Genomic DNA, 144,179 nt, shown 5'->3' with positions numbered 1-144,179 from the left:
ATATTGGATTTTAGTAAAATAGAAATATCTTGGGAAAAATGATACTTAGAGAGTTTCTGTTAACATGGAAATAATTTGTTATGTGTGTGGGGTTTCAGGGATTCCATATACGGACATCTATATATACCTATATACAGCTATATTGAGCTATATACAGGCATATAGAGCTATATAATAGCATATATTTATCTGTGAAATGTTTATTTATAGTGAAATATAGTTAAATATAGCGGTATATAGCTGTTTAAATAGGAATTTATGAAATTTGTCTTCGTACGGGGCTGTCTATATTGCCTCCGGCAATTTAGTTGTATATGATAACAAGGCAAAGAGTGGATAATGTAAGTGATTTTAAAGGGAGAATAGTTTTTCAGCAGAGAAGAAAATGAAGTAAGAGAAATGAAGAGTTTCACATTAAAGGCTTTTGATACGAATAGGTGTTTCGTACGGGTCGGCGTTAGCTATGTTTTTCAGTTGATCCCGAGCCTGATCTACACATCCAATGTGTTTACACTTTAGTGGGTCGATTGGAAAACACCAGAAGTAAATTCGTACTGAAATTTCGGTGCCTCTAACTGTATTGCTATCAAAATCAGCAGTTCAACAAGAAACACCAGTGCCTTTATTTAGTAAATTTATTTAGAAAAATTTATCAAAGCTCTTCAAAAATTTTAGCAATTTTCCGAGAAATACCGAAATTTTCCAAAATTATCTTTGAAAAAATTGGTCACCCATAGGTCCTGAGAAGTACCATTTCCATAATTTTTCCCATTGATAATTAATGGAATATATCTCTCACCTTCAGCTCGTGATACAAGCTTCTCACATATACGTAATGTACCAATTACGTTATATCTCAAAATTAAATTGAACAAGTTTTTTTTTATACAATTGATCGAGATATGTAAATGAAATAATAGATTTTAAAGCTGCTGAAAATTTAGTCCCTACATCAAAAGAAATAACATCCCAAATAAATTTGCCTTCCGTCGGTGAAAGGTCAAGTGATTTTTTTTACAAAATTCTGTTCCGTACAACTGGTGATAAATGAGAATCGAATATTTCATTACTAGGATCGTTTTTTTTGCTACCTACTTCTACGGATTGATAAAACGATTCAATATTATGAAGTTAACGATGGAGAGCTTTCTGGCTCACAGTTACGTCCTTAATCAAAGTTACATAGATCCTGGGTGAACAGTGAACAGCCTTAGCACAAGCATTGATACGTTTTTTACGACCCTTCGGCTGTAAGTCAACGTTAGACAACAAATGGGGAAGCGGACACAAATAGATGACAAATGAAACAACACATTTTTTCCTTCATTATGATAAACATTGTTAAATAAACATTTCCCTTTCAAAAATTATGGATAAGTAATATGTGAATTGTATGCTACCAAATCCACTGTTGTAAAATGTTGTTTGATTATACATTTTGCGTGGGCGTATTTGCCTTGGCATATCCAATTTAGGATTTTTATTTTTCGAAAAAAGTGGTTCTTAATTATACTAAACAAGCAAATTAAGGATTTTTTGTGATACACACAAAATGTTCATCACAACAGCCACAGTGTTGTGGATGTACATATCGTATGCAAAACATGAGGGCTTTGTATCATCATCGCCGTTATATACACGGATATAACACAGTGACAATAAGGGTATTCGCGGTTTCGACTTATACTCGAGTATATCCAGTATATTTGAGTATATCGAGTATATCCCGTACATCGAGTACAACGACAACTGTCAGCTGAATAGTATTTTTCGTACCAAGACAGGAAAAATGTTCTTCACATCACGTTTTCAAAGTCTTATCGCTTGGCAGATATTGGTCCGATTGAACCAAAGCTGTAAACTTTGAAGAAATTCACCTACTGTGATGACAATCATCGTCGTGATGATGTGGTGAATTTTTTTTTGCATGCAAAATCATCAGATGGCGGGAAATCAGATGGGAATGGCGGTCTGCGTGAGCTCCCCAAAGTTTACAGCCTTGCTATTGAACAACTAATTACGTTGCCGAGTTCCTGAGATTTTCTCGCTACACACTGGCAGTTTGTTTGACCGAAATCCGTCGACTCGGAATTTAGTTATTTTTCAGTTGACAGTTGTCGTTATACTCGATATACTCAAATATACTGAATATAGTACAAGTCGAAACCGCGAATACCCTTAATGTACTAAACCGTGTGTGTCTATATACGTGGTCAGTCGTCTATAAATAATTTCTATAAACAATTTAGTCTCAGTAGAATGAATATCTGGATTATACACATAAAATGGATGTTGAGGGTTAACTTTGCTGTGTGCTAGAAACTATATATTGGATGGGAAAACGGGAAAAACGTGCGCGATGATTGTGTGTTAAACAAATTTTGTTCTATTCATATGACAAATATAACATTAAAAAAAAACGACTGAGCCTGAGCATAAAAGACTTCATTGACCATCATAAAATTGTGTTTTGGTTGCTTTTTTCATCTGTGTGCTCACTTTATAGCCGTTGGGGGGATTAACGTATGCCAACTCTGGTAGAAGAGTCAGAACTTATTATGATGAATTGTTAAACAGAAACAGGGTTGAACCTGTTAAATGAGTATGACACCATTAATGGAAATTAAAAAAAAGACTTTTGGTCAGGTGAAGAACACAGAACATCACAAAAATACGTCTTACTGGCGACACTTTTGCTCGAGAATTTGAAGATCTGCGGATCTCTTATGACACTTTGCTTTTGTGGCTTTACATAAATGTTGCTTATGGAGGATGTAACACGGGAAAATAATTTATGTGAAAATAATATTAGGAATTATAACACCGACAAGTGAGGAATAACTTCTTATCTGTATGACAGGCTACAGTATTTATTAAACGGTGGTGTTGCCGATACAGCCGCAACTAATATCGGGAAATATCAAAATTTGTAAGGAAGCAACGAATAATGTAATTAGTGCCATCTTCTCGAAATCTGCTCTACTAATGCCGTAAGAACAGATTGAGAGTAACTAAAACTCTCGTTATTTCAATTCCTTTGTATTTTAATGGCATTAATTTAATCAACTAGATCCATACCACGCCGCATACACTGCTTCCATGTATAATAAAGTTACATTGTTGCTGAAGGTATTACGTAAAAAAAAACAAAAACGAAAGACCGAAGCTGGTTCAATCAATTTCCTGTTGTACCTACAGTACATGCACATACCCAACAACCCGTTCAATCCGCCACTGTTATACCATCCCATCTATGGAAGTGTTTTTGTTACGATGTGTTGGGGGATATAATGCTTACTATTTTTGTAAGCTTTTATGTTTTTAATTAGATATTTGTGAATGGAAGCATAATCTACCTGTTCATGTGTTTACAAGTTAATCGAGTGGCAGGTGCTATGATTTAATTCAGCGAGATTTTACCTCAACAATATGGAGTATATTTTTAACCCGAATTTTTACATTTCTTGAATGATTTATTATTTGTCACGTTGAATTAGCAGATGCTAAATGTACGGGAAAACACGAACGTATATTACAGGATCTACATTGAATTATATAAAATAATAAGACGTAACGAAATGGAAGACAAACAATGCTGCAGTTGTACTAAATACACTGATTGCAAAATAGAAAGAAAAATGTGTTTCCTGTGCAACATTTATACATCCCACCCACCGTCTTTTGAAACTGAAAAAAGAAATCTAATTTCATATTGTTACGATAACCAAACACTGGTTATCGTATAACATATAAGTTTTATTAGGCAATAAATCGCGTTCGATACTCAACAGTAACAACATTATATGCGCTTGTAGTCGTACAGAATGTATTCTGTTATCACAATTTCCATGTATGGTACAATGGTACACACTAAGCCATAATTTAACAAAATAATATTTTTGTCGCTTCTATTCAATTCCGTTTCATAAATTCAAATGCCTCCACGAAGTTTTAAATCTAGGCCAAAATTGTGTTCTAATTAATTTATGGTTTGTTGTAGATAAAAATGCCTCATCACGTGAGTGCAAGTGGAATAAATAGGAATTTGGTTCGTCAATAGAGTCTTTGATAGTACTAGTTCGTTGTCGATTAGTGAATTGATCGCTTGTTATCGGGGAGACTTCGGAATAAAATAATTTGTTTATACACTTACGGACTTACTTATATCACTTAGCATACAATAAGTGGATCGAGTCCGCAGGAAGTACACCATTGGGCCTGTTGTGCTTGCCCACAATCCGTTAAATTTACTTACGATCAAAGACATTCTAATATATGCGTTGGATGAATGTTGCACACCAAACTGCAGTTGAGCTGGGAGGCTCTGAAGGACCTCGTCTCTTTATATTCCAGACGGGAGCTCAGAAATCTCTCTTATCATTCAAATGTACGGTTAAGAAGCCTCATTAAAAAAAAATTATCGTTACTACTGCAAAACAGAAACTCAGACTTCATTTCTGACAACTTTTACTACGATAAAAGGCGTCAGCTTTTTACGTTTGAACCTCCCGATCCCAAAAATATTTTTTTTTTTATTTTCTAAGAGACTTCAGTCTACAGTAGATTGAAATCAAATCGTATACTTTACCGAGGTAGATATATGGGCGCTCATATATTTACCTTGTACTTTACCATGCGGAAAATCCACCTTGTTCCTGCAATGTCTCTACAAAATATTTTGTTACCCTTACTTATACAAAAGAATCGTGCACTTAATAATCGAATTAAATGAACTCAATTAAAGCCCAACACCCAACATACCATCGATCAAACTGATATCCTTGAATTTAAAACTTAAAAGTTAAATTCACACTGTCGCTCTGTGATAAGTGTAATGCAATTAAAATTCTTTCAACTGAAATGCGGAACAATTGTTGCATATCCATTTCCAGTGAATCCATAAGCGTTATATTGCATTCGTTATCACATTGGTAATACGTTGAAATTCTGTTCCAGTCCGGGAATAATATTGTCAGAGCCGGATTAACCCATGGGCAAAGTGGGCCCGGCCCAGGGCGCTGGGAAAATAGGGGCGCTTAGAAATTAAATTTTCTCGACAATGTAATCATTTCACGTTCAACATAAGTCATGCACAAATCAACGTCGATTAAAAAAAAATCGCGCTCGCTTCGCTTGCGTCTGTACATTACATTCTTGGGGTAAATGTGAGCTACAAGAAATGCATATATACATCTAACTTGATATTTTTGAATAATACACGCACATCGACTAACCCAAGGCTGTTCGTATTTGGTTATTTAAAGCGTTTTTATGATGGTCCTGCTTTAGAAAAGTTAAACTTTGAGGCTTCTGGCTGAAGACACTATAAATAATTTTCAATAACCATTCCATTGCTTCATTTTCGTCAGCCGCCGGTGATAGTCGGATGATGGAAAGCTTTTAGCTCATTAGGAATTTTCGAAAATTTTGTAAATTCCTCATGAGCTGAAACATGCTCATGATCGCCGGACAACGGGAGTTTGGAACAAATAAAGCAGCTGGAAAAGCTGCCGAACAAATCCGTTTCCGCCCATTGAAAATTGTTCATGGCATATATTCGCGATTTTTTTTTACCTAAATTTCAAGATCTAACACTTTCAGAGTGAAGACAAAGGATCATTCTAGAGTGCCCTAAACTTCAATACTTTTGGGATCCGAGTCCTAGATCCTTGAAATTGCTTCAACGCTAGTCGTTTTTTCCGAATCATGACCTTACCCAACGCACTGCTCCTAGCATGAACATAAGAAATATTTGGAGGCTGATGAAGTCACAGTAGGCACTGCGTTTCTTTCGTGAAGATAGGTGACTTGTTTTAGTTGTGTGAGTTCAAACACACAATACAATCAATCTTAAGCGGTAGCTCTCATCACAAAAGCCTCCAAATTCGACGTTTGTCAAAGTAGTGTTCATGCTAGGGGCAGTGCGTTGCCTTACCAAGTAGAGTAAATCTCGCAATATAATGAAACTGTAACAGTATCACAAATATTGTGTCAAAAATTCACGTTTTTTTCTTGGTTTTTCCTCACAACGCGTTCATGTTCTAACGATCTTCCAAGGGAAGTGAAAAGTGAGAATAATGAGAGGACATTCGAGTGTAAATTGAAAGAACACCTGAATGAAACTATAGAATTGTGATGTAAATTTGAATTGTATTGGAGCTTTGTATTTGAAAACAGCTACTTGCTAAATAAATTTGTTTGATTTGATTTGTTCTTCAAGAAGAATTTCAAGAAAAAATTGTTTCGGATTCATTCTACAAACTTCAAACTTAAAATCCCGAAAAATACGAGCGAAACCTTTTTATAACTTTACTTGATTTTTGTTTGTGGGAAAGTTTTGCGAATTAATCACGAAAACTCTGGTCATCATATATCTCTCATTCATATATGGTTATATGTTATCATAAGCTTGCCACCTCGCCTCGCTCGCCGTTTCTAACTACACATTACTTAGAAAATAATATTCTTGAGGAAATGTTGAAAACATTTTATTTGATTTGGTTGACAATGTAGGAAACAATTTCTTTAATAAATTTTTCATGCGGCGCTGCAAGGCTCGTTGCCCAGGGCGCTGTAAATGCTAATCCGGCCCTGAATATTGTTCCATGCAATGGAAAATTGGCTTTTTAAGAAGAATCGACACAATGCTAAATTGTAGCTTAAGAGGCGTAAAAACGTTTGTGTGCTAATCAATGGAACAATCCCGACAGCCAAGGTTTTCTTCTTTAAAGTCGATTCATTGTTGTCACCGATTATTCGTCTTCATTGTCCTCTTCGAAATCTTCCACGTCTTCCACGTTTTCATTGTCATTTAATATCTCGTCAAGTTCAGTGTGGCTTTGCTCGTCTTCGAACACACCGCTGCATGGTACAAAGTCGATCATTCTTTTTCCAGTTCAAGTTGTTGTGGCGATTGTTTCATACTTGGATCGTAACCAAGTGGCAGATTCTTTTTTAGATTGTGTTTTGAACATCCCCATATGGAACAACTGCGTCCGGCCAGTTCAAATTAAATAGCCCAGTTTTTTCCAGGCCTAACAAGGCGCGTTTCTATCTCTCGTCAAGTACCATGTCGCCTTCGAATTGGTTTAGAGATTCAATGTTTTCCTCCGGATTTGATTAGTTCCACTGTGATTTTATGAGATATTTAGAATGACTTGGAAAAATAAAGCGAAAGAAAAAATGGCGAAACATAAAAACTATGGAAAGGACTGCATAATAAAAATGAATTCGTTCCGTTGCAATTTCATCGGCTAAAAGCTAAAACAATGAAACAAAATAAATCTCTAAATTTTCCGGCAAATAAATTTTTATCTTTCTCTCTCTACTCTGCAAGAAAAAAGAATTTTCAACAAAATTGTTGAACATAAAATTTGCGGTATGTTTGGCCGCCGTAATTTATGGATGTTATAAATTATTGATGCACATACTAAGTCACAGGCGAACAGTATTAAAACACTCACAGTTCTCAACTGTATTCGCTACATAATTCCTTTGGCAATGGTCCAGCCCATGTATACAAACTGAACGACCGCTAACACAGCTAGTAGTAATTTCATGCTAATTTGATTTCATTAAGTTTACTCAGAAACGTTAAATATTTTCTTGTCGAAGTAATAGCTGATGCACACTTACTTTATTGACTGGTGGTTTCAATCACGATGATTGACCGATGATTTAACCGACATACTCTCGATGACTTTACAATCAGGTAGATAAGAGAATTGAGTGTACAATTCGGAATGAATGAATGTGATTTATTATTTTGCTTTTTCAATATTTTATCAGGTAATGTGCTGACGTTGTATTTGACTGGAAATTGATATGACGATTGACGGTATCATCTTTCAATTGAATAACGTTATTCGGATTAGGAGTGAAGAACGTAAATTAGACTCAGCCAACCATCTTAATTTCATAATTGTCACCATGATAATGATTCGTGAATATCACGTTAAATGGGATCCATTTAGATATTGTTCGGTGAATGGCGAGGTGAATGGTTATATTAAAGAATTGAGAAAGGAAAGGAAACTGGAAAATATGTGGTCTTTCACAGTAAAATGCTGACATTCTTTGTTGACACTAGTGAAGGAAGAGATTTGGATTGATTCAATGGATTGATGGAATAGATGTTTATATCGGTGGATGACATGAATAATACCCCAGTCTAATAAGATCCACAAGCATCCATTAACATCCAGTCCATCATCGTCAATCAGAAGTTTATTCATTCCAACAATATCCGCTGTCCAATAATATCCATTTGAAAAATTTCCAGTTGATTATAGCCGAGTGCAAAAGCGACGGTCCGAATATTGTGGAGTTCTATATTATCCACTGTCGAATAGAATTCATTACAGTAATATCTATTTCAATTTCGTCCAGTTGAATATAAATTACTGTCCGTTAACATCCATTTGAATATTGCCCATTTGAACAGCGACCAGTCCAATAACATCCTCTGTCTATTTTCGTCCATTCAAATATTATCCAATGTCCAACAAAATCCATCTCAAAAGCTTGCGCTCAATATCATTCAGTTCAACAAAATCCCCTGTCCATTATTATCCGCTTTATAAAAATCCACTCTAATATCGTCCAGTCCAATAACATCCCACGTCCATTAACATCTACTTCAATAATGTCCATTCCAATATCAAGCAGCACAGCTTCTTATCGTCCAATTTAACATTTTCCGCTGTTTTATTTACACCACTCATCCCAATAATGATATCAGTTCATTTGGAAGTACTATTAGCACTACTATAAAATAGTTCGGTTTTTAGTTTGGAAAATTATTCAAAGTCGTGAAGATATGAAACTGGGAATATTGTGGACTATTTGGAGTGATGTCTGTGAAGGATCTGCGAATTCTACATTATTGTCCGGTTGTTGTGACGATCGTTTTATATGCTTTTTACTGATGAAAGTTCTAAGAATTCGCAGGTTCAAATTTCAAATTCGTAGCTTCAAACCTGCAAAGAAACCATCGCAGGACCAAAAGGAAAGTTCGAAAGTCTTTTTGTTAGCTTCATTGCTATATAATTCCAGGTCCAGAGAGGACATGTTAAGACAAGTTCAGTGATACAAAAATTTTAGTACTCAGAATGTTCTCTTTTAAAATCGTAACTTTGTGAACACCTTAAAGGTGTCTTCACCTGTTCTTTCGGAAACGATCGCAATAAACGGCAGATAAAAAATAGTGAAAGTGTAGATTAATAATTGAAAAGCGGAGATAGACAATTAAGAAATGTAGATAAATAAACTAAAACTTGAGAGTAAATAGGAAGAAACGGAGATAAATAATTAACAAAGGGAGATAATTTGATTGAAAACGGAGTTAAAGTATCTTTTTTTTTTAATTTTTTTATCTCAGTTTTTAGTTGTTTTTATATCCATTTGAGATTTTCGTTTTTCAATTTTTAATCTCTGATGTTATCTCCTTTTCTGAAATTATTATCACAACTTTTTAATTTGTTTTATCTCCATTCCATACATTTGTACCATTTCCATTTCTAGTTCTCCAGAACCCTTCCTAATACAATTTATCGAAGAAGATGAATTCAATTGCCGTCTATAATTTGGTTCTGTAAATTTAAATTTTATATAAAAAAGTGACACAAACTAATTATTAGACGATGCGAGAAAAAAAATTAACTCCTAAGTTGCCTAAGTTTTATATGTTACACCGTTCCGGCGCCCGGCTCGCATTGCGGCCCTAAGCTTCGCTCCGGGGCAATGGGCCGGATCGCTCGGCGTGTTAAAACACTTTTTATGTACAATGAAAATTGGTATTCATTTCGTAAAAAGATCAATTCTGTAGCGACGAACTAAACACCTTTACATTACATTTCGTAAAAGGATGAATTCCCTAGGAACTAACAACGGCGAGAAGAAAGTTAGGAATTGAGTTGAGTTGGATCTCAACTGAAACCTGCAAGATTTTTTTTAAATAATATTAAAGTGGATATTGTTGGACTGGGCAATATTGAACTGGATTTTTTTGTACAGTAGCTTTTCGTATGCTTTTGAATTGGAAAATATTAAACCGATCGACGTTAAAGTGGAAGTTATTGGACAGAGAATTTTGTTGTACCAGCAAATATTGGATAGGATTTTATTGTAGCGGATGTTGCTGGAAAATGGGATCTATATGAACTTGACGGAATTGAGCTAGGCAATCTTAAGTTGTATGAAATTGGAATGGACATTATTGAAGTGGATGTTAATGGACGTGGGATGTTATTGGACTGGACGATATTAGAGTGGATTTTTTTTAAGCGGATAATAATGGACAGTGGATTTTGTTGAACTGAATAATATTGGAGCGCAAGCTTTTGAGATGGATTTTGTTGGACATTGGATGATATTTGAATGAACGAAAATAGACAGAGGATGTTATTGGACTGGTCGCTGTTCAAATGGGCAATATTCAAATGGATGTTAATGGTAGGTGGAAGATATTGTAATCGATCTTTATGGACGGCTGGATGTTATTCAACTGGGGGATTATGCGAGTTACCCACAGCTTCTTATCGTCCAATTTAACATTTTCCGCTGTTTTATTTACACCACTCATCCCAATAATGATATCAGTTCATTTGGAAGTACTATTAGCACTACTATAAAATAGTTCGGTTTTTAGTTTGGAAAATTATTCAAAGTCGTGAAGATATGAAACTGGGAATATTGTGGACTATTTGGAGTGATGTCTGTGAAGGATCTGCGAATTCTACATTATTGTCCGGTTGTTGTGACGATCGTTTTATATGCTTTTTACTGATGAAAGTTCTAAGAATTCGCAGGTTCAAATTTCAAATTCGTAGCTTCAAACCTGCAAAGAAACCATCGCAGGACCAAAAGGAAAGTTCGAAAGTCTTTTTGTTAGCTTCATTGCTATATAATTCCAGGTCCAGAGAGGACATGTTAAGACAAGTTCAGTGATACAAAAATTTTAGTACTCAGAATGTTCTCTTTTAAAATCGTAACTTTGTGAACACCTTAAAGGTGTCTTCACCTGTTCTTTCGGAAACGATCGCAATAAACGGCAGATAAAAAATAGTGAAAGTGTAGATTAATAATTGAAAAGCGGAGATAGACAATTAAGAAATGTAGATAAATAAACTAAAACTTGAGAGTAAATAGGAAGAAACGGAGATAAATAATTAACAAAGGGAGATAATTTGATTGAAAACGGAGTTAAAGTATCTTTTTTTTTTAATTTTTTTATCTCAGTTTTTAGTTGTTTTTATATCCATTTGAGATTTTCGTTTTTCAATTTTTAATCTCTGATGTTATCTCCTTTTCTGAAATTATTATCACAACTTTTTAATTTGTTTTATCTCCATTCCATACATTTGTACCATTTCCATTTCTAGTTCTCCAGAACCCTTCCTAATACAATTTATCGAAGAAGATGAATTCAATTGCCGTCTATAATTTGGTTCTGTAAATTTAAATTTTATATAAAAAAGTGACACAAACTAATTATTAGACGATGCGAGAAAAAAAATTAACTCCTAAGTTGCCTAAGTTTTATATGTTACACCGTTCCGGCGCCCGGCTCGCATTGCGGCCCTAAGCTTCGCTCCGGGGCAATGGGCCGGATCGCTCGGCGTGTTAAAACACTTTTTATGTACAATGAAAATTGGTATTCATTTCGTAAAAAGATCAATTCTGTAGCGACGAACTAAACACCTTTACATTACATTTCGTAAAAGGATGAATTCCCTAGGAACTAACAACGGCGAGAAGAAAGTTAGGAATTGAGTTGAGTTGGATCTCAACTGAAACCTGCAAGATTTTTTTTAAATAATATTAAAGTGGATATTGTTGGACTGGGCAATATTGAACTGGATTTTTTTGTACAGTAGCTTTTCGTATGCTTTTGAATTGGAAAATATTAAACCGATCGACGTTAAAGTGGAAGTTATTGGACAGAGAATTTTGTTGTACCAGCAAATATTGGATAGGATTTTATTGTAGCGGATGTTGCTGGAAAATGGGATCTATATGAACTTGACGGAATTGAGCTAGGCAATCTTAAGTTGTATGAAATTGGAATGGACATTATTGAAGTGGATGTTAATGGACGTGGGATGTTATTGGACTGGACGATATTAGAGTGGATTTTTTTTAAGCGGATAATAATGGACAGTGGATTTTGTTGAACTGAATAATATTGGAGCGCAAGCTTTTGAGATGGATTTTGTTGGACATTGGATGATATTTGAATGAACGAAAATAGACAGAGGATGTTATTGGACTGGTCGCTGTTCAAATGGGCAATATTCAAATGGATGTTAATGGTAGGTGGAAGATATTGTAATCGATCTTTATGGACGGCTGGATGTTATTCAACTGGGGGATTATGCGAGTTACCCACAGCTTCTTATCGTCCAATTTAACATTTTCCGCTGTTTTATTTACACCACTCATCCCAATAATGATATCAGTTCATTTGGAAGTACTATTAGCACTACTATAAAATAGTTCGGTTTTTAGTTTGGAAAATTATTCAAAGTCGTGAAGATATGAAACTGGGAATATTGTGGACTATTTGGAGTGATGTCTGTGAAGGATCTGCGAATTCTACATTATTGTCCGGTTGTTGTGACGATCGTTTTATATGCTTTTTACTGATGAAAGTTCTAAGAATTCGCAGGTTCAAATTTCAAATTCGTAGCTTCAAACCTGCAAAGAAACCATCGCAGGACCAAAAGGAAAGTTCGAAAGTCTTTTTGTTAGCTTCATTGCTATATAATTCCAGGTCCAGAGAGGACATGTTAAGACAAGTTCAGTGATACAAAAATTTTAGTACTCAGAATGTTCTCTTTTAAAATCGTAACTTTGTGAACACCTTAAAGGTGTCTTCACCTGTTCTTTCGGAAACGATCGCAATAAACGGCAGATAAAAAATAGTGAAAGTGTAGATTAATAATTGAAAAGCGGAGATAGACAATTAAGAAATGTAGATAAATAAACTAAAACTTGAGAGTAAATAGGAAGAAACGGAGATAAATAATTAACAAAGGGAGATAATTTGATTGAAAACGGAGTTAAAGTATCTTTTTTTTTTAATTTTTTTATCTCAGTTTTTAGTTGTTTTTATATCCATTTGAGATTTTCGTTTTTCAATTTTTAATCTCTGATGTTATCTCCTTTTCTGAAATTATTATCACAACTTTTTAATTTGTTTTATCTCCATTCCATACATTTGTACCATTTCCATTTCTAGTTCTCCAGAACCCTTCCTAATACAATTTATCGAAGAAGATGAATTCAATTGCCGTCTATAATTTGGTTCTGTAAATTTAAATTTTATATAAAAAAGTGACACAAACTAATTATTAGACGATGCGAGAAAAAAAATTAACTCCTAAGTTGCCTAAGTTTTATATGTTACACCGTTCCGGCGCCCGGCTCGCATTGCGGCCCTAAGCTTCGCTCCGGGGCAATGGGCCGGATCGCTCGGCGTGTTAAAACACTTTTTATGTACAATGAAAATTGGTATTCATTTCGTAAAAAGATCAATTCTGTAGCGACGAACTAAACACCTTTACATTACATTTCGTAAAAGGATGAATTCCCTAGGAACTAACAACGGCGAGAAGAAAGTTAGGAATTGAGTTGAGTTGGATCTCAACTTAAACCTGCAAGATTTTTTTTAAATAATATTAAAGTGGATATTGTTGGACTGGGCAATATTGAACTGGATTTTTTTGTACAGTAGCTTTTCGTATGCTTTTGAATTGGAAAATATTAAACCGATCGACGTTAAAGTGGAAGTTATTGGACAGAGAATTTTGTTGTACCAGCAAATATTGGATAGGATTTTATTGTAGCGGATGTTGCTGGAAAATGGGATCTATATGAACTTGACGGAATTGAGCTAGGCAATCTTAAGTTGTATGAAATTGGAATGGACATTATTGAAGTGGATGTTAATGGACGTGGGATGTTATTGGACTGGACGATATTAGAGTGGATTTTTTTTAAGCGGATAATAATGGACAGTGGATTTTGTTGAACTGAATAATATTGGAGCGCAAGCTTTTGAGATGGATTTTGTTGGACATTGGATGATATTTGAATGAACGAAAATAGACAGAGGATGTTATTGGACTGGTCGCTGTTCAAATGGGCAATATTCAAATGGATGTTAATGGTAGGTGGAAGATATTGTAATCGATCTTTATGGACGGCTGGATGTTATTCAACTGGGGGATTATGCGAGTTACCCACAGCTTCTTATCGTCCAATTTAACATTTTCCGCTGTTTTATTTACACCACTCATCCCAATAATGATATCAGTTCATTTGGAAGTACTATTAGCACTACTATAAAATAGTTCGGTTTTTAGTTTGGAAAATTATTCAAAGTCGTGAAGATATGAAACTGGGAATATTGTGGACTATTTGGAGTGATGTCTGTGAAGGATCTGCGAATTCTACATTATTGTCCGGTTGTTGTGACAATCGTTTTATATGCTTTTTACTGATGAAAGTTCTAAGAATTCGCAGGTTCAAATTTCAAATTCGTAGCTTCAAACCTGCAAAGAAACCATCGCAGGACCAAAAGGAAAGTTCGAAAGTCTTTTTGTTAGCTTCATTGCTATATAATTCCAGGTCCAGAGAGGACATGTTAAGACAAGTTCAGTGATACAAAAATTTTAGTACTCAGAATGTTCTCTTTTAAAATCGTAACTTTGTGAACACCTTAAAGGTGTCTTCACCTGTTCTTTCGGAAACGATCGCAATAAACGGCAGATAAAAAATAGTGAAAGTGTAGATTAATAATTGAAAAGCGGAGATAGACAATTAAGAAATGTAGATAAATAAACTAAAACTTGAGAGTAAATAGGAAGAAACGGAGATAAATAATTAACAAAGGGAGATAATTTGATTGAAAACGGAGTTAAAGTATCTTTTTTTTTTAATTTTTTTATCTCAGTTTTTAGTTGTTTTTATATCCATTTGAGATTTTCGTTTTTCAATTTTTAATCTCTGATGTTATCTCCTTTTCTGAAATTATTATCACAACTTTTTAATTTGTTTTATCTCCATTCCATACATTTGTACCATTTCCATTTCTAGTTCTCCAGAACCCTTCCTAATACAATTTATCGAAGAAGATGAATTCAATTGCCGTCTATAATTTGGTTCTGTAAATTTAAATTTTATATAAAAAAGTGACACAAACTAATTATTAGACGATGCGAGAAAAAAAATTAACTCCTAAGTTGCCTAAGTTTTATATGTTACACCGTTCCGGCGCCCGGCTCGCATTGCGGCCCTAAGCTTCGCTCCGGGGCAATGGGCCGGATCGCTCGGCGTGTTAAAACACTTTTTATGTACAATGAAAATTGGTATTCATTTCGTAAAAAGATCAATTCTGTAGCGACGAACTAAACACCTTTACATTACATTTCGTAAAAGGATGAATTCCCTAGGAACTAACAACGGCGAGAAGAAAGTTAGGAATTGAGTTGAGTTGGATCTCAACTGAAACCTGCAAGATTTTTTTTAAATAATATTAAAGTGGATATTGTTGGACTGGGCAATATTGAACTGGATTTTTTTGTACAGTAGCTTTTCGTATGCTTTTGAATTGGAAAATATTAAACCGATCGACGTTAAAGTGGAAGTTATTGGACAGAGAATTTTGTTGTACCAGCAAATATTGGATAGGATTTTATTGTAGCGGATGTTGCTGGAAAATGGGATCTATATGAACTTGACGGAATTGAGCTAGGCAATCTTAAGTTGTATGAAATTGGAATGGACATTATTGAAGTGGATGTTAATGGACGTGGGATGTTATTGGACTGGACGATATTAGAGTGGATTTTTTTTAAGCGGATAATAATGGACAGTGGATTTTGTTGAACTGAATAATATTGGAGCGCAAGCTTTTGAGATGGATTTTGTTGGACATTGGATGATATTTGAATGAACGAAAATAGACAGAGGATGTTATTGGACTGGTCGCTGTTCAAATGGGCAATATTCAAATGGATGTTAATGGTAGGTGGAAGATATTGTAATCGATCTTTATGGACGGCTGGATGTTATTCAACTGGGGGATTATGCGAGTTACCATATCGGTGGTACACTTTCAGCCTGTATTGGTATTATTATTGCAGAATTTTGTTGTCATTTCATCGAACGATAGAAAATGCAATCACTCAAGATTCTACTTTACCATGTTCGATGGTATAACGCTTCCAAATCAGAACCCAAAATCTTTATCAAATACACAAATAAAAAGCTAAACATTGAAAATACATTGTCGCATATAATCTACACTATTTTTTGCTACTACCATGAGAATCTTTTATCACTGCCATACACTCATGTGTCGTTTATGCATAGGTATAAAGTAATATGATGAGATACCGTAAATAACATATTGTTCAAAGTATGTAGTATAGTACGGCTGAGAATGGTTTGCTGGATCGATGCATACGTATATGTCAATCTATACAATGGCATTCGAACACATTATTTAACTCGATTTTCCATCCAAATGGAAATAAAATTGGTAGATTTTCAAACCACTTTTATTCTATTTACCGTATTTTCCATCACCACTGACTGATGTTCTAGTGTTCAATTGCATTCAGTTCGGATAAACATACCAAATGGGATTAGAAAACATGGAAAGTGTTTTTATCGATTGTCGCTTGATGAAAATGCATCGTCACATCATATCAATGAAAATTTGAGTACATTCGATAAGTTTGATGAATTGCATCAGCATTTATGCCGCAGAGGGAATGCTGAATGATTGCCCGGGTAAAAAAAAAAGTGAATGTGAGACCCCTTTTGAGACCGTTTTTTTTGTATGGAGGTGAGACGTCTCTTTTCGAACCTTTGAGACTGGTTTCTTCTCATATACTAATGAATTGATGATGATGATGATTGCGAAACCGATGAGAAGTCTCGTTTTAAATGTTTTAATAGACTGTATGAGACTGACTGAGTGGTCTCTTCTTCTGTATTTTACGAGACTGACCGAGTGGTCTCTTCTCCTGTATTTTACGAGACCGACCGAGTGGTCTTTTCTTCTGTATTTTACGAGACTGACCGAGTGGTCTCTACTCCTGTATTTTACGAGACCGACCGAGTGGTCTCTTCTTCTGTATTTTACGAGACCGACCGAGTGGTCTCTTCTTCTGTATTTTACGAGACTGACCGAGTGGTCTCTTCTTCTGTATTTTACGAGACCGACTGAGTGGTCTCTTCTTCTGTATTTGCGAGACTGACCGAGTGGTCTCTTTTTTAAATAGTTTGCGAGACCGACTGAGTGGTCTCTTCTTCTGTATTTTGCGAGACCGACCGAGTGGTCTCTCTTCTGTATTTTACGAGACTGACCGAGTGGTCTCTTTTTTAAATAATTTGCGAGACCGACTGAGTGGTCTCTTTTCAAAAATATTTATGAGACCGACTGAGGGGTCTCTCTTTTAGATTATCAAAATATTTTTCAGACTCCTTGAGAAGTCTCTTTTGAGTTTCTTTTTCGAGATCCTTTTGAGGCCATCTGAGAACTCTCACTTTCTTTTCGATATTTTCTGAGATTCTTTGAGAAGTCTCTTTGTAGTTTTTTTTCGATATCCTTTTGAGGCCATCTGAGAACTCTCACTTTCTTTTTGACATCTTCTAATGACCATCTGAGAACTCTCATTTCTGTTTTCCAAGTGTGAGATATTTCATTGTCTTTAAGCTGTTAGTTTGTTCCTGCATTCACAGATGGCACAGTTTTTCATTTTTTCTTATAATTCGCTGAAATGATAGAAGTTTGAGTATTATTTGATTTTTTTTTACCTTTTTTTTTAATTTCGTGATGTATTTTCCGGTCACCACTCCAAGTACTAACCGCGACGAATGATGCTTAACTTTGGGATTCGACTGCCAGCCACCTTACGCGTGTTGCTAAATTGGATATATCTACGTGTAGGTCTTATTTCGAACCGTTGTTACAAAAACTTTGAGACCGACCGAGTGGTCTTTCTTGGAATATTTTTCGTTGGACTTTACGAGACTGACCGAGTGGTCTCGTTTTGAATATTTTACGAGAATGTAAGAGACCGACTGAGTGGTCTTTCTTGGATTATTTTTCGTTGGACTTTACGAGACTGACCGAGTGGTCTCGTTTTGAATATTTTACGAGAATGTAAGAGACCGACCGAGTGGTCTTTCTTGGATTATTTTTCGTTGGACTTTACGAGACTGGCCGAGTGGTCTCGTTGTAAGAAAATATTTCTTTTAGATGATGAGACCAACTGAGAGGTTTCAGAAAAATGTTTTTTTGGACTTTAGATACCGTGAGAGAAGTCTCATTGCAAGAAAATATTTTTTTAGATGATGAGACCAACTGAGAGGTCTCATTTCAGAAAAATGTTTTTTTGGACTTTAGATACCGTGAGAGAAGTCTCATTGCAAGAAAATATTTTTTTAGATGATGAGACCAACTGAGAGGTCTCATTTCAGAAAAATGTTTTTTTGGACTTTAGATACCGTGAGAGAAGTCTCAATGCAAGAAAATATATTTTTAAATGATGAGACCAACTGAGAGGTCTCATTCCAGAAAAATGTTTTTTTTGGACTTTAGATACCATGAGAGAAGTCTCATTGCAAGAAAATATTTTTTTAGATGATGAGACCAACTGAGAGGTCTCATTTCAGAAAAATGTTTTTAAGACATAAACTTTCGTTACAATTACTTTGCAATGTAAGACGACATGTTTTTCATTTAAAAAATAAATAGAAAAAAGACGAGAAAAAACACCCTCTTAGCCTCTTCTGGAATGAGACCTCTCAGTTGGTCTCATGATTTACAAAATATATTTTCTTGCATTGAGACTTATCGGACGGTATCTAAAGTAAAAAAAAAACATTTTTCTGAAATGAGACCTCTCAGTTGGTCTCATGATTTACAAAATATATTTTCTTGCATTGAGACTTATCGGACGGTATCTAAAGTAAAAAAAAACATTTTTCTGAAATGAGACCTCTCAGTTGGTCTCATGATTTACAAAATATATTTTCTTGCATTGAGACTTCTCTGACGGTATCTAAAGTCCAAAAAAACATTTTTCTGAAATGAGACCTCTCAGTTGGTCTCATCATCTAAAAAAATATTTTCTTACAACGAGACCACTCGGACAGTCTCGTAAAATCCAACAAAAAATAATCCAAGAAAGACTACTCGGTCGGTCTCTTACATTCTCGTAAAATATTCAAAACGGACCACTCGGCCAGTCTCGTAAAGTCCAACGAAAAATAATCCAAGAAAGACCACTCGGTCGGTCTCTAACATTCTCCTAAAATATTCAAAAAGAGACCACTCGGCCAGTCTCGTAAAATCCAACAAAAAATAATCCAAGAAAGACTACTCGGTCGGTCTCTTACATTCTCGTAAAATATTCAAAACGAGACCACTCGGCCAGTCTCGTAAAGTCCAACGAAAAATAATCCAAGAAAGACCAATCGGTCGATCTCTTACATTCTCCTAAAATATTCAAAACGAGACCACTCGGTCAGTCTCGTAAAGTCCAACGAAAAATATTCCAAGAAAGACCACTCGGTCGGTCTCTGACATTCTCGTAAAGTATTCAAAACGAGACCACTCGGGCAGTCTCGTAAAGTCCAACGAAAAATATTCCAAGAAAGACCACTCGGTCGGTCTCTAACATTCTCCTAAAATATTCAAAAAGAGACCACTCGGGCAGTCTCGTAAAATCCAACAAAAAATAATCCAAGAAAGACTACTCGGTCGGTCTCTTACATTCTCGTAAAATATTCAAAACGAGACCACTCGGCCAGTCTCGTAAAGTCCAACGAAAAATATTCCAAGAAAGACCACTCGGTCGGTCTCTAACATTCTCCTAAAATATTCAAAAAGAGACCACTCGGCCAGTCTCGTAAAATCCAACAAAAAATAATCCAAGAAAGACTACTCGGTCGGTCTCTTACATTCTCGTAAAATATTCAAAACGAGACCACTCGGCCAGTCTCGTAAAGTCCAACGAAAAATAATCCAAGAAAGACCACTCGGTCGGTCTCTAACATTCTCCTAAAATATTCAAAACGAGACCACTCGGCTAGTCTCGTAAAGTCCAACGAAAAATATTCCAAGAAAGACTACTCGGTCGGTCTCTTACATTCTCGTAAAATATTCAAAACGAGACCACTCGGCCAGTCTCGTAAAATCCAACAAAAAATAATCCAAGAAAGACCACTCGGTCGGTCTCTTACTTTCTCATAAAATATTCAAAACGAGACCACTCGGCCAGTCTCGTAAAGTCCAACGAAAAATAATCCAAGAAAGACTACTCGGTCGGTCTCTTACATTCTCGTAAAATATTCAAAACTAGACCACTCGGCCAGTCTCGTAAAGTCCAACGAAAAATATTCCAAGAAAGACCACTCGGTCGGTCTCAAAAGTCTCGTAAAATATTGAAAAAGAGACCACTCGGCCGGTCTCGTTCACTATTTGTTCAACAATCATCAAAGAAAAGAAAAAGTGAGAATGAAATGAGACTGAATACGTAAGGAGACTGAAATGAGACCGTTGATCATGCTCATTTTACAGTCTCACTGAGAACTAAATTTTTACTCGGGTGTGGATTATGTCCTTTGGACATTTTTTTATTTTGTCATACATTGGAAATTTTTAGCATGCGCCGAGGGCAAACGCTATCAGGGAGTAAAGTACAAATTATTTTGCGTGTCCCTTTTTTGAGTCCCGGAGCGTTCTATAGTACCAGCAGTCAATATAGTATCAATCTTCAGACAGTACTTGTATACTTGAGTATTTGATATGAACGAAGGAAAACACGTGAAATCTGTTACTTCGTTTGTTGAACAGATCCGTTAGTGTTTAAAACAGCATCTCTTAATTCATTTGTTTCAAAATTTATTTTCTATAATGTATAATAGATTTTTTGAAGCGGTGCTCATCGCTGTCGTCGCTGTCAGCTATATATAACAGACGACTTCTTAGTTTGAATTCGCATTGTACTCGCTGCAACAAGTTCACTACTTGTATCAAAACATATTACGCTGAAAAGTTTACACCAAACTTTGTCACCCATTATCTCTTTTACCTCAATTGATTTACGTTTCATCAAAATATTGTTCTTTAGGTAACGGGTAACTTGCAAATAATTTTAAAGTAATCTATCGCTTCAAAACATCGTAAATTTGTCTGGAGTGGAAATGTGAACATAATATTTACTAGCGTCATGCAATATCCATTAAAACTGGCTATATAATTCCAGCGAACGAATGGAACGATAGTAACGAATGGCAATTAAATTGATTTGATTATCATAAATATCTTGTTATCGTAGCTATAGCAAAATAAAAACTTCAAAAACTTGCTGAGAAACAAATAAAATCATCGTCATTATCCGATTAGAGTTTATTTACTGTCGGACAGCTCGTACATATTTGTTATTTAAAATATATTTTTAGCTCAGCAAATTTTACATACATATCTCAACGGACAATGTGTTCGTTCAATCAATTTTTATGTATTACCACGCCTAGTGCAGCGTTTATAATGCATTTTCAACTAGTGTCATTTACACCTGGATCGGCGGGTTATATTTCTCTATCACGATTCGTATAACGCCAAAACGAGTTCGAATTTAATATTAAAAATTAATAAATCAAAATCCATTTTCTTCGTTCATTCTTTTCTTTTCCATTCATTAGCGTCTGACCTCTCATTCAACCTTTGGTTCGACGATCTTTTGCAAGACATGAAACATGTTCATGGAAAATATGAAAACTGTAGTTTAGGGAATTTAAGTGTGAAACATTTACACTAATAAAAACTTGACGAGTTCCATTCTCTTTGAACGCGGTGAAAAGTAAGATGTTGTGTTAAATTTTGGAGTTTTACACATGAAACTATGTGCTTGTATACAGTCAATAAGAATAGGGTTGAATAGATGACGAACGGTGGTAGTAGTTGTCGAGAATTTTATTTCGTTCATTAATTATTTAAAGTAGAAAAAGTTATACTCATCCGTTTAATGGATTTCATCTATCTTGATATTCATCTTTCTCGGCTGTAACAATAGATATGCCGAGCGTAGCATAAAAGGAATTTTGACTTCTATTAATAACAACCTTGAGAAGTTGAAAAAACTGATCAACCTGTTGCAGGTAACATTGTCTCCAGGTAACTTACAATGTCTGCTACAGTTATATCGAGCCGAGCAAAAATATAGCTGTGGTACATAATGTGGATTACCGTGAGAAAAAGATACTTTTCATTGAAGACAATTTTCCTTGTTTAGTGGTGAATCTAGACGTTTCCTATAATAAACTTGAAATCTGACTAATATTTTCCTTTATAATACAATCTACTTTAAACAAGGCATCAGAACAGTCGGAGCGTTTGCTGCGACTTAGCCCCGTACGACCCGTAATCCTATTTCGTCCGTAACCATAATACGTCCGTAGCCGTAATTCGCCCGGAACCCTAATACGTCTACAACCCTCCAATGCGTCTGTTACCAAAATGCAAGTCAAGTTGGGCATGGTCAAATTTACTGAAAGTGTTCATTTTTAAAATTGCGCATAGCGCAATTACGAAAGCCCGTACGAAGTACCTCTCAAATAAAACCAACAATTTACGATATTATTTTAGAAACCCAAAATTTTTTGCCAACTTTCCATTGGGTATTCAATTACCTCTCAAATGAAACAAAAACTAGCAAAATCGGTTGAGATTACTCAATTTTTGTGCAAAAAGCACTTAGCGCCGAGTAGCGGCCTTAGTCCAAGGGCCCAAATTTGAAACTGTTTTTGCCATCATTCTATTCGGAATTCAATTATCTCTCAAATGAAACAAAAACTAGCAAAATCGGATGAGATTTACTCGATTTATGTGCAAAAAACACTTAGGGCCGAGTAGCGGCCTTAGTCCAAGGGCCCTAATTTGAAACTTTTTTTGCCATCATTCTATTCGGCATTCAATTATCTCTCAAATGAAACAAAAACTAGCAAAATCGGATGAGATTTACTCGATTTATGTGCAAAAAACACTTAGGGCCGAGTAGCGGCCTTAGTCCAAGGGCCCTAATTTGAAACTTTTTTTGCCATAATTCTATTCGGCATACAATTGTCTCTCAAATGAAACAAAAACTAGCAAAATTGGATGAGATTTATTCGATTTATGTGCAAAAAACACTTAGGGCCGAGTAGCGGCCTTAGTCCAAGGGCCCAAATTTGAAACTTTTTCCGCCACGTTCTTTTCGGTATTCAATTACCTTCCATAAAAAACTAAATCTAGCAAAATCGGATGAGATTTACTCGATTTATGTACAGAAAACACTTAGGGCACTTAGGGCGAGTAACGACCTTTGAGCCCTCCCAACAAGCCTACGTTGCATCTTACCCAAAAACAATGTTCAGCAACTTTGTTCTACTCGTCAATACCTTTCATCTATTAACATAACCAAATGCTTTGCCTTTACTGCAGGCCTCTCACTCTAATTTTGGACTCCTTATTAAGGAATTAAGGAGGTTTTAGCACAAAAATAAGGAGAAATAAGGAAATCGTTAGTTGAAATTAAGGAAAAATAAGGAGAAAAGTTCAAATTTTTCAACTTAAAAATTTCGAAATTTTAAAAATTTAACGATTGGTCATGAACTGTACAAAATCGATTTTACATGTATTTTGGAGTTGACCGAGTTTACTCGACTTCGAGCAACGAAAATTGATATTTACCGAACCGAATAGGGTGCGTATGGTATCATTCAATAGACTATAGACTAAAGATTGCAAAGATAGCACATAGTAACTTGATTAGCAGAGGTTTTAGGCTCGAACTGTTTCACGGGGGTGCATAAAATTCATATTTTATTCCCTATTTTTTCCGACACCTTCTGATGGAATCAATCAGTCATCTTTACAGAAAACTTTCAGCGGATTATTATCTAAGAAATCCTGGTGAAAGCTTTCTTGAGTCATTTATTGTAATTTAAAATTATAGTGCCTACTGAATTTTGCGATAGAACAGTCATGGGGTTTTATTTTCATAAGATGTTATTGTCCACTTTTTTGTCATGGGTAAGTTTCGCAGAACTCTTTTATTGCAATTCTCCAATTTCGATTGAAAATCGACCTTATTTTCGAATATAACTTCCTAAGATCAATCGGAACTAACCGGTGACCATAACCAAAATGTGTGTCTATTAATGTACCACTTTCTAACCTAATAATAACTTAATTAATTGCCTCTTGCTTCAGTTATATCGAAAAAACCGTTTTGCAACCACCGTTTTGCGGGAATACCATTTACTTTGACCTCTATAAGTCCGAAAATAAACAATTTAAAAAAAATGTGAAACACACGTGTCTTTTAGAATTGAAAGGTAAATAAAATGAGCCATAAGTCATTCCATTAAAAAAAACCTTTGTCTTCCAACGTGCTAATTTTTTCGCGATATCACTCTTAAAGGTGATGTTAATGGTAAATAAAATCGTTCAACTCGAGAGGTGCCACCTCTTAGGTGGTGCTTACTATCGAAGGAAACCACAAAAATATATGGTATAAGTCCAGTAAATCAATCATATTGGAACGACAATGCGCCACCACTTCACTTTTCTATTATAGTTCTTTGTGTTGCATAATAAAAGTATAATTTGGAAACGCCGCGCAACGAATTTTTAATTTTTTGTCGGTGAAATTTGCGAAAAATAAGGAAAATAAGGATTTTTTAACAAAATAAGGAGGAATAAGGAGGTTTTCATAAAAATAAGGAAAAATAAGGAAATAAGGAGGTGTGAGAGGCCTGCCTTACTGTCTGCTTCCAATTCGACGTGTTACAAACGGCATATTAATCTTATAAGCCCCCAGTACTTCGTACGGGGCTAACAAATGAAGTAAAAGATTTTGAATAAATTATTTTTTAAATAATTTCAATAAATGAAGTTACAGACACGATCCTTTTAATGTAATACCGAAAGATCCTAGCCGAAAACTCTGATCTTAGTTAGCTAACAGACCGACCTCTAAATTTAGCCTCAATGAGGCTGCCTCATGGTGCAATATCTATTCGTCTGAAATTACTAAATATGAAAAAAAAAATCTATAACCTCTGGAGCGAGCTCTTCAGCAGTCATAACTCTTCCACTATGTGTTATGATTTACGATAAAAACTCAAATGTCTTCCACAGAAATGATAAATGAGTTTCCCGAGTGTTTCTCATACAAACACAGAACTCTGCTGTCTTGCGACATATTCTATTCAACAGACATCAAAAAAAAGTTCATTTGAAAATAATTTTAGATTCGATTGCGGTAACGGCACTACAATCTATACTTTCGCATTGTGAAAGGATGAAGGAGAAATATTTGGCTAGACTATTGTTGATTGTTGATAAGTTTTAACACAATCACTTTGCTTGTTAAAAGTGAAAAAGGAAAAATGTGGCATGACTCCGTTTTTCTGCACACACAGTCGCACACTTAAAAAGGGAGTAATCGCATCAGGCAATAACAATAACGTAACAAAAGTTGGCACAATATTTCGCTTTTTGAGAATGTGTTTCGGAATATTTCTTATATCTTGTGCCAAAGTTAAGTCTTTTATTTGGCTTTGCTGTTCGAAGAAAGGAGAAAAAAAAATCGATCCGAACGAAGTGTGCTTTCAAGTACTTTTAAACGAAAATTGAATTCATCGGACTATACCATAAATTTTCACCATTTCTGCTGGTTGAACTGCACTGCAGGTTTAATATTTGGATGAAAGTTTTTCTCCCTTTTTTTACTTTTTATTGCAATAATATATGACCACTTGTACACTGTATAGTGGCGCATGAATTTCATGATAAAATCAATAGCAATGGTGAAGGTTTATATGCAAGCGTGCAAGGGCAATGCGTTTCCTCGTTGGGTTTGGCAATGTAAAATATTTTCATATCGAACGAAAATTATTGTTTTTATTAACAATAGAACAATGCCGAATGGTCATGGTAATCGAAACGAGCCAAATTTATGGCTTTGACTGAATATTGAAGATGATATCGTTTTAGGTATGTTCTACTTAGGCATTCGTTTAAAAACGTTGATTCGAACAATTTATAATGCTATTTCGACTGGAACCAATGAATAGAAAAACCTTTTCAATTGTAGAGATGAAGCAATTAGAAACTATTGATAGAAATAATGTTGAATTTTGTATCAGACTGTCGAATGAAGTTGCAGTGCTGAGAATGATTTCTAATTGTCTGTTAAATGTTTCATAAAAATCCTCCTATAATGGTTGAATTCGTCGAAATGTACTATTGATTGAATGCTAAATAGACAGATTCGAAGTGTGAATATTCTATGTTGCACCTCAACTTGCATAAATTTTTATGGAAATTTTAATTGTTTGAAAGTGTTTGTCAAATAGATGAGAAATGTGTGGATTTGCTGCTTTTTAACTAATGTGCTATGATCTAGATAAAAACGGTGACGGTACGTAATACATTGAAAGACATATTCTTCGTAAGTAAATTGGTTCCGACCGATGCATCACATCTGGACTTGAGTCAAGAACTAAAGTTTTCAGCTGTCCCATCCTTTCAGAACAGGGGTTCTTTTTGTTTACTTATCCACTTAACTACAAAAATTCTTCCGTCTTTTTCGGGCGTCCGACGTTTAACAATACATTATCAAAAACGAACTGATTTCAAAATCCATTGGTACGTTGATACATTGATTTTCAGCAATGACTGTTCTACTTGTCCTCACGTATTCAATTTTCTTTTCCTTATCGCTTCGTCGGGCAAATAACTTTACTGCTTACCTTCCTTTTCAAACAGTTTAAATGTAATTCATCTGTGACCGACAACGACAATGAAAGTAAGCGATGTGCTCTGACTAGTATTGTCTGATGATGCAGCAAATTAGCGGAACATTGAGCAAACGAGGGGCAAGTTGAATTCGATTGGAGCATCCAGACAAGTTATTTTTAATCGACGCAAAAAATTGTTCTACAGAAGCCTCGAAACTGAGCCGATTTTTGTATAAGTTAGTCTAAACTTCAAAACGTTCAGTCGGCAGCTCAGATAAATTTCTTTTTATCGCGTCTACAAACGGCCTTAGTCAAGTTGTAAGTTAGTCAAAACTTCAAGACGTTCAGTTGGCAGCTCAAATAATTTTTTTTATCGCGGCTACAAACGGCCTTAGTCAAGTTGTGAGCAGACAAAGTGCGTTATAATTACCAAATTAATTTTTATCGAAAAAACTGCTCATAATAATGGCGCAGCCAGTAAAAAATCGACCTTTTCATGATCACAATAAATAAAAATTATCAATCTTCCGTTTCCCTAATGTTCCCAAAATGCAGGCTGCGTTTCCACGTTGTATTGCGATTGAAATTCTTTGTAACAGATAATCCTTTAATTTGACCTCACCCGTAGCCATTTTCATTAATGAACCCAGTTTGTCGATAAATTTCTTTGTCTCTGGGCCCATACAGCCTAAAGTCTCAAACGCAATGGGAGCAACTAATTCTGTTTCAAAGAAATATAATGGTTATGCTTATGTCTCTCAGCTTTGTCTGCAATTGAGCACGCTTTCTTTGACCGTTGTCAATAGCGCAGTGTGTCGCATTGAAATATTGAGTTGCTAGTTCTTAGATCCGAGTTTCATATTTCAACCGCAACGCATATGATTCTGTTTATCAGATTTGTCCACAACACAACTGCGATAGTAAAGAGCGACTTCCTTCGTACTAAGTGTTATAATGTCTTGTGTATCGTTTGTAACGTCATAGAGTCATTGGAGCGAGCTTCTTCTTTTGTCAAAATATAACAATCCTAAGAAGTTACGCGACAATTCAAACATTTCAATTTGTGTGGTCCTTTGCTCTTGTGATACAATTAATAATTCCTTGGATGTGCCAAAACAATTTTTATTTTTATGATCAGATTTAGGTGTTTGTTTTGACAACAACCAAAAACTATTCTGGTACATACACAATTACTTAATGAAATGTTTCAGCGCGTGTCACCGGTATCATCATCTAAACAAAAATATCGCACGATGTTTTTTTTAAATATTTTTATTTTATTTCTATTTAAACAAATTATACAAAAAAAAGATTAACCGAAAGAAATTACAATAAATTCTCAGTTATACATTCAATAGACGTCATTATCTTTATCAAAAGACGCTTTTTATACTCAAAATATATTTAAAGTTTTTTTTTTCTTTCAATAAATTGTACAAAACAAAAATAGTACACGATATATTAGGACGAAATTTAGTTAGGTTTTTGTTTTTAATGAACTAAAACGAGAACTTAATATAAAAACAATTTTTTTATGTTTGTTTATAGAAGAGGGTATACACAAATAAATAAATTTTTTCTTCTCTCTCTCTTTTTAAATGAACTAAACAAAATATAGATTTGTCAATTGTTGACAATAACTTGAAATAAAATAAGTTTTTTGATTTTTAAATAAAACAAAAAATGAATTAAAAATTAATTCAAAAAAATCGGGACGAAAAAAATTTGGATGAATAGGAGCAAGGATTTAGGAGGCCAAAATGTACACTATATTTTACAAAAATATTTTTGTTTGTTTGTTGTTTGAATTTATCTTTTTTTCATTTTAAAATGCAAATACAATGATAATTATAAAGGTTCATTTTGTTTTGTTTTTATTTATTTAATAATAAATGTAAATATATTTTAATTTTAAACAATACTCTTTAAAGCTTAGTTAAGACTAAATTTTTTATAATTTTTTTTTATTTTCACTTTTTTTCCACCTCATTTTTTATTTTATAAATTAAAAATCCACAACAATAAAATAAAATAATAAAAACATTCAGATCATTTACTATATTTGTAGATTTTTTTTTATTTTGCTTTATTTTCAATTATTAATTTTTCATCATTTTTTACTTTCTTGTTAATCTTTGTAATGTTTTATATCCTACCCACAAATCAATTTTCTATGTAAATATAGAAAAATTTTGTTTTATTTTTTAGTTTATTAAACTTTTACTTTGCATTTAATTTTTACCATTTTTATTTCTCAATCTAATATAAATAATGAACGTAAAATTATAAAATACTCGAATCTTTTCTTGATATCTTGATGCTATACATTGTAATGACAACTAACAACCTATGATTGATGGCAAAACATAATCATTTTCATTCATATCGAAAATAGATTCAATTTAAATAATTTTTTTTTCTTTGTAATAAATTTAACAATTGCACAAAAGAAAACTAAATGACCGCCAATAGCACAACAAAGATCGTAATTAAACAAACCAATTCTTTGGTCGGAAAACAATTTAGAAAGTGAGTTTCCAATTTTCATGATGTTACAAATAGAAACTCATTTTTATATATAATTATGATAAGAATCTTTACACAACTTCTACCGTGATGTAATGGACTTTTATTACAACCCCAGGACTTTAAGGTATTTTTACATGATACATGCGTCGAAAACCGTACTTTACATTACGTGACTAGGAATAAAAAGATGAAAAGTAGAGTTTTCGTATGAATTTTGTTGATCCGAGGCGAAGCCGATAAAATACTATTATATATTAAATATGTCGAGAACCGTACTTTTCATGTTTTTAGCACTACTCTCGAATCTCTCAACGTGTAAAATCCATTACATTTAAGTCTCGTTTTCGTGTGTTTATTGACCTCGGAATCGCCTCGGATCAACAAAATTCACACGAAAACAATAATTTTTATCCATAGTAATGTCAACTACTATTTTCGTCTTGTTTTCTAGCTTGTTTGTAAAGTTGTGTAAATAATTCGAAATGGAACTGAAGAGCTTCATGTGAATATTGATCGCAACTTCGTCTTACGAAAACTGGGAATTTTCGTCCCTAATTATGTCAACTACTACATTTTATACCTTGACCACTTTGTGACGTCTAAAAGCGTCGAAGCCAAAGAACTAAATTGTCTCCCGACTCGCTATGAACAAACCCAAGCAAAATAATTTATTAGTAAGAAAATTTTTGTCATTTTTGTTTTAGATATAATTTCTCCTTCAAAATTATAAGTCGCATTTTCAATTTATTTTTATAAGACACCGACCAAAACACAAAATTTTTTCGAGAACATACAATAGCCATCTACCACAAAATATGTTGTTGCTGTTGTTGTAGTTGAATTTATAGTTTATAGATTAAACGAAAGATTAATCCTGTTTCTTTGCTGGTTCTTTTTTTAAATATGTTGAAGAATATTTTTTTATCAATATTTTATTCATTTTTTTTTTATTTTATGTTTATTGTGTATTACATACATCTACTATTCCACATTTATTAGTTTTTTTAAAAGTTATTTTTTGTTATATTTTTTAATGTACTTTTGTCATTTTTTTAATTCTTTTATCATGAACTCAATTTTATTTTATTTTAAGTTTTTTCTTCTTCATTATTTTTAAATACACTTACTTTTTTCATTAATAATAATTTTTTTTTCATATTTTTTTGTCTTTACTTTTTATTATTATTTTCTCAATATTTTTGTGGACTTTAAATTAGATTTTCATTCTTAATATTGGTTTCCATTTTAATTAAAATGTAAAAAAATCCGCTAACATATTTTTGGTTAAAGACAACTGATGATTGTGGCGATACCACATTTCTTTTGGTTGTGTGAATGTTGTGGCGGTTAGTATAGGGCTTTTCTATTAGAGACTAGTGCAATATTTCATATAATATCCATCCAGTTCATGTAATTTGTTCTAACAAAATTGATATATTTTACGTTCGCTATCACAACATTATTCATATTGAAGATGAAACAAAATTCAGTGGACAAAAGAATGAAGTTTCTGTGGATTCTATCGTCACCGACATATCGATTGCGTCTGTTGTGAATGTGTGATTACAGTGACTAGGTGATGTGATTATGTTTTCCATAATCTGAAATGGTCGAATGAGAATGATACGGTAAGTTTCGACATAAGTTTCATACGAAAGTTAGCTTTGTTGTGGAAAACACTTAGCCTATTGTAGGGCTGCCAAACAGTGGAACCTGTTTATATCATCTTAAATCTTGTCCCCAACTGACGCTCATTACTCAAACGGCGCAAGCTATCAAACTGTTATTCTAACAAATCTTTCCTTGAAATTACAAATTTCGCGTTTGTGCAAGTTACCAAATACGAATATTGTTTAGCTGACATTAACTAACATTAAAACCGTAATTGTAACCAGACCAATGGCAATCTTTATAGCCAAAATTCGAAGGTAACTAACACAAAAAGGGTTAATTGCCACATGGTTAAACATGGAAAACACAGCCAACTATAGGTTTTAACTGAATGAAATTATCGGTTAGAAAGTGACGACGCGAAGATGAAATTGATGTTCCGAAAAATAATTTCCAATATCGAATTTCCAATTTTTTAAAGGCTTAAATGGCTAAAATGACTAAGCTTTGTCAATGAAGATAAATTTCAATAATATGTGACAACTTTTCCGAAATAGAACGTTTGAATGGCTTAGCGAGAATGAGTTGTTTTCACATCCTGTCACGAGTTAGTGGCAACACGCGCTGGACTTTATAAATACAACTTGATTTTTTTTATTTACCACTATAACTGAATGTAGGTAGCCTTCACCAGGCTTGCAAAGGTGGAGACGATGATTTGATTACGATCCATTTTTATAATTCGATTGACTTGTGTATAAATAAGTCATCCATAACGCACTGTTCTCTATACGATAATAAAACAAATGACCGAAACGAAACACGCGAAAAGAGTTTGAACGAAAATCTAACCGAACTGAGCAGAAAAAAAAACGTTAAATTCAATTATGCACAAAAACAGCAATTTGATTAATTACATTTTACTATAATTTTACACCACATTAATACAGCACTCGTGATTATAAATTATTGTTTTTTTTCTTCATTTTTAATTCATTTTTTTTTATATTCGCTCCGTTTCAATGCCCAATATGAATGCAATTTATTTACTGAATGATAGAGAATATATGAAAACCATTTTTTTCTTCATGAATCGAATAAAAACAAGATTTAAAAAAAAAATAAATCATTTATTTTGACTTGACTATACTTGCAAGTTTGAATGAGAAAATCCACAAAAAAATTAATTAAAAGTAAAAATAAAACAAAATTGGGTGGTAGTAGCTGTCAAGGATGGTCGTGAAGAGAACAAAAAAAAAATAGCCAGAGAAAAAAAGTGAATTTTTTTTCACTTTTTATCAAATGAAACACAGATGAATTTTGGACTTACATAACAAAATGTGTCAAATAAATATATTGCGCATTTTTTTCATTCTTTATTTTTAAACTCGTTTTCGAATCAAAATAATCTGAGATTTGAAACAAAAATGCTCGTGTGAGTTGATGAATTAAAATGTTGACAAAAAATAGAAGTTTTTACTCATTTAAAAAAAAATAATAATTTGATTCTTGATCTTGATTCTATAAATAAAAATTTAACAAAAAAATATAATGAATTTATGAAATTATAATCCGTTCCCACTGGGAACTTCCCAGCCAAAATCACGAAAACAATTTTTTTTTGTATTTAATTTAGATTTGATATGAATTAGATTTTATGTGTGATGAATAATTTATGGTGGATAGTGATTTCTCTAATCTTTTTTCCTACTACAAAATATATTTTTAGTTTTGTTTTTTTTTTCTCAATTTTTGTTTTGTTTAATTATGAAATAATGTGCACATACCAAAAGCGTTTGTTTTCATTATCGACTAGTTTTTCCTTATAAGTTTTTTTTTTATCTCCTTTAATATTATAAAGTTAGATGAAGAATGAAGATGATTTTTTATTTCGGTTGGTGTTTTGTTCTTTTTTCCTGCGATTAAAGTTTGTCTTCGGATTGATGATGGTCGAATGACGGTCTTTCATTGAATGTAAGATTTCATCTCCGAATTTTGTGTGTTTGGCTGGTAATCTGGAAAAATAAAGAAGGGACACATTAGACTACACAAATTATCTATTTCGTTGGAAGTTTATTTTTGATTAAATCTGTTCAACATTGTCAACTCAACTAAATATCTGTTTTCTTAACTATACGTTGTGATGCTGTAAAATTTGATCCACTTTAAATCACATTTTTAATTATAACAAACGCTTGGAAACTTAATGATTCTTAAACACTCAAGTATAAAATTTTGTGACAAAGCTAAACAGTTTCTTAGTAAATAGCATTGCAAAAGAAATTTTCAAACTAAAAATAAAAATCAACAGGAGGAAAGTATAACTAGAGCAATTACTACTAAATTGTTGCAAAATAAATTCTCGAAAAGAAATTGAATTAAATATCCGACGAAAATTGAGTGCTTTAATATCAATCTGAATCGATGATCTGAATCATTTGGTTTAATTTAACAAGAATTTCATTCTTCAAGTAGCAGTTATCAGAATTTTCCCAATTATTGAAGGTTTCTTGGGGGGGAAGTATAAAAAAGCAGGTTCGATTTTGGCGCAAATTTTGAATTTAAAATTTTGCGCCAAAATATCGTAAACTGGAAACACTGAAACACTGTTCAGAGCTAAAAAAACAACTATAATTTCAAGCTTGAAAGATTTAAAACCAACTTTCCATCCCTTAGGGATTTATCTTCGCTTTGACGTATGACGAGATCGTGTAATTTTAACTAAAAAAATTAGGAACGAGTCTAGACTTAAGTTTGGGCCTGACATTTTCAAGTAGGTTTTTTCCAACACGTGCACAAATGGGTCGATATTATATCGTTCAAGAACTTATCATATTAAAAAAAAGGAAAAGGAATCGAATGAAGATAATTGCCGAAAAAAAGGGTTGCATCATAAGTATTCTTAATTAGCAGCAGTAACAACCCATTACCATCACAACAAAACGAAAAAAAGGTCTAAGTTAATACCATCAGCAGGTAAATAATTTCTATAATAGTGCCCCGAGAGAAAATAAATTGCTCGTAAGAAAGCACACATTTCGAGAAAAAAAAGTGCAGCTCAATAAGAATCATTTCTTTTAAATGCTAAGCAAGCACATTGCCTGGACAATATGTTGACCTCCGTTGAGCCACGACAATATTAACCGTTTTGTCTCATTCGTAAATTTTACGAGTAAATCGTAAAATTACGCACTGTAAACGTACACATACGAGGTCAATCTCGACCATATATGATAATCTATCTACAGTCAACTTACTACAAGGAAAACTCGTAGATGTGATCTCAGCCGAAGCCGGATAGTGAATGATTTATTGACGCATTGTACACGGTATATATAGGCTGGAGCACAGGCTACTCGATGCTTGACATTTCAAACTGTGATCACCACAAGGTATTAGAGTCTCACACGTCAATCTAAATCGTCCATCGGTATTTTCCGTTCTTTTGCCGTGAATATTCCGTTGGACTTTATCGAGAACAGCAGTTCCAGCCAGCCATCTCATTTTATTTTCCAATTATCTTGCATTTAACTGGAGTAATAAATTAGTCATCGGCACGCGATCTAATTTAAAATTGAAAATTTCCATTCCAGGAATTTCGTTATTGTAGTGCTATGGTTGTAAAATCCGTACTTATCTCATAGAACACACAATCCCGTAGTTGTATGTGGTATATAAGTATACAGATAAAATATGTATGAATGTGCCGTACAATTTAAGGGTATACATAAAACCGAGAATAACCTGTAGCAACGAGAACGGAGAAATTATTATCAAAAGCTATTATGTAGTATAATCAAGACTAAATTGTAATTGAAACTCGATTGAATGGACTTGGAAAAACCATTTACCGATCAACGTTTTAGGGCTTTTTCATGTGGGCATTAAATACGGAACAAAAGATTTACTTTCTTTTGTTTTAATGTTGGTTCCGAAACCGAATCGAAAAAGGCATATTTCCCCCCATTCATGGCAACAATTCGATTAAATAAACTCATTTTTAATTATTGTTATGCCAAGCACACTTTCCCATTATGTCTTTACTTATACTATCCGCTTTGTCGAATATTTGAATCGTATGCCATCCCATTTCGCATATTTATTTGTGTTTAGGTCACATGATCAGTTAAAATTTTTCGCAAAACAATCCGGATTGTTGCAATTGAATTTAAATTGTTGATTTTATAACTCGCTCAAACTAATTAAAAAAATGCATTGAAGTTTAACAAACTTGTTGAGTTAATAAAATTCACATAAAATTCATGCAATCATTGACAAGGGGTGTCACCATCCAATTAAAAATTATTTCTCATTAGTAACAAGACTAATTAATGGTTTCAGTTGCCTGCAGAATTTTATTACAAGGACAGAGAAGCAGATACAGATACAGATTTGATAGAAATTGCACGATTTCATAATCTGTTATCTTACAAAACGTTTTAGACTCTACAGATGAGTATAAACTAGACCCACACATCGGTTAAAAGGTCCATACAATATTTCAACAATATCATCCGCTTGCATTCCTATATACAAAGCGCCTGAATATTAATCATTATTCAATGATGTCATCAATTGAATTCAAATATCCTGCCTGATGGTGCATACTTCATATCACCGTAAATACATAATCATCAATAGAGTTGGCTCGTTGGGCCTAATCAACCAAATAATTATAAAACAAAATGTTCAGCATAATGTGTGCTGCACTATTGAATGCACAATGCACTCATCCTAAATTGGAACAGCAGTTTCATTAAAATGGAAACAAAAAAAAAGCTTCAGATGAATGGGTAAATTGTCGATTATTAACAAACCATTTTCATTAAAACTGTTTCCTTTTAAGTTATGATAATGTAATGGATGGTAGATAAAGTGAGAGAGGCGAGTTATTTAAAAAATAAAAAATTTGTTATTAAAACTTTGAAACTAAATTTTACATTTTTCGCGTGAATTTAATGTTGAATTTAAATTCACAAAGTTGCAGTGAAAAATGCAAAGAGAAAAGCAGGAAATTTGATGCGAGCAGATGAGCTTTGATGCAAATTAGCGGAGTGAATTATTAAAATTTCAATGCTGTCGGTGTCGCTTGTAATTTACACACGGAATAAATCCACGTATAATCTAAAACGTAAAATGGTTGTTGCATTCGAGATATTAGTAACTATTTTTGAAACGCGTTCCCTTTAATGGTGTTAATTGCTTTTGAATTTAATAGTGAAGTAGATTAGTTTTCAACTTTGGTAAATATGAAAATTTAGCACATTTATTTTATGGTTATGGGTTACATCATTATGTTTGCTTGACCTAAATCCATCACTTTCAACGAAACATGCACTATGCATAAATTGGTTGAAAACTAATTCTGTGTCAGCGTAAATGTTTTTTTCCGAGGGGTAAACGACTCTACACGAAATTTAGCTGCAGAAAACTTTCAAAATTTGGGTGTAGTCAGTGCAGCTAACGTTTTCTAATGATTTCCATCATATATGTCTTAAACGTACCTTGTGTCAGAAAATGATTGACTAGTCTACCCCTCGGTATACTGGTCAATCATATATATAAATGAATAATGCTGACAACGATTCAAGCACGAATAATAAGTCCATTCAAAATCATGTTCCTGCAATCATCCAGACGAATAAAATTTTTAATTGAATCTATTGACCGTTGCATAATTGCAAATGACGTCGATGATGGTTTTGAATCGCTCAAATTTACAGGCAACATTTGCATGCGAAACTTTAATTTGAGGGTCTGAAAATTTTGCTTGAAACCGTAGAATGTTCGGTGGAAAAATTCCGTCTCTCATTATCGTTGAATAAAAAGCAATTTAATTCTGTAGCCTGATTTCAGGTGGATACATATTATAGAGAGAAGATAATTTTCAATTTAAGAGCGCAGTTTCAAATTCTCATTAACTAAACTCAGGGTGAATGTTAATTAAAATAGTTAGCGATGTAATGTATTCTACGGGTTATATAAAACACGCGCCTCGTAGCATTTAAATTCCATAACAACGCGTTAGATTATTTTCGTGTGCTGTTGTATCCGTGCATAAACCTTGTATAATGCTGGACCGGATTGTTAATAATGTATGCTAAGTTTTGTATGTTATTATGGGTTAAGTGGGTTCAATGCAATGTTCTATTTGGAAATTCAACTATGATTTATGATGGCGCCATAAAATGGCCATAATAATAAGTCCTTGGTATTAGAAATATTCGAAATATTTACAAGGGGATCATTACTTTTAAGGGCAATAATTTGTTTCGCTCTTAAATTTAATAATAACGGATGAATGTGCGTAATCTTATCGGTTTAATTCGTCAATTGAGAGGAGACCTCTGCATGTCTTCACATACATTTGGTTGGAATTGTGAGCTGTGCTGGTAATAAGATTATTTCTCAAACCGATGGGGGATTGAAGTTTTGACCCATCCGACGCAGAACGTTATTCTAAGCAATAGATGGTTCTACGGTATGCCTCTAAAATGCCTAAATCCTAAATCGACCCAATTTTTAATCATCCGCCTAAAATGTGCCTGAGGCCGTTTCAGTCTCGATGAAAATAAGTATGTGTTAGGTGTTCTGCAGCAAGAACTAGATAGGTATCGACAATTCTGATCAAAAGAATTGCTAAAAACAGTGTAAAATCAAAAATATAGGACCGCCATTTTATAATTTTCTTACGGGCGGCTGTACGTTTCGAAGCCTAGACGAACTTATAAAAAGATCAGTGCATTTTAGAGACAGGCCGTTGAACAATTTCTTGTTTAGATTAATGTTTTACGTCGATTAAAAATGACTTAAAAAAACTTCAATCCCCCATTGGAATTCTTATGCATACAATGGAATACTTGGAACGATTAAAAATTTGACGAAATATTCCACAGGATCAAACGTTCAATCGATGCGCGGCAATTAACCAAAGCTCTACAAAATTAAACGATCGTAATATTTCTGTATGTAAGCCGGACAGCTACAAAAACAAGTGCCATTAATGTTTTAAATTTCCATCACCTGAGCCATAATAGGGGTAACTAATTGACATACTGTATAATCAAGTGAGAGACAGCCAGACTTTGTTTTTGCTTCGAATAATGTCCTTTTCATGGGAAAACGAGCCATCAGAACAGTCGGAGCGTTTGCTGCGACTGAGCCCCGTACAAACCCGTATATCTATTGCGTACGTGACCCTAGTGCGTCTGTCACCCTACTTTGACCGTAAACCTATGCGCCGGTTAAAGTGGTTAAAGTAAAATTATTATGTAATGTGTACATCTTAGAAATTGCGCATAGCGCAATTACGAAGCCCCGTACGACGTTCCTTTCAAATAAAACAAAAATTTCAAATAGCCCTAAAATTTTAATTTATTGAGTATAAATACACATAGGGCCGTAGTACCGGCCTTAGTCCGAGGATCCAAATTATTTTTTTCAACTACATTCTATTCGGCCTTTGATTACCTTCCAAATGAAACAAAAATTACGAAAAACGAATGAAATTTGCTCGAGTTATACGTAAAATACATATAGGGCCCTAGTAGCGGCCTGAGTCCAAGGACCCAAATTTAATTTTTTTTCAACAACATTCTATTCGGCCTTTGATTACCTCCCAAATGACACAAAAATTACGAAAAACGAATGAAATTTACTCGAGTTCAATGTAAAATACACATAGGGCCCTAGTAGCGGCCTTAGTCCAAGGACCCAAATTTAATTTTTTTTTCAACAACATTCTATTCGGTGTTCGATTATCTTTCAAATGAAACAAAAATTACGAAAAACGATGAAATTTACTCGAGTTGTATGTAAAATACGCATAGGGCCCTAGTAGCGGCCTTAGTCCGAGGACCCAAATTTAATTTTTTTTCAACAACATTCTATTCGGCCTTTGATTACCTCCCAAATGACACAAAAATTACGAAAAACGAATGAAATTTACTCGAGTTCAATGTAAAATACACATAGGGCCCTAGTAGCGGCCTTAGTCCAAGGACCCAAATTTAATTTTTTTTTCAACAACATTCTATTCGGTGTTCGATTATCTTTCAAATGAAACAAAAATTACGAAAAACGATGAAATTTACTCGAGTTGTATGTAAAATACGCATAGGGCCCTAGTAGCGGCCTTAGTCCGAGGACCCAAATTTTTTTTTTTTTTAACTACATTCTATTCGGCCTTTGATTACCTTCCAAATGAAACAAAAAATACGAAAAACGGATTAAATTTACTTGAGTTCTATGTAAAATACACATAGGGCCCTAGTAGCTTTTCACTTCTAAGGCCCTAACTAACGGTCCACTCACCCGATTTTAAAAAACTTTTTTTTCCTGGATTGGTATTGACAATACCTATCATTTGCCGTGTCATTTACATTTCCATCGTTTATTTTGCCATAAATATCACCAAAAGACCTTAAATCACTTAGGTGGCCCTAACTCACGAAGGGCCGACCCGAATATGCCCATCTTCGAACTTAGCCTCACTATTTTGACTATCTTTCAGGGAAAAAAAAAAATTTTGAAATCGGATTTGATTTACTCAATATATCGACGTGACGGACAGACGGACAGACGGACAGACGGACAGACGGACAGACGGACAGACGGACAGACGGACAGATGGACAGACGGACAGACGGCCCAAATTTTTATTGCGGATTCGTCATCTATGAACATAGGCAAACACTTTGCCCTTACCGTCTGCTTCGAATTCCATCAATTACACACGGCATCGTAATCCTATAAGCCCCTTCGTACTTCGTACGGGGCTAAAAAGATAATCTCAGCCACATGTTGTATGATAAATTTTGGTTCGTTGACATTTTTTTTTGTCACACACAGCCACATATGATGTCATTATTGTCTAATGTTTATATACAGCACACCAAAATTTCTATTAAGAAAAGAATATATTCGCAACAATTTCGGAATTAGACTGACGGAAAGAAATTCTTTTTTATTTCCATTTTTATTAACGGAAATGCAAAAGCAAATTTAAATTTAAATGAACAATTTACTTTCGGTTCAAGAAGTTTGAGCTTTTAAATATAATTTTAGAAGGATGCGAAGCAAGATGAAAAAAAAAACTTTAATCTTATGACGGAATCACAGTTGAACTAAGTTCTATCTCGTACAATATAATATACAAAAACGATAACAACAAATCTTTACGATGTAGCGTACCTCTATTGCCTGGTTATATTATATCCCATAAACCAGAATGTACATAATGCTTTGTTATGTCTTCTATTTTCCATATATATACACCCGAGTTCAAGAGATAAGCCATCTTCTATTCTTGGAAAAAAGTTTTCCCTTTAACGTTCGGCGATATTACCGAAAAAAAGGGAAATGTTACAAGTTTAACAACCTGGGGAGAGTGGGTTGCTTAAGTATTTGTGCGAACGTCTATTTGTTCTGAGTGAAAATATAAAAAGTAACAGGGGAAAAAAAACTTATAAAAATGGGCATAACACACATAACTTAGATGCCATTTTTGTTTTTATTTTAAGCAGGAATATAATTAAGCCGATATTCTACTTTTTTCGCCATATCGTTTGCGATATGTATACATTGTATGCCATTAAGTATTTATATTTACCCCGAATACATAGAACTGAAGAGAACAAAAAAAAACTCCAAACTTAGTTAGAGAAAACGGCGTTCGTGTCGAGAAAAAAAAATTCTCAGACTAGGTTATATACAATATCGTTGGGTATCGTTCGGTATATATGTATTTCTTATCCCGTTTTCTCCTCCACCATTTTTTTCTTCAATTGTATTGTATAACGATGATTTTATTAGGAATTTCTCTTTTTGAATGAAAAATATTGTAAATAAATATGACGCAATGGTCTTTTATGTTTGTATTACAAAATTGTTGGCTTTATATTTTTTTTCGAACATTCTCAATGTTTTCTTAGTTCGGGAACGCTTTGGAAACATATTTTTTTTTTCCTATTTCATTTTCTTTTTCATGTTGAAAACTGGTTTTGTATTTGCTAACAAATGTATGGAAATCGACGAACGAAATTATATTGATAAACTTTTCATATTTTTGTTTGTCTCTCTGCGCGATTCAGATATAATGGTGAAACAGACAAAATTTTCTTTTGTTTCCTATAATCCTACAAAGGTACAAAGATTTTTTCAGGGTTTTGTATTTATTAGATATACAAACATCACATCTAAATTTAGCCACACATTATTCATTACAAAGACAATGATTTATTCACTCGTTATGTATGAAAATTCGGAGTGGCTGGTTTTTCTGCACAAAAAAAAAAAACGAAGAGAAGAAAGAAGAAGAAGAAATTTTAATAAAATTATACACTTGACTAACCATAATTTATTTATCGAACAAAGATATATTTATAAATTCCAATTATTTGTGTCGAAAAGGGAACCGAATCTATAGACTTTTGATTTAGTTAAATGACGAATAAAAAATGCGACAACTTTTTTTTTAATAAAAGAAAAGTACTTCGTTCACAATGAACTTCTAATATTTTTTCGTTTTGATTACCTGGTAATGAGTATTGATTGCCAAGTAAATACCAAATACCAATTAAAAAATATTGTCGGACGTAGACATTGTCGGTAACGCAATGTAGCATCGACGCGGTTTTATATAGCGTGTTTTGGAAAGTAATTGAACCATAAATTATTATCATTTTATTAGAAGGTATCGTTCACAAAAAACCCTGTCTAACTTGTCTAGTTTTGCAGATTCACTCATGGTATCCCTCAAGAGAAAAAATGTTTTTTTTTTCGAAGGAACAGCTCAGATGTAGTGGAGGGGGTTTTATTTGTCGCCTTTACAAAACTCAGGACTTTTTTGTTACATTTTTGGTAAGAAATTTTATCCTTTTAGTAATCATTTGTTATCGACAAACATTAACGACAACAATATGCGATGACGGTTAATTTGGCCTTATATTAACATTCATGAAGTAAACAAATGAAGTAAAAGAGCACTCCTCGATAGTAATAGATTTAGTGATTATAAAACCATCTCTAAATGGTATATGCTGAGTCAAACAACAAACTCTCGAATTATTTATTCACACCTATTGCTTTTGAATCACTAGGTAGCATGGCTCCTGAGACAAAGACATTTATAAAGAAATTGGGATCATTAATGCAAAAGGCTTCTGGGGAACCGCGCTCTACCTGCTACAGAAGGTTTCCAAGAAATTCTAGTTGCATTTTAGGGACCTTGGGACGTAAGAGAATTGATGATTTTTATTTATTGTAAATATTTGTTTTTTGAAAAGATCGTTTTTTTATTGGTTGCACTTTGCAGCCTTTTTTTCGCTTTTAATAAAGAAAATTATTCAATTTCGAATTCCTCCAAATTAAAAAAAAAATCCAGTCACCAGTGTTTCTGGAGATTACTCAAATCTCTTGCATAGTTAAACAAAATTTCCATTTAAAACTTTTCAGGAGATGTTGAAGATTGTCATTTATATTTATGACAAAACTTGAGAAATATCAAGAAATTGATGTCGTTTTTTTATTCGACCTGCCTCCAACACAGTCAGAGATTCTTTTTTCCAGCAAATGTTTTCTAATTCGTCGAAATATTGTAACAGTCTCCAAAGTTTCAAAGTAGCTCAGCTAAGCCCCGTCTTATAGCTAAGTATCAATCAAATCAAATTAGTGTCATTATGTTCTATTTACCTTTCCAATTTTGTTTTGTTCATAAAATTAATCAAAACGATAACGATGACCTAAATACCAAATTTAAAGTCAAACGAAAAATTTAAAATTTAATTTTCTCCGAGCAAACTTTTCGAACGAAAATCACAAAATTAAATTCATTAAAAACAATTATAAAATTTGTCTTTTTCTCCCTTGTGATTTGATTATGTCACACAATATATATATGTACTGACAAGTATAATATATTCCAATATATTTAACGCGCGCCTCTTAGCAAAGTTGACGAAAATAAAAACGAATATACGTAAGAAAGCGTGGCGTTACAACATTGCGAAATTGTTGGAACTTAACAGGGAAACCTCTGTAATATATAGAGCAAACACGAGGCATATTGTGACATCGGATGGTTACATTATTTTTTCTTTCCCCACCATAAAAAGAAATTATATATAAAATGTTATGGCTGGCAGATATACTACTTGGATGACCTTGTTCGTCCTTAATATACACCCGCTTTAATGTCATTCATGCGAACAAAAATAAGAACATTTTCTTTATGGATGTTGTGTGTTTCGATGTTTCTCTAATTTTATGTGTTATTCAACAGAAAATATACAAACATACACATGACGACACGTGGTGTGCAGAATGCCATTTATGTCGGTTTTAAGAAGCTAAACATTCAGACATTATTTGGTATCAGTTTTAAAGTTTCAAACTCCTACTTTCATAAGTTTTCTTGGTGGTTGACTGAGAGTTGAATTGAAATTCAATTGAACACAGGGTTAAATGAAACTTGTTTGGAAACATTACTTGCATTGCTAACATAATTTGTTAAACACTTTAATTAAGAAAAGCTAAGTATTAGTTTTGTTTATATTATTTTTGACACGAGCCTGAAGGAGAGACCTACTCGAGCTGAACTTTCAGAAGCGGCATCTGTTGTCGACAGCCAAAAAAAACAAGCCAGGTCATCCGCCTAATGTACTCTTATTGAAAGAAAATGTTTGTTGAAATAAATGAAGTAAAAGATTTTCCATCAAGCAGTAGTGCACTATTTAAACAAAAGAAGTAACAGATTAAATGATTTATATATGGCGATACGCCTGTCGATTTTAAAACCGCTCTACCGCCTTCCTTGGCTACGCTTCAGAATTGCCAGTAACGAAATCAAATGTTGTTGCTCCACAACCAAATTTTCGAGACCTTTTGTTTATTTTCCCTACTTCCGAATTGCGTATTGAATTAAGTACGACGCTTGGTCGTACGATATGCCTATAATGTCAGTGTGGGTGCTAAGCAATCAACTTCAATTCTCTTAAGTGTTTTTTGGTACACTGAATTCCGCATCCAATTTCATGTGTCGTTGAAATTCACTGCAAAAAAACACCATGCAATTGAAAAACCATAATATAAATGCAACACACACAACTTTGAAACGCTTACGTGCATATTTTTCATATTTTCATAAGACACGGCAACTGAATTAATACCATATGCATCATGTATATAATGCACTTATGTTGCATTCCACTCATTCGTGGTACTTTATTGGTTTATCATTTTATGTCATGCCATTCTACATGAAAATTGTGATGCTAAGTTTTCTTTTTATCATGAAAATGGAACATACAATTCATGTAGCTGTCGCCGCCATTTGCAAGCTCAGAGAGAAACCATTATTGCAAAGACGATTTTTTTTTCTATTTTCTTCTCTGGTCGTTGCATTTCCTTGCACAAATTATCTATGTAACATGGAACATGGACCCATTTATGTTAGGAGCTTCAGTTCTTATCATTTTACACACAAATGAACACCTATACATATGGTGGAGTAATTCAATTTAAATTTATGAAAAAATGGGGGAAAGAAAAATATTTTCGATAAAACTTTTCTGCAGACTGTAACATATTTTGCTTGAGCCAGTTTACAAACTCAAACACATACAGTTTATAGTTCATTCAACAGAACAATTTAATTAAGTAATTTGGAGCTTATGACTGAAGACAAGACTTTGTACTCATCATTTTGTGTTATACGAACATCTAATATAATACAGAGCTGACATTAAATTAGGTTTTGCGATATGATGGTTCGGTGTTGTTGTTGTCTTGTTGTCGACCTATCTCATTTTGTTGAAATTAGTAGCAAGAAACGAAGACTTTTCCGTAGTATATTTTAATGTTCACGTTCGGTCGTATTATTATGTGTAAGAGGTATACTATGACTTTAACGTATATATAAATAATACATAAATTTGTTGGAATACGGAATGCGCGACATTTTACGCAACAGAAATGTGTGTGTTACGGTACGGAAAGTAAATTTTCTATACTCGGAATTTTCATGACGAAAAAGGCCTACACACTTTCGATAATGTATGCTACACACATCACTAAACTTGGATGCTATTAAATGTGAAGAGACATTTACTTTGTTGGAAATTCATTAAATGAGAATTTTAAATATTCATCACATTGTAACGTTATACGGAAGATAGTTCTCGTTAGTTTCTAAGTGATCTACCATACATACACCGTAAGGATTTTCAATTAATTAATATTGAATTTGAAAATTAGTCGTTGGAAGACGGCGTACTTCAAATGCTATAAGTGGAGACGCTTCGAACGATATTCGCCTTTCCAACTTTGATATATGTACCCAACAGAGCGTGTAGGAAGAAAATGAAGTGATCCGAAAGTTTTCTATTGTCTATTCTCTAGGAATTTTGTTTGAAACTGAAATTAAAGTTAAATAAACCGACGACGACGGAAACAATTGATAAAGTATTCTTGAAATTTTATCTGGTTGTAACAGTAACGAATCAGTATCGTAGGGGGTGTATACTATGTAAACACGAAATACTAAACAATTCTCAATGAAATCTCTAACAAATATAAATGCTAAACGATCGTTAAGGTCGTAAAAGGATTTGTTCCCTATTTCAAAAAGGCTTTCAATGGAAATCGATATTTTCTTCTGTAAACTGACAAATTTCATCTATCAATCGTTTCTCATTCAATTACAGTTCTGACAACCCATACAACAACAGCCCGTGTCATCTACCGAATTCTAATTTTACTTTCTATAAACTGAGCCACCGAACCATTATACCGGTTTCGGTTCGACAGGTGAAATTCATCCCAACGAAATTCAATTTCTAAAAATAGATTTTCAAAACAATGTCAAATATTAATTCGTGCAATGTCTTCAAAAACATATCGATTCGAATTTTATTGGTGTTTCGATGTCGATGAAATAAATAAATTAGAAAAAAAAATTGTTCCGTTCACACGCTGCACGAAAGAAAATTAATAGTTTTCAAAGTGCTTGCTGTGGGTGTTTTAACAAAAAAAAATATTGTATTACGACAACAGAGATGTGTTGGTGTTTTACAGGTGTAAAAGATGAAAATAAACAACCAAAACGTAGACATTAAAAGCTTAATGGAAAATAAGTTGTTACTTCGATGTGTCAACCACTTTGGTTATTTAGTTATAATCCTTAATGAACCCGAACACGATTCACGTTTCTAACATACACTGTATGAATATATGAGTCCTATGTGTATACATTGATACGCTGTGTGTACGCAGTTCGTCTGCTCTAAATAATAGAAAAACTTTGGGGATATTCGTGACCATTTTACTAAATAGAGGTGAGAATCTCCACACAGAAAGAGACTTAAAAATTCTGTATAAAAAGGTAGAAAGGTAAAATGTTTATGCAAAAAATTAGACAATTCAGAAGGTGACGTGGGTTGAAGTTGTGAGATTTTTTTTGGTTCGTACGTTTATTCCTTTGCGTTGGTTGATAAAAATTATCGGTTTTGATTTGTACGGGTGTGTGCGTTTCTGAGAAAAAAGGCTGTTCATATTATCAAATTTACATTTCGTGTAAATGGTAAAATCAAGCAAAATTCATTTCTTTTGTCGATAGTCAGATATTATACCTAACCTAACCCATCCGTTTTTTTAAGTACCCAAGAGATGCAACCCTTTCCGTTTCTTTCCCTTTTCACATTGTTCTTTGATAATGAAAGAGTTCGATCGTTTCGACGGAACTTTTACACTTTCGTGAACCATGTATTTTAGGTCTAATGTGGGTAAAATTGTTATTTTTAGAATAGCATTTTCAGAAATATTGTTTTCGATATAAAATCAAATGATTGCCGAACAGGTTTCAAATTTTTCATAAAGAAAAGCTATTGGACCTCTATTTAGGGAAATACTTCGTCATAGGATATAAAAGTCTCCAGCTAAAGATATTTGTCTGGCCTTCGTCGTCAAATTTCAACAAGTTGAAGTAATGGCTTTAGTGAAAATAAAGTTTTGAAAGCGGCCATTCTGAAGTTATTACGCGAGGTAAAAACTACTCCGGAAAGTCATGGCACAGGGGCCGGAAAAGTCAATGTACAAATATACGGAACGTCAAAGTCATTTGCTCAGTTTCTTCTTCGCATTATGGTTTACGATTAGTTCTGCAAGTCTTCACCCGTGTAATTTACCATACTAAATTAAGTGGTTCGAGCTTTAGAAATTTCTCTAGATTATTTCAATATTCAATCTGTCTTCGCCATTGTCCTCAAGTTTTCTTTCATTTAAATTCATTGAAGAGGATTTTTTCACAGTCAAATTTGACCTTTAAGATCGTATCGGGAAAAAATTACTAAAAATTTGTTCGTCAGTGAGAGAAAAGTGACATGTTTTCGGACTTAAGAGTTGTTTCGGTTTGTCCACAAGAATGTCGTTGAACAATTGAAAATGTAAATTTAAATTTTCTGAATTTTTACAAGGGCCGTGCAACAATACTAGATTTTCGTTTGTTAGACAAATGTGTGGAATCATTTACCAACCACAAGAACGTTTAAATCAGAAAACATGTCGAATTTCACTTTACTCTCCCTGTATGAAAGAAAACACTACCAGAAGTCATAACTTATACTTTGTCGTCATTGTCGCACATGACTAACAGTTTCTGTTATCGTATTAATCTTTTTAAATTATTATATGAGATCTCCAATGTATAATGAACTTCTTCCCGTGAGGCGTGGTCCTGTTTTTTTAATATAAAGTATTTTGTGTCTCAAACAATAATAATAACAACAAATTGCGATGGTAAAAAAAAAAACCCTCACTTTAAATGTAATGGCAATGCAATTTCCCAAAAATATTCTAAAGAAGTCGAATTGCTGTCAGTAAAAGAAATTTCAGCATTTCATGTTGTAAGTTTTTAGAGTTTCTTTAGAATAAATAAATCCAACAACAACTCCACCGCCAGAATAGCAAACGGAGTAATCATTATGAATTGCAACAAACTTCTGACAATTCTTTGAAATCTCATGCGATTTCATTTTTAGAAAATTTTTATTTAATCGAAAGTTCAACATGTGAGCAATATTTCCGAGGTTTCAGGTTGATTTTTTTTAATAAAAAGAAACTTTTCCCATAAAATTGTCTATACACATCTCGAACTTGCTTATCGCAACAATCTACGTTTGACAAAAAGCTTTTGTTCATTATTCTGTCTGAAACGAGAAATTGAAATGCAACTTTCGTATACGTTCGAATAAAGTGTAACACGTGCCCTCTTTATATTATCCTTGAATATGAAAAAAGTTCATTGATAAGAAGTTAAACAGAAAATACAAGAACAACGTCTCCTCTGGTGGTAGCAGACTTGTGAAATTTGTTACTATTTCGTAGAAAATAGTCCGAATACTAAAGCGATACAAATATATCTGAATTCAGTAACACAGAAACTCCATCATATGAGTATATTGCCCTATATGTTATCATATTCTTTGTGATCAAAGAATTTATTTGAACGAAGGGAAGTATACATACAGCCTCGCATACAACACAATCAGGTCTATAGTCTATATTATATTCATATTTTATATTATGAACAATGAAGATATCATAAGGAGTATATATAGGCAATAACGACATCACGCATGTGGAAATTGTAGTCCAGTCAAAAGAGTCACGTATGCAGTGAACTTCTCAACGTGATGTCACCGATTTTTGTTGGTTGGATAGTTCTTACATTCAGTAAAGAATTTTAATTTCGTTGAATGTACTAGATGTACAAGGTACATTGTATGTTGAAGAGATTTGAAAAATTTAGTCGAGATGGCACCTTTAAAGGGTGTTCGGAGCAAGACATTTTTTTTACAAATGTTCGAAATTTTCTAGCCAAAGTAAAACCCCAATCCTATTAGAAAGCAAACTTTCCACGTGGAAACTCTAATCTTCAGCTCAGCTTCAATGTCGCTGGAATAATATTTAAAAAAAAATATTTCATAACAAGTTCCGGCAACCGGACTACTTTTCACACAGGCAATAAATTTCATATATCTTGGGATAACCCCTTTAGCTGAACATTTTTTTTTCTACTTCGTTTCTCACTTTGCTTTTGTTGTAGAAATTGTGTTATGGTTCTAGATTGATTATATCCCTTTGATTACAGCTTAGCTTAGCTGTATATATATGTCGTTACGTAAACACGTAAAAATACCATGGATACATCGAGAGATACATGCTGGCAACCCATGCGGACAAAGGGTTTCTCCCCTAAACATTATTATGATTATTATTTTAATTTATTATGTATGATAAGTATATGTCCTTATTGAGGCTCAAATGATAGATAAATATAGAATATTGTGTTGTCGGCGGTCCGGTCACACGACGAAATTCGCTTTGACTTAAGCTTAAAGCACATCTTACTGTCCCATAGAACACACAAGTTAAATAGCATTATGTTTGCATGAACAACACAATACATTTAACGTTATGTTATTTTATCCCCCTCAGCCAGTATGTTATTATGTGAAAGAATAAAAGCAAAAGAGCGGGTACCGTATGACCGAGTTTCCATCTCGATTTAATTTTATAATGGCACAGCACTAAACATACACATTGTACAAAATGGTCTTTATGAATATTAAATGTGACCTAATATTATTACAAACATAGAAGGTTTCAAGATTGAAGTGAGCGTTCGTAAATTGCACTTCATCAAAAGAAACGTAGATCCTTGTGCAAGAGAAAACTGCCATGAAAATATAACATTTCTTATGGCACTTTTTTTTTCTGTCGAATGGTTTGGAACGTTTCATGGTAACTATGAAACTTTAATTACATCTGGAAATAAAAGATTTTTTTTTTGTACTTGAAGCTACATGCATCTCCAGTTTCAGTATAAATTCGTAGAAAAAAGTGAGATATCGATTGAATTTATACCCTAAATGAGATATTTTGATTTGTTCGTTATATAACAACGTTTCGGAAAGAACACTTTTTCGGATGAAGCTCTGAATAATCTTCCTGATCCAAAGATATCATCCCATTCATCAACATTGAAATATGTTTTTAAGGAAAAATATCAAAAATTTATGCAAATTCTTCAATAATGTACTGTAAAGGCACGTTCCACTGTTCCGCTGAAATATTACTGCAGTCGCGATAAATTCTTGGCTTACAAAAACAACCAATCGACAAAATTGTGGCAAGAATAATGAGATTTTTTTCGTTTTCCAATGACAATAAATATAAATTCATTCACATAATGCCACAATGAGACGATTGGTTCGATTGAATGTCATTTAAATATTGTTTTCCATATCAATGCCAACATATTTGAATAAATGGGCGTCATTCCACAACAATAGAATAGGTTTGAATATGCCAACTGCAAGATAGTAGCTGATCATAATGAAATAATCGAACTTCAAATTCATGTAACGAACAATGGTAAATAATAAAAAAAAACGTTGTCATTGCGACATAACGATTTTACACACTGAAAGAGTTTAAATATCTATCGATAAATATTTCTGCGGTGGCGGGACCATAAAAATCTTATTCGTTTGCTTTAAAAATTACAGGTTTACGAACTTATCGAAATGTAATGCAGGCTGACCACGTGATTTCTTGTTCTTAGTGGTGAATAAAATTGTTAATATTCGAGGGATTGTTTATTTTATGAGTTTTCTTCAGAGACAATTGCAATTTGAACGATAGTCGTAAGGCTGAAACGACTTTATTTATTCGAATAAAATGAATTAACTGAATCAAACACTGACAGAACATTTAAGTTTTGTTCAAGGAGAGGATGTCTCCAAGGCATTGATATTATTTATAATGAAAGCAAGTGTTCCTGTCCGACAAATTATCGTCAGTGAAGGGTCTTCACTTCAGGCGTTACAAATTTGTACATAGGTGGATAGGAAAAAAAGTCGTTTCTTCTACTCATAGAAACCAATTCGCTGGCAGCCACAGATTTTCATTAAAACGATTCGGTAAAATGGTGCCAGTGTTTCGTGCGTAACTCTTACCATCATTCTCAATTTATTAGTCTCCTGAGCTTGCTGTTTCATAAAACAATCTAAACTTCGTTATGTGGCTCTTGTTTTTTATTTGAAATTTAACTTCCGAAAGTCCCATAAAGCATCAATAATTTATTGTGTTCATTCCATCGAATTTTATTTTTAATTATATTGCCCAGTCTATTCGAAAATTTTTGTTAGAACAATAAACTGAAGATATTTTTTGTGCAATGGGATGGGTGCCATAAGCGAAAGAATTTTCATTAATCTTTATTTCTATTGGAGACAGACACCATAAACCATCAATCAGTAGTAGATAGAACGGCACAGTGACAAGAAAAGCGTAAAATAATGAGTCATAACTATTTAACCACCGTGTCGATAACGTTATACAAACATTATTCATTTCAAATCTATATGCATTGCATCGTGAATGGAGTTGAAGTTAAAGAAATATTGTCAGTTATTATACCTTGTGTTTAAACGGTGACTAAAGTGCTATGATTTTCGTGAAATTTGCAATGTTGCGCTGATGATAATTTTTTTCCTACTTCTTACAGATATCAATGAATGTCTTGAAAGACCCTCACCTTGAAAATGTTTTTCATGATTTTTTGGTCATTGGATAGCTGAGTTATTAGTTTGAGGTGGCGATCTATAGGGAAGCAAGGTCCCCATCAGCACAGTTTTTATATAAATAAAATTATTTAAGTGTTGCATTGTCATCGGAATGGACCCAACTTTGAGTATTACTCTGACTCCGGGCAATATAGGATATTGGGCTAATGAGGTGTTTTTCTGGTCCGGAAGGCTTAAATATTGGATCCGTATCTTTTTTTAGAATTCTAAAAAATAGTTTAGGCATAGGGAGCAAGGCATTTGTACAAATGTACGAAAGCGTTGGTTGGTATTATACAAAAATATTGAAAAATAAAATTAATTTAAACGAATTAAGTTCCGAAACATGCAACAGTTAAACCGCGGAATAATTGTTTTTCAAACAAATGCCGACACCATTTTTTCAAAATATTCTCCTACCGAGACGAAAATTCCGATCTTTAATTTTCAAAAGTCAATTTCTCTAAAAAAGGTTAAATTTTAAGAATATTTTAACTTCTGAAGGAAAACTAGTTCAAAAATATCCGAATCCAGAAACTTTCGGAACGTCCCTCGTAGCACAAAAAATCGGCGAAAATGTTCCGATTATAGTCGAGTTCCATACATCGAAACTTCACCATAAAGGCGCAATTACAGTAGAGTTGACTACTGTTCAATTTTTAGATGTTTTCCAATATTCTACATCATAAGTGCTTAAGTTCATAAAAATGCAAAACTTTAAGGTGCCCTGGCACCATCCAATCTCTTCACAGCCTTGAATTTTGTTCTTTCCCAACCACTTCGATATTTTGTGCTAAATTTGCTAATTATATGAACGAATGCAATAAGCTATCATATATAGCACAAGTACCAGATCGTTGTCTTTGTGTTATAATATACTACAACAGAGCTGAGAGTCTTCTTTTGAAAATAGTGTACACAATCTCTAGGTGTACCCCTCAAAAAAGACCAGTCATCTGTTTCGAAAGCAAAAACAAAAATGTCTTTTATAGTAAAATATAGATTTAACAGATTCAATGATTATAAGCGGAGTTACGTGTTTCTAAAAACTTTCAAAGATAGTAACATGAGTACAATGTGATGCTGCAGGATTTGAAAAGGTATTTCAGGTGCTAGATATAGTAGACGAAACTACAAGAATTCGCTACGTATTTTTCACACCTAGACGGTTTATTTTTATGGCGTTCTATGTTATATTCCGTTATTAAAGCACTGAAGACAAAAAAAAAGTGACGATAGAGCTGTCTCATAATATTTCAAACAAAAGAAGGATCAGATTTAATGTTTTTATGGTGACACGCTTGCCATATGCGAAAGATTAATAATTGCATTATATACATGGCATCGAGCATAAATGCCCTCATTGGCGAATCAGCCATAATGTTTTTTTATGGCCATGAGAGCTATTAAAAGCTGGCTAAGTATTTTGCATTTTTATGATGAATTCGGCAAATTATACGACCAAATTAATGCGAAAATTAATGGAATCCTCAAAGCATACTGGTTACATAAAAGATTTACTGTATCATTTAATCTTAAAACCTTCTTGTTGATGGAATGTGAATAATTCAATAACTCATATCGAAAGCATTTCATCGGAATCGGAAATTACTTCGTTCGTCCTAAATTATATATCAAACCATCCAAGACATCGACGAAATACACTCTCATGCTGTAAACCATGTCTCAACTGTTATTTAGACTCTTATATACCCGTTATGGAAACGAAAGTAATGAACTTATAATCCAGCTAAAACACCCTGCCATTACTTTCTAAAGCACGGTTTATCGTCGAATCGGAAAACATTAAAACCATTTCAAACTTAAGGGATTTCCTTATATGCCTGGGAACTCATACGATGCTACGAACTTTCCAACAATTAATGTTTTCGGATAAGATTTGTGAATAACCGTTAATTCTATTAGTAAAATACAATTTGTAAAAATAAAAGGAAAAATCAACAGCAAAACTCATCCATTCCTGTCCATCTCGAACCAATCCGTTTACCAATGTCAAAGTAGAGAGCTTTCCGTTCTATCACCTCTCATGACTATGGAAAACGTCATAGAATTTCCACAATTTGTTTTTTATTGTTTCCAATTCCCTTACAATACCGTTGAGTGAATGAAAGAAAAATTAAATTAATGGCATGGTATGGCATGTGTTGTGTTGTGGTACATTGAGCTCACGAATGTATTATACGTACATTTCGATGAATAGAAATGATGTAATACACGAAATTAATTTACTTAACTCCAACACAACCATTTCACTGTTTCACCGTACAGGAAAAACAAAATGTGTTCCCAAATATTTTGTGCGTTTATAAGTTGATAGATGATGTATTATTGGGATGTGTGTGTACGTTGTGTATTTCATTTTATTGAGAAGATTTTTCTTGTGTCTCATTTTGGGTCTTAGGGACTTATTTTATTGATTTTGATGGGAATTAAATGTGAATAACTTATAAAAGGATTACTTTGCACGAGGGTATTCGGTTAAGTCAGAGAGCCACGCAGATGGGGGAACGGAATGATAATGTATTGCTGCTCTTTGAAATCGAATTCATTTTGACGAATGATGGGGGTCTGGCGGAAAAAGTTTCTAATTTGAAATTACAATTCGCTTAGGATTCAGAAAGTGCTCTAAAGCAAATTGTATTACATAATCCACAGACAATTCTATAAGGAAACATTTTAATTTTCAATGTTTTCTTCATTATTTATTTAAAAATTTATTTCGTTGTTTCACTCACAGTCTTATATATTCAATCGGACCGATTTGTGTATATCTATATACTGTCAACCCATATAACATTCGGTACATTTTGTATTTGAAGTGGAAAAGTTTAATCAAGACTTTACTTAAGTCTCCATCCAAGTATTCGGAATGTGAAATTGCTAGAAGTGTGCATTGAAGAAGTAAATATTTGTTAACGATTATTTGCTTTGTTAGTTATATTATATGGGTCAACCACATAAATAATTGTTTGCATTGTCTTGTCTCCTGTGTTTGGCATTTTATATGTTTTTAATGTCCTCTGCTTGTGAATGAGAACAAACAAACAAGACAGTATACAGTATCCGTATGTTATACACCTGTCCAGTCTTTTAATTGAATTACAACAAGAGAGTGTAATGAATACCGACAATATACAAATGAAATACACGTAAGTAAATAAACAAGACACTTAACTCTAAAACATTTGTACCGAACGATATTGACCACAACCGCAATACTATAAGCAACAAAAGCTATTACAGCTACCACCAGACCTTTTTGTACGTTGCAATATGATTAGAACTACAATGTTCTGTTCATTGAAATGGTCAAGTTAACATTTTGAGGTGCAAATTATGTGATTAGAAAGAGTTAGTACGTCAATGTCAATGAATAGTACAGTGATGGAAGTACAAAGGAATGTTTCGCGTCACAGTCTCTTCAATGCATGGGTTTATGTAAGTGACTCGTCATCTGCTTTCGAGAAAATAGGCAAAGTTAAACGATGAACTGTTGCCAGAGAGGATTCTGTTGAACAGTCTACCGAAATCGGACGTATTTATGCTGGACCTCATAGCCAGCGTCAATTTTTTTTTTAAGTTCTTGTGTGACTAGATAAATACATCTAAATATTTAAGAGAAAATTTTACAAAAATATTTTACAGCAATTGGACAAGGACATTAGACAGCTGAGAACGTGTAGTTACGGGGCTGTATTGGGTTTTGGTTTTACTTACACTGAGATATGGGTCATTGAAAAATAGGTGAAATTCAATGGGTGCCTATGGCGAAACTAAGCAACTGAAAAATTAAAAACCTGTCTGCCCTCCTTATTATTTGTGACAGCTTTCCAATGATACCAATCATGCATGACTAGTGAGATGGTGAATGCAATGTGCAAGTGGAAATAAGATCCGGTATGGATGGCAAATTTGAACCGAAAATTCTGTTTGAAGTAGAAGATTTTGTTTCAAGCACTAGTGATTCTTCAAATCATGAATGTGTAGATGCTTGCCTGTTGTAACGGGTCAAAAAGACTGCTTTGGTCTCTGTGAATGTGAAGGCGTTGTAAAGTTACTAATTTGTTTATTGTCAACAGAAGTCTTTGTCTGTTCATTGCGAAATTCGTTGTTCGGAATACAGGCTTTTCTAATCTTTGCAGTAAATGAACAATCGGGCGCCGAAAAAACATTTTTCACTTCAAAATTTCCCCATTTCTACAGTTGTTATCGAATTGTGAGAAGCACCTGAAACGCTGACTGTTGAAATGTTACTTATTTTTAAAGTCATCTCAAGCTATTTATCACCTCCGTCTTATGTTCCCCGGTGAATATCAAAAACTGAAAAACTCCAACTCACCCATTGTTCTTTTTATGTATTTTCTACAACGAAATAAAAAAAAATCAACTCAAGTATGTCGGCATATCGTGTATATAGAGTGCAGATTATAGTAAAAACAACACAAAAGCATTCCCTCGTTTCGACGGTCTCAAATATCATCCAAAAAATAACTAGAAAAAAAAAGAAAACGAACGAACATTCGTTTAATGTGCAGATATTAAGAATAAGATGTTAACTTTTCTGTCTATTTTTGTGTGATTCCCATCTCACATTATTTGCAAAGAGATGACAAAGCATAAAATAATGTAAACCATTGATATAAAAACGAAAAGAATTTTTTTGTCATAAAATGGAGATGAGGGAAAAAAAATTGTTGTACCATCTCTATATATGCGATGTATCGATGGGAAGAATACAAAATGACGGTCAAATCCATTTATTTTCATTCCTTTCAACAATATACCTCAAAAATATTGTGGGATGGCGGTACTTATAGAGCTTATATGAGCCGGAATCTGTGCCATAAAACATATTTCCATTCTAAATATAAATTACATGCCGTAAAATTCAATTGACAACGAGTTTTATACCAGTTAAAACAACACTATAAGATTCGATGTTCTGAGCACGTAAAGCTGTGGATGTAAAAACCGAAACATAAAACTTTTCCAGTCAACTATCATAAAAGTGTTGTATCCTCTTTTATCACTTGGAAAATGCGCAACAATTCGTTCATTCACTTAGTGCATTGTGTGCTGGTGTGTAAGGCTTCCGCGTGTCGAGTAACTAAAGGCAAGAAGATATACAGCAATAAGCATAATAAATTTCGAGTTAAATCGCCGTTAAAGGATTCGTCAAGTAAAATGCGGTTTTAACCATAAAAATACGAAACTGGTAATATCCCCGAGGTAAATTTAAGAGTTTAAAAAAGGCGAAGAGTGAAAAAAAGATCCTTCGCTCATAAATATGCAATGAAGGATCAACATGTATCCCAGCACGTATAAGATAAATATTAAAAACGGCACTTCGTTTCACTTTTCTTTTTATTTTAATTAAATTATTTCACTGCACATCCCCAAATGTGTGGCCGTAAAATGGCTGGTAATCTTGGCGAATATTCTCGTGTTATAGTCACCGTACTGAAGCCGGCCTTCTCTAGATCGACCCACGTTGACTTTCTCAAACAGCATCCACCCATAATGATTTTCCATATCGGTTCCAAAAGACCTTGTACCGCTGTCCAAAACTCATTACCTAAACAAAGTGGTTCGTAGGCAACGTGCTCGATAAAGAAAAATTTGCCACCCTGGACAAAAAGGAAGTCATGGAAATTGTGGAAAAAGCAAGTTTGTCGAAAACATTACCTCTTTTAGCACCCTTTTAATTTCTTTCAGACCCGCCGGAACGTCGGAAACACTGCACAATACATGGGTACAGAGAACTACGTCAAAAGTATTGTCTTTGAACACATGCATGTCCTCTACAAATCCGTTAACAAACTTCTCGAGTTTAATCTTCGAAAATTTTTTCACATTTTCGGTGAACTTTTTCTTAAAATATTCGTTGTACTCGAAGCCAGTTAGTTTACAATTCGGGGGATACAGTTCGAAATTTGTACCTTCGCCAACACCCACTTCCAGCACTTTCTGTTTGGACAATGAAAACCACGTAGTAAAATCAACGTAATTCAATCTCGAATATTTATATGGGCGAAACATACCAATTGTCCATCTGGAGCTTCCGATTTTAGTTCACTGAATTTTTCCAATTGGTAATACTTGGAGGTTAAAAACATGCTTTCATTCCACAGATTGATCAGTCTACAGGTGAAAAACTCGGCGAATACCGATTTTCGAATCTGTTCAGAAAATATCAGAATGGCCAGAAACCACAAAACTATCAAGACAATCACACCGATATAATAGTACCACATTACGTCCATGGTTTATTCTACAACTGACTAGTGTAAGATCAAAAATGAAACACGAACTGTAGATTTAGTACGTCAAATGGTAATTTATCTTGCCACGCATAGATGAGTGTTAGTTTTATTCATAACTCATCGTTCGCCATACAAATAAATTGAATAAATTTTACATACATTCAATACAACAGTACTTTGTGTACACAGTTGTTAATGAGTTTGGCCTAAAATAGGGCAATTACAAAAATAATATTCGAATAAAGTGATAAAAGGAAGGAGTGACGAAATAGCTTGAATGTAAATTTCGGCTATTCGTCAAATAAGAATTTTAAGCTATACCGGAAAAGAAATGTGAATATTTGTCTTCGTCAGAGACCTTGAAAACTGTGAAACTGTACAAGGTTGACTGCAAATTACTCCAGCCAAGGTTGGAACCAGAACATTAGTGTAATAAGTTTGATGAGTTACCATGAGAAGATAAATTCGAACAAATTTACAAATCGAATAATATTAGTGGATGCGATGCAAACAGCTATATCAACGATTTTTAGAGCAGATGTAAGGTTCGGAACAGGTCAGGTTTGAACTGTAAATACGTGAGCCTGAACTGAATATACCTGAACCTGTTTTGGATTGAACCTGGTTCAATCAATTTTAACCTGATCTAATTTCCCCTGAAACCTAACTCGTTTTCCTGAAAATTTGTACGAAAAATTCAGGTTACCTGAAATCTGACCTGACAGAAGGTTGCCTGAAATCTGACTTGACAGGTGAAATCTAATTTGACAGGTTTCAATGAAACCAGGTTCAGGCCTGGTCAGGTTTGTTTTCTAAAATTGCCCCAAATTTTCTGGGAACTCACGGCACAATTTATATATTGAAGGGGTTGTGCTTATGGAGAGACACGTTCATCGATAATATAGAACAGAATGAGTCTCATCCAGTTGTTGGTAGAAAAATAGAACTTTGAAATAGAAATACAAACGGCAACGAATTTCTTTTGGGTACCCCGCTTACCGAACAGGCCGCTGTGGTTTGTCTGAATAATAAAATCACCGACTTACAACGACTATCCAGGAAGTTATCGAATATCAGTGCACATGGCGCCTATTTTCTGTTGAGAGTTTCGATCACAACTCCACGGTTGATTATCTTTCTCCGTGGAACACCAATGTGGCGCAACAGTATTGGTCTACAACATTATGACGAAGTTTTGAAAGAATCATTAGAATCACTTCTCAACGTTCAATTAACACCTCAAGCTTGGTCCGAATCAGCCTTGCCAATTAAATATGGAGGAATTGGGATCCGTCATGCATCTGACATAGCCCTACCGTGCTTTTTATCATCGATTTACGAAGTTTCCGACTTGTTAGACAATTTGTTATCTGAACAATACCGCCAAATTGATTTTGCAAAATCGGAGGCAGAAGAACTTTGGTGTGACAAACATGGTGACTTGCCAGATGCAGCAGTACGAAAGTCCCAAAGCGCTTGGGAAATCGATATGATAAACAACACAATCAGTTCAATACATTCATCGGTCAACACCAAAGAAGATAAAGCAAGACTTTTATCAAATTCAGTGTGTCATACCAGCGCATGGCTACAGGTGATTCCATCACCCCAATTGGGAACATACCTATCAAATGATGAATTCAGAGTCGCTATGTCACTACGCTTAGGCACACCGATTGTGCAACCACATACTTGCATCTGTGGAGAAAAGGTCGATCAATTTGGTAGACACGGACTATCCTGTTCAAAGGCAAAAGGTACAAGGATTCGACATGCATCAGCAAATAATATCCTCCAGCGAGCTCTACGATCAGCGGAAGTTCCTGCAATCTTGGAACCCCCTCTGGCTCAAGACCAGATGGAAAATTACCAGACGGCTTAACTCTCGTACCATGAGAACGTGGAAAATCCCTTCTCTGGGATTATACATGTCGGGACACTTTCGCCCCTTCATATCTGGAATCAACCTCAAGACATGTAGGATATGCTGCAAAACAGGCCGAAGATAAGAAATTTCGTCATTATTCTGATTTGTCCAATCAATTCTGCTTTGTGCCCATCGGCTCGGAAACTTCGGGAGTTATTGGTAAACATGGGTTAGATTTAATCAAGAAGATAGGCAGTAAAATCGCAGATGTGACAAATGAAAAACGGTCTACATCGTACCTGATTCAACGCATTAGTATAGCGATACAAAAGGGAAATGTTGCATCTATATTGGGGACGATACCGCCATCGAAGAAGTTAAATGAAATTTTTTATTTATAATCCCGAACAAATTATTATTAATGTAAATTGAGTAAATAAAAATAAACTTTGAAATTGTCTATATTTTCAATATAATGTTCCTCGATTGTGCAATAGTGAAACCAAGCTCACACAAGTCGTCTAAAGTCTAACACATTTTTGCGGCTCTTTTAAATATTAGATTCATATTCATTTGGGCATTCTCCTTTTTTTCGCATCCAATATAAATTTGAATTTAGCCAATTAAAAAACTTGATGTCTCCGATCTACTTTACAAAAAGCTCGGCAATATTATTATTTTGAATTACAGCACTCAAACTTGGTCAATCAATCACATCGAACACATAAAAATATTTAAGTTATTAATGTGATTTAATCGTTGGCTGTAATAGCTTGAAATTATCAAATGTTTAAACAGCTTTAGCTCACTTGTTGAAAATTGACAAAAAAAATGTCTTTCCTCTAGTCAAAGTTTGATTGATTATGGGTATTTTTTCAACAAATTTTTATATTGACTTCCTCTCACATAATATTAAATTATGAATGAAAAATGTTTTGTCGTACGAGGCAAAAAATCGCATAAACATCGAATATTTATAAACATACCTACAATAAGGCTTAGCGTTCTGCGTCACTTGACTAAAATTTTCATGCATAAAAAAAATTGAAAAAGGAAAATAAATGAATTAAGGTTTTTTGTTTGTTTGTTCGTAATACTATACGTTCGAACATTTTTAATATCGAATGCACTGAGAGAGCGCGTGGGTAACCGCACCACATTACATCACATAACATTTATCTACTTTACCTCTTATCATAATAAAGATATGTATATTCATACACCGCACAAAAATATTATTATTTTTAATTCGAATAAATTGCGTCTGACAAGTTGATAAACTTTGAGTGAAATTGGTTTTGCGTTTATCAAGTACGAATGAAATTAGATATATTTTTTGTTCGTCTCGGATGTAGGACAGTCTCTCGGATCGGTGTGTATGATAGGAATACAATTTGGCGGTATTGCTACTATATACGTTACGAGAAAAAGGTCATATTTCAACGAAAAGGGTAAAGGTGATTGTGATATGGGTTTTGTTGTTGTTGCTTCTTTGGAATCCCGATATTTTCGCTTATTCAGTTTTACCAACAACGGCTAAACAGAAAAGCTTAATGTTTCTGGAGAAGATTTATTAATATTATGAGTACACGCAGTGATAATATCATAAATAAATGGTTGACACTATGGTAAAAGCGGCATGTGTGTAGAATCAAGTTGTCACATGTCTTTGCGGATACAATAATAATAATATTAATAATAACTAAAATCCATTAGACACGTAAAACACATGAAACATTTTCATCAAATCTGCGTGTTTGTGCTGTAGCTACAGACATAAACATAGAGGTGTCTGTCTATGTTACTGAAACGACATAGAAACGTGAACATTTTTGCTATTTTACAGACAGATATGTGTAGATTTAAAGTTAGTTTTAATGTAAGACATTCAACGGCATAATTTTTATGCTATTGACGTCATTTCAAACCCTCAACTCTACTCAGTGGAAGTTTTTATATGTCAGTACTCAAGTTCAAAAATACAAAAGCAAAAACTTCATTTTTCTTGAATTAAATTTCAAATTAAATTAAAAGCAAACAATAAATTGTTTTTGTTGGTGTAACTTACGTAATATAATCAAAGTACACGACGAAGAAATGCAGAATTTGTAAAGTTGTGAGTTATGAATTACCTGAAAACAAGAAGTGAAAATCATTAGTATTAAATTATTCAATCTGTTAATCTTACAGTCGGCGACTTTAATCGCCAAAACAAAATGCGTAACTAATTTCAAAGTCGTCGACTGTACATTGTCAACAACAAAAGTAAAGGAGAAGGTCAGTCTAGTGATGTTGTAAAAACATCAACAAATAAAGATTTTCTTGGAATGTTTGAGGAGCAAAACAAAGCTTTCATCATAACTATTTCAACACCGCAACGAATACTAGTTCCTGTGCTGACGTCATTACCAGTATCATCATTACGTAAATTATTCATTTTGGTTCCGGTAGTGTTACGTCTCGGACGAAAACTTTAAAATGTTGTTTGCTTTAGCCTATCTAATGTAATTTGTCTAAAACTTTGCTTAGCATATGGTAAGTGTGTCCACTGGTGCCATTGGCGCCGATGAACCATTAGATTTGCTTCTTGTGCATTCGTCGTTAGGGAAAGGAAACCGGAAGGCTTTTAGCAATACCGGTTTTCGGTAATACCGGACCCTGTAATACCGGTATTTCATCAAATTTCTATTTCTCGTTAAATGTCAATAAAATCGAAGAAATTAATGTGTAGAATCATTTCAAACAGTTTTAATGCAGATTACTATTTTGTGTAATTCATTTAGTTTGAAAATTGCTTTCATTATTTCATTAGGACACCTTCTATAAATACAGAGAGGGAATAAATACATTCTATAATATCTTCGTGTTGGGTCTATGTCCCCGTTTTATTCTTGCAAAAAATAAACGAGAGAATATCTCATGTAATTTTCAATGAAAAAAGACCTCTATCTGACATAGTTCCATTTTGTATCACTGCTTGGTATAACATCAATAGTGTGGACTTTTCCGAAAGTCTCCATTATTGCTTACAAACATTCCGTATGCGGGACAAAATTCTTAGTATGCTTTAATACTTGTGGATAAAAAGAACCGATCGGTCTTTCCCTACACCCAGAACTGTTTCAATCTTCCACCGGAGTTACTTCCGGCTTCAATGCGATTATCTATAGAAAACCAGGCATTACTCACTAGCCCATACATTCTTTTTTATGTTTGCCATTGCGGAACAAGATTTTTATGTTCTGTTTTTAATTCGTCTACATTTGTTCTGAAATGCTTTGTCAATTATTGCCAAGGACTGATATAATTTGTGAACTGGAAATAGTGGATCACTTTTAACAAGCAGGGAAATTTTAGTGAAAGCGAAATTGTAAATGACGGCACGATAAAAGTATGTCTCTTTAGGAGACCTATTAGACCGTTCGTCATGAGAATCAGTCACATCATTAACAAATACCTAGGGATCACTTCATTTTAGACTAGAATTTATAAGTCGAAGTATTTTAGGTTGATATCCTAAGATTTTGTGTGTCTCAATTTGAGAGAAGCTAAGGGCTGCCACTAGTATACTCTGAAATATTGTAAAACAGGTACTTCTAGCAAATTTGAAAGGCAAAGTTATTCGCTTTCCTCTGTCTATCTAGTTTATTGATATTTTTTAAGAAAGTTGCTTTGGTTTCGACAACTTTTTCTATTTCTGTAGAAAACCGGTATTTAAACTAGTAAAACCGGTATTCGGTATCCCGGTTTTACCGGTATCACAGGTAATGGATTTACCGGTTTCTCTTCCCTAGTCGTCGTAAAGTATAGTCAGTTCAGCAAATAAATCAATTTTGTATATAAAATCGAACCAGTTTTATTAATCGTTACCCGATTACCCACCCAAGTCGCACCAAAAGTATTAACGGCTGCTTGAGGAATTTGGAATAAATCTGAATCGATAAGGAGTAATTCGGTCAGGATTATTCATATTCACTGCAAAGTATACTTTCTTAGAACAGCAAGTCATCTGTTATCGACACCGACAACCGAAATGTACGCTGAACAGATGAACTCTGGTTAGCGCTTCCACATATACCAAAATGTATTGTGAAAACTATGAAGTAGAAGATTTCAGATATTAGAATTTAAACAAAAGACGTGATAGATTCACTTATTATTTTACCGTTCCTAGAAGTTTAAAGAGGAAAAAAACCTTCTGAGTCTCTGGCTAAAGATCCTAAAACGGTTCGACAGATACAGTATTTAATTACTTCTTTTTGAAAGCCAAACTCGACCGTAGCCCTTGCATATTCTATTCTCCCTGACTTATGACATAACAAGTTAAACGAAAAAAATAATATTCTAAACCTTGAACCTTTATCCTGTCAAATTACAATCAAATTAGAATGTATAAATAATAAATGCTAAAGTACTTAAGCGAAACACTACACCGCATTTAAGTTAATATCCTCAAGTGGCATGGAATTACGAATTTTCTTCCATACCATTCATTACAATTTTTTCATTCTTTCTCATTTTCATATTTTCTTTTCTCCTCCCCCATCCACTTTTCTACAACTGAGAAAATTACATCATTCATGCCATTACCATTCTTCATATCTCAGAAAACCTAGCAATTATTTGAAACAAAAACAAAACAAACATAAAATATTTTATATTCTGTCCTGGTCGTATACATATACTTACGAATGGATTTCATGTATACATTTTCATTCGTTTATGACCCCCAGAGTCACATCTTGCGTGACGATGATATTTACAATCAAAGATTTCATTTTTGTTGTTGTTTTTCGACAGCGCTGATTTAATTCTACGATTTTTTATTTTTCTAAATATTTTATTCCACCCCGTTGCCTATATATCATCCTCTCATTATAATATTCGCACGCCATTATTATTATTATTTGCTGCTGCTTCAAATGTTCCGAAATTTGAAAATTTATTTCGAGAGCCAAGGAAAGAACAAAACTAAACAAGACTTACACTTTTCGGCGGATTGTGTGCTCCGTTCCTACTTAAATTTTACACTTAAAGTTAAAATGAAATGTAAAATATTGTCGGACATTTATCAACATGATATTAGCGAAGAAAAACAAAACATTCGAAATGGAAAAATGGAAAACACACCACACAATAAAAGTATTATCGTCGGTCGGAGCACTTTTTTTTATGCTCATTCCCATCTGCAGAAAAAAAAAACATTCCGGAATAAATTGAGTTTGTTTTCGAGCCGCGCGAGGACATAAATCACAGCCACAGAGTATATTAGATGAATAGACGAAATTTATTTCGCAACTAAGGATATACACATTCGTTTGAGGGAAATTACATTGTCTTCTTCTAAATTGCTTTTGAAACTCATCACCGAATGTTATTTCGTTATTTTTCTCGTGCACATCACAATGAAGACATTATTTTATTATTGCGGAAAAAAGAAGTGCCACGTTACGGCCTAACCACAGGAAAACTTTGGTGCCGCCTTTCCGCACAGCGTTGTCAAGGTCAATGAACTGAAACAAGGCTATGAAAAGGGGCAATGGTCTGTGAATAGTTACAAGGTTCACACTAATTCAAAGTAGAACTCAATATGGAAATAAAAGTAACATCCTTACGGCAATCAAGTGTATTTTTAGAAGTTTAATTTCTTTAAAAGAAACAAAAATAATTTTCTATACTTAAACTACAACAACCTACTCCTTCCATTCATAAAATACTTTATGAGCATCTTCTCACGAAAAAAAGTTCAATAAAAAGTAAAATCCCGACCAACCGCTATGTTCGATTTTGTTTAATCAGACCAACATTGTTTTAACGATTATCATAAAACCATAGCCTCTGTTGAAAATTGTTTTCAATCTGCTAAAATCGCATTCAATCAACATCAGAGAGTGACTTGAATGAGTGACTAACCGACACAGTCTGACTGAAATAAATGTCAACGATTTCGGTCATTAATCAAAGCGAGCACATGACTATCAGCATAGGTATTCAGTGAATACATACCGCACGTTTGACCCATTCAAAACTGTAGTGCCCATGTTGTAGAAGTGCTGACGGCAACTATATATCCAATTTGCATTTAATCATTACGATTAAATGAAGTACATACCTAGGTACTACACATTTTATGTAGTACATCAACTGGAGTGATTTGTTTTGACAAAAAATTATGCATTCGGTGCGAGTGTACATTACACATTGTTTCGTTTAAAAAAAATTATGGAAAGAAAGTAAATTATGTCGAGCTTATTGATAACAGAATAGTGTCAATATGCTGTACAATTGTAACGTGAAACATAAAAAATACGAAAACGATTTTCCACTCAGCAGAAATGACTTAATCCAAACAAATAAAATAGAAAACAAGCTTTTGTGTGTGTGTGTGTCTCGCGCGGAGAAATTGCCAAGATTCTGGAATGGACGATTCATTTCTATTATTTTACGTTTTCGGTCTTCAGAGAATAACGACGAACGGTTTAGAACGAAAGGCAACAGAGTGGAATACGTGCTTTTCTACGGAATAAATTATCGATATCAAATGAAATTAAAATGCTGCGTATACAGATACGTTGGAGTGAAGTGATAAATTGTTGATTAATGCGGACAATATAAACGACTCAAATATATCCATATAATATCGTTGGCATCTTGTAGAATTGGTGGCAATGACGTCATAAGAGGTATATGTCTCCTATGAATTTTCTTATATAAGAAACAAGTAATCATCTGCTATCGACACCAGCAAGGGCAATAAAGGACAGCGAGCTAATAATGTCTTATATAGTAAAATGTACATTAAACTAAAGAAGTACAAGATTTCGTTTTTAAGCAATATTCTAGCACAAACTTCACATAGATCATTCTCCACAAGTTCAAAAAAAAAAGTTTAGAAAGCAACTTATTTCAAGTTTTAAACACCAATCGATTTGCAGTGGTATTGTAAAATTTATCGCATTGCCATTTTCCACACATTTTTGCTACTTTTTTCTCTGTTACTGTTTTAAATAAAATGTTCTTATTCGTACCTGCGGTATTATTCCTTAAATTATATAGAATTTCAGTGGATTTCTCTCGACTAAGACTTTAAAAGGTTTTGAAGGAATTCAATTTCAATTTTTGTTAAAAGTACTTATCCTATAAATATAAATCACGGAAGAAAATACGAAAGCTATATGAGTGTGTGTAGTAGGGTGGGTCGATTTTAACAACTTCAAAATCCACACCTAGTGGCATGTGTACCTTGCCAAAACTAGTCAAACTGCATCATTACTTTTTCTTTTCCGAATACTTTTGAGTACCGCACAATAGATTGAATGGGTCTGTCAGGCTTCTTTGAAATTTTCATAGAAATGTTTTTGAAAAAAGCTTTGGAAGGCCTTGTAGAGGCTGAAATAGACGAAAACAAACAAAATCAACTTAATTTAAAAAAATCGGTGCATTCGAAGTGAAAAAATGTACATTTTCTATATAATATTTGGGGTCTGTCAACTTTGAACCACCATAATGTGCAATAAACTTCCTCAAATTTGATTAAATCTTTCTGTTAGAGTTAGAATAGGTAAAAATGATAATGATGTATATTGTCGGAATGTCTCAGTTTGATTATTACCGAAGTAATAGTTCCAAAAGGGCTATTTAAAAAAAATTCTTGTTAAAAACGTAATTTTTCGAAGTAGTAGATTCTGACGCTAGAATGAAATATGTTCCTTCGAATCTACTACTACTACAACACTACATAAATGCATTTCAGATTAGTTTGATATTTCCAAAGATCTCTTACACAAGTTGAGCAAACATTGAAAATCATGTCCGACCACGAAATAGAATGGGAACAAAGTGAGCAATCAACGTCTCGCGGAGCGTTATCATCTGAAGGCCGATTTGGCTTTATCAAGTCAAGCATTTTAAGTAAAGAAAGAAAGCCAACAAAATTTGACATCATAAGGAGTGTATGTCTGGGTTACGACGATAAACTTGCTGATGAAAACAAAAGCGAACTGTTGGAGTTTTTTGTTCCTGAGGTTATTCTAATTTGGAAAAAGACACAAGAAAAAGAAAAGAAACAAGAATCGACACGGCTTTAAAATGTTCTATGACGATAGCGAAAAACTTTTTGATATTGATCGCTGTCAATGTGTCAGAAATAGTTGCAAATGCGATGATGGTGATAGAATCCCGATCTATTTCATTTTTGATCAACGTGGTGACCGACAATTACGTTTAACTGAACTTCCTGAGCCAACAACGGAAATTTCTACAGATTTCCTTGCGACAACTGAAACTGAATCGGGAATAACTGGCAATAAATACATTCCAGGAATAGAATCTATAGAATGTTTTACAATAGAACACGCTCCGAAACGTTTCCCATGCTGTTTCGTGGTCGGACATGATTTTCAATGTTTGCTCAACTTGTGTATGAGATCGTTGGAAATATCAAACTAATCTGAAATGCATTTATGTAGTGTTGTAGTAGTAGTAGATTCGAAGGAATATATTTCGTTGTAACATCAGTATCTACTACTTCGAAAAATGACGTTTTTAACATGCAATTTTTTTTATAGATCTCTGGAACTATTACTTCGGTAATAATCAATCTGAGCCATTCCGACAATATACATCATTGTCGTTTTTACCTATTCTAACTCTAACAGAAAGATTTAATTAAATTTGAGGAAGTTTATTGTACATTATATGGTGGTGAGACCCCCAATATTATATGGAAAATGTACATTTTTTCACTTCGAATGCACCGATTTTTTTTTAAATTAAGTTGATTTTGTTTGTTTTAGTCTATTTCAGCCTCTACAAGGCTTTCCAAAGCTTTTTTCAAAAAAATTTCTATGAAAATTTCAAAGAAGCCTGACAGACCCATTCAATCTATTGTGCGGTACTCAAAAGTATTCGGAAAAGAAAAAGTAATGATGCAGTTTGACTAGTTTTGGCAAGCTACACATGCCACTAGGTGTGGATTTTCAAGTTGTTAAAATCGACCCACCCTAGTGTGTAGGCTATATAATATACATTATCAGCTAGAAGTGATTGACCTAGAATTCGAAAATTGTAGCTATGAATCCTATAATGCAAGTAGACTTTATGAAAATGGCACACATCTTTTCATATAGGAAAAATACAATAAAATTGAATGAAATAATCGATTGCTTCTGGAATTTACATAAACTCATACAGATGATATTTCCAACATTCCAAGACGTAGTTGAACAGAAAATCTTAAAAATTTAAATCGATTTTTTTCGACTTATTTGAGTACTGCAGATATAGTCCAAAATTGTGGGTTGTGCCTTGCTGATAGTTCAGAAACGATTTCTAATATAAGCGCATTTGGGTAAACAAAATTAAGAAAAATGTTATCTAAAAAGATGCTCTGCCATTCTTACATTTCTCTTGATGTGTAATTCGTCATCGTCTGATTATACGATGGACGATCTACTCTCAAAGGTAACTCACAGCTCACAATATCTAATTTTGAAAGTTTATAGGAATATTTATTCAGATAAATCAACAACACCCATAAAGTAGTCTGTGTCCGGAATTCATTTCAACATAATGTACGTCGCCTAATATATTTATTTCCGACTCAATGGGTACATTCTGAGTATAGTCCTGGGAATTCCAGTGACGTTTATACACATTTTTTGGACAATGAATCTCTCTCGGACTGATTTTAAAATATCGCCCAACTTACAATCTTGTTTGAATCGAAACGAATGATTGTATTAATAGACATTCTTGGCTTGTGTTTATATAAAGTACGGTGCGGAAGTTTGTACCAATAAATTTCAAACAATCAAAGTGCTAGATAAAAGGCAGATAGTTGAGAAGAACGTCTATTATTATAGAAATCGACGTTTATTATTACATGCTTGTTACATGCTGCTTTTCGTAGTCACAGGAAAAAACAAACAATTGAAGATTGAATTTAAAACGACTGTAAGTGACTAATCTATTATCGACAATCGTGATGAAAATGAGCGATGGGGGATGTATACTAATCTCTTATACAGCTAAAAATTTGTTGAAGGTTTAGAAGATAATAGATTTAGGAACAATTAGCCTACCTTAGCTACAAAATTTTTATATTCAAATTCATACACAATAAGAAATATTAACACGAAATTTGGTTTTATTTCCATAAAACTTAAAAACTCATTGTAGTTCCTTTAAACTCTATACCACCAGAGCGAGTAGCATTTTCAACTTTGTACGAGTTTTTAAAATTCCTCAATTTGAATGTTAATCTAACCTAATTGTAATTTGATTAAGTTTAAAATAGTTAACCGGTTTCAGCATATTAATTTCTTCATTTCTTTTTTTTTCATATTACAAAATACATTCCTTTATATCGCACCCCGACATCAAATGAATCATTTTTGCTAGCTGTAGCACGTAAAACCATTACACGGAGAGTAGAGATTATGCCCGGGAGCATAACATTCTGTAGAATGTGAAGCATTGGAAAACAAAATTTTAAAAGCGTTCATTGATGTACATACATTGTGCATGTATATAGTTAAATGTGGAGCTGAATTATGTAATCTTAATGCATAAAGCATTATAATGGGAAAAATGGAAAACTCGAAATGTGTGCACTCCTTTGCAAAGTAATAAATTTCAATTTTCGATATGCACTCTACATAAAGAGCATCCGATCCCTGCTCGAGTTAAGAGATCCGTTCCTTGGAATAAATGTTAGTGATAAAAAGTAATGTCAAACACGTTCAAAAGCAAAGCAAAAGATGCATGTTTTTAAGGGTTTACTGTTGATGACAATAACGATTAAGTACCAAGAATTTGAAAAGATAACTGCAGGTGGGTGAAAGCTTTTGTGAATTTATAGATTTCTGCAACGAAAAGCGGCAGCATGATTTGTACTTGTCGCAATATCTTCGTTGACGTTATCTATTTGCTGGAAGTAATCAGTGCTAATTGTAAGCTTGTTTTTTGATTGTTTACTGTAGCGTGAGCGTGAGATGAAAAATTCAGCAAAACACTTTTCTTCTCCAAATTTGAACCACAGTATTCCGTAAGATAACTTTTTACTAAAATGCTATTTGATGAAATGGAGTTAAGAGTTCACTGGTTTTACGGTTTGCATAACAAATTTTTAGAAATTTTTCTGAACAAAAAATTTGGTTTCAAATATTTTTTGTTGGTCCTTTTGTTTGCATAACCCAAAGAACTTTTTTGCCATACCTTTCATGGAATATAAACTTTCTTATTTCAATATTATTATCCTTCATCTAACCATCGAGCATCCCCAAAATAAACCATACAATTTATAAACATTTTCGAAACTACTAGACAGCATATACGGTTGCTGTAACCATTATTTATCTCCAAAATTCTGTAACATAACTTTTACAAATTATTTGAAAAAAAAAAAACTTACCGCGAAATTGGACTACCAATATATACCTAAATCTGATGTGAGCGAACCCATTTATCTACCGTGCTGCATGTCAAAAGAAGAAAACCCCATCATCCATAAAAACAGCTCAATGTTAACAACAAAAATGTAGATACATTTCGTGCTTCGGAGTTTTGGAACGAACGATATTACATTTTCTAGTATAAAATATTTAAGAAAAAGCTTTGAACTTTTTTCATACAAAAAAAAATGTGAATATTGCATTGATATCATGAATATTCCCTAGGGAAAATTGTTGCTTTTTTCATATAGAAAAAAAAATGTGAAAAATTTCGCAGAAAAGTCTTAGTGAAAAAATTTAAATTTCATTGTACGTTAAAAGAACGAAATGAATAGTTATTGTGTTGCATAGAAAAAAAAGGTTTTAACAATTTCCATGTTGCATTTTTCTCTGTTTGAAGTTTAAACACTATATATTTCATGCAGGCAGGTCTGTGCTTGAGGCACTTTTCTGTTTGTAAGGAAAAACTTAAAAAAATGAATAAGGAGAACATTTTCTGAAACCTGAAAGAGCGTTTCAGTGACAATGAACAGAATACGCGAAACCTCATTTCTTTTATGGAATCTTACAGTAGTACATTATACATACATTCTGTTCAGCAACGTATTTTCTTAGTGAAAACATTCACTCAGCTGCAATTATGATTTTAAATGTTCTACACAAAAAATAGGAGACTTATCTGCGCAATTCGAAATTCCGCATGGTTTGATTGTTATAAAACTTTGTTATTTTGACGTTGTCAGTGTGATAAGTGCTTAACGCCAGGGACGGATTAACCGATGTGCGATTCGGTTTCTATAACTCTATAATTCATCTAATTTTTACTTGAATCTCGCCAAGTATAGAAAAGTGTGTACTTGTTTTGCTTCTTAAAATGAATGCTGCAGTTGTGTGAGGTTTTGTGACTAGGATTCTCTAATGCTAAATAATGCTAAATTTATCACATATCTAACAACATTTGTAATCTGTTTAGTGCATTCGTCAGGTCGACATGACTTGGCTTGCTTTTTGTTCAGATTCAGTTGCGAAGGAGGCATTTAACAAGTAAACAGGCACCAGAATAGATTTGAAATAAGGGTCCTCGCTTCGCTCGTATCGGCAATATCACATCTAAAAAAATGTGTCCTGGTGCCTGATTGTATTGCGTTGATAAAACGCATCTCCCGTGAAAATGCGAAAAGATCAAAAAGAAGATATACAAGCGATTCATCACCGTCATTTTTAAAATAAGCGTTCTCGATGTGCGTGTCTATGTTGGTGGGTTTCTAGACATTTTCGCATGCACAAACACGTGAAAAAGTTTATTACAAATTCTCTTCTATGTATTTGTCGTACAAGAAAATTTTTAATGTTGAAAATGTTAAAGCAAACTCAAATTCTAGTGCAACTTTTGAATATTATAAATGTCGAGTTTATTCGTTACCTTTTGTTGTTTCTAATGGGCATAAAGTAAGAATTTCTTTGTATTTACCTGAAACAAAAAGGAAAAAATTTGTTAATTATCGGACGAAGGGTATGAGCAATGAGAATAATATTGCGATCATTCGCTTAAGATGGTATAATCGTAGTGACCAAAAACCATTAGCATGGTGCACTACTCAAATTTGAGAATCAAACCGGTACAATTGTTTTCGTCATTAATTTAAAACTTTATGATGCATACGCAAATAATAACACAATTCCAGACATACCCGCAAGACTTAGCATCACCTAGATATCGTCAATTAAATGAAACAGTTGAAGGAAACTTACTAAATGGTTACACGTAAATTCTCAACTGCAAATTGATGATAAGTTTGTGTCTATTAAAACTACTAAACATCGACTGTGCATATGAATGCTTAATTGATGTGTATTTACATTCACCAAATGTAATGCGAACTAGACGCTGGCATTAAACCAATATTATTAACTGCACATGATGCTCCGACCGGCTACTAATATTACTAATTTTATATATATTCCTGATTCATATACATCACATGCAAATATTCATTTCCACAGTAGTTTGAAGCGACTGTAATATGAGTTTATATGTGCACTGTGCAGTTGCATTTATAGATGTGCTCATGTTAAAATTTGCGTGAATTAATTTTGTGTTCACATGTTTCGTTTATTAAACGTGTTCCCTAGCTGTTTTCTGTGTGTGTTTTTGTTACATAAATTTCAATTAGAAATCGCATAATCAATTTCAATTAGGCATGTACATTGCAATTTCGCTGTATTCAGCCTGAATAAAACAAAATTATAATAAAATGGAATGTGGTTTGGGAAACCCTAATATTGTTCTGTGAAACGTAACAGTTTCGATCAATATTTTGATGTTTTTTTCATTCAGTTTGTTATTACATTTTGATTTTGCAGACAATCAGCTCCATTAGTTCTACTTTGTCCTGTTACGCCTTTGGTAACGAGGATGGTAAAAATTCAAAAAAGTTTAAACCTTTCTTTCCAGAAAACAAACGAATTCACTTGAAAGATGCTACTTTTGCGACTAATGTTGCTGTAAATGCACAGCATATCAATCAATCAATTGGACAGGATATGGTCACTATTTGGTACAAGGGTTATAATTTGGTATCTCATATACAGGTGTTACCAGATATCCAATTATCGCCTAAGTAGATGACACTTTATTAAAAGAGAGCCGCAAAGTTTTCATATCATGCATATTATAGTATGGATTGTGATTAAAAGTTGCAAAATTCTTGCATGATTCCGGTTCTAAGCGTTATTTTTATCGTTCACTGACAACATTACGAAAACTTACACTAACGTTTGGATTGGATTGGATTGTATGGGAAGGGGGTTAGCCCAGCACCTAAACAAGCCTCTAGTGGGCCTGTTGTGCTATTGCACAAGTCACTTGATCATATGAATTGTGAGTTTTTCATAATATCTCTCCCAACTCAGATAGTTCACAAATCGACCGTGTAAACGTCCCATACGTTGTGAATTCTCTAACCCACGAGTGGTATGCTAAGACCACAACCATCACTAATGACTTATACATTTTCCCAATGAGCGAGTCCTTATATTGTAAACTGGTGTCATTGATATTATGTCAATTTGGCGTGATGGTTACGAAGAAATCGAATATTGGATTTCTTGAAATTTGCGACTTTGTTACGGTCGTACAGCCGTTAGATAACTAATAGCGAGTGATTAATCAACAAGTGATTAGAATAAAACCAGGCAAGCATTATTGCACCGGGAGTCGAACCCGGGACCTCTTGGGTATGAGTCCTATGCTCTACCGATTGAGCTACCTGGACCTCAACTAACGTTACCAGCAGAACCAAAAATTTAAAGTTAGGGCCAGTAACGGCACCAGTCACGTCATTTGTAACTTTACGTTAAAAGAAGTTTATGTAGGAGCTGTCACGAAAAGACAAAAAATCCAGACAATAGAGAACGTCAGATTTTCTTAACGCTAAATGCCACACACTAACGCTAACGCTAAATCCGTATGCTAATGGCAAATGCCGACGATAAAGGCAACATTAACGAGTTAGCCGACGCCATGTTGCTTTTAAATTTAACATCTGTGAGGCCAGCAATATCAGGCACTTTTTCATCTCTGAATATATCAGCAATCGCTGTTTGAAATTTAAAAATTAATTCATTACCATAATTCTAAGGTCCATTAATATGAGATTCGCCTTTTATTTGCAAGAAATTTACTGAAATTAAAAATTTATTTATGAAATATGGATACATGGTCGGCCATTTTTGATTCCAATTCGAATTGATTCTATTTCATATTGCACTGCATTTGATTTCTTTAATCTTACATCAAAATGGCGGACCACGTATCCATATTTCATAAATAAATTTTTAATTTCAGTAAATTTCTTGCAAATAAAAGGCGAATCTCATATTAATGGACCTTAGAATTATGGCAATGAATTAATTTTTAAATTTCAAACAGCGATTGCTGACAGATTCAGAGATGAAAAAGTGCCTGATATTGCTGGCCTCACAGATGTTAAATTTAAAAGCAACATGGCGTCGGCTAACTCGTTAATGTTGCCTTTATCGTCGGCATTTGCCATTAGCGTACGGATTTAGCGTTAGCGTTAGTGTGTGGCATTTAGCGTTAAGAAAATCTGACGTTGCCTAATGACGTTACAACTTGGAACTTTTTGTATAAAGTTACAACGTTAAGGATGTATGAAATGTGCAACTTGATAACAAACACCATCTTATGAAAACCCATTCAATAATTTTCCTATCGTTGCCATATGGAATCAGAAATATCTGGCAGACAACAACTATATTTGTTTTTAACAGACATTTTGGTAAATTAATTTTGGAAATAACAAAAAAAAGCCAAAGCCCGACGACAAAAGGTCGCTTGCTTTTTCGTTTCAAGGTTTCACTGTACATTTTGATTTTAATTTTAAAAATAGAAACTGAATTCAGTTGGATAAGTCGAAAAGCATCATTATGTCGAAAATAATTTATTTTTTGTGGAAAACAAGAATCATATTAAAAATACTAAAGTTCACCGAAGCCTGTGCAAATATGTCTGTTGTTTTGGAAGTTGACTCGAGAGTTCCTCCTGATACTTTTGCGTTACAGTGAATTGTTTCAAGGGGTTTTTGTGGAAAAATTAATTTTAGATTGGATACGTACGTATCTTCAGTCGTATCTTTAATATCACAATCGGATTGTTATTTTTGTTATTTGATTTGATCCACAGAAATAGAAATCTATTTTTAAACAACACAAAACACCCACAAAAGGCAAAAATTTCATTGTTGATGAAAAGTAATTACTCTGTACGATTGCAAAAATGAAATGTTGTTGACAATTAAATTTTTAACTGGAAATATAGCAACGGTGTACACTCACTTATACAATAAGTCACTCGTACACATTCGTGGAAATCGGAAAATGAAATATGCTGAAAAAATGCAGAAATTCAATTATGAACATAAGAGACAAAAATGAAAAAGCCTTTTTTTTCATTTATTCTCGCATTCATGGTGAAAAAATATGTCAATTTGAATGTGTGTTTGAACGAAATGATTTTTCGATATGTGTGAACATGTCATTATGCTCTCTCTTTTTCGCTATTATATACGACACAAGAAAATATCTATTCTACGATTACTATCGCCAGCAGTACCGATTCAATACATTCCTCATTCTATCCACATAATAAACTGCTGGTTGCAAAGTATGGATTGATTTTGAGAACTGATCGGAAACTTGTTTCATATGTACATCGATAGTACGGATGGACGGATGGTGATATTGAGACATAATTTGTATAACGTTCAAAGTTCGTCAGTCTTGTTACTTTTCCTGTCACCTCTTCAGTATCATCACCAGCAAATGATATACCGACGTAAACTATAGCAATACATTAAACAATCATTTCGAAAACAGATGAGTGACGCAGTAAGACTATGGGTCACGATATTTAGCTCGTTGTACTGACATTATTGTCATGAATATCTTTCCATTAGAGCTGACGTAAGTTTGACGAATGTGGGTTGACTGTATCTGAGATAGTAATGTAAGAATGTATGCACTAGATGGAATGATGAATAGACGAACACCGACTGTATAACGTAAATGCGAAAGTAAACCATTTTTGAAAGAAAATCGATTTACTGGTGGAACGGTATGACAGAAATTCATAACGATAAATGGAAATTGCCTATCCATTTGGTAGCAAGGTACTTACAAGAAGTCAGCATTGACACGGTTTGATAGTGGAGCAATAATAGTCAATTCAGGTGTCATCTTACTTGTGTAACACCATTTGATATAACCCTTTTCTGGTGAAATACAGTTGAAGAGACAAGAAAATAATGGAAAAGAGAATACCCAGGGAGGTCCTGATTATTCTTGTTGCAAATACTGACTCGGGGAAGATTTAATCGTCTGCGGTACAGAAAAAGAAAATGCAACGAAATGAGAAAAGAAACTGAATCATCCTGAGTACTGTCTTTTGTATAATTCTCCATGTCAAAACGTATTATCGTATCATCGATTTCTTTGGCTAAAATGGAAAACAAAATAGTACCGAGATCGAGCCGTTCCCTTGGAGAGTTTAAATTATTCATTTTGCAGCGAGGTCTTATCCGATTTGCATAACTAGCACAATGGAAAAGGTAAATAATTTTTTATCGCTAAGAAGTGGCATAAAAGTTTTTATAGACAAATTACAGAATTACAGTTATATGAGTGTGTTATAGATAAGGTTAACAAAACAAGCACAAACCAATAATAAAATAGAAATATAAAAAATAATCGATTTTCCAATCAATAATATACTAACAAAAAATGACTTGCTGTAGAGGTTCGATGCTTTCTTATCTTTTGAGACGTTATTGACTGTTGTATACGTACGATTCATATTATATACCTTATCACAACTGTAATTCAATTGTAACCGGGTATAATATAGGTTCAAATTGTCGCTGCTACTGTACGAAAAAAACATTGTGTGGTGCTATTACGTTATGTAATATCATTAAGAATTCGGTGAATATCAAAGTAAAGGTGGGAATAACAAAATATCAAAAATTCCAGCCAATGTGGGTAAAATATCACAAAACTCGTAGGTATTCTATTTTATCAATTGTTTGGCAATTGTTGGGGATTTAATTTATTCCCTTGATTTTATATTGACACTTCAATTTTCTGTTTTTTTTCCTCCTCATGATGCGAAGACAGATTTTTTTTCTTCTTCTCAAAGTCATTACCATTGCCTTAGAAATCTAAGCTTATTACATTTTAGGGTGAAATATTTTTTCCTTGTTCAATATTTCTTCTTCTTTTTTATTTCAATTACGGAACGCGAATTATCCTCGTGATTTTCTATTTCATTTAGTCAATATTTTGGTGTATTTACATAAATTTAATTACGTTAATGTCGCCGTATACATGTGGATTTTATCGCAGTCAAATATCGATTTCGCGTTTATTTCGATGGATATTGTAGCAAAGAGACTTCAGTACGTTAAAAGTAATGTTAATTGCATTGAGCCGTAGCTCCTTAACATAAATTAGTCAATTTATTTTGACAGTAGTGATAAAATGGAATTACTTGAACCGAGGCTATAAACTGTTCGTTTAACAATGTTAAATGATTCATGGCAAATTCACGGGATTCACGCGTCTCATTTTGTAATTCGGTAGTTATTTTGCTTTGTTGGTTAACAAAAGAAGAACTAGATTCTCATTTTCAAACCTCCTCTCAAATCATAAAAGATGACGAATCTAGATGTTGAGATTTGGACCTTGCCCAAAATGCATTTAATCTATCTCAGCTTCTCATTGGAAAAGTGCTTAAAGAAAGCATGTGATAAATTGTCCATCAGGGTAATAAATGTCCTTTTTAGAATTTTATCCCATCATTCTATCCATATTAACTTCTAGGCGCTGGACTAATTCAGCATCGAGTGCACCAAAAATTTACTGACGATATTCCAACATTAATTCCAATTTTATTGTTTCCATACAATAAAAATGCTATGCGCCAAAAATTAGAGAATTACACAACCAACCAAACGACACGAACAAAAAAAAACCGAATAAATTTATTTATTCAGCAGTTCATATTAAATGTGACTTATAAGTACATAGTGTAGATGTTGATCGAACATATTAGAATTTATAAAAGTATAACGCGAGTGAATACAATTGTACACGAGCTGGATGTTATGTAAAAATGAACAGTAGTTGAGTGTTGAATGTCACACAGCTACAATTAGATGTGTGTGAACAGTACACACTTGACGAATAAACTCAAGTGTACGAGGTAAATATAATCTGTTTACACCGGGCAAGAGTGCTGAGCTTTCATACACACGCACAGACGATCAGCCGTTCTATAAATCTGTAAAAGTATTTGGCGAAATTTCTGTTCATACATACTTGAACTAGTTTCCTCAATTAAGCTTTATTCTTCTCGAGTAAAGTCTTTAGTTTGACCATATGGGAATTGGATGGACAACAAGAATAAAACAAAAATTATTCGAAATCCGTCGAATGTTATGACTTGACTGGAATAAATGGAATTAGATTCATTAAAAAAAAATAGAAGAAATTCGGTCTGTCGACTATTTATTATCACATCATCATCACACATGACATGAACAATATTGTAAAACTCTTCCGCAAATTTTCTTCAAGGTAAAAGAATTTCAACCCAGAAACCGCACACGGGCACTGGTTTAATTTATTGTGCAAGTGATATATATATCTAGTTGGCTCAACCATTTTCAATATGCTTATTACACCGGATATAGATTACAAATTTCTCCTTTTTAACTGTTACAATATAAATACGACCTCATGCTGACTCTCGGGTTAACTCCATCTGACCGGTCATATAGGGAGACACGTTGCGGGTAACCCATATCTAATGTCAGTATTATGATATATTAAGACATTTCCATTTCGCTTATTCTTATATGTGATAACGAAACGCTGAAATTTTTAACCTATACACAGAATATTGTACGTGTGGCGGGTGTATACACGTTATATGGGTATACATACGACTTTTGTTTGCATGGAAAATATGGTGTGAAAAGCTACCAGCTACAAATCTATATAATACACACTTCATCATTATATAGATAGACTGGTGGTATGAAGTGTGAACTTTATAACGAAACGAATTCAGACAGAGACAGTCATACGCAAAAAATCTATTATAATTCTCGAGGAGTGTTGGTTGAATGTTTGTTATTAAATATATTCAGCTTCAACTTATATTGAAAAAGCGGTTAGAATATGTTTGTATACGACCAATAATATCATGTTCACGATGAAAGAAAACAGTTTAGAGCTCATTCTAATAATACGTTTCTGTCATTTGTGCAATTCTCTCTTTCATTTTTTTTCTGTGGTGCTCAAAAATCGTTCTTTATGATTTAATTTATAGGGAAATATCAATTGAAACATATAAAGTGGTCGTAAATAACGTGGGCTCATGTGAATGTGATTTAATTCAATTGGCTGAATTTGAAACGCGTTTACAGTGATACGTTATTTTTAGGTCATTGTTTTGATGACTTTATATTGAAATGGATAATGTATGAGCTTGAGCATTTTATTTTTTTGTTCTGTTCATTATTATGAATCGACAGATTCATTGCTTCAGTAAATAATTGATGAGCATCGTCATGTGTTTATTTTGATGGTAATTTAATAACAAGGTGGAAAGTTAACAATGAGTGAGATAATTTCGGAAGTTCAAATATTTAACCACAAAATTTTTATTATTCTGAAAATGGTCATATTGTCAACTATAAATCTGTGATGTTAGCACCATAAATGTTCACTTTTCAATTCGACTTCTATTTTAATGGATGATTATTTTATGCTAATTCCGTGATCGAAAATTCTACCAACCTCATTACCATGATTAAAATCGAATTTTTCAACTCACATCAATGAGCATGGAAATTAAATCAAAATCGCAAAACAGAAGAAATGAATTCCATGAACTTCTGCTGTATTTTTACCTGGCCCAGGTGACCTGAAGATGGTTAAAACTTTGCCGAAAAGTTTTTAATCCGTTTGAACCAGCGAAAAGTGTGAAGCTGAAGGGTTCTATCAACGCGACGGATTTTTTCAGGTTTCTGAAAATTAGTTGATTGAACTATGAAATTTTGAAAACTGCCATGGGAATACGGATTCGAACACGAGTGGCCTGACCCTAATTTTCGAAAATTTTTCTAATATTCTTCTACAAATGTTCCACTTGCCGCTGGTATTGTATCCCGATTTACACAATCAAAAAGCAATTTCTTTCGATATTTCTAAGTGTAAGATTGAGATGCTAAATGTAAAGAGATTATTGACCTTGACACTGTACATGCAAGATTCTACTTGGCTCCCCGGTAGAACTTGAAAATGCAGCAACTTACAGCTAGATCCCGTTTTTGTTCCATTTATTTAAGATGTGGATGCACTGTACAACTCAACGGTGCCAATCGATAATGTATTTGACAAGCTAACAGTTTCGGTGAACTACATGATCAGGCTGTTCTGATATTATGTACCAACTGACATCTGTTACATTGCTTCATAGACAGATAAACAGATTTTTTTACAAAGATGAAGCAACTCCTCAACATTCCAAATAGGTCCTGAGAAGATATGCCCTGAACATAAGACTTTCTTCTGCGATAGCTGAACTATTGAGTGATGGATTACTTGAACATTTCTACAGAAAACAATAACTTGAATCAACATCAATTTGTCATGCAAATAATAATTTCATTGTTTAATGTACATTTCCAGTTTAGATCCGTTTCTGTCTCTCTCTCTTTCTACAATTCTTGAAAGTCGAAATAAGGTCATGGAAGCTTTACAAGTACAACAAAAACACTTTTCTCACATTAGCTTTTCAGTTATTGCGAAAGAAAATGACGTTAAATGGAATTTTCATATTATTTTTTTGCAAAGTATGATGTGTAGCCACTTAACCGAGTCATAAATAATAATTGCTGAAATTTTCCTCAATTTTCTATGACGACAAGCATACACTTTTTTACATATTGTAAAACCAAAAGCAAATGCGAAAAAATTGCGTTCTACTGTCGATTTCTCCAGAGAATGGTGTAGCACACACTTTCATTTCACACGTCGTTGTTCCATCTCAAACAATAAATCTCAATTTTATTTAAGTAATTTTCCATTTCAGCATAAATTTCACTCATCCTCCCGCAAAAGTAATGTGGATAACCGATATTAAGAGCTTATAGATATTCGCTTGTATCCATGCTTGTATCCCTCTCCCGACCAAAAGTCGACGAATAGATATATATATATATAGATATTGCAGAAGTTCGTTTTGCCATTATAAATGAAAAAATAAATCATTTGTAATTGAAAACTCTCTAAGTCCCCATTCACATTAGAGCCAGTTGGTACACACATTCAGCATAATTATTGTCAAAGGGATGTTACAGCAAATTTTAATTATCCGTTAACACACACAGATCCTGAGTGTAGAACATTTTCGTGACGGAAAATCGTCTCAACCACAAGGTTTCCATAATTATTCTTCACCTAAATGGATAAAGTATCACAGAAACACAGCCAAACTCGGAACAACTCACATTACAATCATCTATTACCAACCGAATGGTTTCTATCTGGTATGGCATCTATATCTCTATCTACGTTTACCGATATGGCGTATGCGAAATAAACTTTTATGGGTTACACATGACGAATGAGGTATGAACTAATATATTATGCTTCTGTGTTAGATTCGGTAAAACGGAAACTTCGTTAGAAAATAAGTTTTATTTTTGTTTTTGTTGTGAGGAACGCCAGTGAATTTGGCACGTGAAAAATGGTTTTATCTTTATTTGTGAATGAACAATGTGTTTTGTTTCAAGGAGACTTTGCATTGATTATTTCCAATTTGTTTGATTTTCCTTTCTCGTTCTCGTCTGAACTTTTCTTTCGATAATTGGCATTACTTACACTTCAATGGTCTGAAAGAGAAATGTAACTGTTCAGCGATTAATTCGCATTATGGAGTAGTTTTCCATGTAGTGTACCCTTTCCTCGGTGTTTGCGTAATGCAGTGTTTAGTCCTTGTGTAAAGCAAAGCGGAGCATGAACTTAATTTCGAAATTGCACAACTTCCTATTTACATTTAATAGCTGCAGCTAGGTTTGTGTAACGAAGAGATACATAAATTTCTTATATTTCGTTCGTCGTCGATCCAATTTTTTTTTCTTTTTTTTTTACTTTACCTAAACAAACTTTTAACTGAAAATATATGCATGGCTGAATGTCGAACATTTCCTATTCATTGCAGATGCATTAGTTAATGCATTCAAATATACAAGTACGAAATCACATTTTCTTTCAATAGCATTACGGGTCTTCGTCTAAAAGAAAACTTTTATTCATACTAAGGACCGGGTTGTACTCGGTAGTACACCGTAGAACGGTTCCAAGCTCTGACGGTTTCTACCATTTCATTTGTCTATTTTTGTTTTAAAATTAACAAATCAATAATTTAGGAAAGTGTAGATGTGTATAGGTGGATTTATTTGGGAGACATGACCTCTTTACGTTATATACCATGAAATACGAATACAACTTTGGAAATACTATATCTGCCGCAGGTTAGAAAATGTTTTACACTTAGCCACTCATATGTGCTCTCGTATTCTATGTTATAAATGTTGTACTATATAATTGGTATATGACAATACATATAGCTTGTTTTTGGTGAACCATGTGAGATCATATTTCTATGTTCTAATATCTTACGTCTCTCGCATGCTATTTTCGTTCATGGTTTCGTGTTCGATTTCGGTCACGTAATACAATTCAATGTTGGACGTTGAAGATTTACTCAGGATTTTCGAAATTTTATAAGTTTATCGACAAACGACAATTGAATCCTTTTTCTGTACAATATGAATAAACTGCATTCAGGAATTCAAAAAGTTCAATAAATAAGCTTCCTACATTCCATTAAATTTTCAAAAGAAAATACAACGCCCATTCATACCGAAAGGATTTGAAGTCAATTCTCCGTAATCGACTGACTTTCCAGTTTAATTTTACATAATCTGACACACATTTCTTTCAAAGGATTCGTTTGTATTTCAAAGTATTTATAACAATGGCTGGGGAAAGCTTGCAATTTGAAAACCGATTTCGAATTCCTTTCAGAAAATATAAATTATATTTCGCTGTATGCCTTTTGTGTACATTAATTTTAAATGTAACGATTGTTGAACCGGAGCGGTTATATTTTCTGCGTAACTATTCGTAAATAGTAAAACTGAAGGAATTCCGAGATCCGGATAAAAGGTTTTTCTAATGGAATCTTTTCACCAAAGTCCCTAGAGCTCACTCGAATTATGCATTATGTAACGAAGCCAAACGTTACAATATATTTTGTTTATTTATTGTTCGGATTAAAATAGAGAGCAAACCACAATGTATATATGTTTGTGAACTAACAAACGTGGAAAAATTATGTTCGTTCCAACCTCCATACGAGACTCTTACACAGCAAATAATACGTGAATAAAAAAAGGGGAACTGTTTTTTCTTCTTTCCTCTTTTCCACGTTTGAAAACTCTCTAATAAATTATTCATTGTGATGCTGCTTTTCCTATTGAATCCAAAAAGAAAAAACCGAACGAAATATAATACTGTAACGTTCCTCACACAATTCTTGGCAAATAAATTTTTCATAATACCAAAAAATCGACGTGGGAAATATACTTTCGCCTAAAAATTTGTGTGCAAAATGTAAGTTTAGTACAAATTGGAACGTACTAACAGTGGAAACAGATGACAAAACCAGTGTATAATAACGCTCAGTCGTATTATAATCGAAATGCTGTCTCGAACATAATGAAGGAAAGGTAAAATTTCCCAGATTTGTATTTCTCCTATAATCTCTCGGAGCTAATTTGTGGTTGGTGTGCTGTCTTGCAGACATTAAATGAAAATTTATAAATTTCCGAACAGACATAAAGGTCATGGGTTGAGTTGACTTCCATCTCTTTAACTAATATTCCGGGTAAAGATATCCCACGAAAATGTGGAAATCCTCAATTGAATTTTTAAGCAAAATGTTTTTCTTTCGACGATGTTTATTTTCCTAACACATAAAATGTACCGACGATAATTTTAAGGGAATAATCTTCTTATACAATAATTTTGTGTGCCTATGCAAAATCAAGTATAATCTGACAATGTTAGCAATACACCGGCACAGCGCCCGATGACTGTAGTAAATGTTGTGAGGAAAATTTATTTACGAAACATTTAACTTCGTATACCGTAAACAATGGTTACATTTTTCGGATCACCATACACCTTAAGATGTACCCAATTTTATATTTATATTTATATGAGAAAATTTTACATTTCTCACCATCCCCGCACACAAAAACACCATGTTTTATATTACGCAACACTAATTTCGCAAGTATAGGGGAAAGAAAGCGACGCTTTCACATGCATTCCTTGGCTGTTGTACTCTCTGGAGAATCATCCACACTCCACCTTTTTTTTAAAGATAATTTATGTTTTCTGGTTGTATTTACCCACTCGTTGTAGATTATTTAGAGGACAGAAAACAGGTCTCATGGATTTTTTAAAGCCCATTTTAATAATATTAAAACGTGCCGATATTACGTAAAATAATATTTGTGTGTTAGTCGGCGCACCGTCAAGACTATATAGGAAGTACGTACCCATTCATTTGCATACAAGAAAGAAAAACATTTCGGGAAGAAAAAATAAACGAATGAGAAAAGTTTACAAATTTATTACGAAGATCAATTAGCAAGTGTTTCAGTTTCTATCTGGAATATACGTAGTCGCTGATAGATTTATAACGAAAAAATATATAATTGACTTTGTTCTAATGTAAACAATTCGAACCAATTATTAGCAATTCTTATTACCATTATTAATAGCAAGAAAACGAAGAATTAAAAAAAAACTTCGTGAAACAAATGCAGATAGGGGAACATAAACTTTAACGCGATTAGTATCAAAGTCTACATCGTAATTTGTATTATTATGTTGAAGCGATTACAATTATATGACAGAACGGCAACCGATTTTCTATGTTAAAATAGTTAATTGGCGTTTTTGTTGGTCATGCGAATTGAGCGGGTTCGGTTTAATATTCACATTTTTAATTTTTTACTGGTTACGCTTGACTCGGCAATTACTTTAAAACTATTTTCGGATATTCTCAATAATTATTTTTAAAATATTTGCGCATGCAAATCACACAACTGATTGTTGTGTATGTACAAAAAATTTCGTTGATTGCTGAAAAATATTGAATTAACGAAACCAGTTTCAACTGCAAAAAGCTTTAGACATGTTGATAAAATTGAATTTTTTTTTTGTTCGCTAAACATAACATTGCTTTATGCATTGTATTTTGAACACTGTGTGTCTAGCAATGACGACATCACCGGTATATTACAATTTCAATATTTGGATTTTTTTTTTGTTGGAATGATCATCATTCACATACACTTTCCTAATATGGTTGTCGTTTTTTTTTGCGACAGACAATTCGTTTAGCCTATCATTTTTTTCGGAACATTTATATCAGTCACCTGCCAATAACTTTGAGAAACGTGCACATGTCACTTTCGGAGTAGTGTGTGGCAAATTTATATCCCAAAATGTTAAAGTGAAGTATGTGGCAGGAGTTATATATTTTCCACAGCCACAAATGGACGAAACCGAACTCCATGGACATAAAACAAAAAGCTTACTCCCAATTGTATTATATTCACATTACGGCTCTCGCACACGTCATAGTTAAATGTACGAGGAATGGAAATTTCCTTGGAAATAGCGCTCACAAGTAAATCATTTTACTGATGAATGGAAGATGTAAAGTTTTAATGTCTGCCACAAGAAATACGAAACGAAAATTTTCTAATTATAGACCAAAGAATAGATGGGACGGCTATTGTATGTGTATAGATACGTGTGGAAAACAGCCATCGTTATGAGTTATTTCGTTGAGAGAAGAAAAATAAAGGCGAGCGTATGATACAAAACCTAATCTCTAATGTACATAAAATCGCCCCGATTCCTAAACCATTTGAACAACTATAAACGAACAAAAGGACAAACCACTTGAATGTAACCTTTTTTCTTTTTATTTTTCGTCCAGGCATACGCAGAGCGCATGACTACTATGACTGACATTGTAATAAGGCAAACAATTTCGAATTTTGTCGAGACTATAATCATACAGTCGGGAAACATATTGTCGCTATTGATTTTAGATTATGCATGGAGCCCAAAAAACAATTTTGAATTTTATTTAAAAAAAAACGAAACGAAATCACACAATAATTTATAATCATCTAACTCGGCTTATCTCTCGGAAATAATGGAAATTATTTTATTTTGCCTACGTCTCAGACACGAAATTGTTTGATCCGCTGAATAAACTAAATGGCAATTGTTTACTCGGTAATGAGATAATTGTGTTTCGTACTAGTTTTTTTTTTGTGTGCGAAAAGGAATCTGAAATTCCATAACAGTTTAAAATGTGAGTTAAGCGAGTAACATTCAGTTGAAATTATTATACAAAACAATACGGCATTCAAGACAGATACACACATTGATATATATCAAATTTACGTTGAGTTGTACCTGTAGAATCGGAATCATGCAAAATACCGTAATACTGCTCAGTCTTATCTCCTTGAACACGGATAAGTAACTTCAGACAAACAAACAAATAATACTTTTTCCGACAAAAATGCTAAACAGTTCAAATATGACATAGACGCTAAGTTCCCATTCAATGGAAAATTCTCAGGCAAATTAAAATTTCATCATTTTACACATTCATAATAAGTATTATGATTTTAACGACTAACACAGTTCAGTTAGCAAGTTCTGAATACAAGCAATGACGGAAAACATAAATTTAGCCGAGAGACAAATATTTGAAGTTTGAGCAGAAAACATTAGGTCTTTATAGATTTTTAATGAATATTTTCTTGAATATTTAACGATAAATTTTACAGATTCTGCGTACAATCGTCACCCAAATGTGTAAACTAATTTCATACGGAGATGTGTTAATGAACATTTAACGTAAACAATGATACAATGAAGGTACTGAACTCAATCGATAAACTGGGAACCAGATACATAAATTTAAGGAATCGTCGTCGTTTAGCCCGACTAACCATTTCTCTGGTGGAAACATAATATCGAATCCACAAAGACTCTCGATCATCAAACGTACTACTCAATTAAATAATATTACACATTGTTATTGGCATCCAATACGAAATCTTGAAACGTCTCGCGTGTCTTTTCATTATTATATAGTTTCTTCACCACACCCCAACCATCCACCTTTGTCATGGTTGCAACTATCATGCCATGTGCAATTTTCCCGACAATATTGCATTAGTTAATTCGATAGCTTCAATGTTGTTGGAAAATGTGTACGAAATGTAAAATGTTGGGTGGCGTTTTTTTTTTCTTCTGTTTGTTCAGTGCAGACAATGACACAGAAAACACATTTTATTGTACTACAATGTACATGTATCTAGCTTGCAATTTTCCTTTAAAGGTATAACATATTTTCGGAAGTTGTGTCTTCTATTTCTATACATAATAAATGCCAACAAGACATGATACATAAAACGCTTTGAAGTACTTGCATGAAGAACATGCTTAAGTGGTTTATTTAAATTTTTTTCTAGGCTAGGCAAACTATTCCACTTATTTTTATATATTTTTTTAGTTCATACATTGTGGCATGTATTCCAGTGATGTGAAATTATATCACTGGAAGACAGTGTGCAACGTTATGAATTGAATATCGTTATGTGTTCATACACATGTTACTGTAGCTAAAGTAAATCAATAAAGTTTTTTTTGGAATGAAAACTCACTTATCCCCGAATGGTTATGAATGTAAACCCAAAGGTTTATGTAGAGTGCAGATAAAACATGTAGCGACATATTGTGATAAGACTTTTTATGAAAGAGACACGGCACACATACACCTTTCGAATTTCATAGCATACAATGTAAACTAAGAGTATGATGAGGTGGTATAAACTTTCCAGGCTGCTTCTGCAATCGATAAGGCCTGCAACGAAATTCTTTGTTTTACGTAAATTTGTAGGAGCTGCTTTTGGCCGGGGTTTTATGAGTTGCTCGTACAATATGGGATGGGATTCGGGTTATATTCCATGCCCAAAATGTTCAAGTTACTAATTTGAATCTGTACTTGAGCTCCGTGAATAAGTCTACTGATTGTAGTCGAAAGCTTGGATAAATAAAACAAAAAAATCAAATCGCTTCGAACCATTTACCACCTCAAACATTAAACTATAGAGCTATTGTAGCATAAAACAGTATTTCTTTTAAATTCTGTAAAATTCTATATTCTCTAGCGCTACGAGTGATTCCAACTTGATCTGCAAACCGGAACTATTTTTTTTCGATTACGAGATCCCTTAAATTTAGTTGTCAAATATTAAACAAACACCATTGGTCATCTGTTATCGACAACAATGACAAAATTAAGCAAAGTTCTGTGATATTGTATTGTTTTATATAGCGAAATGAATGTTCAAACAAATGAAGTAAAAGATTTTGTATTGAACATTAGCCGACAGTTTAGACAAACAAAAGAAATAGATTTGATAAAGATATTCCGATACCATTTCACCGCGCGAAATTGTAAGATTTATATAATTTTTGGTCGAATTCCTAGGAGTATCAAAAATACTAAATTTAGGAACATGCTAAAGTGAAAGACAGCGAAATTGCAACTCTATACAGTAGCCATTACGGCCTATTTCAAGGTAAGATCGAGGTGAATAAAATTTGACTAAAAAAAATTAGCAAACTAGAATCGAACCATCATATCGAATCCATCAAACAAGATTTATGAAATGAATACATCAACAACCCACCCTGACACCAGCAATGCTTAATTGAATATTTAAAACATTTGGCATGATTTCAAAAAATGACTGACTCGAAAACGGTTACAAGCCACTATTTAGCTGACAAAATAATGTCCAAATGCAACTATTTCATTACTGGGCGGACAAGTGGATGACTTCATATTACCATTTTTAAAAAGAAACAATTTCGTACATATTGTTAACTCTGTGGTAACGTTTAATAAATACAATGTTATGCATTAGCAATGTGTTGAAGTGCTCATTGAAATTCTGTTCAGCACAGAGATTTTTATTTTCTTGAATAAATTTTTGTTTTTCGACAGTGTGCGAATTCATACATCAAAGGAATGTCAGTACATTTACATTACGTAACACATTTAGATGAATGCAAATATATTCTTTCCGAATCAATTGGACTCAAAGAACATCTAGACCGACTGGTAGTTAGCATCGAAAATCTTATGATCTAGATTTGCACAAGTTACGTACATAAATAGAAATTCCTCTGTGTATGGATATGGCTATAAATGTTGAAGTTACTTCATCTTTTCAAGAAATAAAATAAAAAAAAAAGGATATGCCCTACGGTTTTGCACAATTTCTCTGAAGCAAATAATTTTTTATTTAACAAAATATATAAACTTAGTCGAGAGCTGCTGCTGTGTGCACAATGGGCAAAATGTATTATATATTATAGTTGAATCAAACGACTGGGCTAACGTAGAGAAATGGAATAAATAGAACTTTGATTAAAGTTTGAAGATAGTATTTTATTTATGATGCCATTGGCAAACTGAGAAAAAAGAAGGAATAAAATTCGTAATAATAGAAGACGAAACAGAAGTTGGACTTCAGGATATCTCCCAAAAGGTTTAAACAAATCATAAGAACACGAAAATAGAACAATGGCAAAATTATCAACATTTTAAGAGACAGACTCGGCAAAAAAAAACAACCTCATAGGGAAAGCATTAAAAAGTGAAAGATTTATAAAATGGAAAAGTTTCTTCAGATGGAAGACGACGGGAAATGGAATAGAATTGAGTTCAACAGAAGAAAAAAAAAAACTTATAGAAAATGTTAGAAGTCCATCATTTCTATACAAACTGTATATTTATGACATTGGGATCGCTTCACTGATATATTCGATGTCAATTGACAAGAGATAGAATAGAAATGTTGCTAACTTGTGCCTGTTAAAAGCGAGATAAGCGAGACATAAGGATTTTACTTGGGTAATGTAACTGACGGAAACACATTATATTCGGACGAGTTTTTGTTTTGTTTTATTTTTGTGTTAGTAATGGAATGTCCACAGTTTTATCATTTTTTTTGTTTCGTTTAATATAAAAGATTTAACACCTCCACATCTGGATGAATGGCATAAAAAGTTACCGTATTCATTACGGAAAATGTTTAATTTGAAAAAAATGTTCACCGGAAACATTGAAAAGTATTCTGTTAAGCGTAAAAAGTTAATTAAATAAATTTTTAATTTGTGTAAATATCGAAAGAGATATAACAACGAAAAGCGAACATAAAACTTGCAAAATTGAATCAAAATATTTTCTCTTCAAACTTTTCGCTTCCACACTTTTGTTTGAAATTGTTCGAAAAACAACAAACGAATAAAGACGTAAAATAAATCAAGATAAAGAAATCGCACGTTTAATTGTTATAACACACACACACACTTTTTCTATTTATTTTTGTTTGCTGACAAATTGAAATTGTTTCTGTTTCTATTCACGCGAAATATGTTGAATGGAATACACAAATAAAAGTAAGTTACCTGCCTAAGCCAGTCTTTGAAACAACAACACAACAACAGAAATCCATGTAAAAACAATCGTAATGTGAGTTACGATTTATGTTTCAAAATTAATACCTATAAAAAAGAATTACATTCAAGTGCATTCATCACATATGAGTAATCATAATAACAATAATATAAACATTGCGTGTATGTAATTCACACCATTTTTTTCACTCTCAATTTTCAATTACTTTTTTTTAATGTCTTCATTTCATTTGGAAAATACGTTTGTCTTGCAAACTTTGTAATCATACTTAAAGTAAAAACTTGTTTTCAAGTAAGACTACCGAATGAGCAAATAAAATTGATGTATGTAAAACCATTGAAATCAAAGAATTGGGGATTCGAATAAAAGTGGTAGCAGCAAATGATATACAGAACAATATTACAAAAAAAAATTTACTTCGGAACACATTTAAGAAATTATTTAACTTTAACCTTAAATTTAAAATATCAATTTGAAGAAAAGTCGGAAAAGTCTTGAACGATTTGGAAAATTCGGAAAATCTAACTGCGCCAAAAAAAACTTTGAACCTTTACCTTTAAAATGAACTATCACACGTATCTCTCCGTTTCACACAGCCCTGTCAATAATTCGACAAAGACACCTCTGCATTTAAACTTTGAAGTGGTGGTGAGGGGAAGGACGAGGAGGAATTTTTTGTCTCTTCTTCAGAAAATTATTTCTTCGATGTACCCAACAACCTCCAATCATTCGTTTGTCGGAACTCGCTCGGTAAACGTTCATTGCGTTATCGACCACACTAAGAAGAGAAACGTTTTCGTTGGTCTTTAATAGACACTAAGAGACATAAGTAAATATCATTTTGTCTGAACCCGTGGCCTTGGCGCTAGAGCTATCGACTCATAATCGAGAGGTCCCGTGTTTAAATCCGCGGCTGGCCAGGATGATTTTTCCTTCATTTGCTTTCTATGTAACACTTGCTCGTAGATATTCTAATAGTCCGTTGCCAATTCGCAGCGTTAAAAATCTCGAATGTCCTATTTATAAATTATCGATGAAATATCTAAAATTACCTAATTTACTGACAAAATTACTGAAAAGCGAGGGAATGTCGGTGATTTAGATAAATTCGCCATTTCAAATTATAATTATTAATAATCGGCGCTGGATTTAAGAGACCATGAGGCCTCTCAAAAGGTCGACAGTCGAAAGACCTGAAACTTCTGATCAGGTCATGTATGAACCTGACCTGACTTGAACCCGAATTTTTGAAACCTATGAGGACTTGAAACCTGAAATTTGTAGAAATTTTCACACATATTTCAAATCAGGCTTCAGGTAAATCGAGGCATCTAAAGATGTTTTAGTTGCTGACGCTAATCAATCGAGCAATAAAGTATTGAAGAAGGATTTCGTGAACGATCCCCTTTAATTTGCTGTTCGTTGATATATGTAAATGTGTAGCGAGAATCATTGATTGCTGTCAATGTCATTACCGAAAAGACAACGAATGAGTTGACCGCGTAGAAACCGCTGGCCATCTGATATCGACAACGTCGACAATAATGAGCGAAGAGCTCTGGATAATGTTCGCTTCAATAACACAACGTAAAAAATGTTGAAGTAATAGATTGTGTATTAAGGACTAGAATATATGTTTTACACATGAAGTAACATTTTGTTTCAGCTGATTCACTCCAAAAACAAATGCGCTAAGGTTTGTTTATACAGGTAAGCAATGTACACGCATGTGCGTGGTAATGGTAAAACCGTTTAAAGAAGTAAAACCATATTTGTTTGATGATTGGATCAGCTAAAAACCAGCTAAAACAAAATGCATCACTTTTTAGCCCCGTACGAAGTACGAAGGGGCTTATAGGATTACGATGCCGTGTGTAATTGATGGAATTCGAAGCAGACGGTAAGGGCAAAGTGTTTGCCTATGTTTATAGATGACGAATCCGCAATAAAAATTTGGGCCGTCTGTCCGTCTGTCCGTCTGTCCGTCTGTCCGTCTGTCCGTCTGTCCGTCTGTCCGTCTGTCCGTCTGTCCGTCTGTCCGTCTGTCCGTCTGTCCGTCTGTCCGTCTGTCCGTCTGTCCGTCACGTCGATATCTTGAGTAAATCAAATCCGATTTCAAAAATTTTTTTTCCCCCTGAAAGATAGTCAAAATAGTGAGGCTAAGTTCGAAGATGGGCATATTCGGGTCGGCCCTTCGTGAGTTAGGGCCACCTAAGTGATTTAAGGTCTTTTGGTGATATTCATGGCAAAATAAACGATTGAAATGTAAATGACACGGCAAATGATAGGTATTGTCAATACCAATCCAGGAAAAAAAGTTTTTTAAAATCGGGTGAGTGGACCGTGAGTTAGGGCCTTAGAAGTGAAAAGCTACTAGGGCCCTATGTGTAAATTACATAGAACTCAAGTAAATTTCATCCGTTTTTCGTAATTTTTGTTTCATTTGAAAGATAATCGAACACCGAATAGAATGTTGTTGAAAAAAATTAAATTTGGGTCCTTGGACTAAGGCCGCTCCTAGGGCCCTATGTGTATTTTACATATAACTCGAGCAAATTTCATCCGTTTTTCGTAATTTTTGTTTCATTCGGAAGGTAATCAAAGGCCGAATAGAATGTTGTTGAAAAAAAATTAAATTTGGGTCCTCGGACTAAGGCCGCTACTACGGCCCTATGTGTATTTTACATATAACTCGAGCAAATTTCATCCGTTTTTCGTAATTTTTGTTTCATTTGAAAGGTAATCAAAGGCCGAATAGAATGTTGTTGAAAAAAAATTAAATTTGGGTCCTCGGACTAAGGCCGCTACTAGGGCCCTATGTGTATTTTACATATAACTCGAGCAAATTTCATCCGTTTTTCGTAATTTTTGTTTCATTTGGAAGGTAATCAAAGGCCGAATAGAATGTTGTTGAAAAAAAATTAAATTTGGGTCCTCGGACTAAGGCCGCTACTCGGGCCCTATGCGTATTTTACATACAACTCGAGTAAATTTCATCCGTTTTTCGTAATTTTTGTTTCATTTGAAAGATAATCGAACACCGAATAGAATGTTGTTGAAAAAAAAATTAAATTTGGGTCCTCGGACTGAGGCCGATACTAGGGCCCTATGTGTATTTTACATATAACTCGAGCAAATTTCATCCGTTTTTCGTAATTTTTGTTTCATTTGGAAGGTAATCAAAGGCCGAATAGAATGTTGTTGAAAAAAAATTAAATTTGGGTCCTCGGACTAAGGCCGCTACTAGGGCCCTTTGTGTATTTTACATATAACTCGAGCAAATTTCATCCGTTTTTCGTATTTTTTGTTTCATTTGGAAGGTAATCAAAGGCCGAATAGAATGTAGTTGAAAAAAAAAATTGGATCCTCGGACTGAGGCCGATACTAGGCCCTATGTGTATTTATACTCAATAAATTAAAATTTTAGGGCTATTTGAAATTTTTGTTTTATTTGAAAGGAACGTCGTACGGGGCTTCGTAATTGCGCTATGCGCAATTTCTAAGATATACACATTACATAATAATTTTACTTTAACTACTTTAACCGGCGCATAGGCTTACGGTCAAAGTAGGGTGACAGACGCACTAGGGTCACGTACGCAATAGATATACGGGTTTGTACGGGGCTCAGTCGCAGCAAACGCTCCGACTGTTCTGATGGCTCGTTTGAAAGTCGCCGACTGTAACGGGCAAATAAAATGAAAATAAATCGTTTTGTTGCTCAGAGAAAGACTTATCCGTTCAACCGGACTTGAACATGAGTGTAAATTATAGATGTTTTTTTTATCATTTTCGAAATTTTGAGACTGAGTGACGAAAAACATTTCGCTGAAAATTTCGGTTGGATGAAAAAATGGCATAAACTTCAGTCCAACAAAGAAATTGAAGCATTTATACATTATATAGTTGCTGATGCTGATGGTGCAGCATGAGCAGATCAAAGCCAATGTTAATAATGTTAATTTGAAAACGAGATCACGTGAGTACAATTTTCTGTGCTTTTTCAACGGACGATACAACCGAATCAACCATACATGCAAACGAACAAGTTATCATGAGTTATCAAGTTTAATTTCATCGTTTGTTACGTATAGCACAATCGATCAGTACTGCACTTTTAATGTGATTGAGCAGCTATGTATGATGCGATGGAACCGAAAAACGACGATAATCAAAAATTGTATTCTTAAAGTTTCGGTTTCACTTAGCGACTACAATAAAGGCTATCATGAATTAAAAACGAATTCGTCCGGCGGTGTAATAACGTTTTGTGTATGAAAACATGACCTTGTAGCTTAATGTTCAATGTTTGCTGATTGTTACGATATCGATACGGTGTGTGTATATATCATCTATCTACCTTTATACCTATTCCGTACAATATCAGTCGACCAAAATGTATATAGAAATAAATATAAAGAAAAAAAAAATTCTTGTTTATGTGTACAAACCATGTATCGTTTTGTCATTTTGTTTCGGTCACATGTATTCGGTAGATATATCTATTGCTTCACGAGAAGCTTAGGAAAATTTTATTTTTATTTTCTTTTCATTATCTCTGTATTTGTTTATTTTTCCAGCTTTCCGAGTAATTTGTTGCCTGGGAAGTTTTTATAGTTAATATTGCTCAAATAAAATTGTTACTGTCAATCAGGTCAAATCCAAATGAGAAGATTTAATCGATTTTCGACGAGAAAATTGAACGAAGGAAGGGATCGTAAAGCATATTATTTACGATTACTTCTTCTTCTTCTTCTTCCTCTTCATTTTCTTCCCCTTCTGTCGGAATATGAACAGTTTCCCAGTTACTTAGCCCCCATATACACACATAATACACACATTCGTTACTGGGTCTAATGTGTGTGGATGTTGAAATAAATTCAGCTGTAAAAATTCCACACGATATTGGATTTTATCAGTGTATTGGGATCGATTAGTTTTATTTATAGGAGAGTAGAGCACTCATCAATTTCAAAAAAAAAGGAAATGGAATGAATATTACGCATTCAGGCAACATCGTATTGCTGTCATATGCATAATAACACTGTGTCTACGTTATACAGGATACACGAGATAGTGTTGCATCTATAAACAATCCATTACTATTGTAATGGCTGTTTCTCGATTTCTGCATCGTCGATTAGATAAACTCTGTTTTTAGAATCTATGAATTATGTAATAATACTTATGCAATCAACGGCAAGCTTCTCTGGGCGAAACAAAAACGGCACACTTAACATGATGATCATGTGACGAGCGCACACATTTTATAGCACGATAAGGGTATTCACAATTGCCAACGTATACTCGAGTATATCCAATATTTGTGAGTATATCGAGAATACTCATTTTAAGTCGTATAATGACAGCTCTCAACTGAAAAATAATTTGGTCAGTGTGAAGGGCAGCATCTCAGGACTCCGGTAAAGTAATATCTGCCGAGCAGTATTAAGACTTTGAAAACGTGATGTGAAAAACATGCAAATGAACACATATTCTCTAAAGTCTGATCGCTTAGCAGATATTGGTGTGGTTGAAAAACTAATTACTTTACCGGATGTCTGGGATCGTGCAATACACAATAACATTTTGTATGACTAAAATTCATAGACTCGAAATTTTATTATTTTTCAGATGACAGTTGTCGTTATTCGATTTATACTGAATATACTCGATCTACTCTAATATACTGGTACTGGATATACTTGAGTATAAGTTTGCAACTGTGAACACCCTTAATGAAACGTGGAGTGTGTTTTATATAAGTTTGGATCGACAGCTTTTACAGACTTCAACGAAAATGAAGAAATAATTAAAAACTAAAAAGCATATGATTAATTAGCATACATCCATTGTTGACATCTTATGTCTCAATAACAAATACATATCGATCGAAACTAAAATAAACAGAGGAAAAAAGTTTTTTTTTCTTCCTTTGCTACTGCCTACTGCTGCCTCTTCAACGAAGAAACAAAACAAAAAACACTTTTAGAAGAAGAAAATATTTTTCTTCTCAACATCAAAATACATTCGAGAGGCAAACAATTTCGAATATGTACAGTTTGATGATCAAAAGTTTAGAACGGAAATTGTGTGCGAGTTTAAGTGGTTCCAATTTAGTAGCATTAATTTGTTTACATTTATATTGTGCTTTTGGATATAAATATAATTCAATCCCGGATATTGAATTGTTTATTTGCATTGGATAAAAGATGTGAATTGTGAATTAATGCACTCAAGTGTTCAATTTGCTTTTAATGACATTACTACTAACAATAAAAAAAATGAAAAAAAAATCCAGAGAATCCGGCTTGCATTAATAATGCGGTCAGCCAAAAGCCCTCGACAAAAGGCACTAAATTTTATGTTTATGTTTCCTTTAGTAATGCGAGGAAAGGGGAAGAGGAGACAACACAAAATGTATCGTTAGTTTGTGATTATTATGGCAATTTGAACAGTTGGAAAATAGGAGAGAGAAAAATAAAACTCGTCAAACCGAATAACATTGAAAAGAGAAACATGTTTATCCAATTAAAAAAGTTTTTCGATGGAACAGTTCCATTGGAACTTGGAACTTATTTTTAAATTTGAATTTGTGTGTTACTGACAAAAAAAGCGAATTGAAAAATATCGAATATACTCCAACAACAACGAAAATATTTTCTAATGTTAAATTGCTACAACGCTTTCATGAAAGGTCGAAACAGCTTTTCTTTCTTTTTCGTCTCTTTACGTGATGGGCAAAGGAAGAGCTATTGCGATGTCGTTCCGAAGAGTCTTTCTTTGAAAGTCGGAGGATGTGAAAGGAATTCGGTTCTTGCAATCTGCGCCCCTGACCATTTCAGGTTAAGGAAAGTTGGTATGCAGAAAGAAAGGAATTCGGTTCTTGCAATCTGCGCCCCAGGAACGAGTGGAGGAAGTTAGTAGAGTCAGCCAAAACCCGCTTGGGTTGACAAAGGCTGCTAAGTAAGTAATCTGCGCCCCTGAGCTTTTCGTCTCAGGTTAAGCAAAGTTGATATGCAGAAAGAAGTGTTGACAATGTATACTGTTTCATAGAAATTGTCATAAAATACCATGTAATAGCCCAGATTTTCGGCAATGGTCAATGTGAATTGAAGTATTTTATAACAGAAGTCGATGTTGCCTAAATTTCGATTCATTGAAAAATTAAAAAACTTGAACAGGGCTGATACAAAAATCAAAAATGTAGTAAGTAAGCAGCACCAACAATAAAATTTGTTCTAAGTTACCCCTGTGGTATAGGTCAGGAGCTTATTATTATTATTATTAGAAACAAGAAAGGTTATGAAGTGAAAAATGATATCGAAAATATCCCCCGCGTACAAATTCCCTTTCATAATAAAATTATTCTGCAGTTTCTACGTCCACTCCACAGTGAACAAGTCTCATTTCCTGCCTGTACGAATAACATTTACCTAAGGTGTTGGTGAATTAGGTCAACTGGAGGTGAACTGAAGGAAGAACGATGAAAAGAATAGCAAGAAAATTTCCGTTCGAAACTAATGCTTATTATGGAGAGGTTAGCAGTAAATGAATGTTGAGAAGTCGGAGAATAGTGTAATGGAAAGCAATGTGAACGTAATTTATGTTCCCAGTGTATCATGGACCTGCACACCGCAGAAAACTTCCGGTGTTACACAGCACCAAACATTGTAGCAGATTTAAATTTCAGATGACGTAGTCTGCTTGCCCTATCTGCCCTATGCTATATATATTGTCTCGAACTGCTTGTAAAAGTTCACCTTACGTAGATCAACGTCATTGAATGTTTCTAACTGTCGAAAGTTGGTAACCGAAGTGCAATGAACTCATGCTTGTAGTGTCATTTGAGCATGGCTTAAGAGTTGTTTTTTTTACATGAAAATTCCAAATTTATTTTTGTTTGGTCGAACCGAACCGAGAAAATGTTGTCCCATTTCATCGAGAACAATATCAATAACGTAATGAATTATTCACGCAAAAACCTCGACAAAATACGTATAGGAACTCAGCTAAAAATGTGGCCCAGTCTCTCTGTTTTATTCACAATTTAATTAACACCTCGCCTGCAATTCATATCGTAAATTATTGAAAAGCTATGCAAATGGATTTTCATTTTAAAATAATAATAAAAAAAATCGCTACGAGAGAACGAGACGAAGAGACAAAATGAAAAACGAAAAATGCGAAAATTTAAAATTGTAAAACTCACCTGTATGCTCTATCTGGTATAAAGTGCATCCTCTATTTAATGGTACGTACGGTGATAATACTTTTTATGTATGTATCGCTAACGTGTGTGTAATTTTGTTGTTGGGATGTGGTGTGGTGATAGGTGACAGCTTATAAAGACGATTAATCCATTGTCAGTTGATTGAAATTGATGTTGCTCTCAATATAAATGCAACACTTTTCTTGCTACGAGAAAACACGAATGTCAAAGTGTTTTTGTTTGTTTTTCTTTTCAGTTTAATCCATTTGGTCTTAGGTTTTATTATGTGGCTCATTCAATTTCTGTTTGTTTTTTGGTTTTGGTTAAATGATCTTATGCTTCGATACAAAAAAATTTAATTATGAAGGACTGTTTCACTTACACAAACTCACAATATTTTTTTTACTTGACTTAAATCTTATGACTGGTTGTCTTGTGTCTTATTTAAACCATTATAAACACACAGTTCTACTAGTTCTACAAGTTCACATTTTTTTTTAACTTTTTTACTTATTTAAGTTGGGTGATGTGGCAATAATCAGTTCACACGATTGTACAGCGACAACAACGAAATTTTCTTTTAAAGGTCTAAGCTCACAAGTTTTTTTTAATAATTTTTTTCCCATTTTAAAAACAGAAAAGGAAAAACTTAAAAATTTAACAACAAAAACTCGAAAAACTAAAAAAATTAATGAAATTATTTGGTTGGTTTGGTTATTACATTTGACTTCCGTAGCTCCTACCAGTTTTCCCAAATACACATTGCACATTTCAAAATCAATTCTAAATTAATCCAAAAATTTCTTTTTGTTTTTTTTCTGTTTAAAATTCAGCAAATTCCTTGGCGCATTTTTCGGTACTAGAAATCCTCAGTGCCTCCTCTTCGTAATCGTCAAAGTTGCTAGTATCACCCGGTCCTTTGCAGCGTGGTATGAAAGGCGCTTCGATTTTTTTCTGGAACACAGCTATCCAATCGGTGGAAGCAAACCATTTATGACCTTTGATGTCATTGACGCCCGCCTTCAAATTGCCGTAACGTTTCGTTAAATCGACTTGCAGCAAATTTCGCAGTAAATCTTTCAAATCCGAACCGAAGTGTGACGGGAACCGTACTTTGCCGGACACAATTTTTTCATAAATTTGGATCGGTTGATCGGCGAAAAATGGCGGATAACCAGCTGCCATTTCATATACTAAAACGCCCAATGCCCACCAATCGACGGCTTTGTTGTAACCTTTGCTTAAAATGATTTCAGGCGCTAAATATTCGGGTGTCCCGCACAGGGTCCATGTACGACCTTTGACACGTTTGGCGAAGCCAAAGTCTGTGACTTTTAAATAGCCCTGAGAATCGATCAGAAGATTTTCCGGTTTCAAGTCTCGATAAATAAGATCTAAGTAGTGCAAATATTCAAATGCTAAAACAATTTGTGCAGCATAGAAACGTGAATGCGGTTCCGAGAAACGGCCCACTTTCCGTAGATGCGAAAACATTTCGCCGCCTGGCACATACTCCAATACCATGTACAAATTTGAATTATCCTTAAAATGGTATTTGAGGCTGACTAAAAATGGAAACGAGATGGCTTGCAGGATCCGTTTCTCGTTCAATGTATGTTCGACCTGTTTTAGTTTGACCACCTTCTGCTTGTCCAAAATTTTCATGGCATAATAGTCTTTTGTTGGTTTATGTTGAACGATCATAACGCGGCCGAACGAACCGGTGCCGAGCGTTTTGATGCGCTCGAAATCATCGAGGGCCGCAGTGTTGGTCGGATTGCGTTTCCATTTATCTTCGAATTCCTCTTTCGCCTGTTCGAGGAACTCCTTTACGCTCTCGGCTGCGTCGACTTTCTTATTTGCCGAGGTCGCGTTGTTACCCATTGTTAACCGACTGTCCTTTTTCGAGTCCAGCGTGTATTACACTTTTTTGCTTTTGCTTTCGGTGTGTGGGATTATGTTCTCTATTTGATTTTTTTGTTTTTGTTTTGGTTATTGGAAAAAAATTGCTTTTACTCGATTGTGTTGATTTTTTTCCCGGCCTTGCAATTGTTGTGTATATTTATCACGTAAATCGCCGATGAGGAAAAAAATCAAGAAGTAAAAATGAGGAAGTAAAATCAAAAACAAAACAGAAAATTAATCGAAAATAAAATAGAGACTCTCTTGCCACACACTAAATAAACAAATTAAAAACAATAAAAACACTCACACCTTGCCCTAGATTGAACAGAAAAACTGTCACACACAATTTTTTCGGAAAATTTAACTTTTTTCTTATGTTTATCGATCACCCCCGAACTTGACGTTTAATAGAAATTCCACTTCACAATCTTTTTTTTTTTCAGGTATTTCCCTTCAGCAAAAATATATAATGTCCGCGCTACTACCGAAATCAACTTTTAAATGTTACGAAATAAATTAGCAATAAATTAAAATCACAAACAGCTCCTTCTCGTTTAGCCCCGCATTAAACTATTCACTCCCAAATGGTTCAACACTTTTCGTTCATTTTTTTAGACATTTTGTATGTGTCCAACTTTCAACACTTTTCATTCGGCACAAATTTTCCTTCTTTTCCAACTTTTACGAAAATTGTTACTTTTCTGTCGTCGAATTTATATCATCAAAAATGAAAAAATTCTAAATCAAAAAATGAATTCCTCCGCTTCCTTTAGAAAAATAGCCAGCCAATTCCATTAAACTGGATGAGAACACAAAAACTGAATACAAAATGTTACGACAGAATTTTATTCACGAATGCCTTGGTGACACTCTATACTTGCTTTTGATGGGTTTTTTTTTTTCAATCGAATTCTCGCACAGCGCACAACCGAATGAGTCTGTTTCATACGTTCCAAATGTTGACATTGGTATAACGACTAGTAGACTTTTTCGTTTTTGTTAGGTTGAAATTCCATATACAAACTGTATAATACCGGTAATACTTTTTAGATCATTACCGACAATACCATTAAATGCACTGAAATGTTTCTGAACTGGTGGCGGGTGGTATACATTACAGTGCTATAATTATTGTCGAATATAAATAGTTCTCCAAATTAATTGATTATAATCCGATTTTTTTTATTTAAAAAAATGGAACGAGTAGAATAATTCCTGTAATCTGGAATTTTGATTACCTACCGAAAACCCACTCAAATAAATCGACAAATATGTTAAATGCAAATGTAAGTTTTTCGAATAGGTGTGATTGGTAATTCCAGATCATAAGAATTGTTCTATTCGCATCAAGTTTTTTTTTTTAAATAAGATCAGAATTAATTAATTTAAAATATTTTTTAAACTGGCCGGTAGACCAGCTGGTAATCGGTCAACTCAAGCGATAATTTAAATGGTTACAACCAGTGTCTACATGTAAATTCAACTTGACAAAATAAAAACGAAAATCTACGTTTTATTGCAGTTCGTTCAAAGTGTCATTCCACAGTTGCCCCGATGAAAAGCTCTTTAACGTATTGAACTTGCTTTCGTTAAAATAAATCAATTAAAATCGCGCGAAATTCAAACCAAGAAGTGAACTTGCCAAATGAAATTTATTTAATGAACAATCTACAAGCACGGAATTTTGAAAACCGACACATTTTCTGTTCATGTGTTTTACTTGAGTTTCTGATTTCTCCATATAAAAATACATGCAAAATTCACAAAAGACCAATAAACCACAAAACAGAAAATGTGTCGGTTTTCAAAATTCCGCGAGTCTTTAAAATTGAATTTTTTACTTTTCCAAACAATATTTTACAAAGATGTAAGAGATCTATTTGAATTGTATTTCATTGTCTTATTTTCGTTAAGCGTCAATAGAGACATTAGAAAATTGAAAATTAGATCCGTTGAGCTTTTTACAGAGAATAAACCCATTGCCCTATGAGCCCAAAGTATATAAACAAACTGAAGGTAATGCAAATCCACAACAACTCAAAGTATATCAACACTGAACTATCTGAGTCCGGAGAGATATGATGAAAAATCACAATTCATATGATCAAGTGACTTGTGCAATAGCACAACAGGCCCACTAGAGGCTTAGGTGCTGGGCTAACCCCCTTCCCATCCAATCCAATCCATATCAACACTGAAGGTAATGCAAATCCGCAGTTACACACGGATCCAAACTTTCAGGTGAATTTTAGCTCCGTCATGTTACACACCTATTGAATTCGTTTGCGTCAAGTTGCATCTAATGGTGAATCTGGAACGATTTAGCGGCGTTATGTTGCACACATATAAAATTCGTTTGCGTCAAGTTGTATTTAGTGGTGAATTGGAAGTATTTAGGGCCGTCATGTTGCACAAGTCTAAGTTAGACAACATACGAAAATGAATTCACCTGAAAGTTTGGATCCGTAATTTCTCTGATCCGTTGAGGGTCTGTGCATTACCTTCAGTGTTTATATACTTTGTAAAAACTCACGGAACCCTACTTTCGGGTGAATATAATTTTTACAAACATCACAAAAGCAACTTAAGAACAGGCCTCTCACACCTCCTTATTTCCTTATTTTTCCTTATTTTTATGAAACCCTCCTTATTCCTCCTTATTTTGTTATAAAATCCTTATTTTTCGCAAATTTCACCGACGAAAAATTAAAAATTCGATGCGCGGCGTTTCCAAATTACTTTTATTATGCAACACAAAGAACTCTAATAGAAAACGAAGTGGTGGCGCATTGTCGTTCCAATATGATTGATTTACTGGACTTATACCATATATTTTTGTGGTTTCCTTCGATAGTTAGCACGACCTAAGAGGTGGCACCTATCGAGTTGAACTATTTTATTTACCATTAACATCACCTTTAAGAGCGATATCGCGAAAAAATTAGCACGTTGGAAGACAAAGGTTTTTTTAATGGAATGACTTATGGCTCATTTTATTTGCCTTTCAATTCTAAAAGACACGTATGTTTCACATTTTCTTTAAATTGCTTATTTTCGGACTTATAGATGTCAAAGTAAACGGTATTCCCGCAAAACGGTGGTTGCAAAACGGTTTTTTCGATATAACTGAAGCAAGAGGCAATGAATTTAATTGTTATTAGGTTAGAAAGTGGGACATTAATAGACACAAATTTTGGTTATGGTCACCGGCTAGTTCTGATTGATCTTAGGAAGTTATATTCGAAAATAAGGTCGATTTTCAATCGAAATTGGAGAATTGCAATAAAAGAGTTCTGCGAAACTTACCCATGACAAAAAAAGTGGACAATAACATCTTATGAAAATAAAACCCCATGACTGTTCTATTGCAAAATTCAGTAGGCACTATAATTAAGCTTTCACCAGGATTTCTTAGATAATAATCCGCTGAAAGTTTTCTGTAAAGATGACTGATTGATTCGGAAAAAATAGGGAAAAAAATATGAACTTTATGCACCCCCGTGAAACAGTTCGAGCCTAAAACCTCTGCTAATCAAATTACTATGTGCAATCTTTGCAATCTTTAGTCTATAGTCTATTGAAGGAGACCATACGCACCCTATTCGGTTCGGTAAATATCAATTTTCGTTGCTCGAAGTCGAGTAAACTCGGTCAACTCCAAAATACATGTAAAATCGATTTTGTACTTTTCGAACAGACACTTTCAGTTCATGACCAATCGTTAAATTTGTAAAATTTCGAAAGTTTTAAGTTGAAAAATTTGAACTAACTTTTCTCCTTATTTTTCCTTAATTTCAACTAACGATTTCCTTATTTCTCCTTATTTTTGTGCTAAAACCTCCTTAATTCCTTAATAAGGAGTCCGAAATTAGAGTGAGAGGCCTGCATAAGAAGTCTTATATTCAACCGAAACTTGGGTTCCGTAAAATTTGTGATCCGCTGAGCATTTGCATTACCTTCAGTATGTTCATATACTTTGTATGAGCCAATAAAAAGTTAATTTGGCCTCGAATTTGACACATGTGTGACATAGAAAAAAAATCGTATTGTAAGCCCCATTCGGAAGTTCACTATTACATGTATGTTTACCCTCCACTGAAGAAATCCGTTACATGCAGGGTAATTTTAGGATCTTTTTTGTCTTTAGATGTATGTGTCCTCCCCGCGGAAAGTGCTCTACAATTGTTAAAATAACACTTTCCAAACTTCAGGGATGCTTCTCAAATTTTTGGCCCAAAAAATGAAAAAGTTGGCTTTTTTACGCAAATAGTTACGTAGTTAGTTGATTTTTGGACCAAAAAGTGAATAATTTCGGGAAAAAGTACCATAGATCATTTTTTTTTGCTTAGAAATGTGTTTTACGTCGAACCTGTCGAAATTGCCTCTACTAATTTGGCATCTATCTCTCATTCTGAACGTCTATTTCCTTCTATTTCTACCAAAGGTAAATGAAAGGAGGGTGATGTCTCCGCTAGTGCTTGCCATGTAACGGACGTAACGAAGTAATATCAGTCTAAAACTGTGTACTCTTTCCTCGCTTAGAGTACCACCTGCGATCTTCAGTCTGAGGTTTAAATTTAAATAACTTTCAAAGACCTGTTTGAGATCGTCTGAAAAAGAATTGACCTTATGTACTGGTGTTAAAAATTCACGAAAATACTTAAGGTTACGATTACGAGCTTTTCGCAGCTTTTTAAAATTGGGAAGTTCGGTTTCTCCTCGCTCACCGTAAGATATTTGGTTCTTACTTCAACGATTTAGAAAAAAAAATAGAAGAAATATTTTGAAAAACAGTCTGCCGTAGCAGTAGGAAGCAAATTTCTTTTTAGTAATTTTCTTTATTTTCACTGAAAATACATGACCATTTCACATGTGATGAATATTTACATGTTTTACAATTTGTAAACTTCATCTAGCTGATTATTGGATGGGCGTGTTCCAAGAATGCTGGTAGCATTACCCTGTTGTAAGGCCAGAGAAATTTTGTTGCACAAAAAATGTCTGGCGCGAATATCATTCGATTCTTCAAAAATTTAGTTCCAGAGCGGGTTTGGGATTCTACAGTTCATTCATAGGCTCATAAAATTGACTATTGAAAATGGATCCAACTTCGGCAGATGGTTTTCAAAAGTTTTATCAATGAAGATCGCCCAGGCAAAATTGTGAAGAAAAGAATCTGACTTCAGAAAAAAATGAGTTTTCAGTTGAAATATTCGGTTTTGCGTGCAAAAAGTTGCTCACTTTTCCAGATTTGCTAAATAGTTGGAAAAGGCATAGAGGTAGACTACCTAGAGCAATTATGACCGAAATTCATTGAAAATTACATCACACACACCACTAGGGAAAAAGTGAGAAAAGTGAGTCAGAAACATCCCTGAAACTTCGTTGCTTAAATACTTGGCTCATGGAAATAATTACTTTTGCCGCATCCATACAAACTAGGAAAATTGGTGTTGTAAAAACGTACAGCAGTGTACGTTTTCATAGCAAGTTTTTAAAAATAAACGACTATGAAGTATGGTGAAGTGATGCCCATTTTGTGTTGAAAATATTATGTATTTTGTTACCACTTTGGTGTGCAAAAATGAAATAAAGTTTAGAATTTGTGTTTTTTTTCTGATGTCGATAGTGTTCAAAATTTCAGTGCAGAAAAGGTTAAAACGACGATTGTTTGCTAGATAGAGTCCGGATCGTCTTGTTCAGACAGAAAAGAAGTTTTTCGGGTTTCTTTCGTCACCCGTAATTTTAATTAACCAATTCCAGGAGGAATCTGGTGTTGCTCGCCAAAGTTCACGCTTCGCTGTTTCTAAGTATTCTAAAAAAAATCTATATTCAGCTGAACGTTTTTTTTTAATCGGTAACAAGTACAAATGGGTAACGCAGCAGTATATATAATTACAGTTAAAATGCATTAATGCATCCTCAAAAAAAAATCCGATGGTCTAATTTTGATGTCGTTAACTATGTTGATGTTGGTTTTAGCAGATTACCAGCACCAATACCCTCTAGGGGGTATTGGTAGCACACTAAATTGATACACAGGCTTCCAGATTTTTCTGATTACTCGTAAACCAACTGTTGAAACTTAAAGTGACGATGATCCGCAATGTTATTTAGAAAGTAACAATTGACTTTGTAACTTTAATTCAATCATTTAAAATCAAAACTTAACTTTTTTGGAAATTCTATAGACTTTCAATTTCCCGATGTTAGAATTGTTAGAAATTTTCTTAGTTCTATTCACTTGGCAACCTTCCCCCATAAATTGCTCTTTCCTGAAACCTTAAAAAGTATCCTCGGATTAGCTAAGTATACTGGAACTAGTTTCTTAAAAATTTCCAAATAAAACTTAAGCATTCGACCAACATACACAGAACTAGAACTAAAAATAAACCACTCGTTGTTAGTTTTTATTCGATTTCTAATTGCATTCATTGGACATTGGAGTCGCAAAATAAATTTACGTGATGCCCATATCAATGGTCACTGTAGGTCCATTTAAATTACCACTTTCAGGTCGATCTGAAAAGGTACGAATGTGGCAATTAGCTCGATACAAATCTGACCCATATCATAAAGTCACGAAATTCAAATAATTAAAAAAAATCGTCATTCGTTAATGCCGACAAATTATCCTAATAATATTTTCGAATCGCAATAACTCTTATACGAATACGAAACACAGTATGGTATACAAGAGACGCCAACCCAATAAAAATAAAAATTTCTAACATTTGGTACTACTCACACATACCATTTACAGCGGTATTCATTCCATAAGTTGCCTCAACACCCTCAACACCGGCCTAAATTTCTCTCAATTTCATGAATTTGCGCAATACAAACTCATTGGCGATCATATAGCCACCACACCATACCACCACAAACATCACACTAAACGAAGAAAAATATTTTCATCTCCTTCTTCCATTGCCGGTACACACCATCTTCTGTCGACCTCATTCACACACGCATTACGCAAACGTGCACCAACACATATCCGTTCGTCAGAAACGAGTCAATTTTATCGAGCTATCACCCATCCGTCCTCATTTAACCGACAACTTCTGAAAAGTCAACAGCTCGTTCCAAACGTCTACAAACCGTGATAATTCGTTAGTACGAAATCTAAATATTCCAAATAAGTGAAAATGGCTGACGTTGTTGAAAATGCGTGAGTAATCGTTTATATTTGTTCATTTCATCAAAATTTTGTTGCATAAATTGTGAAATTCGTCATTGGAAATGGGATTTTTCCGTTGAAGCGGTGTATTCTTTTGTGTTTTTTTTTGGCGGCAATATGGCGTCGCTTTATATTTTGTTTGATCACAAGCCTTTCCGTTAAAATACACGAAAATACGATGTGAAATAATGCGCAATTTGTTCGTAATAACGTTGGTTTTCCAGTGAAACGAAAAAATGTTCAAAAAAGTTCTTAGTTGAAATGATTTTGAAATGGTTAAGATATTCACGTTGACCGTTTTTTCTTCTTGGAATAAAATGGCGACACCATTATTCACGCGTATTGATTGTGTCTCATTAAAATCATTGTCATATTAACATAGTTCGTAATATTGCGAGAAAATGTAACCGCAGAACATAATTTTTCTGTGAGGTGTAAATTGTTTAAATTGTTAATCATAAAAAAAAATTGCGGTGATCGAAAAAAAAAAATTCAATTCTTACAAGTTCATGCAATTGCCATTTCGCTTGATGAGTGCGCCACTGGTAACATGGCATCATTTTCGAACTGCGCGTTGAGTAGCTGTTTCGATTTTGAAATATTTTTTGCGTTGAGAACGTTTTAGAATTTATAAAAGGTTGATTACGGTCGCTTTGCAAACAGTAAAAATTTGACATCATTTCTAAAAATTTTTTTTGTTCATAACGTCTGCTGGTAACGTTCAAATGGAAAATTTGATCTTAACAAATACACCAACTTCGTCGTATAAACAATTTTGTGTAAATTTGATGAGCAAACGTTTAAACATACACGTTTTTTTTTTGTTGGAGTCCATTTGAATGGATGAAAGATAAAAATTGCCTTCGAATTGAATTGCCTTGTTTATTATTACGCGTTCTGCAATTGAAATTCTTTTAAATTCAAATTTGAACACCAATAAAATGTGGTAGAGATATAGACAAAAGATGCTGATGGTGTGATTAATATGTATCGAGTTTTTGTTATAGAACTTTTCATTTTCCATTTGAGCCAACCGATCTATTGTTCGAGTAACGGTTTTATGGAAGCTATTCTTAGCAGTATTTTATTAATTATCTCAAGTGCATATTTGTATCAAGCTGCCTAAAATATGATGATATTAGAGACATTGAAAGATCAATACATCTTAATTATTTGTTCTAATTCTATGCATCTCTCTAATTCCAACCAAACAGCTATTAATCACCTCATTTTTTCTGAATAATTCGTCCTTGACCTTGAGTTACATTGATTACCGCTCCATTCCTTTAAATTAAAATTTTTTCTCTTTTTCTTTTCCAAAAAAATAACAGCGAAATCCCAGTAGTCGAGAAGGAAGTCGAGGAAACTGATGCCCCGAAAGTGGTTGAAGCCGACGAAAAGGCAGTAGAAAATGGCCACGTTGAGGCTGCTCCAACAAAGAATGGTGATGTGGAAGCAGCAGCTCCCGTAGAGGAGGAAGAAGAAGAATCCAAGGATGGCGAAGAAGAAGCCAAAAATGGTGATTCAACAGGTAAGAGATTGCTTTCATTCGAACATAAAATTTCGATTCCAATTGCGACCACAAAATTTTGTTATTTTTTGTTACTGTTCTCAATTAAAATGATTTGAGGTTAAACAAAAAAGAAAAAAAAACATTTTTCGCTTCGAATGCGCTTTTTAGTGAGGCGAAGTCAACCGGTGTAACATTTTATTTGGATTAGATTCAAATAGATTCTTTCGTTATAAGAACTTTTCAATGTATACAATTTCCCATTCATTCGAACGTTTGTATTATACCGACTTTTGTTGGTGTATCACATTTTCTCATGTGAACTGTCGCGCATTCTACTATGGTACAATAACTCTTTCTCAACGTTAGTAACTTATAACAAAAATATAAAATAAAAGCAGAAGAGGTATTGGTATATGGCGTTTATTTTTTATTCGAGTACATAAACAAAGTGCTTTGAACTTGTTTCAGTTCAGAAAGTAATATTACATGCCTTTGTGGATAGGTGAATATATATATACCACCGTACCTCTATTTTGATCACTTTTCCACTGCATAGGTAAATAACTAAAAATAATAAAGAAAACGAAGAAGAAAAAAATTTCGTTACTCCGGTTGCTCTTCATCTTGACTTCATTTGCCGCACAACATGTGGTGTAACGTTCAAAAGAAAAATTTGTTTTATTTTTGGATTTTTTTTACATAAAACAAATGAATAATATATGCTGCCGTTGGTCTGTTGTTTGTTGCGTTCTCCATATTTTTATTGGTTTCGTTTTTTTTATTATTATTCTCCTTTCGTTGTTGTTGTCGGAACGCTGCGCATACGTATTTAGCAGAGGCAACGAAATGTAACCACATGTTTTCTTCTCTGTCGGTGTATAACCATTCGGATAAGTGGGAGAGAGGATGATTTTCAATGGACGAATTTATTTATTTTTGTCGTTGTAATTTTCCGCTGTCCTTCTGATTGGAAAACGGGTATAAAATGTTTTCTACTCGGTCACAATGACGAAATTTAGTTTTTATTTCTTACCATCGATCTACGGAATATTTTTGATGAATGCTTCCATGTACCGTTAGATTTGGCGCATTTTTTGACTCATCAGCGTCACTGAAATCGTACGATGTTTTACGTGTTCTGAAACAAGAATCTAATCTCTTGAAATACGAACAGACTGTTTGGTTCATTTTGTTATTTCTTCCAATTTAGAACAAATATCTGCAGTTGATGCTGCTAAGACCGTTATTACCTTTGACTGCCATCTTTTTTTGTTATAACACTCCCCTGATGAAACTCTGTTTATTGCTCTGTAATGAAAAGTAGTTCAAACTCGTGCGGTAAAACTTTTTGCGTAGATTTTTTTTAAAGGAAAGGATGATGTTACGAGATCGTTTGACCTTTACCTTTTCCATGTGATGCAAGTTCTCGTAGCTCCCGAATGAATTAACGTCGGAGTTTACAAAAAAGTTTTTTTTTTGCGCACAGAATGAATATTTGTGGCGCAAATTTCAAAATTGCCCTTGGCGCCAAAAACTGTGTTCCCAGCCTTTTATTCTTTTAATTTTACTGTCTAAACTCCAAATGTTTCTGTTGCTCTTTGAATTGCAAAAAGTTTCTGTTCCAAGGTCAGACCATTGTACTTGTAGCCAGACTGTTTCACATGTAGTTAGACTGATGTTGTACTTAAAATAAGTTGTTAAGTTGTAATTGAGTTGTACAAATGGAATTACCCACAGCGCAATGTTTTTAATCATTTGTTTTTGTTCTTCATTGCAGAAGCTCCAGCCACCGAAGCTGTAAAGCGAAAAGTTGAAAGTGATAGTGCCGACGCTGCAGAAGAAACTGCAGAAACACCTGAAAAAAAATCGAAACTATCGGAAGAAACCATAGCCACAGTTGAAGCTGAGGCGACCGCTTAAAAATTTCATCCTTATAAATTCAATACACACACACACACATCCCATCATCCCAAAAAACAAAGTTGTCATATGACTTATCAAATATCATCTTACATTTGACTTTTTTTTAGTTTGTTAAACATACCTAAAGTAAATTGAAAAAAAAAATTATGTGTAAAGTTTAGAAAAGATGATAATATTCTTTAAAAAAAAATCATAAACTAACAATAAGAGGAATGTAATTTTGTGAATACTAATTTGACATTTACATTTATGATAAATTTCTTGATGAAAATAATATTATTGTCGGTTAAAATGTAATCGTTCAGAAAATCGTTCAGATTTTCAATTTGACATATGGGACAGTAGATGATTGATTTTTTTCTTTGACAAAGAATAGCATAAATAATAAAAGATACAAAATCGAATTGACTTGTCTCTTTTTTTCTGAATTTTCTTAACTTTACGGATTCAGTTTTTTTCGAGTATTTTAATTATTTAACTAACGAAAGAGAGATACTTAATTGGATATACATTCCTAACAAAACTGAAAATGAAAAAAAAAACATATTTTTAGTTTAATGAAACAAACAAGAAAAAGTACATAAAAAATGGAAAACAAACAAGGAAAAACCACCACCAATTACAAAATTTGATAAAGTGAAAATTTATTGGATTTTACGTTTTAATAAAACAATTACAAATCTCAACACGAAAATTTTTGTTTTTTTAATTTTATTTTTGAATATCAGATGAATTATGCAAAGTGGTAATGGACATTTCGTTAGTACTTTTACAATATTGGAAAAGATGATAAAGAAAAATTATCAAAAAAAAAATATTTGAAGTTAGTTCATAGGATAAAATCGTTCTCCCTCTCTAAAAACCACACACCCCCGACACACACAACTCATCCCCTTAATCAATTTTACTAATCTTAGAATGTTAAATTATTATTTTTTTTAGTTTTTTCTTCGTTTGTAATTATTTTGATTAATTTTGTATTAAGGAAATATATTGCAAACTCGAAAACAAAAAGAGAACTGTAGAAAGTTTGCATAAACAAATATAAAAGAAGAAGAGAAGAATACTTACACACTTGCACGATACACACTCACGATGGCATATAAATCGTTTATATTGCCCGTGCCAAATAAATGAAAAGAAAAAACAAAATTTGAACCCATACGACAGTTTACACACGAATTGGTTTTTCATTTTTCTAATTTGTTTTGCGAGAAAGAAAAAGTAACGTCAAGTTGCACATCGATATACGTGTGGCACCGTTTCTCCAGATAGATTTATGCTCCGATCTTCTGTGATTGATAACATAATCAACCATTACATTGGAATTGGACAAGTTTGATGGAAATGAATTTGCTTCCAATATTGTTTTTCTTATTCGACAACATCAAAAACTCTGTCCGGCGCGGCGTAAGAGTACACAAAGTTCTGATGTTCCAATTAACAGCGAATTAGAAAAATGTTTCAAAGAAAAACTTCTAATTTAGGTTCTTGAGTATTGGGTCGACAAACTAGAAAATGTTGTTCCGAATCTAATAGTCCGAAATGGGATTTGATCGGTGGATTATCAGCTACGTTAAAAAAAGAGCTCCAATTCTCCGTTAAAAAGCTTTACATTTTTGTCAACAAAACTGCATACATTTCCATGTTGGAAAAATTGGTATACGAACGAATTGTATAGTTTTATCAAAGACGCGATCTAGACATTTTCCCTCGGACTTTATAAAATTAAGACGCAGCACGATGTAAATAATTTGCTTTTATGACTTGCGGACAACACAACACACAAACCACAGAGAGGCACAGAGTGAGAAAATCTCCATTTATAGCTACTATATAGAACGAAGTGCGTATTAATGTCACGGTGGTAGTATTACGTTGTAAGAAAATGTTTAATTGTGAAAAAAGTGAGTAACCTTTCTGTGCGGAAATTTTTCAAATTGTTGTGGCGCATTTTTCTTACTTGAATTTTTGAGTGGGAAAACGATAATTTTGCACACATTCAACGCTACTACGAGCAGTGTACAAGAAAAAACAAATTTAATGATCGATCACTGCCAACCATATCAGCATAAAATGAATTAAATTTTAGAGAAGAACTTGGGCAACTCTATATTTCGTGTTGCCTCAACGCTTTTTTTATAACTAGAAATATTTTCACATTCGATGAATGGATGCAAAATGTCGTTTCTGCGATCTCAAATGTATCTGTTCCATTCGGAAAGATGCTCCAACAATTGAAAAAAAAAATCCCAAATTCTTTTTTTTGTGGCAAATTTACAAGAGAACTTTTTTCTATCATAGACGACATTTACTGTTTTGAAGGATTTTTTCCCCTTTTTTATTCGAAGAAGAAAATATTTGCAAAATTTAAAACCGAAAATATTTGAAAAGTGATGTTCACATACAGACATTATATACATATACAGAGATGTTTTTCGTCAGATTGAATGTATTATTAATTTTACAGTAAAAGAATACATTGATTAAAAACTTAAACAATTATATATTATACAGGATTTAAAATGTAATGAAAATTAAATAAGATAAATGACATATACGTTGGATCTCGGCAAATACCAAGGAACATTCTCAACGGAAGGTTCACAGGAAAATAAAGTCGTTTTCAAAATTTACCCACTTTCTTTAAATGTTTATGCCAAGTACTTGAATCTCAATAAGTGGAGAGACTCGTAACTAATAAATGCCCAAGGACTCTGTTTCACCGCTTTTCTTTACTACAAACAGCATTGGTTGTCAACTGTTCAGATTCCGTTTCGAATAGGTCCGTAGCCATCGAATGAACATTTACTGGAGAATTCAATATGGAACTGAGTACACGCATTGAAAGCGTTCACCACAGTCTTTTATACATTAAAAAAAATTCCCCGGGACCGAAACAATTTTGAAAATCTGATCGTTCGTGAGGTTGCGTTCCTTGGTATTTCGAACTAACGTAAGACTTGTAAATTATTTGCAATAAAAAAATTTATTTCTGGAAATTAAAAGTGTGTTGCGATTGGTTTTATTTGAATTGGGATTAAAATGATTCGATGATTATCAGGTGTTCGGTGAGTTTTTCAAAAAATTTCATGAATTACACCAAAATGCAAACATGCCCCTCCTCCACACCTCTCTGAAACTGTTTTGTCACAAAAGTTCAGTGAGTGGACATATTTTGATCGAAGCTAATTTTTATCTTATAGTCATAGGTCATACCTTTCTAACAATACCCCACTCAATGTATTTCGTGTGAGAAAAATCACTTCGTTGACTTGAAAATTGTCGTGAAGTCGCCAACTCGAAAATAGAGTAATCAAAGAAAGTCCAGGTTTCATTTTGATAAATTTGTTTCTTTAAACGTTTTATATACGTTCCTTTTATCGAAGCCAAATAAAATATGAAAAGTGTGAAGACTTAATATGAGTGTTCTAACTATTTAGCCTGTTTTCGAGCTTTGTCCGATTTTACTGAATGCTATTTTGAGCTCCCAATAGGTTACTGAATCGATGTGCGTTCTTAGTTTTTGGAAAAACTTCTTTTTTGTTGAGGAGAGGCGTGCAAAACACAATAGCGTTGACCTTTTCTAGATTTTCTATCTTGCACGCCTTCGGCTCGAAATACAATCTTCCCACACGCCTCAACAAAAAAGGTCCCAGCAAGAAAGTGACCAGAAAATGTGAAAAACTGGTTTTTAGTGGGATTAAATGGCGAAACTGTCTTTAGGATAAAAAAAATCGTCCTCATGATCGACCATTTTGCAATCATCACCCTAGCTACTTTCCACCCAAAACTATGATTTTCTTCATCACGCGAAAATTGCATTTACATTAAATCGAGAATATAATACCACTGCGCACTAATTACGCGACTTGACCTTTCTGTTTGTGCATTTGACGACAGCTGAATTGTCGTTAACTGCATGAATCACATTGTTCAAGTTTAGTGAATGAAAGTTACCTCAATCGAATTTGTGTACGATAAATATCATTAACCCACGGTAGTACAGTAGCTGTGATGCTAGTCTCAAACGAGTGAACATTTACAATTTATAGGCTGTTTGTGACAGTCGAAATTCACAAAAATGGATTAACTGGGTACTGCCAGATTTGATTTTAAATATTGAGATTTTTATGAGAAACACATACTGACTTGCGTCACACTCGCTTCTGAGGATTATGACAGCAATGACTAAATTGAATTATCTTTTTTATACGAGTGGGTATTGTTCTTTGTTTGTACAGTGCACATAGTACCTTAGTGAACACAACAGATTATTAACTTTTTTTGAATGAACGAGTGAGGGTTAAAAAAAACTTGAAACCGGAGGATATTAGCTCACATTCCCTAACATTGACCGAGATTTATTTAAGATGAAGTGGAACACATTGGGGCTTTGTATTGCGTTTTATATCATTGCTCCATGTTTTTGCCAGATATTTAAAAAAAGCGCAAAACCCCTATCTCCAGTTATCTTTGGTAAGTATCGCTGATAAAATTTCTCAATTTTGTTTTGCTTGTAAAATATCAATGTAATGCGTCACTCATTAAACGTTAATTAAATATTTCAAAATTTTGTGGGGTTTTGACAAAGTTTGGTTGCTCATAATGATTTTCCCGAAATATCGCAAAAGTTCGTATGAGCGGTCAGCTAACGGGCGATTGTTGGAAATAGTGCAGCTTGAAAGGCATAAGAAACCATTGAAAATTGTCTTAGTTGAAAATGTTCCTTATATTGCAAAAAATATACCAAAACCAATGAAGTACTAGATATTGTACATAATCATCCTGTTGAAAATACTTAGGTGGAAAGAAGTACAAGATTCGATAATTCTATGTGTGGTATCAAAGCACTGGTATCAAAGTTGGTGGTATGCTTGCCGTCTGTAAATGGACCAATTTTTCCAACACAATTATTACATTCTTCATTTACAGACGTCTGCATTGTTGGATGCTGTTTTTCAGAGCAGAAATTTATTTCGCACATTCGAAATCCTTTCATAAGTCTACCGATTCTTTTCACTTTACCATTTTCAATATCTAAATTTCTAGTTCCAGGTGATGGTGGCAACCAAATGGATGCACGGTTAAACAAACCAGACGTAGTTCATTACATCTGTGACCAGAAGACCGATTATTGGTTTAACATTTGGCTAAATCTCGAACTACTTGCTCCATACGAAATTTACTGCTGGATTGATAACATTCTACTGATCTACGACAATGACACAAGGACGACACAAAATTCACCTGGAGTTGAAACAAGAATTCCCGGTTGGGGGGATCCAGAAGTTGTTGAATGGATTGATCCGAGTCATGCTGGATCCGGAGCCTATTTTAAAGATGTTGCGAATGCATTAGTCGCACATGGCTATGTGAGAAATGTTTCAATTCGGGGAGCTCCGTATGATTTTAGGTAATTTGAACCGAACTTTGGAGAAATTTTGTTTCTTCAGGAACTTCCGATTTTTGTTTTTATTGCAGGAAGGCACCAAGTAAGAGTTCTTTTCATTATGTTGTTGTTGTCAAACATCAGGCTCTGCATCAAAATAAAGCTTACAAATTTTATAGATGAAAACAAGCAATGGTTCGTAGATTTAAAAGTCCTTGTCGAGCAAACTTACGAAACTAATGGTAAAGTCCCTATAACGTTCATCGTTCATAGTATGGGCGCACCAATGACCTTAGTATTCCTTCAGAAACAAAACAGAACCTGGAAAAATAGGTACATAGCTCGGATCATTTCATTGGCCGGTGCGTGGGCAGGCAGTGTAAAAGCAGTTAAAGTTTTTGCAATAGGTTCGAATTAATTTACGAGCTCTCATGGAAAGGAACTAAAATTTCTTTTCGTTAGGTGATGACCTTGGCTCACATATGTTAAGAGCGAGTGTTATGAGAGTGGAACAGATAACAAGTCCATCATTGGCGTGGCTATTACCGTCACCTCATTTCTGGAAACCAGACGAAGTTTTAGTTCAAACGAAAAGTAGAGTTTACACAATAGCGCAACTGGAAGATTTCTTCATGTATGATTGCACAATGCACATACTCAACTACCAGCTCTAAAGTGACCAAATATTATTTTATTTTCAGAGATCTCGCTTATCCCAATGGCTACGAAATGAGGAAAGATACAATGAAATATACCGATTTCACTGCACCTGGTGTTGAAGTACATTGTTTGTTTGGTTCAGGAATTCCTACTGTTGAGAAGTAAGCAGACTGTTGAAATCAAACTATTCTTGGAACTTAGTCCTTCTTAACTAAATGGCTCTTATATAGGCTGAATTACACCAAATCTGGCGACTTGAGCTCAAAACCAACTTTAATAAATGGTGATGGTGATGGGACAGTAAATCTCAGATCTTTGCAAGCATGTGCTCGCTGGATTGGCGCGAAGGAACAATTAAGCAAAAACATATCCACGCTATCACTGCCAGGGGTTGACCATTTGGGTATTTTGGGGGAACAAAGTGTAGTTCAATACATCTTAGGAGTACTGACTACGTGATGGATATTTGAATCTTTAGTAGTTACAGTGTAAAACAGGAACTTTAAATCTTTTGAAAATAATGAAATCAGACGAAAAACTGGGCGTGGCTTTGTTTTTTAAAAACTCAAAATTTTCTGTCAGCTTCACCACAACCGTCTTTAAGTTAAACTTGCAAGGACTCTTGTTAATCATCTGTTATCGATTGTGGACATAGTAAAATGTATGTCAAAACGAATGAAGTAAACGATTTTCTAGTCAAGTATAAGACAATAAGGTGGATAGAAGAAATAATAGATTCAATATTCAATGATTAAAGAATTGTAATTTCATAGTGACGTTTGCTTTCAAAACAAGGCTTGAGATGTATGCGAGAAAGAGAAGGAAAATGCCAAAGATGAGCAACATACCACTTACCTCGATGATATTGAGTCCGAACGCTCTAATTGAATCAATACATATCCCTCCTGGTGTTTTCAGTAGAATTTTTATATCTGCAATTGTTCTCACTTCAATTTCGACATATTTTCTAGCACGTTCCACCGTAAAATACGGCTTGATAAAACAATTTATTGGTTTTCTATTGAAGCAATTTGTTGAAAAAAGAGATAAGCCTATGGCCGTTGATAGACAAGATTGGATATATTAGACGCCGTGTAGATATTTAACTTTCGATAAAATGCTTGCTATGTACACTACACACTCAGAACATTTCGTTTGGAAGGTCTGATGAATTTTATCGCCAACGATGATGATAAAGAACCACAACGCTTATAATGAATAACTGTGTTTGCAATGGGTTTGTGAATTATTATTTTTTATCAAAAGCTTTACCTGTACGAAATGAACCATCATAACGAAACTGTATGGCCACGCAGGTGTTAATTTAATGTTTGATAAGTTAATGTGTTAGTTGAAATATTCAAAGCAAGCACAGCGTTAAATATATTCGGTCGGTGGAATATGATTATTATGGCTGTTAAAATACAATTAAATGTTGGCAGTACCGTACTTGTTCGGAATATTTTTTTTTTATTTTCCGTTCAATTTCCTAAACTTCCATGAAAATTAATAAGTTTGATCACTCCGAAAGGCGCCATGATCTTAAATCCAGCCCTGACTAGTGCTTCAAGTAATCGTTTAAAATTAAAAGTTCATTGATACAAATCATCCTTCCAAATAGCATATACTTACCGATGTGCACCGAATCAAAATGATGGTTACGCCTAATGGCTTCATCCATAAGAAAGCTAAAGCCTTTTTTTGAGTCAGCCATGCTTAAATATTTAGAACGGCGTATATTTTGCATATAGATGTGTTCGGCTTCTGTTTACTTGACATGACGTACATTTCAGTTTGCTACTTCACATCCGGTTAAAAATTCTCATTTTTTGAAGAAGGCGCATAGAATTTTTTCGATGACGACGCATGTAAATATCGTGTTGAAACCGTTCTTGGTTGAACGGATGGAGGTGAATACCTTTTTCAGTTAAGCATTATAAGCATGTCCTCGTGCTGATGACCATGCTTACCTTATTTCCGTTTTTGTACGTATCTTACACTCGACTCGTCAGTTGTGTATCTTCTCATTGCTTTCACAACTCAGAGAGCATAGCTAATAAGAAAAAGATCTGGAAATTTCTAAATGTCTGTCGGTTTGCATGGATTTATGGATCTAGTTGGGAATCTAACAGTTAGATTCTAACTTGAACGTAAATGTAAAAGAGTATTGTTTACAGTGAGTGGGCTTACATTTTATAGTGGTTTTTGTTTTGTTCTATTGTCTTCGCTACAATCTCAGTGTAGAGTAACATTTAAATGAAAATTACAAACAACAGTCTCGAAAATTCGATTCAAAAGACACTAAATTCGAAAATGAAGCAAATGTTGCAGATTCGAAATTTAAATTACCTATGGAAGTGGTAATTATTTATTCAAATGTGCAACATTCAGGACCTAATCGACGACAAAAAAATAATTTGAAAATTATTCAAATCAATAAATTAATCATCGAAACGTATGTGCATATAGTTAACATCCAATATATCTAGGTAATCTGCAGAAAATTGGTACAATAAAGCACATTATTTACACAAAATTTTTAGTTAAATAAAGATGAAAAACGAGTTCAACGAATACACTTCTTTTGGACGAAGGTCATGTATACTTCTCTGTAGGTTATTTTACTTCTCTACTGCGTTCATTTCTCTAGGTGGTATTATACACACGCTTTAGTAAAACGAACTCACATTTTCAATTGAATTTAATGAAAATCCACCGCACATTACCTACACCTACAAAAAGAAACGAAGATGAGTCTGATCTCTTCGATATTCAATTTACATTTTTAGAATATATGTATATCCCAATCAGACACTGCCACATGCTTTATTTGTATTCCTTTTGGCGCTTTATGTGTAGCATTTTTAACTCTTTTTCACTAGGAAAACGTTATGCCATCATCATTGGATATACAACACACGTAAATAGGGCCTTTTATATTGACGGATACCTATGAATCTAGATGCATGCTTCAATTACTGAATTTATGAATACTGTCGACTACTATTACTGAGAAAAAAAAAATATTTGTGCAACCAGAGAATTTTTGCTAACGTCTTTAGTGGCAAATAAAATTTCAATATTTGCAATAAAATTGTTGTTTTAATTACTTCAACGACTGTTTACACACAACAACAATTTCAGTTTCAGTTTAATGGCTCTTTATACGGCATATATAACAAACTCACATTTATAAGTAGATATATTCAGTACATATTCACGGCGAATACATTTAAAAAAAAATTTGAACTCAACTCCGACCATATATCATACAGTTTGGCTTTTATGTATAACACCTCAGTAAAACACAGTGAAATAAACGGCTTTACTGCATGTCGGTTCTTAACACACAAAAGAAGAAATTGTGTGTGCACAATTCGGCGACGTATGTGCCACCGGTGCATTTTTTTACTTCTGGCATAGCATCACACACAACCTCTATTTGGCTGTGTGTGCGTACGGTTCGTTTTTTGGGTTAATTGATTTAAGATTCAGTATGTTGTGAGTGTGTGAGTTTTGTAACGATTTTTAACGAGCTTTTCGGTTCGAATCGTTCGAATGTTTCGAAGTTTCTTTCTAGAATTTTCGTTTATATTATTGTAACCGGTATAGCAGCCAAGGGCTGTGCGTATCTTCCTGCATTTATATATGATGACAAGGTCGTTAGTGTATTCGGTATTGAAGTTACTTGTAAAATCATTATTTGATAGCACATTTGTCAAATTTATAACCGTTAATGTTAACAAAAGCACTCTACATGAAGACAAACTTTCTTATCTTATTAGATGGAAAATAAGATGATAAGATGGCCTGCTAAATAAAAAAAAAGGTTTAGGAAATGTGTTCATACGAAACATCGCGCCCATATAGATCATCTTCAAGTTAAGGTACGTTCAAACGTAACCTCAGATTATTTTCGTTGTGTTTGATTTAACCCAAACTTTTATGTCAAAAAAGAGCTGCCATTTGAGCACTAAATTTAAAATTCTGTGTAAAAAAAGAACGAACAGACGGCGGTTCAAAATCTTTCGTTCAAATGACATTATTTTTAACGTTTATGGCATTTCAGACGGCCTTGTATTGAAGATGATCTATATCGGTTGCGGTATATAAGTTTCTCCCAAGGTCATTTCGAAATGTCAAACTTTCAGGTTGACGAAAATTGTAACGAAAAATTTACAAAGACATTGGTTGACGTTTAGGTTATGTTAATCTCTGTGGATGAAATCGTTGTCATTCGTGTAATCAAAGTTCGGGTTTACACAGTATACAGTATACAGTATTTGGAACAAACCTATTGTCTCGATAGATCGAACAACTTGCAGATTTCATATTAAATTACCTTGCCATAATTAAATTTGAAGCTATGATAACGTCAATAATGCGAATGTTCATCAATAATGAAATGCGTATAACTCAGATCTGATTTCAACGAGTTTACATCAACAAAAATTTATATTCAAAAACTATAAATAAATTACAATTTTTCGTAGTTCAAAATTCTATGGACGTAGATCCAAGTATACTCCAAACCCTCTGCAATTTAGTTGCTTTTTGGTTAATATCAGAAATTTAAGTTTTGTCTATCCATCTAGAATAGAGGTGATTTCTTCGAAGTGATATGCTTCATTGTCTCTCACCAAAAAAGTACTCCGTGTGAGAGACAAAATTGATTTGTTGTTTCAATTTTTGCTTGATTTACTTGACAGCTCGCTCTCTCACGAAGTACTTTTTGTTGAGTCGAAACCGTCGAAACATACTTTACATATTCTAGTCAGCTCCAGTAATGCTTAATTTCCTCTTACCAAAAAAGTACTCAGTGTGAGAGACAAAATTGCATTTTTTCAATTTTTTCTTTGTTTATTTGACAGTTTGCTCTCTCACGGAGTACTTTTTGTTGAGTGGAATGGACACTTAAGTTAAGCAACGGTTTATACATTAAAACTGTTGATATAGACGCAGGTTCATAATCACATCCAGCTCCTGTTGATTCCATTTTCTTTCCATTGGCCGTAACAAGGCAGCGTCTTTTTAGGCCTCCAAACGTTGGTAAACAATCGGTGTGATTTTGCAAGAGAGCTGCCTGGGCCGTAATTTTATAATAGACCGTATTGTTCCAATCAGCGAGTGTTTTTTTAGTTTTCTTACATTCACTGTGCAGCTTATCATAGTTCTACAAACTTAAATTTCAGTTTGCTTAATCGGTCAATTCATAGCACTGCTCATAGCATTAATACACGTATGTCAGACGTAACTAAGCTACTGAATTTTGAGACATGTATGCGAGTACTTTTGCATTTGTTTTGTTTTGTTTTTTTTTTTTTAACGAACATCAAGCATGACTTTTGTCTTAACGAAAGAAATGCATATCCTGCATATAATTTGACTTAGGTCACATCTACTATTTCGATATTGATATTTCTCTTTCCAAATTTTGAAATGGTCCGTTGTACACAAAGAGTGCTATACTTGCATTGCTTTTACAGTGTAAAATGTACACACATCTGGTCCATTTTAAGATTTTTGAATATTTTATTGGGAATTGCCATAGTGCCAACGAATTACAATGTCCATTGTTTTCTAAAAATTGTGCTACATTAATATCTGATAACTCTTTTGCTCGCACTTCATACGTTTTATCAGAAGCAAATATAATTATCATCTGAGTCATGTGATTGTGGTTGTTTCCCTCTTTTCGTAATTTTACTGCATTGAGGAAAATTAGATTTTTTTGTTCACTTAAATTGTTTTCTTATTTTCCTGGTTTCCACTCATTCTCTGTATAAGCAGATTGTAAACACGTATTGTGTCATCATCATCCATAGTCAGCGCAATGCTAGGCCATTGATTCGTATTTAACAGAATATAGTGTTCACGGCTCAAGCGATTCATATCACAATGCCACCATACAGGTGTTAACGACATTCCCCACAATTTACTACTAAAAGCGCCCAGATCATTCACTGACCGCAATTCACATGATTGAATCTCACAATATTTCACTTTTTTACTGCCGAACGGAAAATAGTACCAGTGAATGCAAATGTAATCCGAGTAACAAGTGACGAAACTATTTTTTATCAATGGATGATCGGTACTAATATTTTTTCCCATTGTTACGAAGTGAGTGTCGCTACAGAACTAAAACAAAAAGCAGAGAAAATCAATCAATATTTCTTTTCCTTGGGTTGAGTCCATCGTATCACGTCATGTGATAATTATGTGTTGATTAGACAAAAAAATGTAAAACGACGTCGATATAAAGTCGTAATAGTTATTTGTGTATCTGTTTTGGACGATTGTTTTTAGGCAATTTCGCGAGTTGTAGCCTAAAATCAATCGTCCAAAACAGATACTCAAAAAAATTTTCATGTAAGGGGTCGAAAACCCGAGAAAAATCTCGAAACTCCCTCATTTTCGGCCCCGACACATGAAAAAGAGTTGTGTATGTATTCGTCGAGCATAATCATTGTAAGAGTAAAATTATTGCCTCATTCAGAGTTATTATCGAAATTTTGGAAACTCCAGGTTTCCATCGTTGTCAACTGTGGAACAAAAGTAAAATAATTTGTTTTAGATCAAAGTGTCGTATATTGTGTGATTCAAAATCTTTTTACATGCTTTTGTTTTCCCTAGGGTCGAAAGTGGCATTTATTACACCTAGGGAAAACAATAAATTTGATTTAGGTTTCAAATGCATGTAAAATATACATTAGTAAAGTTTTCGTGTGAATTTTGTTGATCCGAGGCGAAACCGAGGTCAATAAACACACGAAAACGAGACTTCATTTTTATCCAGAGTTATGTAATGGATTTTATACGTCGAAAGACGTGCTTCAAACATGAAAAGTACGGTTTTTGACGCATATAGCTGTTGCATGTAATAGTAGATTAATAGTAATAGTAGTAGCGATACGAGATAACTAGTTACTTCCCAGTTATAGTATCATAGTATGCTATTTTACCTTACGAGAGGTCGGTAAAGGCTTTGCTCTAGTGCAGTAATCTGCCCTACTTTGCAAGAATAGTACATTGAATGACAAGGGGCGAAAGTAAAAAAATTCAACCGTGTGCGAGAGTTGGAGCCCGCGCCGAAGGCAAGGGCTCTAATCGCACAGGTTGAATTTTTTTACTTTTGCCCCGAGTCGTTCATACTATTTTTTTTGATACCAACATTGAAAATTGATACGTATCGCAAATTTAGCCATCACAACAATAAACACACACAAAAATTAAGATATAACTAACAAATCATTCAGTAACAAAAAGTATCAACTTTGTATGCTAATTTCAATAAGAACACTGGCGCACAGTGTTTTACAATTTTGATCAAAGTATTCTGCATAATATGAGCGGATTTTGTTGACAACTCGACTCATTTCTCTCATTTTCTGTGACGTCAGTCACTTTCGCTGTTCGTTCAGTTGCGTTCGCTCTTCGTTAAGTACTTTCTCCCCGTGGGATGCATTTTTTTACTTTCGCCCCTCATATGCGGGGCGAAAGTATCATTTTTCAATGTTGGTATCAAAAAAAAAACTTCTTAGCCTATTTTCAATTTTTTTTATCAAAAAAAAATCGCGTAAAAAACGTTTTGGCGACAAATGGCAACAAATAAATTGCATAAAAGACTTTTCTTACAAATAAATTCGATAAAAAACTTCTTGTCAAATTTCAATACAAAATCAGTCGAAATATGTTTTTTATGCGATTAATTTGTTGTCATTTTTCGGCAAGAAGTTTTTTATGCGATTTTAATTAGAACAAAATAGTAAGAAGTTTTGTATGCAGTTTGTTTGACGAAATTTTAAAAATCGCATATAAAACTTTTTCTATAAAAATCACAACAAATAAATTGCATAAAAGACATGTGTTTTTCTTGCAAAAGTAGGGCAGTAATGGCCTTATTACTTTCCTAGTAAGGTAATATATATTACACACTTGTCACGAAGAAGTCGAGGCTTGCCGAGTTTTCAAAATTCCGTGATTGTAACAACTGGCAATTAAATTTGTCCGATCAAAAAACTAATATCGGAGCTATAATAAATTTAACCGAATTTTAAAATAGAGTTAAATTTATCGAGTAAATTTTGACAGCAATTAGGCTATTAAATCATTTGGATACATGCGATGTGATTAACCTTTTTAACCACTCAAAAAAGGCCATGAGAAAATGATATTTTGTTGACTAGTCGTCTCTTGACTGTTTGTATTGTGTAACAAGGTGATGTTTTCCATTCGCGATGAAAAACGGTTAATCACATCTCGTGTCATAGCACTGTCAAGCGACAGTGCGTTTGGAGGTGGCAGCGCCCGGTTATTTAACGTTACGCTTCTGCCACTTCCATACGCTTCATTAAATTAAATTCACTTCGCGTGATTCTTTGGGTAAGGGAAGGACATCTGCTCTGTTAAGAGTTCTGTTTCATTCATTTACCCTATGCTTGAAAATGGTTTTTAGCGATCAATATTCCGAAGGTAGAAACCTTTATTTTACCTGGAAAACACACTAATTCCAGGGGTAGTGTTATCTAATACGCAGAAAAAATCAAGTTCAAACGAATACACTAGAACAAACAAACAGAGCATAATTGTTCAATATTCCAGGTAAAATAAAGTTGTGTACCTTCGGAATATTGAATAATCCAAATAATCACCAAATAATCCAAATAATCCAAATAATCACCAAATAATCCTTCGAAAAAAAGAGTGGTTCACCCCTCGGTTTTCTGTCTAATAGCCTCGCGCTCTAAGTGAGTTATAGTGTTGCAAAAGCGTAACGTTAAAAAACCGGGCGCTGCCACTTCCATACGTAGACAATGCGTTGCTCGTGTATAAAAATTAGATTGTTTGAGCTAGTTTGAGATAGTTGTTGTTCCAAGTAACTGTAAACACGAATTTTGACTGGCCGAACGAACACGATTTCATCCACAGAGATCAGTTTTCATATAAATATTGTTGAGGTGAAATTATGAGGATGTGGATGAAATTTGACAGTTATTTGACAATTCGTGTGGCCTTGGAATAGACCTATGCTTGGTACGACAGCTATGTTTTATTTTGTTATCTTATGTTTACATATCAAACAGTACGGTCTTCACTACGTTGACCATACGACCAGTTAGACATTACAATATTTCAACATCTCGCACAAATGAAGAATGTTGTGTTCATTTAGGAAGAAAATAGGAATATTCAAGTTGTTGACAAATATGACAAGTGACGTCTCCCTCCGTTTATTGAACTCGAATTTTCCTCGAATTAACGAATGTTACAGTAAACATCAAATGCTGACGATGCTCTTATTTAAAACAAAACTTGAACTTTCAAAAGCAGCCAAAGCGCTTCATCAGACACAGCGCCATCTTATTAAATTTTCTGAACACAGGTAACGGGCAAAACTTTAGATGAAAGCGTAGCATTGATGTTGCGCCTGATATAGTTAGTTATTAGCTCAAAATTCAGATGACACCACTCGAAGTTCGATGTTTGGAAATGAATTTTCAATGTTACCGTATTTCCATATTGGAAATGGTTTAGGTTTGTATCTTTTTGGCAATAAAATTATTTGTTTATTTAGTGCTAAAATATCGCGACTTTGTCGCTCATTTCCGACCCACTACAAACAAAACGTTGTTCCTAATTTTTGCTAAAGGACTTTTTTAGCTAATTCGATTCCAGATTCCATTGGCAACCTCTCATTCGATAAAAAAAAAGTCCTTTAGCATGCGTTAGGAAAATTACTATTATATATTCAGGCGGACCAAAAACGTCCCATTCTCACCACTTTTTCGTCTAAGTTCTGCCAATTTTTGTTCAGAATGTGAATATTTGTAAAATAGTATTATGTTACTGCGAAAAGGTTACTGCAGATGTCGTCACCTGGTTCACCCTTTTGGTCCTAGTGACATAACATAACATGCTATTTTTAATCAGCAAATTTATTCTGATTTTGGCAGATAGGAAAATTTAATATAATGTTTCCCAAACATACTAGTGTTCGACCAGTAAAAAGTTATACTAGTGTTCGACAAGAAAAACTACTGCAACATGTTTTCTTCCATCAGCAACGGAAATACTTACTTACCGATTTTTATCTGCAGCTTTATATTGTCAGTAGCTTCATTTATTTCTATTTCATTTTATTTCATAAACAAAACACATTTTCCACTTTTTCTCATAAAGACGACAATCACAACTAATTGCTTCGTAAGTTTTCAGAAAATTTCATTTGATGTTTTATACAAACTTAAAGTCCCACCACAAATTAATAAACGAAAACGCTAATTTATCATGACTGTAAAGTTTTGAAAACGAATATTTTTTTCCATTACTTTTAAATTTTACTTTAAAAGTAGGGGAGCTATATACAAGTCATACTTTGAATCTCTTGCCGAACATAATGCGTCTCTCACCTTCTGAATCGATATAATATTGTCTCGCTCGACCTCCCAATTAAAAATGATATAATTTAAAATCCATTTTTCCAAAGGAACCATAAGCCAATAAAATGCTCTTCACAAATTTATTTTAATTAGATGCAAACGTTAGCACCCATTTAAAAATTCCCCGTTCAGTTAAAAAGAAAAGAAAAGAAAACGGCTACAATTTGCAACCCTTACAAATTAGTTAAATCATTTTAAAATGCTTTCCGATGGAAATTACACAGACATACGACTTACAGACACTATCTAAAGTATACTATGTGACTCGTGAATACTTGAAATAATTCCTCAAATAATTCTGTGCTTTTTAAGAGTTTTCAAAGTTTTTTTTTTTGCTTTCTTCAATGCGCTACATCATTATTATAAGCATATGCCTCGTCAGTGTGGAAAGGAGGAAATAAAAAGTTGCTGAAGTAGCGAAAGAGGTGCAATAATCTACAATGTAAAAGTAACCGAAGCTGTAATATTTACGATAAATTAATGATAGAAGGATTTTAATTGCTGACAAATATCAATTCGTATTATAGATTACCTCATTTTTATAAGAATTTCGTCGAGACTAACCAGAACAGAAGATTATATTTATTGCAAGCGCAGCGCGCAGCGCTGCGCCTTAATACATGACTGTCCCGGCATCTATTACACGATGCCCGCAGGGCATCGTTGTTTCTAAAAATCTAAAAAGTAGATAGGCGTGTTTTGTGGGGTGGCGAGATGGGAAAAAGTTGAGTTCGGACCTAGGTTAGGACTGAGGCCGTACCTCGGACCTAACGATTTTACGGTTGATTTCGGTAGAGCTTTTGATGCTGATTCAGGAAATGTAGGTCAAAAAAAAATTTTATGCGTCGCTTGGCCGCTAGGTGGCTTCAAAGTCGGAATTTTTGAAACGAAAAATGGCTGCCATTTCGCGTAAATACAATGGATTGTAGTGAAATTTGTGTCTAAAGGGTTTTCGAGGTCGGCGCTTCCGAATAAAAACATTTGAGAGCGGCCTCATGCATCTGAGCTACCGCAAATTACCAAAAACTGGGTTTTTGGGTGGTTTTTCTCAATTTTCTCAAAAACGGTACATAGAACTTTCGTGCAATTTCCATCGTTGATAGCCGCTGAAAATACCTATCGATTGAGGTATATATCAAAAAAATCGGCGGAAGCGTTTTTGAAAAAAGTTGGAAAATGTGTCAATTCAGTGTGCCAACTTTAATGTAGGTACGGTCACAAGATGGCGTCGTAGAGATTTGGTCTCTTCGGGACAAATGTTCAAAAATGAAAGTTGAGGGGGGTCCTAGAACAAAATTTTCATGTCCGAGGTCATTGGACCGATTTAAGATTTTAGGTCACTCGATGTTTCCGGAGCCTCAAGGTGTGGCACCAAAATTTTATTTCACAGTTGAGATCTTTGTGTCGCTTGAATTTCGTGTTTACGTAGACAATATCATCATAACGCATCGATTCAAAGAAAAATAATCGGTTTTCTAAAGTTTGGACCGGCGATAATCTAATCTATGTAAGCAGTTGATGCTGCAACATTTTCCTAAAACAATTTTTCGAAAATAAAAATTTGGATCAGTGCATGTTTACGAATTAAATTACCTGCGAAAAGATAAGGCCTATCGATTGCACAACATTTGATCATCAAACACTAAACATTTTATATTAAAATATTCGATTTTCGATTCAACTTTTACAAAATTCCAATTGCATCAAAGAACCATTTTGTGGTTTGTAAACATCAACAATGTTTCTGATTGATGTATGTTCGTCAAAATGGTAGTGCTAAACGTACTAGATCAAAAGGTGTCGAAAATGGTACACTTTTTGGGAGCGCTAAAATTTTAAAAAGTTCATGTTCGAACCTTCACATGCAAATGGAAACTGATTTGGATTTATCGAACATTGCAAACTTTCATATGGAAAAAATATCAATTTTTTCCGGTAATTTGCTGAACATCGATGTCGTGGGATTGTTGTCACGTGACGATTGTGATTGTTTTTTTTTTGCGCTATCTATTTTACTTTTAAGAAATGTTAAAGTGAAACGTTTTCTTTGGGAAAAGTGAATTGATCCTTTTACAATTTAATAAAGTTGACGGTTGTTCACGGTTAAACCGAATTTATTCAATTTACGTCTTTAAAAATCTTTTGCGACTTTTGAACGGATCTTAAATAAATGATTACCAATTAAACGTTTCCCATTATTTATTGAAAATTTAAATAGGCTAATCCAAGGTAGTACCGATGCGCTTCGGCTATTATTGTAAAACTTCTTTCGAAGATTTTTTCGTGATTTTTTGTCCATTTTCATATTATTTTGAATGTTCAGCGGAGTCATGATGTGAAAAGTCGTTAGAGGCGTAAATTATGGAGAGGGTATAATTGCTCATTCTAATACAAATAATTCACCTACCGAGATGATCGTCGTCGGGATGATAGAATGAATTTCTTATTATGTAAAATTATTAAAGGTCCTATACAAAAATTAGATTAGGAGGATTAATTTTGAATAAATGTTCAAACGCAATCTTTGATTCCAGCAGATTATACAGACTGAAGTTTTTGCACTGAGTCAGTAATACAAGAATATCCTGTAGTCTGTATAAAAGTTTTCACAAGCAATTTATCTGTCCCATAAAGAAAACCTAGGAGGATGGTTAAGCAGCTTTAGCTGCTTCGGATGTATCTCCTTTTGAGTTTATACCACAATGTTTTGATCATGAGCAGCGAGTAAGATGTATAAGAGACTAGTCTCAGGTGAAACTAAATTCAAGCATGAGTGGTACTCTAAATAGAGGATTGAAACGGGACAGTGTATCGAACAAATTTTGGCACTGTAAAAAAATGAAATGCGTTGTCGATTGGCATGAAGTTAATTTACGTATATGTTATGTTATTGTACATTTTAGGCAATTTCGCGAGTTGTATCCCGTCTGGCAACACATTTGTCCACAACAGGTGCGTACAGAACTTTCCATGCAAAGGGGCCAAATTACGAGAATTTTTTTTTGTAATTTTAAACGGTGTCCTGAAAAATATCTGGCGTATGCAACACGTTTAGAGGGATTCTTCTGAAAAACAGAAGACCGAATTTTCTATTGGAATTTTTTTATATGTGGCCAACAAAGTATTCAACCCCAGAAGCAAAAACCACTTTCAAAAAAAATCTTCGAAGCTTCTGTGGCTAGTGTGAGGTGATCAAAAACCGAAAACAGGCACTTTTCTTACAAAAATTTCTCCAGTTACACGAGCCGAACAGGGTTGTGTGAGGTGTCATTAGAAAGGTAATTGCATGTACTAGGGGCAAATACTTTCTTGTTGGGTGTAAAATGCATTTACCCAACTTCCGAAAGCTCTACTTCTCCTGAAAGTACATGAAATTACCTTTCAAATGATACCCCACACGACCCTGTACGGCTCGTGTACCTCGAGAAATTTTTGTAAGAAAAGTGTAAGTTTTCAGTCTTTTTTCGGCTGAAAACTTCAACTGCACATATCTCGGTTTGGATGAATTTTAAACCCAACAAGACCCTGTTTGCCCGAAAGTACATGCAATTACCTTTCTAATGACACCCCACACGACCCTGTACGGCTCGTGTAACTGGAGAAATTTTGTAAGAAAAGTGCAAGTTTTCGGTTTTTTATCACCTCACACTAGCCACAGAAGCTTCGAAGAATTTTTTTGAAAGTGGGTTTGGGTTCAAATGCATCCGATTTCGATCTTCTGTTTTTCAGAAGTATCCCTCTTAGGGTATTTCTTATCGACCTTTTTTCTAGAATGTAAGAAAATATTGTCTATGCCAGCAGACAGATTCCGTCCAGACAAATTTGTTTCAAAATTTTCCAATTAATCTTTCGCCTTTTTTGCTTCTATTGACGTTTAACAATGATAAAAGTTTTGTTTTCCAGTGAGGAACAAACATGAAACTACCAAAAAATAGTAGTAGTTTCTCTGGGCCGAACATTCCTGAGTTCGAGTTTCTCTTAAATAAATGAGAACAGGGACCAGACTGGCTACTGAAATGCTAACCTCAAAAGAGTCGCAAAATTGGAAAAACGCATTGGGTTTTGTCCGATCGTTTAGTTTTGCTAGTCCGGGACTGAATGTAACGCCAAGCAGATAATCTTGAAGATAATTCAACCCTTTACAAAAAGTGGTGTTCAGATGGTTCATTATAACCGTGCCAAAGTAAAGCTGTAACCTTACCTCACCCTGTGAATACAGTCTCATAACACAAAAAGAACAAACATTTGAAAATCCCCATTTAGTGCATCTCGCACTGTAAACTTTTTTCGCTGTAATTTACTACATTTCTCAGTAACTGGTAAGAACAAAATTAAATCCGCTTTTACTTAAATTGACCAACCAGTGTGTTGTTATTCCACAAACATTCCATAATCAAAACCCCTTCATAATGTGTGTTTGTGTTTTCATCACGGGTGTACGTACCACTTTACCATAAAAATTGTCGTAAAATACCATCGATTTTAGACAAATAAAAGTTACTACAACAGAAAATCGTTGTTGCCGAAAACTATAACATTCAGAAAATTAAAAAACGTGTCGATGTTTTTGAACGACATTCAACAGGGCTGGTACAAAAATCAAAAATGTTCTAAGCAGCGACAATAAAAATTATTCTAAGTTACACCCCTGTGGTATTCATTCGAAGTTACAACGAGTTCATTAGTGCTTTCATACGACTTAATGCGATCATTTTCAAATTGTAAAAGGAAAAGCTTACCTTTTGATAAATGTGTTTTAAGTGTATTTTGGCAATAAAGAGCTTTCGTTCCATTGTCCGGCTCTCAGTGCTTCCTTTTTAATGGAATTAGAGTCGGAATTTTTCTTGTTTCCTTATACTCAATTTAGGTCAATTTAAAATTATTGTTCTGCTAGTATCTCTGCCATCATTGTCGATTATAAGAAAAATAATATTACAAAAAAAGACCACAACAACAAACGAACGAGAAGTTAGATAGAGTTGCTGAAAATATTATTGAAAAAACATTCGTTTCGAGGAAAATGTTAATGCAGAAATATAATAGTCATTCATTTCAGTAACTTTTATGCACATACAGTATAGGTAGTAGCAATACCTTGGTCATACGCCTTTAACTGCACACTATAATATTTATTCGGTGCATTCAAAATTTTAAGTTAGAAACTTTTGCATAAGTCAAGACTACATGCAAATATGTACATTCGTATTACGGAACGTATCCGTTCAAAGAATGATGATGCAAATATAATGGGTGTGCATGTCGTTTCGATGGAACAAAATTTAAGAACAAACTTAATTATTTCGTCTCGCATTTTGTTTTTGATGACAAACTTGGAGTTTTTGTTCAAAGTTTTGCTCAAGCGTTGAAAGTTACACGACACAACGCTCTTTATATTATTACAATATTATCCAGATATATACATATATTCCCAGGCAAGTGGGTTAGCTGTTGACTTTGTGAAGCATAAACGCAATTTCAAATATTTATGGATTGAAATGTTGTTTTTTCAGTTAGTTATTTCAATGACTCGAACATTTTGCATTTGAAGAGATATCTCGAATTTATTCAGTTGAAGTGATTAGCTTTCAGCGAGGAAGTACATAACGAGTAATTGTTTGAAGAATATTTCGAAAGAATTTATTTCATTTAAACCGGACAGATTCAGTTGAAATAATTATCCAACGAAATGTCTTGAGTATTCTTTCCATTTTGTGTATGCGAAAACGGAGCGTATCTATAAATCTAGATCCATTGTGTAGTTGTTCTACTAACAAATTTTTCGCCTCAATCGGAATGATGGTGTTGAATATAAAATGGAATTTTCAAAATTGCTTCCTCGAAAATATTTTAATCTCTTTTTAAATCTAATTCAGCGAGTTGTTTAAAGCCAAAACAATAATTCGCTACTTAAAATCTCATTAACAACATAACTTTAAACACAATTAACTTAAGGGACTAAGTAAAATGTAGGTACGTACACTACACTCTACACATGATAATTTATTGTATATAATATTCTTCTCCCCTCTTAAAAACGGAAGGTTCTTACATTCGCATACACCTTGTGCTGTGTGACGCTATAAAATGTGCGCATTACTCTATAGCATCTACACATTAAATGTGAGAATAATCTACACAGGATAACGAACATTTATCACAAGGACTACTCGAAACGGCTTTTACAGCGTGGTATCTTTTGCGAAAGTTGTGTTGAGCCTGGAGAGCATAGTGTTTGATACGTGATAAAAATACTAAAATTGGATCTGCGATGTTTTAGTAAAGCCGAACACATTATTTTATAGTGTTTTTGTGTCTCCGTTGTACGAACGGTATTTGTATGACTGAATTTTCCGTTAATGTGGAAATGGGCTTAAATCGCTTATCGTTACATCGTTAAAATTATACAGAAGTACTTTTGATTTACATATCGACTATAACATTACGATGATTACATACAGAGTGTGTATTACACACTCAATGAAAGCTCTATTTAACTCAGAAATGTGAATCATATTGTTAGAATTCATTTCGATGGCTATTTCCTTTCGAACGCGTTCAAACAGACAAATTCGAAAACGGGGGTTAAATCAGAGCCGAACTGGGTTTTACTATGGAACACACATACAATTTTTACTTTTCAATCATTTTCGAACTTTTGCAGAGTGTGCAGTCTGCAGTCTGCACAGTGAAATTTATCGGAGGAACCGCATCACCTCGTTGACTGACTTCATAAAAATATGGTTTCTAACTGAGCACTAAGCTCATCATTATTAGTTACATAGAATGTAACTTCCGTTGTCTGCTTTCGGACACTCCGAGATGTTCCTGCGATCTAGAAGTAGAAACGGGTGCACACTTTATATGTGATTGCCCAAAATTTCTTCAACTAAGAAGCAAGATGCTCGGAGACTACGAGGTGGTTCCTTCGGAAATTGGTGCAATAGGACCTGACATCTTAGACAGGTTCCTATCGGCAACAGGAAGGCTGCCATGATTTACATTATGACCGGGGATGGAAACAAAGGATCAACAGATCTGTGTTTCGAGATCTTAAAAGATCGTCCCAAACTGATAAATCTAAACTTCCGTCGTCTGGCAAAAGTAACATTTCCTTGGTGGCACAAAGATCTGGTGTTCCTTTCTTTCTTTCCTGGCCATCATTTGGATCAAGGCAACTTTCGCGTCGCCACTAGAGTCTAGTTACTGGTGGGTGGGTGGCGCTGCGTTAACTTCCCACACATTTCAACGGCTAGGATTCAATCAGAAACATACAAATGTCGTGTTCGCAAATTTCACGCGACATGCATCAAAATCTACCCAAATTTGTACGAACCGTGCGTGTTTTCTCGAACATATCCTCCCCCAAACTACATGACGTCATTTGTGAATAATCCCAAAAGTGACTCTATACTACCTACCAGTCAGAATCGTCGCAAACCAATGCATGTTTAATTTACATGAACAAATGTAACATTACATTTGAACAAATCGAAACAGATTCAACTACCGCACCGTCAGAATTCAAAGTGCAATCATCCCATGTATGCCATCTATACGATAAAACACTTATTGAATATAATACCAATTATACCCTCGGTTTTGTCTTCATTGCCTAACATTCCTTGCTTTATACAAAGAAAACCACTGTAGGCCGTTGAATGGAGTGATGAAATGAACCTATAAATGACCCAATTGAAGAAGTTCACTAGTTCGACCCTATTGACTAACACGGAAACGGTTTATTGTTTAAAACAATCACAACAGAGCATTTAATTGAATCAATAGAGCAAGATCAATACAATTGTTAAGCGATGCGAGTGTTGACTCCAATTACCTGACATACTTATATACCAACCAATATAATGACTCCTTAAACCTATTGCGGCGTTGGAATATAAATTATCTAAATTTGATATTATGATACGTTTTCCGCTTTCTCTTTATCATTATTTTCCCCTTAAGTTGGTGATTAAGCATTAAGGCTTGAAATAAACAGTCTGCAAATTACTTTGTTTATTATCAAAAATTACTCTCGTTATTGTTGAAATATGTCTTCATTAATATATTGAGGCTATGTAATATGTTTAAAGCAAATATTTATGTTTTACGTAATGGTTAATGGTTTGATGGAATCCCGAAAATTGCTGGCTGCTATATTGAAGGTATATCAACAGTTGATGTATATGTTTCGAAGTGAAATTCTTTTTTGTTTATTTATTATTTATTTGATGAAGTGTCTAAGTATTTAGGTAAAAATGAGCGTATGGGGTGCCTATGTTGGTTGATTCTGCGAAATTGCCAGGCTTTCTCATTAATGGGCTAAAATACTTCTATGCAACGATGCCAAAAATTCAACGATTTGTCTACGTAATGGTCTCTTTCATATGGTAAAATAGCAGGTAAAAAAAATGAAGTAATAGATTTCGAATTAGGTGAAACTTTAGACGAAAAAATAGAACTAATAATGTTTGGTATCATTTTCGAAAAAAAATAATGTAATGCTTGCTCCCTTACCACCGTCATTTCACTCTCGACCCGGCGAATGGTATTTTTCAAAAGTCCAACAGTTTCAATCTCAACAAATTTGAAATAAAAAATCAAAATCATTTCAAAACCTTTGTATTGAAAAACACACCGAAAACCTTCTCAACTTTTCTTTAATGATCATAATGACCAAGGGAAAAAAATCTGACAAAACTGACCGTGTTAGAATAACAAATATCACATGAGAAAGGGTTATAACAAGGTTCGTATACAATGGTAATATTATACTTTGAATTCTCAGTGCAAACTTTAAGCTACAACAACAACCAAAATAAGTTCAAGTATTCATTTTTCAAGTAACATTCCGGAAATAATCCCTACAGGTCAGACTACAGACAGTAAAAATTCCTTGAACAATTTAATTTGATGTCAACAAATCTCATCCTAGGGGAAATGAATATTTTATTATACGTATACAAGTGTACTATGTCGCTCTCTCTATGTATAAAATCATATATTCAAGCAGAAATAGCTTAAAGCTAGCAGAAAAATATTGTTTCAACGTAATTGAAATAATTTTTTGCAGTCCTTTGAATTTCTGTATTAGGTTACATGCACGAATGTTTTGCGTCCTTATGAAATACACGCAATATTCGAAGGCACCAGGTGTTGTTAATCTAATTTTCAGAAATGAAATGAAATTGAAAAACTCAATTTTGTGCCTTCTTCGTATGTTTTTTAATTAGCCACAGTTCTTCCTTCGTTTCGGTTTCAAAGTGAACCCATTAGAATATTTCAATCTTTTGTCGAATGTTTTGAGCGAGTGAGATCAATGAGATAATAATGTAACCGCACAGCACTGCTTCTAGCATGAAAACTAATAGAAACTAATATTTGTAGGCTGATGAAATCGTTTTCGTTGAATGAGTTAAAACATACAATACAGACAATCCTAAGCACACTTATCACTAAAGCCTCCAAATTGACACTGGTCAATTCAGTGTTCATGCTAGGAGCAGTGCTGCGGTAGTAGACATACCTCGAACCAGTTCGTTTATATATAGATGGCTTCAAAGTTACAATGCAAAAACAGAATGTAAATACCAATGAGTGGGACATGATTTTCCATGTTGCTCTACCGTTCCTTGTAACTAATTGAATAGGATGTACTACATATTGTGCGGAGGTGTATAATCGAACACACGCCAATTTTTCAATTTTAACAGGTACACATAAAAAATCACGTTGATGCATGAGCCGGTTTGATCCACTTAATTTATTTTTTTACCAGATTGTTACACCACTAACGCTTGTGCAAAGAGTGAAGAATATCGAAAATACAAAATCCCTTAAAAGCTTTATTTTGAACAATCGTTTTTCTTTGTCATCAAGAATTAAATCTATTCTTTTCATAAAAAAGCTGTTTCATGTTGACGCTACATTAATCTTCTGATCAGATCTTCTTCACTTACACTTTCGGTGAGGTATACCTAGCTATCAAATAATAAAAAAAGACGGCTGCTGTATCTCTTCATGTAACCGAATAAATACCATGTACGATTAATGGATGGAAGAAAAGTAACATGTGTATCATAGAATGTATACACTGATCGGTCGTATACGAAATAGTATTTTGTTCTCTGCTGTCCTTATTTTACATTCATCCACAAATTGTTTGATTCTATGGAATCTTGTTTCTTCTTCTCGTCTTTTCTCTTCTTTTTTTTGTACCGAAAACGAAATCGGCGATGATTTATTCTTCAAATTTATGATGGAAACTTATTTGTTTTGAATGTTTACGGTTGTAAAAGAAAAGTATAAAATTTATGGAAAATATTTATGTGGAAAATCTTTTGGGAATGATGCTTGACGTGACTGGGATCTATACAATACATATATTACATTACAATGACAATCTTGTTGTGTTTGTAATTTTCTATTGGAGCTACAGGAACGATTCGTGATTCTGTTTTGACTTTAAGGCAGGAAGGAAATCGGATGGAACATGGGTATGTGAGATACATGCTTACATCTATTTTGGTTTAATTTCTGAGGGTACTTCATTATCACAATGACAATATTGAGCTTTAAAGCCAGGATGGACGGTCGATTAATGTCAAACACATTGTGTTTCGCAGTGAATAATTAGACAGAGGGATTCTTTTGAAAAAACAGCCGATTTTTTAGTGGAAGCTAGACAGTAATTAAACCCTAGAAACCAAAACCATTTTAAAAACATTTTTTCGGTCACTGTGTCGTCAGTGGGAGATGACCCATCAACCAAAAAATGCAATTTTCTTACCTTCATCTACCGATGACATGAATAATCCCCCAGTCTAATAATATCCAGAGGCGTCCATTAACATCCAGTCCAACGTCATCCATTAGAAGTTTATTCATTCCAACAGTATCTACTGTCCAATAACATCCATTCGAAAAATTACCAGTTCATTATAGCCCAGTTTAAAAGCGACTATCGGAATATTGCTGAGTATAATATTATCCACTGTCCAGTAAAATCTACTACAATAATATCCATTTCAATTTCATCTCGTTGAATATGAATGACTATCCATTAATATCCACTTGACTATTGCCCATTTGAATAACGTCCAATCCAATAACATCCTCCGTCCATTTTCCTCCGTTCAAATAACATTCAATGTCCAACAAAATCCATCTCAAAAACTTTAGCTCTAATATCATTCAATACAATAACATCCACTGTCTATTAATATCCGGCTTAAGAAAATCCACTCCAAAATCGTCCAGTCCAATAACATCCCACGTCCATTAATATCCACTTCAATAATATCCATTCCAATATCGTACAATCTACCTTGAATTTAACACTGTTTCATATCACTGTGATGACGATTAGTTTGAAAATTTCTTAAACTAGGAATACAGTGGACTATTCGGAGTGATGGAATTGTTGGAAGCAACGAAGGTCTGCATTTTGGAACAGAGATCTGTTCATGCCTAGTAGGCATTGCCTACATGATTATAGAGGAGTTATTGATGCGTGATAAAATCTCCGAGAACGGTTACGATAATATTAGGGATACTGAACGATAATATTGATTCTGTGGCGACATTAGCAGTCAAAAACCATATAGAGAAATGTGACGCAAGTACCTTAATATACTTCCGAAGCATCTGATATAGTTTCAGGTTTCAGCCTAAAACTTTTAGGTCACGCATTTTGAGCTTGAACACAAAAAATTGAACAACTAAAAATGTAACCGAATAAATCTGGGTCGAACCTTGACAAATATTAAGAAAATTAAATAAGAAATATCTGCCACTGTCGACTTTTATGATATAGATGAATTTGGAAGTTCAATTCTTATGACTTAAAAAAAATCGATTTCCAATATCCATTCTTTGCTATCAAAATTATTTTTATACATCTTCACAGTTACACGCATGGTAGAATCTATCTCTTAAATTTAAAAATAATTGGTTGATACGCTAAGCTTTTAGTCTAACTGGAACTAACTAACTAAGAAAGTCAAGGATTTTTCATTTCGTTATGAGTACTGAAATACATGCAAGTATTTGCAAGGTTTTGAAAAGCAGTTTACGACACTTCAGAGGTGACCGCATGAAGGCGGTGGCACAGGAATTTTCTAGTGGCTCCTCCACTGACGTAGAAGAAAACATTTTGAACTCGTACATACGCCAACTTTTTAGTATAGTATAGTATTAGCGAAATTTAGGCTAAATAGGCTCTGGTATATATATGGTGCCGCAGACAAGAAAAAAAACTTTTTTTTTAAATTTTTTTTAGTAAAGGGACTTGCACGGAAATGATGGTTTTTGACGACGGTATTATGGTTGCGAAAACAATAATATAATTTCAGTTAACTATAACATCGTTTTCTGAAAATCAGGGTCTTACATGTTCAAAAACTCCTTTACATTACATTTCGTAAAAGGATGAATTCCAGAGGATTGGACAAAACGACCTTATGTTACATTAGTAACCGGGAGCAAATAGCATCAACCCCCACAAAAAATTATATTTTAGACACTACCCTGTTATAGTGGATATTGTTGGACTGGTCAATATTGGAATGGAAGTTTTTGAATCGGAAAATATTGAATTGAACGATATTACATTGGACAAAGAATTTTGTTGTACTAGCACATATTAGATAGGATTTTATTGGAGCGGATGTTGTTGGAAGGTGGGATTTATATGAAATTGACTAAATTAAACTGGGTAATATTAGGATGTAAGATATTGGAATGGATATTTTTGAAGTGGATATTAATGGACGTAGGATGTTATTGGACTGGATGATTTTGGAGTGGATTTTCTTAAACCGGATATTAATAGACAGTGGATGTTATTGTACTGAATGATATTAGAGCTAAAGTTTTTGAGATGGATTTTGTTGGACATTGAATGTTATTTGAAAGGACGAAAATGGACGGAGGATGTTATTGGACTGGACGTTATTCAAATGGACAATAATCAAATGGATATTAATAAGACGTGGAAGATATTGAATTCGATTTTTATGGACGTCTGGATGTTATTCGACTGGGGGATTATGCGAGTTACCTCATCTACCACAGGTAACGAGGGACATGGCTGACCATGGTATCATTGGATAACTGACGTCATCTAGTTACGAACCAACATGGGTTTGGGTTTTCGATGCCATCTACGGTCAGTAACACCACTTTGAAAAATGACGATTTTAGACTAAAAAGGGTGATGGTTAGTTCTTCAATCGACCCTATATCGGCTTGGAGATAAGGATTTGAAAAAACGTTTTCTGTCATTGCATCATATTCTTTTTTTAAACTTTAATTGCTAGGCCGATATATTGCCGATTGAAACACTGATTGCTGTTCCGGAGTCCTAAGATCATGTGCTATACGATGGCATTTTATTTGACTGAAATCTGTCGACTGAAAGTCAAGGGTCTTACGCCAGAAAATACCCTAAAATGTTTGTTACCACACAATGTATGAAATGTTATCAAAAACGTAATTGTTTGTAACCTATTTTTCTTTGTCATCACGATAACTTGAGTAATTCATAACCGATTTTGATGATTTTTTTTTCAATCGACGAGGAATGAACTTCCTGAGGTTAAGTTCGAAGATGAGCCATCTAGAGATAAGGTTCTGGAAATTATTCCAGAAAAACAGGATTTTACTCTGTTGATAATTGATAATACACCGCTGATAATTGATATAATTGATAATTCCCTTCACTGTTGATAATTGATAATCTAATGTGTTATTCCCTTGAATGGCAGAAAATAGTGAACAATTTAGGTTCTTAAAATTATACATTTGACATTTGTAAGGTCAAGTTCGACGATGAGCTATATGGGATCACCGCTTCGGAAGTTATCCCAGAAAATAGAAATGCAATGTATTAAATGAACATTATAAATGATATTCGATAATTGGTATTTGATAATTGATAATTGAAATTTTATATTTGATAATTAACAAGCGGCACCCAAAATTACATATAATGAAAAAATTCAAGCAAATCTAACATTAGACAACTCCGACGAGTGTGATGTTTGCGGCCCGATCGAAGCGAGGGTCGTAATTCACACGAGTCGCGGTATCTTATTGTCACATTAGACAACTCGGACGAGCAAGTTTGCGATCAGAGCAAACCTAATATTAAACAACTCTGACGAGTGTGATGTTAGCGGCCCGAGCGAAGAGAGGGTCGTAATTCACACGAGTTGCGGTATCGTATTGTTAGACAGCTCGGACGAACGAGAAGTTTGCGGCCAAAGCAAATCGAACATTAGACAACTCAGACGAGTGTGAAGTTTGCAGCCCGAGCGAAGCGAGGGTTGTAATTCACACGAGTCGCGGTTATTCATTGCAAAATTAGACAGCGAGTCGTGATATTTTGCTTATTACAAAAGAAATAAATTTATGAGTAATTTGAGATTTTTTAGATCCTAAATGTGATGATGTTTAAGGTCAAAATATTGTCATTTGCTTGGACTACAGAAATTGTCCATTCTTAACCAGATGAAAAAATCAATGAAAATAAATTAAGATATCTATATAAAAGTCTAATCTGATTGACTATGAAGTTTACCAACATTACCAACCAGCAAAAGACAACATTATTTTGGGAAAATTATCAGTCAAGGGACCCGACCCGCCCAAAAAGGTGGGACCTAGTTTTTATGTTGACAATGGTTTTGTTGCAGCGACATCTGTCAGTGAAAGAGTGAATCGTTCTCTATCAGTAGAGTTTTGATTGAATAGAGAAAAGAGAATGCGCCTAATCGGTTGGCCTGTAGAGGCGCCACATTTTTTTTATAGTACTTCAATCTCACTGTACTATTTTTTTTGTGTAACAACTTCACATTGGTTCATTCCCATGAAATGTCACAGCAGTGAAGTTTGTTCATGAAAAAATAATTCAGTGACAGCAGACTTTTGATGAAGAAAAGTACTAAATTGTAATAGATTTTACCCCTAGTTTCTAAACTACATTTTCCTATTGGCGACGTAATCCCTCTCCAGCCCGTTAATTCAGCTAGTACGTGTCTGAGCCTGGCAAGTAAGAGGTGCCGGGCTTAAATCCAGTACAAACTTTTTATTTTTTTTTATTTTTGCTTGTCAGAAACCATAAAAGCAGATGATGTGATATGATTGTATCATTACGAATCATCAATTAAGTCGCATTTAATCTTAAAAAAAAAAAACATTTAAACGTCATTGCCTGTCTGACATTTACTGTACGTTTTAAATGTACATAGTGTATCCGTAAACCATTGGTCTTATCGTGTTTTTGGGCGATTGAAACGTAGAATTTTTTTTTGTGTGTGAACTCTCAGTTCCGAGTAAATCGATCTTTTGATTTTGAAGCTGTTACGACCTGAATGGATGCAAATCTTTTACTTAATTAGTTTTAACTACCGCAAATGAATGTCTTAATTTCCAAATGGAATGAATTGATTCGTCGTAAATAACCAAATATCGATATCATCCTCCATTCTACTTACTTAAACGCAAAGTTACGGCAAATACAAA

General features: G+C 33.9%; 5 protein-coding genes and 2 long non-coding RNA genes across 11 annotated transcripts in view; 3 read left to right on the top strand and 4 right to left on the bottom strand.

Moving 5' to 3' along the window:
* The window catches only part of LOC119082408 (NIF3-like protein 1), a 13,841-nt gene extending 7,974 nt beyond the window's left edge, over positions 1-5,867 (top strand). Inside the window, exon 5 of the transcript XR_005088636.1 lies at positions 5,856-5,867. The gene's annotated coding sequence lies outside the window, so the exon portion shown is untranslated. The remainder of the gene's footprint in view (positions 1-5,855) is intronic.
* A 1,208-nt stretch (positions 5,868-7,075) lies between these two features.
* LOC119082305 lies at positions 7,076-7,777 on the bottom strand. Of its 2 annotated transcripts, none has more exons than XR_005088614.1 (3): positions 7,636-7,777; positions 7,464-7,560; positions 7,076-7,260 (listed from the first exon to the last, which is right to left on the bottom strand). It is a non-coding gene; the product is annotated as an uncharacterized LOC119082305 (long non-coding RNA). The 2 variants fall into 2 exon arrangements; XR_005088613.1 differs by having other exon boundaries at positions 7,095-7,128.
* Positions 7,778-32,704: 24,927 nt separating this feature from the next.
* Positions 32,705-102,484, bottom strand: LOC119082316 (cAMP-dependent protein kinase catalytic subunit 1). Of its 2 annotated transcripts, none has more exons than XM_037191818.1 (3): positions 99,640-102,484; positions 61,792-61,855; positions 32,705-32,963 (listed from the first exon to the last, which is right to left on the bottom strand). In XM_037191818.1, exon 1 carries the CDS (start codon positions 101,521-101,523, stop codon positions 100,462-100,464), a length of 1,062 nt encoding a protein of 353 aa, XP_037047713.1. In that variant the 5' UTR covers positions 101,524-102,484; the 3' UTR covers positions 32,705-32,963; positions 61,792-61,855; positions 99,640-100,461. The 2 variants fall into 2 exon arrangements, with proteins under 2 accessions (XP_037047713.1, XP_037047712.1); XM_037191817.1 differs by lacking the exon at positions 61,792-61,855 and having other exon boundaries at positions 99,640-101,603; positions 101,852-102,484.
* On the bottom strand, positions 56,940-57,920 carry LOC119082317 (methyltransferase-like protein 7A). Its single transcript, XM_037191819.1, has 3 exons — positions 57,635-57,920; positions 57,279-57,560; positions 56,940-57,220 (listed from the first exon to the last, which is right to left on the bottom strand). Exons 1-3 carry the CDS (start codon positions 57,854-57,856, stop codon positions 56,972-56,974), a joined length of 753 nt encoding a protein of 250 aa, XP_037047714.1. The 5' UTR covers positions 57,857-57,920; the 3' UTR covers positions 56,940-56,971.
* On the bottom strand, positions 92,095-112,056 carry LOC119082319. Of its 2 annotated transcripts, XR_005088619.1 has the most exons (6): positions 111,976-112,056; positions 111,645-111,912; positions 111,491-111,548; positions 111,274-111,378; positions 106,441-106,450; positions 92,095-92,108 (listed from the first exon to the last, which is right to left on the bottom strand). It is a non-coding gene; the product is annotated as an uncharacterized LOC119082319 (long non-coding RNA). The 2 variants fall into 2 exon arrangements; XR_005088618.1 differs by lacking the exons at positions 92,095-92,108; positions 106,441-106,450 and adding an exon at positions 110,754-111,203.
* Positions 108,385-113,202, top strand: LOC119082318 (prothymosin alpha). The gene is made up of 3 exons (XM_037191820.1): positions 108,385-108,718; positions 110,059-110,258; positions 112,018-113,202. Exons 1-3 carry the CDS (start codon positions 108,696-108,698, stop codon positions 112,158-112,160), a joined length of 366 nt encoding a protein of 121 aa, XP_037047715.1. The 5' UTR covers positions 108,385-108,695; the 3' UTR covers positions 112,161-113,202.
* Positions 113,203-116,343: 3,141 nt separating this feature from the next.
* On the top strand, positions 116,344-118,834 carry LOC119082315 (phospholipase A2 group XV-like). Of its 2 annotated transcripts, none has more exons than XM_037191814.1 (7): positions 116,344-116,642; positions 117,216-117,579; positions 117,648-117,658; positions 117,735-117,962; positions 118,018-118,189; positions 118,257-118,376; positions 118,446-118,834. In XM_037191814.1, exons 1-7 carry the CDS (start codon positions 116,537-116,539, stop codon positions 118,672-118,674), a joined length of 1,230 nt encoding a protein of 409 aa, XP_037047709.1. In that variant the 5' UTR covers positions 116,344-116,536; the 3' UTR covers positions 118,675-118,834. The 2 variants fall into 2 exon arrangements, with proteins under 2 accessions (XP_037047709.1, XP_037047711.1); XM_037191816.1 differs by having other exon boundaries at positions 116,345-116,642; positions 118,063-118,189; positions 118,446-118,832.
* The last annotated feature ends 25,345 nt before the right edge of the window (positions 118,835-144,179 follow it).

This window comes from Bradysia coprophila, unplaced genomic scaffold, assembly GCF_014529535.1.
Source record: "Bradysia coprophila strain Holo2 unplaced genomic scaffold, BU_Bcop_v1 contig_415, whole genome shotgun sequence".
In the NCBI taxonomy this organism is placed as follows: domain Eukaryota; kingdom Metazoa; phylum Arthropoda; class Insecta; order Diptera; family Sciaridae; genus Bradysia; species Bradysia coprophila.
The sequence above is the reverse complement of the archived record's forward strand: the minus strand, read 5'-3'. Positions and strand labels throughout refer to the sequence as shown.

Coding starts and splice junctions, on each gene's coding strand:
- LOC119082315 (XM_037191814.1), top strand. CDS start 116,537: ATGAAGTGGAACACATTGGGGCTTTGTATTGCGTTTTATATCATTGCT. Junction 117,963..118,017: donor AGTTAAAGTTTTTGCAATAG/GTTCGAATTAAT, acceptor TCTTTTCGTTAG/GTGATGACCTTGGCTCACAT. Junction 118,377..118,445: donor GGAATTCCTACTGTTGAGAA/GTAAGCAGACTG, acceptor GCTCTTATATAG/GCTGAATTACACCAAATCTG.
- LOC119082318 (XM_037191820.1), top strand. CDS start 108,696: ATGGCTGACGTTGTTGAAAATGC. Junction 108,719..110,058: donor GCTGACGTTGTTGAAAATGC/GTGAGTAATCGT, acceptor AAAAAATAACAG/CGAAATCCCAGTAGTCGAGA. Junction 110,259..112,017: donor CAAAAATGGTGATTCAACAG/GTAAGAGATTGC, acceptor TCTTCATTGCAG/AAGCTCCAGCCACCGAAGCT.
- LOC119082316 (XM_037191818.1), bottom strand. CDS start 101,523: ATGGGTAACAACGCGACCTCGGCAAATAAGAAAGTCGACGCAGCCGAG.
- LOC119082317 (XM_037191819.1), bottom strand. CDS start 57,856: ATGGACGTAATGTGGTACTATTATATCGGTGTGATTGTCTTGATAGTT. Junction 57,561..57,634: donor AAGCTCCAGATGGACAATTG/GTATGTTTCGCC, acceptor TTGTCCAAACAG/AAAGTGCTGGAAGTGGGTGT. Junction 57,221..57,278: donor TTAAAAGGGTGCTAAAAGAG/GTAATGTTTTCG, acceptor CTTTTTGTCCAG/GGTGGCAAATTTTTCTTTAT.